This window comes from Podarcis raffonei, chromosome Z (genome assembly GCF_027172205.1).
Source record: "Podarcis raffonei isolate rPodRaf1 chromosome Z, rPodRaf1.pri, whole genome shotgun sequence".
Taxonomy (NCBI): domain Eukaryota; kingdom Metazoa; phylum Chordata; class Lepidosauria; order Squamata; family Lacertidae; genus Podarcis; species Podarcis raffonei.
In genome coordinates, this window is record NC_070621.1 from 23,168,685 (window position 1) to 23,288,432 (window position 119,748).

The following is a 119,748-nucleotide window of genomic DNA, read 5'->3' on the forward strand; positions in this document are numbered from 1 at the left end:
GGAAACTGATGGGGCACATATTGAGATCACCACCCAACAATTAAAATCACTTGATGATAGGGCTCCACATTACATGACTCTCTTCCAAGGGATGTGCTCTTGGCCCCTGCAGCTGAATGACTTGAAAAGGCTTTGGAAGCCCAGCTGTGCTGAATGGCTTTTACTTGATGTGTTTTATTGATCCTGTTGCTATTGATATGGCTCTGGAATTTGGATCTTTTTTTTACTGGCAGAATTATATATTAATAGATTTTTGTTTTGTATTTTAATGCTTGATCATAAGAGTGCATTGTGTTTTTATATTTGTGTTTTGTTTGCTGCCTTGGGCACAATTTGTCCAGAAATGCAGCCTGCAAGTATTTAAATCAGGGATCGGGAACTGCAGGCTGGTTTTGCTTGGGTGGAATGTGTCCTTGAATTCTGATATGGCCTCCTGCTTACCTGGGTACAGGATACAGAGGTATATGTGAGTAGAAACTAGCTTACTATACAAAGGCAAAATGTTCATTAATTTCTCTGCCCATTTTTGCTTCTGGTCCTGCACACTGTTGGGATGTGTCCCCCCCAGAAGGGAACACGGTTCTCAGGCTGGGAAAAAGTTCCCCATCGCTTATTTATATTAAAAAGGGAACAAAATATATTACACTGCACCACCACCATCTGGGGGCCACTGCCTCCATTGGTTCCATAAATTCATCCCCAGAGCTCCCTGCCCTGCCCTATATAAAGCATTATTCAAAATACAGCAGTTTCCATGACCCACTAAGGAAGAGAATGGCACCAAAAAAAATTCAAAATAGTAACAATTAATTGCACAGTTATTCAAAATCCAATCAAAACTATTTAATTAATTCAACAAAACTGGTGGACTTTTCGAAGTCTGATAGTTATTTATACTTCCAGCATGCCCTGCTCCCCTTTGCCTCTTTGCACCCAGCTAAGTAAGGCCACTCCCACAGAATGTTGGGGGAAGTGTCCACTTTGGGAAGCATTGAACTAGATCTTTTTCTGCCTGCTCTGTAACCTGCCCAGGGGAGGCTGGTCCATTAGGACTTAAGGGCCATTGCTCCTCCAACCTCAGTCTGCTTCCAGGTAGCCCCCACCTGCACTTCTTACAGGCAGTCTTTCACCTTTGGTGGACGTGCCCCAGGATTAAGGCTTTCTGGGAAATGATATATAACGAATTGAAAAAGGTATTTAAATATACCTTCTTGAAGAAACCAGAGGCCTTTCTCTTGGGCATGGCCGGCCAAGTGGTGCCAAAGAAGGACAGAACTTTTTTCATGTATGCTACAACAGCAGCAAGAATACTCATCACAAAGTATTGGAAGACGCAAGATCTACCCACTCTGGAAGAATGGCAGATGAAACTGATCGACCGTATGGGATTGGCAGAAATGACGAGCAGAATCCGTGACCAGGGAGAAGAGTCGGCAGAAGAAGACTGGGAAAAATTTAAGGACTATTTACAGAAATATTGTAAAATTAAGGAATGCTGAATGATGTTGGATTGAAATTGAGTGGTTTCTAGCTGTAATGATATAAAGGAACATGGATGAAAAAAAAAGGGTTTGGATAGAAAATAAGGTGATATTATAAGCTGTAATGCTTTAAGTTAAGGATTTGCTGAACAAATAATCTGAAATGGAATACAAGAAGGGGAGGTATGAGGAGGTCAGAGAAATTTGTTATTGAAAAATATGCTTTATGAACTATATGTTTTTTTAGGTTTTTTTGTTTGTTTTTTGTTTGTATAAAAAATTGAAAACTTTAATAAATATATTTTTTTTAAAAATGGAGTGTGGGTGTGTAGAACTCATCAGGGAGGAGGATGGGGGCAAAACTAGACTTTGTTGGCCCCACCTGTTATTGACTTTGGCTCCACCTACTGTTGCGCTCCCCACCTTTCGCCCTACCTGTTCCAGTGGACTCCAACCACCACTGAAACTGACTGGCTGCTGTCTTGGATGGGCCGTGCTGCTTGACTTGATGCTCACTGGGTCCTGACAGCCACACAGTTTGGGAATTTTCACCCACCTGTTTGACCCCTTTGGAGCATTAGCCCTCTTAACTGTCTGTTTGGCAGGAGGGAGCCTCGCTTGCTCCAGATAAGGAAAAAGTGGATTGATGAATAAAAATACCCCCCTGTCTGTTCTAGGAATTTATAGCAGGTGTAAGCCAACACATTTGTCGCTTCTTCCCTTGCCCCGCTGATAATGATGAATATTTTCTTCTCTTCAAACATACAAATGTTCTCGATGTTAAAAATAAAGGAAATGGGAAGATGAAAGTGAGGTTTCTGGGGAGTGTGTGGGATGGCAAAGATGGCTGGTTTTTACCTAAAAGGTTCTCAAGTTGTAGGACTGGAGCAAACACCAGCTCCATCAGGTTGCCCTGTCAGCTTCCATCCACAGGAGCCTTTCCATCAGAAGACTGCAGGGCCTCCCCACTCTTTCTGCCATAAGAACATAAGAAGAGCCTGCTGGATCAGGCCAGTGACGCATCTAATTCAGCATCCTGTTCTCTCAGTGGCCAACCAGAAGCCTGTGGGAAATCCGCAAGCAGGAGCCAATAGAAAGAGCACCCTGAGGTTTCCAGCAACAGGTATTCAGAAACATTGCTTCCTCCAGCCACGGAGGCAGAGCACAACCATCATGGCTAAGGCCAGCAATGTTTGGTTCCATCTCTTCTTGAAATCTCTACATTCCACCTAGTATTTTACAACAACTATGGGCCGTATCTAATGCTGCTGTTGCACAAACAGAAAAGACTTCCACTTGCACAACAGGACTTGACCTTCCTCTCCTCTATGCAGTTCCCACCCATGAACCCTCAAAATCTGCTCCAGAGGGTTGTGGGACCCTTCAGAACAGAGTTTAGGGGCACTTGGGAACTGCAGGGGGATGGAATAAATGGAAGGCTACGTTTAAAACACATTTAAAGCACGTTATTCCCCCCTGCAAAAAAAAAGTTTTGGGACCTGGAGGGTGTTGGGAATTGTAGCTGTTTGGGGTGTAAGCAACAGTTTGCAGGATTCTTTGAGATAAGCCAAGTGCTTTAAATGTATGGTGTGCATGCAGCCAAAGTCCACTCAGACAGCAATGGATGCAAATCTCTGTAGATTTTTTTTTTAAAGTGCACAGAGGTTTTGTCACCCCTCCTTTAAATAAAAAAGCAAATAAATAAATAAAAAAGCTGGACTGAGCTGCCAGTCAGGAGTGAAAGAGACATTGAAATATTTTTATTATTTATTCTCTGCAAAATTTTATATACCACTTGATTGTAAAAAATATCTCAAAGCAGTTTGCAAAAAGAACAAAGCAATAAAATTAACCCCAAAACAGCTTTAAAAAAGCAGCTATTTGAAACATTCCAAAAGTAATTAAACTAACAAGCTAAAAGCACACGTTAAAACACATTACAACATTCTACATATCTGGGTAGGCTACCCCTTTGCTTCAGGATGAGAACAGAAGCAGTTACAGTCAAGTTGCACATTTATTAAATGTCCAGTTTAAACTGTTTAATTTAATTCAACAAGATTGATGAACGTGATCCAGTGATACCAGCTTTTTGAAGTCTGATAGTTATTTACACGTCCTGCCACCCCTTTGCCTTTTAGCAATAGTGGTTTGGACAATCTGCTAAGGAAAATAATAACACAATAAAATTCAAAACAGTAACAATTAACTGCACATCTGTTCAAAGTCCAATTATAACTATTTATGATTAACTTGATCCAGTTGATTCTGAGCTGGACAAGCGTATTGGCAAAACAATTCCAGCAATGGCTTGCCTTTCCAAAAGGGGATGGGAGAATGTGGTGCTAATGACCAATACCAAGATGAAGTCTTGAGCACACTGAGCACACTGCTTTGAGCCTTGAGCACATGTTGAGCACACTGCTTTATGGAAGTGAGTCGTGGGCAACTTACACCAGCCAGGAGCAATGCCTCAGCATCTTCCACATGCACTGTGTTATGAAGATTTTGGGCATCACATCTCAAGACAGAGCCTCAAACAAAGATGTGCTCTCCCAAGCCCAAGTTCCCAGCATGTTCGCACAGCAACATCTACACTGATTTGATCATGTCCACAGAATGGAAGATGGCAGGATCCCCAAGGACATGCTCTGTGGGGAACTGGCTTCAGACCCCAGGCCCATTAGCAGACCAACTCTACATTACAAAGATGTCTGCAAATGTGGCATGAAGGTTGGCAACATCAACCCTACTGTGGGAATCCCTTGCAGGCGACTGCAGGGCCTGGAGACAGACAGTCAGGTCATGCATCCACAGCAGTGATCAGAGGAGGAATGACTGCTAGGAGGAGTGCTGAGAGAAGAAATGCCATGGTGCATCTACAGCAGCACAACTGGATGCCTTCATCTACCCCAGCTGCAACAAAACATGTCTCTCTTGCACCAGCCTCTAGTCACAGCAGGCACCATAGAAGCCAGCTCCTAGGGGGTGAGCATTGCCATTCAAATGCTGTATGTGTGTCTCATCATGTGGCTGATTATGCAGGGTGGGGCTTATCTGCCCCCTTTTTTTCAAGGTGGCACTCAGGCAACTTGAAACAGTAGTCATTTACAACTCCAGCACCCCCCACCCTCTTGCCTTTCATTGCCACACTTAGGTAATTCCATCCCAAAGGGCAGTACCACCCACTTTGGGAATACAGTAACTGATATAGCTAGTATTGCCAGCACCGATTGACAGCTTCTTTCCAGGGTTTCATTCCCCGCCATACCTGGGCAGGTGGGGACTGAGCCTGGCGCTTTCTGCGTGCAGAGCAAATGCTCTGCCAACTCCAGCACTGATGACAGCCTCCCCACGGATGGATGCGATGGGTATTGGGGGGAGGGGTTGTCATCTTCTCCCCACAGCTAGAGAAGCTGCTGCTGGTTGTGGTGGTGGTGATGGAGGCGCATGCGCTGTGCTCGTACTGCGGAGCCCAAAGCTCGCAGGGAAGCGCTCGCGCACCGAGCCTCCGCCGCGCGTGCGCTCTCCTGCACGCACCGAGAGAGGCAGTAGGAGCCTCTGCGATAGTCAGAGCAGAAGCTGCGGGTGCATCCTCGGTTCTGCAGCCTCCTGAAGTAGCATGACAGGCGGAGACAGGAGCTGCAGCGGCAGCTGCAGGCGCTGAGCCCATCACCGTCGCTTCCAGCATCCCAGCAGGTGACAATATGGAAATGCGATTTCTTGCTTTGCATTTTTGAAAAGAATTCTCTCCCCCCCTTTCTCCCTCCTCCCTCCGTTTCGCTGCAGGGTGATGCAAAATGTGAAGGGCTCTGACTTTGCATGGCGATGCGCTGGAAGGGCGGGTTGGCCGGCTGATGCTATCCTTTTTGGCTCCCTCCCCACCCCCGGATCCAGGGCTTGGCAGGCGAGGAGGGAGACAGCGAGAGTGAGAGCGCCTTTGGGCACCCTGGATTTGTGGGCTAGCAGCAAGTGCTCCCCCCCCCCGCTCACTCTTTTTTCCGGGAAAGAGGAGGGGAGGGGGCGCCTGGTGGTGGGGAGGCTGGAGGGGGCTCCATTGCATTGCGCGAGGGAAGTGGGAGGGCAAGGCGAGTGGGTGGCTGGCTGGCTGCTGCCTGCTGCATGCTGCGGCGCTTGGCACATTCCCGGTTGCTAGAATGTGGGCAGGAGGGCATGCGTGCCATTATTAGCAGAGAAGGGGGGCGGGCAGAGAGAGCGCGAGAGAGCGGGGCGTGGGGGAGAGAGGGACAGATTCAGCTGTCAGCCTTAACTAGAGAGAGGTGGGGTGGGGGTAGATGTTCCAAAGTGGAGAGCGAAGGATATGGGGGCGGGGCGGGACCCTTACATCTAGGGATCCATAAAGACAGGGTAGCTCAGGGAGCTCTCTGGAGAAGGACATCGCTTTTTGCACATCATTCTATGGCACCTGCTTCAGCATATATTGGGTGGGTACTTTGGAAAACCACCGATGTTGTCTTACTGCATTCCCTTTCGGGCAATTTCCACAACGGAAGGGCACGTGAGGGTGTTGGGAGGCCTCGAGGACTAGAAACTGGTTTGTATGGGAGCTCCGCTTGCAGGACATGAGAGAGTACCTTGAAGCATGTGCAGAGTGCTTTGCCTCACTGCAGCTGCGTAACCAAGGTCAGCATTCCATGCATCTCTTGGATGAGCAAATGGAATTTCCAGGTCAGAGATTACGGCTTCTTGACCGCCTTGAGTCCTGGCATCTCAGGTTTTAGAAGCCGATTAGCCAGTGGCTGTGAGCTTGCCATACAGCTGGGCTTGAGCACTCGGGGGCATTCTTGTGACTGCAGTTCTGTGACTTGGATTTGCTTCTTGCTGGCTGTCTGATGCTGTGGTTTGCGTGGGTATGCCATTGGGGGAGAAAGTATAATAATAATAATAATAATAATAATAATAATAATAATAATAATGGCTGATAACATTGAGGTTCATAATAAGAATGAGAATATTAGACACATGATTCTGTGGATGAGTTGCCTGGGAATTCTCCAACTGATTTAGCAATTTGAAAGCAACTGACTTCAAATTCCAGTACCTGGACTGGATGTCTTCACTCCTATAAATTATTGCTCCTTCCTACCCTGGCATCCTCTGTCCCTTGGTGATTTAAATATATTGTATACTGTATCTTGAGAAGCTGGGAAGACTTCAGCACATGAACACAGTCTTCTAGTCAGCTTGAGGCCTGCCTCAGGTGTCAATGTATACTGAGGCTGTTGCCCATCTCTGCACCTGCAAGCCAGCAGTGGCGTAGCATGGGTTGCTAGCACCAGGGGTGGGCAAGCTGCTGACGATGACGAAGTGTCCTCCCCAACAGAGCCGAGTGGGCCGCATTGGATAGCCTGCCCATGCAGGGGGGAGCCCCGCTAGCCAATACAGCCCTTGGCAAGTGAATCCTTCCCCTAACGCTCGTAGAGAAGACTGCTGGGCTGGGGTGGGGTGGCCCCTTGTCTACATCCCTCTATTCACACCCACTCACCATGGGCCTGAGCTGCTCTTCCACCTTCACCAGGGCAGGATGGGGATCGCTGTGGAAGCTGGCACCTGTGTGGGGGCACCCTCAGAATTGTGCGCCCAGGGCCATGCCCCCGCTGGCTCCCCCTATGCTACACCACTGCCGGCTATCATGGGCTAGTTTGCTGCTCCAGGTGAAAATTAGTTTTGCTTCCCCTTCCCCAGTCTTTTATATTTTCTTGAATTTTTTGTACTTGTACTTGTGATAATATGCATTAACATACAGTGAGCAAAAGTGATATGATAAAAACTTTTAATGGAAGACACAAGTTTTCTCTTCTTTAGTTGGCTTTGGGAGAAAGCAATTCTCCCCCGCCCTTGCACCTGACTTAAACTTGACATGCGGGATCCATGACCAGATATCGCAATATTTTTGTCTGTATTTTAAGGCTGTCACAGGGAGCTCTAGATTTGACTGAGGTGGTGCAGCTGGGAAAAGCATAAGAAGAGCTTTATGGATCAGGCCAGTGGCCCATCTGCTCCAGCATCCTGTTCTCATGGTGGCCAACCAGATGCCTGTGGGAAACCCACAAGCAGGATTTGGGCACAAGAGCCCTCTCCTCTCCTGTGGTTTGTAGCAACTGGTATTCAGAAGCATTATTGCCTCCAATTGTGGAGACAGAGCATAGTCATCAAGTCTAATAGCCACTAATAGCCTTATCCTTCATGAATTTTTCTAATCCTCTTTTAAAGCCACTGGGGTTAGTGGTCATCACTGCCTCCTGTGGAAAACAGGATACTGTTTCTCCCGCCTTTTTCTTCTTTTTATCAATTTAAGGCCTAATCTGTGCTATATATTTAAAGCAGTACTGTACCACTTTAAATAATCATTCCTTTCCCCAAAGAAGCATGGGAAGTGTAGTTTGTTTATGGTGCTGTGAGTTGTTAGGAGATCCCTATTCCCCACACAGAGCTATGATTCCAAGTTTTCATGGGCAGAGGTGCTGCCTTCTCCAGAGGACTGAGAGGGCACACTGTGACGTTCTGACGTTAGAATGTCACACGCATGACATTGCATGATGTCAAGACATTGCACGCGGAGCCCTCTGAACGTTGAGGGGGTCTAGGCTCCTCAAAAAAAAGATTGGCGGGGGTGGGTGGGTTCCAAAGTGCCGCAGCCCCTAGGAGCCTGCACCCTTGTCCATGGGAAACAGGACTGGCTGTTAAACTGCTTTGGAAATAGTGAGGGTAATAGAGACCTTCTCACTGTTCCCTTTAACAAAATACAGTTCTCAGGATTCTTTGGTGTAAGAGAGCTTTAAACGTATAGCAGTTAATCCTATAGGAGGAAATGCCCCTGTATTTTTTCCCTTTGAGGATCTAACAGCAATTTGAAATGCCCAAAAATAGGTTTTTAATTTTTTTAAGGCTGGGATATTTGTTTTTTATTAAATTGTAGGGCGGGATGGTGGTGGAAGCTGAAGGGTAGGTACTTAGACCCTGAATATGGGCTTTTAGAAATTGGTGAGTACCTCTTTCCCAACCTCGTGCTCTAATTCGGAGACCCTAACCTCCTGTCTGCAGTGTAACTCCCATACATGGCTACACAAAAGTGACCCCCAGTTAAGTCCAACAGAACTTACTCCCAGGTATATAGGATTGCAACCTCAAAGTATAAGCAAATATGCAGTAAGCACCAGGCAAGGATCTTCCATGTGACTGTTGCATGTAGTTTGCAAAACTGTGGTTTTGTCCTCACAAAGGGTCTGGGGCAGGACAGAAACAGTGCCCTCCTCCCTGCTTCAGTTTTCTCCCATTGAAGATCATTCTCCCTAATCAATACAAATGAATGGTTACTCATGCTCCATTCACCTGTATGGAAAGAGACGAAGAGACTATTTTCAGGTAAACCACACAACTGATGGAAAGGTAAAGCAGTGTATCAGCTCTTACTGTGCCAAAATTTTGAGAAACCCAGATTTTAAAAAAGTTTTCTTCATCTGTGAAAGGGGATTCAATTTCTCTGCTTCTTTTTCAAGGTGCTTTATAGTTTCTTTATGCTTTTAAAGGGCGCAAGATGGAGTTTATCACTGTGAGGCAGCAATGGCAGGTGGGCAGTGTGTATGTCTTCCTGTCACACATTTCTCCAGCTCTTTGCAGCCTCTCTAGCTGCTGTGCTTCCTGATCTCCAAAAACCCCATAGGATAAATTAGCTCATAAGTTGGAGCTGGGCATATTTACCCTGAAGAAGAAAAGACTGAGAGGAGATATGATAGCCATCTTCACATATCTGAAGGGCTGTCATATAGAAGATGGAATAAGCTTGTTCTCTGCTGGTCCAGAGGGGTGGACCCAAAACCAATGGATTCAAATGACAAGAAAGGAGATTCCAAATAAAGTGGTACCTTGGTTTACGAACTTAATCCTTCCCAGAAGTCCATTCTTAAACCAAAGTGTTCTTAAACCAAGGTGTGCTTTCCCATAGCAGCGGGGGACTCAACAGGAAGCGGAATGTGTTTTGCTTCCAAGGCAAAGTTCACAAACCAAAACACATACTTCCGGTTTTGAAGCATTCTTAATCCTAGTTGTTCATAAACTAAGCTGTTCTTAAACCAAGGTACCACTGTAAACACTAGGAAGAACTTTCCATTGGTCAACAGTGGAATGGGCTGCCTCAGAATGTGGTGAACATTCTTCATTAGATGTTTTTAAACAAAGGTTGGATGGCCATCTGTCAGGGATTATTTAGCAGGGATTGGACTAAATTCACCTTGGGGACCCTCCCAAGTCTACAATTCTGTGAATCTGTGTCTTCCCTTATTTTAATGGAAGTGTAGGAAGACTGTGTTTTTTATGTGTGATTACTGAGCACCTGAATTCAGTGCACTCATTCTTCCTTTTATCTTTTAGAAAAGATCTCGTTGCACTGATTCCTGTAACAATTCCACTTTTGAAAAATGTATGTAGCATTGTTAGGTGTACTCAACGGAGACAACCAAGGATTGTTGAATAAACATGTAATTGGTCACTTATTAAGGACAGCAAGAACAATGATGGCCAGAAACTAGAAAGAAGCAAATATTTTGAATCGTACAAACATGGTATAACGTGATTTGGGAGATAGCACTTTATCAAAATCTGACACAATTTTTTTCCGTGCCTAGAGGGCAAAAAGAGATAAAGACTTTTGTGGTGGGCTGGTAGCCATTCATAGAGCACATGAACAAAGTCCTTACAGGACAGACTGTACCTGTTGCATTCTGTAATAGATGGTTGTGTCAATGCCTTGACACCAGCAACTTTTGGACTCTCCACTTCAATGCTTACTATAACTTTACTACTATTCTTTAGAGCTTCAGGTTTGTAATGAGGAAGAGGAGTGGGATGCTTAGTTTGTCCTTTTTCTCTTTTAAACAAATGAAGGAGCAGGGTAGGCAGCACCCCTAATGCCTGCACTTAAAGAAAAGCCTTTTTGAGGATGTCACAGGGCTGTCGGGAAACCTGGGCACTCAGAAAGGCTGCAGAGTGCAGATCACTGGCTGGATGATTTGGACTGACCCTGTGGGTGGGGTGTGTGTTGGGGAGAGGGGTTGAGGACTCTGTGATCCCCCTGCAGGAATTCAACCAATGGCAGCCCCTCCCATCCTGTCTGTTGGGCTGAGCTTCTGCTGAGCAGGGCTACAGCAAACATACTGTGCATAATAGCATAGTTGTTTCATGAGATTATGGGGATGGAGCCAGTGCCACAAGTAGTGATTTCTAGGCCCTGGGGCTGGCAGCCAATTTTCTGGCCTCTTTCATCCCCTGGGAAGCAGCACCAAGCCGAGTTAAGGATAATTGTGGGTCCTGCTGCTGAATTTGTTCAAGTCCCTGCTGCTCAGCTGGTCTAATCCTGCTCTTCAGCTAAGGCACAAAAATATGTTTGTGGTCAGTCTTTGATAGTAAAGGCCTTGATGCGTCTTTCTACCATCAGGCTGCAGACTGTTTCCCTTTCTGGTCTGCTGTCTTTACTAAGACCCCAAGTAGGCAAGCATTGCTAATTTGACATTATTTTAGTTGATGGTGTACAAGTGTGACCCCAGAACCTCACTTTGTGCTCCTGGTTGGGCTCACAGGTGGGTTTAAGACTTGGTGCCCCAAATTTATGATCGGAAGGAGCTATCTTAATCAAACCTACTGGTCTGGACAGCCCTCTACATTTATAAATACCAGAAGATGGAGTATTGCTTTGCTGGGTGCATACAGAGTCCATAAAGTCCAGCATCCAATTTCCAGCTGTGGCCAGCCAGATGCCACACAATAATAGCCCTTCCCTGTATGGTGCCTCTGAACCTGGATGTCATACGAACGTAAGCTGGTGGCCATAATACCTTGTGACACTGAATGCCTTAAATCTTGTTTAACTATGGAACAAGGTGGTAGTGAAGGCCACCAACTTGGGTGGCTTTAAAAGAGGATTAGACAAATGCATGAGGACAAGGCTCTCAATGGCTACCAGCCATGATGGTTATGTTCTCCTTCCAATGTTGGAGATAATATGCCAGTTGCTGGGAATCACAAGTGAGGAGAATTGCTTCTGTGTTGAACCAAAGGTGAGCTGTTCCAGAAGCTTTGCTAACATCACAATTCAAAGTGTTGGTGCTGACCTTTAAAGCCCTAAATGACCTCGGCCCAGTATACCTGAAGGAGCATCTCCAACCCCATCGTTCAGCCCAGACACTGAGGTCCAGGTCTGAGGGCCTTCTGGCAGTTCCCTCACTGCGAAAAGTGAGGTTACAGTGAACGAGACAGAGGGCCTTCTTGGTAGTGGCACCCACCCTGTGGAATGCCCTCCCATCAGATGTCAAGGAAACAACTATCTGACTTCTGGAAGACATCTGAAGACAGCCCTGTTTAGGGAAGTTTTTAATGTTTGATGGTTTATCGTGTTTTTAATATTCTGTTGGGAGGTGTCCAGAGTGGCTGGGGAAACCTAGTCAGATGGGCAGGGTATAAATAAATAAATATTCAAGATAACCCAACAATTAATTGGTATTGGTTGCAGCAATGAGCTCATTTGTTTCGATATATGTTAATTGGTTTGCTTTGATGTTATCCTTATCTGCAGAATTGGGGTGCTGGTCTGTGAGCCCAGAAAGGGGAGCTATCTGTAAGGGTTGGGTATTTGCCACTTATGCCCTCATCTAGTGAGATGAAATGATGTACAGTATGCTGTATAAAGAATCTATGCACTTTTACATAAGAAGTTTACATAAGAAATAAGAAGAAAGGATGGAGAAATGAGGCAACTCCAGGAGTTGCACAAAATGAAGAGAAGCACTGCAGGTGCCCTACCTGTGCTCTAAAGTAGGCCTCACCAAACTGGTGCCTTCCAGCTGTTTTGGACTACAACTCCCATGAGTCTTGGCTACCATGACAGTGCTGGCTAGAACTGGTGGGAGTGGCAGTCCAGATAACCAGGGGCCATCAGGTTGGTAAAGGCTGCTCTAAACAATTCATAATTTTAGGAGATTCTATCATTTTGCTCTCTTCTCCTTTCCTCTTTTATATTGTTGTGATTGCATTATTTATTGTAGATCTTGCCTGATAAGCTGCCCCTCCCAAAGAGGTGCAACAATACAGAGCCAGCCTTAAATTACTAGCCATTTACTCATGCAAGGGACTTTCCCTGCCTGCCTCTGCCCCTTGGCGCTCAGCCAGATGTAATCATTCTGAATGTGCTGCTTCCATTAGCTCATCACTGCACTCATGCAGGAATAATGTAATCCCTTTGCTGTCTCAGTGCGTTTCCCCATTGCTGTGGCTTCGCAGCACCCCAAATGCAAGTAGAAATCTGATCTTAAATGACCCCATCAGCTTGCCTTTGGGGAGGTTTAAGGAGGTTTCTGACATCCCTGGTGGCTCATCCAAAACAATGTACTTTGTTGATTTTGGTGAAAGAGGAGCAGGAAAGGCCTCAGTTTGTGTGCTTGGGACTCCCCTTGAAAAGAAGCAGACATAAAATGTGTTTGTGATGATGCTGGTCCTGTTGTGGAGGTGGGGATGATTAACAAATTCAATCCTTCTGGCTAACTGGGAATATGCCCTCACTCACCCAAGTTTAGGATATTCCACCATTCTTCAGCAGAGTTTCTCTTTCACTGAGAAAAATAAGTGGTTCATGTAAATCTAAACTAAGCTTTAATAATACTGTAAAGGAAACTAACAAAATACAGTGGTAACTCGGGTTAAGAACTTAATTCGTTCCGGAGGTCCGTTCTTAACCTGAGGTACCACTTTAGTTAATGGGGCCTCCTGCTGCTGCTGCGCCGCTGCCACGTGATTTCTGTTCTCATCCTGAGGTAAAGTTCTTAACCCGAGGTACTATTTCTGGGTTAGCGGAGTCTGTAACCTGAAGCATCTGTAACCTGAAGTGTCTGTAACCTGAGGTACCACTGTAGCATAATGAGAGAAACTAAATACAGTACAACCACTTGAGGCAAGTCTGAGACAAGAAGTAAGAAGAGGCAGTTGCTCCCTCTTAACCAGGGGTTGGCAAGGCTTACCGGCCATGGGCCAGATCACTCCCGTGGAGATCGTCCATGGGCCAGACCAGCGCAGCATGACACTGGAAATCGCATCTGTGCATGTCTGTGGTGCCAGAAATCGCTTCTGCGCATGCCCAGACACCGAAAATCGTGCCTGCGCAAAGCGATTTTTGGCATCTGGGCATGTGCAGAAGTGATTTCTGGTATCTGTGCGTGTGCAGACGCAATTTCTGGCGCTGCTCAGTGAGTCCCCGGGCCACGCCGGTTTAGCGCAGCACGTGGGGGACTCGCCAAGCAGGCGGTTTGTTTCGGGGGCGGCTCCTGGGCTAGTAAAACTGTCTTTGTGAGCTGGATCCGGCCCATGGACCGCACATTGCCGACCCCTGCTCTTAACTGACATTCTTAACGGAATACACTGGTACCTTAGGTTACATACGTTTCAGGTTACAGACTCCGCTCACCCAGAAATAGTGCTTCAGGATGAGAACAGAAATCAGGCTCTGGCGGCATGGCAGCAGCAGGAGGCCCATTAGCTAAAGTGGTGCTTCAGGTTAAGAACACTTTCAGGTTAAGTACGGACCTCCGGAACGAATTAAGTACTTAATCTGAGGTACCACTGTACAGACTGAAGGGAGGGGCTGATTCCAGAGCAAAACACACAAGCTACATACCAAACATTCTACTGATCAAATTAGGCCTCAGGTACTATTTCTGGGTTAGTGGACTCTGTAACCTGAAGCGTATGTAACCTGAAGTGTATGTAACCCAAAGTACCACTGTATACAGAATATACAGTGTAAATTGTTACATTAATAAAACTCCCATTTTCCATTCTGTATCTATCTCATTCTATTATTGTGACTTCCCTCCACCACAGCACGACAACCATTGATATATCTTGAACTTGTCATTGTGTTATATATATTAGTTACTTTGGCCCCAGAACAATCTTACAATAATTTTTCCACTCCTTTATGAACTTAGTCCATGCATATCAATAAATTTGTTTTGGAACGATGTCTTGTCATATATTCTTCTAAACAGTTCCATTCCTTCTTAAGTTCTTGATTCGACTGAAGTTTAATGGCTGCTGTCATTTTAGCCAACTCTATGAATTCACATAATTTGTTAAACCAATCCTCTACTGAGGGGACATTGCCCCCTTTCCAATTTTTTGCTATCATCAACCTGGCAGCAGGTTGTTTGAACCCTGAGACCGTACCAAATTCCATCATTTTTTCTAAGTTTAAAGGATTCCCCCCCCCCCAATGTTATTCCTTGAATTCCTTGATCTTTTCTTATATCCAGTGTAAGTATTTCTAGGACTATAATAAACAGTAAGGCGGAAAGTGGACAACTCTGCCTGGTCCCTTTTTCTATTTGGAAAGACTCCATCATTTCACTATTAATTATCAGATTGGCTTTCTGTTTTTCATAGATTGCCCTTATTCCTCTAGTAAAATGGTCTCCCATTGCTATTAAAGAACTTCCAGGAAACATTGTTGAACACCTTCTCTGCATCCACTAGCATAAAGGCTGCTTTCTTTCCTGGGTTTAAGTCTAGATATTCAATTATATTAATCAATATTCTCATATTATTTTTCATTTGTCTATATGGCAAGAATCTGGCCTGATCTTCATTAATAATATCTTTGAGTACTTTTTTTAATCTATTGGCCAGAATTCCTGCATAAAGTTTATAATCATTATTAAGCAATGAGATTGGTCAATAGTTGTTAACAGATTCTTGAGTTGTTCCTTGCTTAGGTATCAACACTATGTTAGCTGCTTGCCAAGTCGCTGGTATTCTTCCATCTTCCAAGATCTTGTTCATAAGTATCTTCAGAGGTAAGGCTAACACCTCTTCTAGTCTTTTATAATGTATTGCTGGCAGACTATCTGGTCCCGGGGATTTTCCAATATTGGCCTTTGAGATAGCTTGGTGTAGTTCCATCATAGATATAGGTGATTTGAATTGTCCAATTTTGTCATTTACCACCTTTGGGATTTCCTTTCCCTGGAGATATTTTATTATGTCCTGATCTTCTGTTTTTTAAAAAATATTTTTATTGGTTTTTCCATGTATTCATCTTCTAACAAGATTTCTCTAACAATTTTCCATATTTCCCCCCTCCCCTGGACTTCCCTCATATTCCCATTTTGTTTTATTTCCATATTACTCACCCTGAGTGTTGTTTCCCAATTCCCCCCCCATACATATAATCTTACTTTTTGTTATATACAATTGTGTTTGTTTATTCAAACCCTGCCAGTGAGTCCAATTCTATATGTTGCTTCTTCATATATGCTGTAAATGGTTCCCATTCTCTTTTAAAGTCTTTGTTATCCTTTTCATGTAATTTATCTGTTAATTTTGCCAGTTCTGCATATTCCATACGTTTCCCTTGCCATTGTTCTTTCGTTGGTATTTCTTCTGTCTTGCAAGCTTGTGCTATGTCCTTTTCTTCTTCTGTATCTACCTTGTATAATTTTTTGAAATATCTTACAAAACACTTGCTTATTTCTTCTGGCTCGTCTATTATCTTCTCTTCTGTTTCTCTTTAAAATTGTTCAGATTAGGAACACGTTCACAACATTGCTCTCCTTCTCTGAAATACACTATGCTTCTCACTTTCACTTCTCTTGCCTTTGGATTAAGAATTCTGTAACTTTTGTGCCCCTTCTCAAAGCCAACAAATATTCCTAACTCAGTCCTGGTGATAAGTTTAGTATGTCTTTGTGCTGGCACATATGCAAAAACTTTAGATCCAAAGACTCTAATATGACTGATGTTCGGTACTCTTCCAAATCAAAGTTCAAATGCTGTTTTATTTGTAGCTTTTGTTGGCAGTCTGTTCTGCAAATATGTTGCTGTCATCACTGCCTCATCCCAATATTCAATGATAAATTAGGCTCTGTAAACATATATCTGACCAGCTCCATCAGAGAGCGATTCTTTCTCTCCGCCGCAGCATTTTGTTCTGGAGTAAATGGGGTAATGTGCAAATGTTTAATACCACTTTGATCTAGATAAGATTTGATGTGGTATGACATGCCCTCACTACCATTGTTTGAAAGTATTGCTCATGGCTTTCTCCCAAATTGGTTTTCAACACTTGCAATAAACATCTTCAATTTCTCTGCAGTTTCTGATTTTTCCTTTAAAAGATAAGTTGTACAGTTTTGCGAATAATCATCAATAAACATTAATACATACTTACTTTCCCCATGAGATCAGTTGAATTGGACCACATATATCAGTATAAATAAGTTGCAAAGGTTCTGTTGAACTTTTCTGGTTTTGCTTGGGGATAGAAGGTCTTGTTCCCCAACAAACAACTTTCACATATTTCACTGTTCAGGTCAACTTTACAAGGTTTAATTTCCATTCCTCTCACCAAACCTTTCTTTGGCAGGTCTGCAATAATCCTGAAGTCTCTATGCCCAAACCTTATGTGCCACAGGTTGCACTTGAATTCTTCTTGACCATATTCTTCTTGACCTGTATCTAGCACAAAGACTCCATTATTTTCTAAACCTTGTGTGTATAAAAGTCCATCTTTGGTAATTACACATCTGTTGTGATTAAAATTTACATTAAAACCACGTTTGGTCAGGGTTGACACACTCAGCAAACTGTTAATTCTGGCAAGTAAACTACACCTCTCACTTCATTGCAAACTGTTTTTGTGCCTGAACACATCTGAGCGAACCTGTTCCTTTTCCTTGCACAGAAATTTTGTGGCCATTTGCAACTGTAACTGTCTCTGATGAGTTTTCATTTAACTCTCTGAAAAAAATAGCATCACATGTTATGTGCAATGAAGCTCCCAAATCAATTAACCAACCAGAAGAGTTACTGTTAATAGTATCAATTTTCCTATAACTTGAGATTGCTAGATAGTTCTGATGAACTGTAAAAGCATTTTTGGTTTGCTTTCTGTCACTACCCTGGAACTTTTCTTTATTAGTCTTTGTTGTGTACAATTCCTTGCAAAATGTTCTATTTCCCACACAAAAAGCATATAGATTTGTCTCTTTTGTCTGCACCTTGAAAAGCAGCCTTATTTTTAAATATATACGTATCAGTAAATACTTACGTTTCACACTCTGCTGCCTTTTCAGCTCTCCTAGCAGTCTCCTCTTTAAGTCTTGATACAACATATTTCATATCAAGTTTATCTTTAGTCTCCTGCATGTATCAAAAACTGTAACTTTCAGGCAAACTTGACAGAATTAAAACCACTTCTTCAAATTTCTTGCCTATAATATCTAAATGAACTCTGTCACTTGACTTAGATGCTTTACTAAATCTCCATTTTCTTTCTATTTTAAATTAAACAGCTTTCTTGATAAATACAGTCTCTCATTCAACTCTTTCAGACCTTGCCACAACTCTTTGGCAGTCTTAACATTTCTTATGTGGTGTAAGTCACTGTCACTCACATAAATTGAAATTTCTGTCCTTGCCTTTCTGTCCTGCTTTTCCCACTTTACTTTTTCTGCCTCTTCTGCTGATGCAGATTTTATGTCCAGAAAAGATAGTTTACTTGAAGTGAGGACAGGCACAGGAGGCTCTAGGGCTTTTGTAGCTTTTATATACATGGCCATATTATTATTATTCTCTCTCTCTGCCAGACTGGACCCCTAACCCAATTGTTGTGGAGGTGGGGGATGATTAACTAAATCAATGCTCCTGTCAGACTGGAAATATCCCCTCATTCACCCAAGTTTAGGATATTCCATGCCTTTCCTCAGCAGAGTTTCTTTTTCTTTGAGGAAAATAAGTGGCTTATGTAAATATAAACTAAGCTTTAACATTAAAGGAAACTGTAACAAAACAGCATGATGAGAGAGGTTAAACACAATATGAGGTAAGTCTGAGGCAAAAAGCAAGAAGAGGCAGTTGGTCCCTCTTAACTGACATTCTTAACGGAACACAGACTGAAGGGAGGGGCTGATTCCAGAGAAAAACACACAAGCCCCGCCCACCACATACCAAACACTCTACTGTAGGCACGTCCAACTTCCAAAAGACTATGATCTACTCCCAGTTTTAAAAACCTGGCAGTGATCTACCTATTCTCATTGGAGGGAGGAGGAGCGTGGATGGGGTGGGTGGATTCCCCAATTATTGAACTTTTTTTGCGGAGGATTGCCCACAGTTGTTGAGCCCAGAGCTGTTGAGTTGTTGAGCTTTTTTGGGGTAGGATTGCCCAGAGTTCTTCAGCTTTTATTTGTTAATTTTCGGTAAACTTTATTTAATCCCATGATCAATAAGGGTCCCGCAATCTACCAGGATCAGCCAGGGATCTACCGGTAGATCATGATCTACTGGTTGGACATACCTGCTCTACTGATCAAATTAGGCCCCGGGGGAGTATCTTACAAAGCGGGTTCTCCTTCATAGAGAGCACGTGTTGCGGTGGGAGCAACCATGACATCCCCTGTTGCTGGGCGGGTTAGTTTGGATGGCCACGAATTTGACTGGGCACCCCCAGTGTTGCTGGGGAAAATTGATGGTTGCAATTTTATTTGATTGATGGGGGTGCTATATAGGTCCCTGTGCGCAGCGTTGCGCTTCCTCTTTTCGCTGAGCACATCGGATTACGTGCCCTTGTTGTTGTTGTTGTTTAGTCGTTTAGTCGTGTCCGACTCTTTGTGACCCCATGGACCAGAGCACGCCAGGCACTCCTGTCTTCCACTGCCTCCCGCAGTTTGGTCAGACTCATGTTTGTAGCTTCGAGAACACTGTCTATCCATCTCGTCCTCTGTCGTCCCCTTCTCCTTGTGCCCTCCATCTTTCCCAACATCGGGGTCTTTTCCAGGGAGTCTTTTCTTCCATGAGGTGACCAAAGTATTGGAGCCTCAGCTTCACGATCTGGCCTTCTAGTGACCACTCAGGACTGATTTCCTTAAGAATGGATAGGTTTGATCTTCTTGCAGTACATGGGACTCTCAAGAGTCTCCTCCAGCACCATAATTCTAAAGCATCAATTCTTCGGCAATCAGCCTTCTTTACAGTCCAGCTCTCACTTCCATACATCACTACTGGGAAAACCATAGCTTTAACTATACGGACCTTTGTTGGCAAGGTGATGTCTATGCTTTTTAGGATGCTGTCTAGGTTTGTCATTGCTCTTCTCCCAGGAAGCAGGCGTCTTTTAATTTTGTGACTGCTGTCACCATCTGCAGTGATCATGGAGCCCAAGAAAGTAAAATCTCTCACTGCCTCCATTTCTTCCCCTTCTATTTGCCAGGAGGTGATGGGACCATCCTCCCTTTAATTAGGGTTTGTTTGCGCTGACCTTGCTATGCCTGTAATGGGGTCGTCTGCTTTGGAGCAGGGGCCTGGTAGGAATTTTACCATTTGGCTGATTGGCTGGGGCCATTTGGGTTTGTCTACTGCAGAGCAAATCGTCACAACTTGTAAGGTTGCGGTTAGGCATTGGTTAATTTTTTGGTTGGTGGAGGGGATGTGGTTGGCTGTGCCTGCCCCTCGAATGCTGCTGCTTCTGCAAGGGTATTCCGTTAAAGGAATCCAGGGCCTCACCATGCTTTTGTCCGTATCCCTGACAAAGGGCTAGGGCCACGCAAGAGCCCCAGCGAGCATTTGGGGAGAGGTGAGAGCCTGGCACCCAGCTTTATTCTCTCCCCAAAATTGTTTGCACTTACTGACTTCTGCACGGGTGTGGTTGTCAGTTCTGTTCCTACCTCCAAGTGGGAACAGATAGTCGCTAACCAATGCCTAAGCAACCACTCACCTACTGTAATTCAATAAAGTTGTGGCCAAAATTATGCCAAAAACCAAAACAAAAATGATGTGTGAACTGTGTTTTTACTCAGGGGTGTCTTGCGGGTCCTTGACACCCAAGTGCTAGGCTGCATATGTCTTAAAGAAGGAGAGAGATGGTGAACTGAATGCATGTGGTCACCTTAAAAAAGGTAAAGGACCCCTGACAGTTAGGTCCAGTTGCAGACGACTCTGGGGTTGCGACGCTCATCTTGTTTTATAGGACGAGGGAACCAGCGTTTGTCTCCAGACAGTTTCAGCCAGGGCTTTATTTCAGAAGGAACTCACCAGAACTCAGTTCCAGCCCCTCTCAGGTGGGCACCATTGCCATTATAAGAGAACAAGGGAGGTATTCATGGTTAATTCTGGCATCTCTTTTTCTAGAATAATACTGCTACCCTTATCCTTTTGTGCCCAGAAGGTCACTGTGCTGTGCAGGAGAGTTTCTCCTTAATGTCCCCAAAATATCAGGAGCCCCACTCCACAGTCACTCAGAGCAGGGCTTTCCATGTGGCTGCCCCTTTTTGATGGAACAATGTTACTTTCAAGCAGCTGGGATAGCTCAGTTGGTAGAACGTTAGATTCTTAATCTTAGAGTCATGGGTTTGGGCTCCACCTTGGGCATGGCAGGGGGTTGAGCTAGATGACCTGTGTAATCCCTTCCAACTCTACAGTGCTATGATTCTAAGATATGACAGGCACCCACAATCTGTACTTTCTTGAAGCAATTGAAAACATGTTTGTTTCAACAAGTTTTTCCTGCTGGGTGAAATATCTTTTAGGTGTTCATCTTGTATTGTTTTTAAAACTAATTCAGTTGTTTTTATGGTATGTTTGCAAATCACCTTGAGGCCTATGTAAAATGTGATATTTTAAAAAAAAACACCTAAAAATAATATTTATTAATTTATTTAATAAAACATGCACTACTTGATTGTAAAACAACCTCCTCAAAGTTTTTTACAGAAAAGATAAAGCAATAATATTAGCAATAAGAAAAATTAACCACAATAGTTTAAAACTTTCAGAATATCAAAATAACAATAGACTAAAAAACAGATTAAAATTTGCACCAAATTCACATTTCTCTGACTTTTGCAATGCAGTTCTCCAACCAAGTTATGTGTACCAATGCATATACTGTACTAGGGTAAATTTTGAACCATTTAGAGAAAATTACATGGTGAAATAATTTTGTAAAAATGTGTATATAAGCATAAAGGGACCCCTGACCATTAGGTCGAGTCGTAACCGACTCTGTGGTTGTGGCGCTCATCTCGCTTTATTGGCCGAGGGAGCCGGCATATAGCTTCCGGGTCATGTGGCCAGCATGACTAAGCCGCTTCTGGTGAACCAGAGCAGCGCACGGAAACACTGTTTACCTTCCCGCCGGAGCGGTACCTATTTATCTACTTGCACTTTGACGTGCTTTCGAACTGCTAGGTTGGCAGAAGCAGGGACCAAGCAACGGGAGCTCACCCCATTGCGGGGATTCAAACCGCCGACCTTTTGATTGGCTCTGTAGTTTAACCCACCTCGCCACCCGCGTCCCTTATATTAGCATACATTCGCCCTAAAATGCAGATTAATTTTCACAAGGACTTAAAAACAACAACCGCAAACTGAAGCGGAATTGTGGAGAACTGAACTTATAATTGGGAAAATGGTAACTACAATGGTACCTCGGGTTACAGACGCTTCAGGTTACAGACGCTTCAGGTTACAGTCTCCACTAACCCAGAAATAGTACCTCGGGTTAAGAAGGGTTAAGAACCCTTCAGGATGAGAAGAGAAATTGTGCTCTGCTCTGGCGGCGCGGCAGCAGCAGGAGGCCCCATTAGTTAAAGTGGTGCTTCAGGTTAAGAACAGTTTCAGGTTAAGAACGGACCTCCGGAATGAATTAAGTTCTTAACCTAAGGTACCTCTGTAGAGAGAGAGTAAAACTGACAGACTTAACAATCCCTTCTCCGGAGGAACCAGTAGACTTCCTGGGTATGGAGACATGTTGGAACCTGAAAAGCTATGCTAGCGTCCTCCACCATATTATTTTGAAATGCCCAGGAGTATCTGCTGGGGGCTCAATAAAAAATGGGATCTGGTGATGAGGAAATATATTAAACTGTAAAGGAATCAAGTCTTCCTCTTTCTTTAAATCCTCCTGAGAAGTCTTGCTTGGCATTTAAAGTTTACACAAACCTTCCCCAACGTGGTGTCCAGGTGTTTTGGACTACACATTCCCAGCCAGCATGGCCAATGGTCAAGAATTATTAGAACAGGGATTAATTCAAAACATGTGGTAGGGGAAGATTTAAGCGCTGGGGGGGGGGAGTTACAAAATAAAGAAACAGAATGTGAGTTGAAATGGCATCACTGAAAAAAAAAGTATGGGGAACCTTTGGCTCTCCAAATGCTGCTCCCATTATCCCTGGCCATTGGTCATGCTTGCTGGGGCTGATGGAAGTTGTAGTTCAGCAATTTCCAGAGGACCAGAGGTTATGCATATCTGCTGCAGAATTTCAACTTCAATTTTAAAAGCATGCAGGTCTTTGTTGGAGTCATTCTAGGCATTTAACAGCCCATGGAAATGCAGGAGCTCATTGTGTTGTGAAATAAATAAATAAAATTAAAAATTGTCCAGTAGCACCTTAGAGACCAACTAATTTTGTTCTGGGTATAAGCTTTCGTGTGCATTCACACTTCTTCAGAATCATTGTATTGTGTTGGGGAAAGTGTATCTCGAAAAGGAGCATGCTCTGATGCCAGTGCCAGGCATGTTTGCTCTCGCTCTTTCTCTTTCTCTCTCCCCCACCCTTCAGACTTAACATGTGCATTGAGTTGGACTGAGCAAACAGATTCATCTCCCAGAACAGAAACAGCTTGGGGAGGTCAGTGGATCTGACAGAGCTGAGATTCCAAAGAGGTTTGACGGATGCATTTTTGGAAACAGAAAAATGCCACTGGAGGAAGTGACCATATGCTGCTAGACAAGAGACATCTCCCCCTCCGCACTAAGTGGGGATGCTCTGCCTTTATGGGAGAATTGCAGAGACTGACCTGGCCTGCATCCCAAGTGTTTAGAAAGAGTGAGCTATGGACTCCTACTCATGATGGAACACCCTTTAATATTTCTTGTAAACCACTTAGAGGCTTCACTACAATCAAGCAGCATACAATTTTTGCTAAATAAATAAACAATAAGAAATCTATTTGGCTCCAATTTCTTTACGATCTATTATTACCTGATATCAGTTCCACAAAATCAGTGGTCTCTTGAATAGTCCCCAAATTTCTATTAATAAATTTGTTTCATTTGCATATATTGAAACATAGGGATAATGCCTCATTTATTCTTTGATTTTTCTGTATGCTTTTTACCAATCCATCCCCAAACATGTCTTGAAGTTTTGTAAGACTGTAAGAGGCCCAACACTACCTGGAGAAGCTCTGTGGACGGCACAATAAGGATGCAATGGAGGCAGCAAAGTATGCCTTCTTTGCTGTCTTCACTGCCACTAGGTAGGCTTGACTAGTGTTTGATTGTGTTCCCAGCTTGTTTCCTCACCCTAATCTCTGGAGTATACCAGGGAGCCAAATGGGCTCTACGAAGTGGGAGAGAGTGCTCAGGGGCAATCATTTCAATGGCCTGAACCTTTGGATGTTCCAGAGACCAGCTAAGTAAAGGATAGGAGATTGTGAACAGGCAACAGAACAGATACTGGTATTCAGAGACATACTGCTTCCTACAGTGGAGGTACAGCATAGCCATTGTGGTTGATAGCCTTGATGTACCATGAATTTGTCTAATCCTATAAAAATGAATGTCTGCTTAATAAGAACCTTCCAGTGTTTGGAAGCTGGTTGCACAGTCAAGTGCACCAGTCACTTAAAATCTGCAAGTGTGTGCTCCTTGATTGGGCTCGTTGTGCAAGACGAAAGAGGCACTGGAATTCCTCAGTCTTTTGTACCACCCAGATTCTCAGCTGCCATGACAGCCGGCAATAAATTAGAGCCATTTCAATAGCCATGTTAGTTTTCAGCCAGTTAAAATTTATTGCCACACAAGTGGAAAGTACAATGCTGCAGCAGCTTTCTCCTCGGAAAAAATATGTATTTATTTTTATTCGCATGCATGCATTTCCCAACTTTGTTTCCCAACATTGAAGTGAAGCAGGTCTATGCAGGCTGTAGGTTTGGTTATTAGAAACAGCAGAAATATGCAGGGTGAACATATGTAACTTGAATATATGTAATAGTCTGAGTATAAGGCAGTTTCCTGTGTTCCTATGATAGACCACTGGCTTGTCATTCCTGTCCTAGACAGAAGCAGGGGACAAACGAGGGCAGGCTCTGAGGTGGCCACTCCTACTGCCTTCCTGTGTTGCACTACAGCACTATCCCCATCTCAGTAAATCAGAGGCAAATTCATGCCAAGGCATCAAGAATGTTTGTGTGTGTGCATGCACAGATCTGAGGCATGTATCCTTTCAGGCTCAGCTTACAATGCAAATACTAAAAAGACCAGCCAACATTAACTGATGACAACTCAGGCCAATGGTCTTTCTTGCTTAGTACTATTTGTAAAACAAAGGACTACTTCACACAGCACAGAGATAAACTATGGCAGTAGCTCCCACAGGGGGCAGTGATGACCACTTGCTTGGATAGCCTTAAAAGACAGTTAAACAGATTTGTGGAGGAGAGGGTTACTGATGGTCACTAGCAATGATGTCTTTGCTCTGCCTCCACAGTTGGAGGCAATAATGCTTCTGAATACCAGTTGCTGGAAAGCACACAACAGGAGATGGCTCTTGTGATTGGGTCCTGTTTACAGGTTTCCTACAGGCATCTGGATGGCCACTGTGTGACAAGATGTTAGACCACATTGGTCATTCTCCTGATTCTCCAGAAACTTCTTAAGTTCCCCAGGTCCCTTTAAATGGAGCTGTTGAAGCAAATCATGTGCTCTATGACTGAGCTCTAACAGTGCACCCATAGGACATTTACTATTTTCAGAAACATTTTTGCTTCTGTGTGAACCATAGTAGTTCCATAGCCTTGCTCAGCTGCTTTTCCTAGGCTCTGCTAGTCTCTAGGCTAAAAGACGAGAGAGTATAATTTAGCTAAGCTGTTTCATTGCACTCTCATGATGGAATGTACTGAATGGAATCTCTCTCTCTTCCTCCCCTTTCTCTCATGCAGTAGCCAAAGTCTTGAACAAGATGACTGCTCATCAAAATACCATTTTGTCCTGACACAATTTTTTTATGTTCTGCTCTACTCATTGTCTTTCCAACTTGTTTTCTCTCCTGCATAAGGAACCATTGGATGCCTTATGCATAGCATAGTCACCTACTCTGAATCATAGGCACAATGGAGGGCTTGTGGGAGTGGTTGGATACAGGGATACCAAACAAGTCAACATATACTACTTGGAAGGAAGGGCTTCTGCTCTAGGTCATGTTTGTCAGATTTATCGAGGTAGGGAACCTAGCTCAGTTATAGTGCATTGCATACAGAAGATCCCACATGCCCACAACTGATCTCCAGTTTTCAGCATTTATGGAGGTAGTAATGGGGAGGAAGTACTAACCAACACCACACATTGCAAATATATAACACCAAGCACTACCCATAGGTGTGTATAGGAAACACTCGTGCATATGACTGAAAGTGTTTATGTGTAGACAGAGGTGCACAAATGCACAGTGGTGGCTGGTGAACATTGGGACTGGCAGGGTGAAAGGCACAGAACCCAACAGTAGGTAGAGCTACAGCCATTGAAAGGTAGAGCCAACTAGCTGCAGCTTTGTCTCCCAATCCCTACTGATTTCTGCAAGGACAAGACAAAGGGGTAGGAGACTGACAGCCAGTGCTACTCCTTGGACAGTTTGCAAGTAAGAAGGCAGGCAGGTGGAGGCTGGCTGAAGGCAAACTTAGGTTGGGGACAGCACCCCATTTGCCCAAATGATTTAGCCTCCACTACAAATACACTACAAATAGGGACGCGGGTGGCGCTGTGGGTTAAAGCCTTAGCGCCTAGGACTTGCCAATCGAAAGGTCGGCGGTTCGAATCCCCGCGGCGGGGTGCGCTCCCGTTGCTTGGTCCCAGCGCCTGCCAACCTAGTAGTTTGAAAGCAACCCCGGGTGCAAGTAGATAAATAGGGACCGCTTACTAGCAGGAAGGTAAACGGCGTTTCCGTGTGCTGCGCTGGCTCGCCAGATGCAGCTTGTCACGCTGGCCACGTGACCCGGAAGTGTCTGCGGACAGCGCTGGCCCCTGGCCTATAGAATGAGATGGGCGCACAACCCTAGAGTCTGTCAAGACTGGCCCGTATGGGCAGGGGTACCTTTACCTTTTACCTTTTACCTTACAAATACACAGAAACAGTGGCCCACATATGCATGAATGCCCTAGTTTGGACACAACCTAGATGGTCCTTTGATCTGATCTAGAAGGTTCCTTCATATGTCTTATGTCCATCTGCTGGTATTCATAAGCTAGAGCATAGCCATCATGGCTAGTAGCCGTTGATAGTCTTAGTGGCCATGAATTTGTCCAGTCCTGTACTGAAGCCATCCAAGTTTAATAACAAAATGCCTTTGCACACATGATTAAGTAAACCCATCAGTGATTTCATGCATTTATTTAATTAATTGTGAGACTGAATTACTTAATTGCTTCTGGAGATGCTTAATTGTCCTGGCTGCCTTAATTATACAACTTACAGTGAGAACGTTCAGTCCCTGCGGAATGTTTAGTTGTTCTGCATTCCCCTAAAACACCATTTTGTGTAATAAAACTGCATGTTTAGTGTGTCTTTCAGGATCTGCTCATTTTTCCTTTTCAGAGTTTTGGACTTTCATGGTTTTAACTCTTCAGGCTGTGATTTCCGGAGGCTGGGTTCATAGCAAACACAGGTGTCACCATCCATGTGTTTGCTGGACCTGATAGGAGCAGTATACAAAGCATCTGGGGGCTCAAGATGGGGGGAAGGCTGGTCTAGACAATGCATAGGCATGTCTTAGATGACACACTGGCATCCCATCCTCTATTATTAATAATAATTACATTTATATTCCACCTTTCTTCCAAGGTGGCATGCACAGTTTTCCCTCTCCCAAATTTTATCCTTACAATTGTGTAACAGGAGCAATGGTCCCAAAATACCAGAAAGTGTCTGGAATAGTGGTAATACTGAAACCAGGTAAAGATTCAGAGACTCCAGAATCATTTCACACATTGGGCAGGATACTAAAATATTTACTGGTATTTTAGCTAACAGATTGACAAATATATTACCTAGTATAATCCATACAAATCAAGCAGGTTTTGTTAAGCATAGACATATATCAGATCCTGTACAGAAGGTGTCAAACACAGTATATTATTGGAAACTGTCAAGGAATCTATGTGTGATTGCTTCGTTAGATGTTCATAAAACCTTTGATAAAATATGTTGAAGTTATTTGTATCTACTCTTCTCTAAAATTAACTTTGATGATAGTTTTATGTTCGCATTTCAACATTTATATACTAATAGCAAGGCAGTTGTTTGGGCTAATGGACAGGACTCTTCCACATTAGAGGTACATAGATGTTCTAAGCAAAGCTGCCCTCTATCATTGCTACTTGTCATGTTAGCAATAGAACCACTTGCAAACACTCTTCAAAATAGTAATAAAATCAATGACATTAGATGTAAAGGTCAATCCTATCTGCTCAATTTATTTGCTGATGATATTGCCTGATTGTCTCTGATCCAGAGGTGTCATTGACGGAGGCCATTGGGGAAATAAAAGCATTTGGTAGAGTGACTGGATTGACAATTAATAAAACCAAATCAGAATTGTTGTGTTTGAATGTGCCAATTGATTTACAAGATGAACTAAGAGAGAAGGTAGGTTTTAAGATCTGCCCACAATAAATCAAATATCTTGGAATTAATATAACAAAAATCTGGAAGAAACTTTATAAAGCTAATTTTCTGACATTAATAAGAAATATTAAGACAGATTTCAAAAACTGGTCCAGGCTGACATTATCATGGATGGGAAGAGTGTTGTTGGTGAAAATGACGGTTCTACCAAAGTTTTTGTTTTTGTTTCAAACTATACCCATTTGTATTTCGATTGAGATATTGTAAAAATGGCAAAAGATAGTAAACTTTGTACACCAGGGTAAAAGACCCAGATTATGATTAGCTGTGATTTACCAGCAGTCTCAGAGGATGTGTGTGTGTGTTGCTTTACTTTATTTACAAAAATATTGCAATGCTACTCATATTCAAAACATTTTGGAATAATGTGTTGACACAAATAATAAAACATGGCTGCAAATTGTTTTTGAAAGAGTTATATAGAGCACCAAGTTTACAATTTTTAATACATAAGAAAAACAGTTTTGATCCCATAGTAAATCCATTTGCACAGGCAGATCTGAAAGAATGGAACATGTAGGCATCTAAATTAGCTCCTTCAATCTCGCCATTGTTACCTTTTGTACTGCATCTACTTTTTATATGACAGGAAAATAGCATGTTATTCAGAAATGGAGAGAGAAAGATCTTTATAGGCCAACTGATTTATTTGAAAATGGTTCAACTATATCACCTGAACAAATAATGAGACAATTTGGAGTGCAGAGTATAAATTGGCTTTATGCTAATCAAGTAGTGTATTTTATATCAAATTCTGAAGTTAAAACGCAAGCCACATGACCTTTAACATCATTTGAAAATTTGATTTTACATGCAAATGAATATACATTTTTTTAAAAAAATCCATACTCTATTAAATATTAAATGAGTTAACAATTGGAGGATGTAATTCTGTAAAACAGCAATGGGAATCTGATTTAGAGATAGAGATTGCCGAGGTAGATTGGAATAATTTGTGGGCTAAAAAAACACTAATATCAGTATCAACTCATATATGAGAAAATACATTTAAATTATTACACCAATGGCATTTGACACCATTACACTATAGCTATATTAATAAAACAATCTCACCACTGTGCTGAAGAGGGTGCAATAGTAGAGGTACAATATATCACATGTGGTGGACGTATGAGCATATAAAACCCTTCTGGCAGAGGGTATTTACTTACATTACTTACATTTACTAACAGGTCAAATGTACCTCAAGTTTGGGATTGTTAACCATTTTTAAAGAAGGGCATTTTTTACCTTTCTTATAAAGAACTAATTGCTTTTCTTTTAGTAGCAGCATGCCTGGCATAGAATTGGAAAAGATTGGATGGAAGATCTGTGTATTGCTTGCTGGAAACAGAATGCATGGTTTATTGCTGTATCAGAAAAATTAACAAAGAGATGACAAGCATTGAATAACACAAATGATGTAGAAGGTTGTGTGGAAATATGGCATCCTTTTATAAAGTAATTTACTGATAACTGTGTGGAATAACAACCACTGAAACCACAGACTAGACTTTGGCAAACTTAAATACAGTGGTACCTTGGGTTAAGAACTTAATTCGTTCCAGAGGTCCGTTCTTAACCTGAAACGGTTCTTAACCTGAGGTGCGCTTTCGCTAATGGGGATTCCTGTTGCTGCTGTGCCGCTGGCGCGCAATTTCCGTTCTTATCCTGGGGCAAAGTTCTTAACCTGGAGCAACCACTTCCTGGTTAGCAGAGTTTGTAACCTGAAGTATCTGTAACCCGAAGCGTCTGTAACCCGAGGTACCACTGTAGATTGATTTGTCCTGGAGAGGGGAGTGGGGTAAGCTGGAATTTTGTTTTGTTTATTTTTCTTTTTGTAATGGTTGTTATATAATGGATATATAAAGGTAAATGTGGCTGGCGCTGTGGTCTAAACCACTGAGCCTCTTAGGCTTGCCAATTGGAAGGTCGGCAGTTCGACGGGGCGAGCCATTTAGTCTTGCTGGCCACATGACCCGGAAAGCTGTCTTTGGACAAACACTGGCTACCTTGGCCTGAAGCAAGATGAGTGCTGCAACCCCATAGTCATCTTTGACTGGACTTAGCCATCCAGGGGTCCTTTACCTTACCTTTTTTTAATAATGGATACACAAACAAACAAACAAACAATAAACCTATGATTGAGGTTAGGCTGAGAGACTGTGTTCATCATTGTTGCTGCATCCCTTGCAGCATCCTCGTGGCTCGGTGCCCAGTGCAAGCAAACCGGTGACACTCCCCAAAGTAGACCTCTGCGGGGAGAATGACATGGAGAATGGTGTAAACTCTGGTTAATCTGCAGTTTGGAACAAGATAGAAGAGACTCTGCCTGGTGTGCAAATATCTTTTGTTTCAATAACGCAGCCTTCACCAACCTGGTGCCTGCCAGATATTTTACCCTACAACTTTCATAATCCCTCACCACTGGCTGTGCTGGTTGGGATTGATGGGAGTTGTAGTCCAGAGCATCTGGAAGCCACCATGCTGATGAAGGCAGCAGTAAAGTGTATTGGGAACAAGAGCCAGGAGCTGTTCTCCCTTGAAAGAATATGAAAGTCAGCAGTTACTCTGACTCTGTTCCTACTGCTAACCATTACTCACAGGTCCTTGGTAAAGCAGAGAGTAGAAGAAAATTGGTAATCCTTCTCTTGTTAAAAGATTTATCAGTGATTCAATTGTTAAAATATTTAGTGGTTTTAGGTGATGCATAGGCTAATGGAGCCTTAATAATCACAATTTGTCCTAGCTGTAGAGTCATGTTCATTTAATCCTGTTATACTGGCTCTTTGCTCCTTCACTGTTTCTCTATCATCCCAAAGTCTAAAGAATATTCTCTGCATGAAGAGAGCTGCAAAAATGAAAGAAAGAAAGAAAGAAGAGAGGGGGGGGTTAGGTTTACCGCTGTATACAGTTGTATGTACAGGAATGCTTATTTAATTTATTTCATAAAATTGATACTTCACTTGATTGTAAAAAAAAACAAACCACCCTCAAAGCAGTTAACAAAAAAGATGCAACAAAAAATATCAATAAGAAAAATTAACAATAATTTAAGACTTTCAAAAAGTTAAATGTAACAATAGATTATATAACATAAAAACTTGCATCAACTTTCTAAACAGCTAGGTAGGCTTGTCGAAACAAGAATGTCTTAGGCAGGTACCTAAAAGAGTACAGTGAAGGTGCCTTGCCAGTTGTCAGTAGGCAGGAAGTTCCAAAGTGTAGGTACTGCAACACTAAAAGAGCATTTTCTTACAAATGTGGAACAGGTATTATGTGGCACCCATAACAGTGCCAGTGCCAGCAATCAAAGCAGTTGAGTGGGCATATATAGGGTCAGGCAATCTCAAAGCTAAACTGACCCCAAGATGTTAAGGACTTTATATACTAATAGCTTTTGATAATATGTCTTTGAAGCATCCTCTAGGGAAATTTTGTTGGTTTTGCTAGGTATGGGCTACTTTCCCCCCCTAGAATGTACATGTGATGATTCTTAAAATAATACTAATATTTGGCTTCTGGTTCCACTCTGCCTTAATGGAGGTATTCCCCACGACAGTGGAAGATCGTTGGTGAAGGAAAAACAAGGATGATTGAGGGTAATTATCCTTCCAAGTTCCCCCCAGGGACAGGGAGAACAGGCTTCACTTGCAGTTCATCTTGGTACCTGGCTCTCGCTCCTACATGGAATGTGGGGGGCAGGGAGGTGCTGAGTGCAAAAGCACTTTGCATGCTAAAAACCCTCCAACACCGCCATTAAGAAGCAGAGGTTCTCCTGGTAAATAGAGTTTAATTGGACTAAAGTACAGGCGCATGCTAGAAAAGATGAGATAACAAACTGTGGAACAAAACCAACTGCAAAGACTTTAGGGTTTGAACTTAAGACTTCATTCGGTGCAAAAGATGGAGGGCGGAGCCTACAGTTTCTTTATTTAAAGTTTTATTCTCTACACTTATGATTCGGCAACCCTCCTCTGAATGTTCAAATTATATTTGTACAAGCAAGGATGGAAGAAATTGGATTATAAATATGGAATATAGCATCAAACAGAACTATGTGTGTAAAAAGGGGGAAAGGGGAGGGTAGCTCTATTTTGCAAAAGGTATACAATTGAAACTTAGAGCTAACTTTTCCCTATCTTTTATTATTTATGGAGTGAACTGAATAATGCTAAGAGGATTTAATTTAATTGGAAGTATAATTGCTCGTATATCTTCAGTTGGAAGGAAGAATGAAAGGAGTCTGTGAACTGCCAAGGAACTGAGAAGGTTCTTTATTAAGTCATCTGCAGTTCAACAGACCGCTCCTCTTCCCAGACTGAGAGGGGAAATGGTGAAAATAGGTTATTTATTGGAACAGAGTGACTTTTGCAGCTGTTGTTAAAGTTGCAAAACAACAAAGTGGGACAGAGCGATGGAGAAATTTCTAGAACAACAATGGGATAGCTCTTCCCAAGGCATGATGGATGACATCAACAACCAGGAGAAAGAAAGACATAACATCTTACAAGGACAGGAAGAAACACCACGGACAGAATAATTGCCACTCACAGGAAGAACAAGGATATAGTTTGAGTTCCTCACTTGTAGTTTTGTAAATCATTAAAGTGTCAACACAAATAGAAGTTATTAATATTGCAGTTGTTGTATAAGGGATTATTATTATGCCTGGAATGTAATGGAAATTAATAAGATTTTGGAACGCAGAAATAAAGCAAATAATCAAGCCATCAAATCGAGCACGCGGGAGCCACTTTATATAAATTATATAATTCGTTATTTGAATGATTGGTATTGATAATTGTATTATAAATTGGTCCTGTTATAATGAGGCTATTATTGGATTGTAATTGAAAATAATAAAAATTATTGTTACAAAATAATAATATTTTTTTAAAAAAAGTTTTAAAAATACATTGACAAAACTTCACAATGTAGGATGTATAAGAAATATATGCACTATTCTGTTTTTAAAATTTTATCATAACAAAAAATAAAATAAATATCAATTTACATTAAAAGAAAGTTCAAATGATGGGAAGATAGACTGGACTAGAATTGCAAAACTATGTGAAATTTCCCCAACCCAGTTCTAAATTGCCCTAATTTATAATGGGAGGCCCCACCATATATTTTTGGCAAAGCTGTTAAATTATGAGCAAGTGGATGAATGGGACCTGGTTAGCTCTGCCTTCAGCCGTGATGATCTTTCAATATTATTGCTTGAGATGGTTAATGGGGAGGTGGCGCACTGAATAGGAACTGCTGCAACAACTCCATTCTCCCCCAGTGGCCTTGTCCCAAGGCACTTGTACTATTTCTTCCAAGTTCACTGGGTATTGGATGAAGACCCAGTGCTGCCTTTTCCTCTTGGCCATCGTTTTGCTAAACCAAATTCCTTCCTTGCATTCATTCTTTTCTAGACCAGTGTTTGCAAGTTCATTTCATAACAGAATGCTGGCATTTAATTGGCAGGTGGAGTCAGTAGCTCTTCTGTTCCAGTTCCCTTAATCATGCCACTAATTCAAGTAGCTTGTGAAATGCTTTCTCAGGCTCTCCCTTACCCTCCCTATCCTTTCCATACTATCTGAGCAGCATCCCATCAGAAATTCAAAATAAATGGGTGCAGGAATGGCCAGGTCATGGAAATAGGCTTGATAAGAGATGTAGAAAAGTTTGTCCTCCAGTAATTAGACATGTTTGATCTCTAATAAGAAAGCTTAGGTATGATTTGGTATATAGCCCCTGATCACTCAGTTGCCGTCATCTTCAAGTAGAATGATGAAAGACGCCTCCCTGAAACTCTGGAGAGCCACTGCTAATCAGTGTAGGCCAGAGTTTTCCAAACTGTGTGTTGTGACATGTTAGTGCAGAGGTCCTCAACCTTTTTGAGTCCACAGCTCCTTTGACCAACTGCATTCTTTCTGCAGCACCCCTGTGGGGCTCCCTTGCCTGCAGAGCTGGCAGCCCCTCACCCCTTTTCAAACACCCTCCCTTGTGGAGTGTTCCCTAATCTTCCTCTCCTCTCCTTGGGAGTCATCTGGGCAGCTGCAGCTGCTGCCCCTGATCTCTGAGCTGCCTCCCTTGCCCCAAAGAGAAGTGCCTCCTCACACTGCCCCAGGGGGACCTGGGATTCACCATTTGCCTGGGGAGCTTGTAGCCAGGGCTGCTGCAACAAACAGCTGTGCAAGCCTTTCGGAGACAGAGATGCAATAGGGCATCACAGGAGGGAGGGAAGGAAAGAGGGACAGAGGCCAGTGTTGCCCATGGCACCCTTGACCATCATTCAAGGTACCCCAGGGTGCCACAGCATACTGGTTGAAAACCACTGTGTTAGTGTGTCAGCTGCAGCATGTAGGTGTGTCTCACGAACACTCCCCACAATCCTCCTGGAGCTGGAGAGGGGTTAGTTTAACCTCCGGTTTGCTAGTAAAACTGAATTACTGCGTCATGAAATGATGCATGTATAAAAAGTATGTCACCAACTTGAAAAGTTTGGAAAGTGCTGGTGTAGGCAGTACTGAGCCGGAAGGACCACTGGTCTAACATAGAACAAGACAACTTTTTAAGTTCCTGACAAATGATTGTGCCATAGCTCCCTAGTCAAGCATTTACTTTGCATGTAGAAGGTCTCAGGCTCAATAGCCGGTGGCATCTCCAGGTAGGCCTGGAATACCACTTACCTTAAGCAGAGGGTGGCTTTGCAGGATAGGGCCTGCCCACCACCATAGCAGCCGCAGAAACGGGAGATTTCCTGTTGGATGGAGACGTTCCTGGCCTTACTCTGATGGCCTTACTCTGAGCATGTGGAGCTATTGTCAGCCAGTGTATAGAATACTGAGCTAGATGGACTAGTGCTCTGACTTGGAAGCTAAGGCAGCTTCCAACTTTCCTTTTTATTTTTTGGGGGGAAAGGGAAATACAGATTTAGATAGATATTGGGGGAGAGAACACACATTTTAATAGGTATTGTAGATGTGGGATGTCAGCCTGCATGATGTCCTGAGTCACTTCCAATTACTGGGGTCATGTATCCCGTGGGGTTTAGAATTTAAAAGAGGGGGGTTGCTGGACTACTCAGTTTTCTTTGTACAGTGGTACCTCGGGTTAAGAACTTACCGTATTTTTCGCTCTATAACACGCACCCGGCCATAACACGCACATAGTTTTTAGAGGAGGAAAACAAGAAAAAAAATATTCTAAACAAAACAATGGATGTATGATTTTTGTGGTTCATGCTGTGGCCACAGACATGTGATCTGACGGTGAGTTTGGGGTAGCCCAATGCAAAAATCCTGAGGATCCATGTGGATCCATGCTTTGTAAGCATGTTTTTGCACCTCTGCAGGGGCTCTTCTCCCGCTTTGCTGTTTCAAAGCGAGCCACGGAGGAGGGAAGGAAGGGGAACCATGGATCCTCTGCTCACGACTGCAGCAGATACCCCGTCATCTGTAGGCATTCGCTCCATAACATGCACAGACATTTCCCCTTACTTTCTAGGAGGAAAAAAGTGAGTGTTATGGTGCAAAAAATACAGTAATTCGTTCCGGAGGTCCATTCTTAACCTGAAACTGTTCTTAACCTGAGGTGCCACTTTAGCTAATGGGGCCTCCCACTGCCGCTGCGCCACCACCATGCGATTTCTGTTCTCATCCTGAAGCAAAGTTCTTAACCCGAGGTACTATTTCTGGGTTAGCGGAGTCTGTAACCTGAAGCATCTGTAACCCAAGGTACCACTGTAAGGCAGTGGCCTTTGCAGGCCACTTAAGGGTCCTCATCAGCATCTCAAAATGATGGGCTAGGTTGCAAGAGCTACAACTGGATGATGGTGCCCTCCAGGCTAACAGGTGGACTTTTCCTCCACCCCACCCACCTAGCTGCTAGGTAGGAGAGCAATAGCCAAAGTAGTGCGAGTGAGCTCAGCTGATAGCAGGCTGGAAACACAGGGACCTGCTTGCTCTGTGCTGGACCCAAAGCTTTAACTAACAGAGAAGCAGGATCTGTTAGGGTGTTAATTCTGTGAGCCCCTCCATTCTATGCTCAGGTTGTATATAGGTGTAAAAAACAACCCCATATATCCTAAAGACAACACAGTCTCTGCTGACCTTCATTGCAAGGAAACAGAATCTGGGTAAGTGTCTGGAACCCCTAAGTGTAGTGTTTAACAGTATTTTGAGGGGTTTTTTGTTTTGTTTTTGTTTTAAAGATTAATAGAGAAATGGAACGGAATTGTGGGTAAAAAAAATAAAGGCAGGGGGAAGCCTGGGAAATAAGTTCATTAAAACTTGTTTAACACAAGGGTCCCTAGTGTCTTGTTGAGCCCATCAGGAAATTAAATGTCACTTTATTCTTCAGCAGTTCCTCAGATTCCTTGCCAATGTGTGTAATGATGATAGCAGCTAATGCAGTGCATTCATTGCCCACAGGCTATTGCAGAATTGACAGTGCAATTTATATGCCACTCATCATCCGTTTAAGCAGCTGGGTTCTTGTTTAGTGATGGACAATAGTTCACTTCAAAATGAGCAGAAAAGTGGCAAAGATTTTGGGATTCAGCACACATTCCGGATGAAGGAATGCACACCAAATGTACTAAACAGATCCTTTAGAAGCACAATTCACAAAATGAAAAGTGTGCATCAATTCCTTTGTACCTAGGGAAAGCCACAATGAGCATATCAAGGCAAATCCAGCAAAATGCAGCTGTGTCCACTCAAAGCACATACTAAATTCTTGTTGTGAGTCCAGTCTAATAGGGGTGGTGTGTGCTAAAAATAAAACAGAACTCTGAATCCAGGCACTCTTGAGTTGTCAGCCAAGAAAAATTAAATTCTGCCACCTCAATAAATGTGTGCCATGGCAACTGTGAAGAGCTCATGTCATTCACCTTTCCCCATAACTCTGTATGTTCTGAATATCCCAGATGGTTCTGTTAGGTGAGTTATACCCACCTGCTTTGTAAATTCATAACATATATTCATTCTTTTGTGTGTACACGCAGAATGTGCTGTTTATGCTCAGTTTACTTCTTCCTCAGTAATACAGTGGTACCTCAGGTTACAGACACTTCAGGTTACAGACGCTTCAGGTTACAGACTCCGCTAACCCAGAAATAGTACCTCGGGTTAAGAACTTTACCTCAGGAAGAGAACAGAAATCGCACGGCCACAGCGCAGCAGCAGCGGGAGGCCCCATTAGCTAAAGTGGTACCTCAGGTTAAGAACAGACCTCTGGAACGAATTAAGTTCTTAACTAGAGGTACCACTGTATAAGTATTTCTTCTGTGGCGAAGCAGAAACAGGCCTAGGAGGTAAGCAGAAGTGGATTCCTGCGTACAAAGCGTTGAGAAAACTTTGTAGCAGCTTTTTTGGAATATCATCCAGGCATCTCCCCCCCCCAAAAAAACCCCCCCACACACCCTCATAGTGTTTGTGGCTAAATAAATGTTGTCACAGAGAGTGGAATGCTGATGCTAGTGCTTTTGGGGGTATGGTTTTCATTTGTTATTATGCTATATACTTTTTGTTTTTATATTATAAACCACCCTGTAATCTTTGGATAAAGGGTGGTGTAGAAATTTAATAAATAATATAGATAAAATAAAAAGAATCCCTCTTTGTTTATATATTTTGTTCTGCAAATTTTACTGTGGGTTGTTGCTGCTTTATCATTGGAGAGGGGCAAGTTGCTATTTAGGGCCCCCAAGAGTGAAAACTTTATTCAGTCATGGAATCATAGAATTTGGTGTAAGGCAACTTCCTGGGCTTCTCTGTTCTTGTCCCTTCTTTGCCTTGCCTTGGCTTTCTTTCCTTCTGTTCTCCTCAACACCAGTTTCAGAATGTCACCTCCTCTGGGAGAGACCGTGGTGGTGTTTTTTTCATTTTGTTTATGAAAACTTTGTGAAGTGTAATGTCCATTGACACAAAAATTCTTACAAGAAAACTGAATCGGTCTCTGTAATCTCTTCTACCCTTTATCCAAGGCGAAGCCCTGCCGATTCCCTTCCAAGATGCCGTTGGTGAAGAGAAACATAGAACCTCGTCACCTCTGCCGCGGAGCCCTTCCAGATGGGGTTACCAGTGAGCTGGAATGTGTGACCAACAGCACTTTAGCCGCCATCATTAAGCAGCTGGGGAGCCTCAGTAAGTTTATGATGAGTTTTGCATCTTAGAGAAGTTTGAGTGCTGTTCAGCTGGTAGAAAAGGGCTTGCATGGGGTTTAAACAGAGTAAGGGAACTCTAGATTCCCAGACTATCCCTGTATCTTTAACCTCTATGCTGGCTTCTCTCTATCCTTTGAGGTTTAGACTGATATGTCTTAGGTTGCATTCTGTTTACAACTTCCTCCTCCTCAGCACACTTACTCTGGATCTCGAGGCACGAGGTCATCTTGGATCTACCTCCTGAGAACTAAGGGGCAAGCATGACTTCTTTGTTTCTCCAACTAGTCAGTTAGGTCTACATAACTCTTTCCTATAAAAATTGTGCTTCCTTTAATAAGCATAAGCTTCCTTATCTTATACAAAGTGTCATTCTGAATACCTTTTAACTAATGGTGTGCTCCAAGCAGGCATTATTTTAACTAAAAACATGTGTGTCCTGTACCAGGCCTGAGGCTGCAGCCAGATATGAGTGTTTCAAAGTTCTGAAAGCAATAAGAGGGAGCAGTCATTGTCTGCACTGTAGGGATTGGCAAATGATAGATCGGGATCTGCTGGGAGATTCTCTGGATGATTTGCAGTAGATTGTCAAGGATTTCTGACTCTCAGTTGTTTAATAACAAAATGACTCCCTTCCTCCCCTAAATTAAATTGCTGAAATGAAAGAAGTTTGAGGTATCATGAGTGGTGTTTTACATGGAAGGACTGTGAGTCTCATTTTGTTCTGATACTCATTACAAATGCTGGTGTGAGAATCCTTTAATTTTGAGTCTTTTGCACCACTCTGGTTAGTGGATCTTGGGGTTCTGCAACAACCCCAAGTGGGACAGAACAGTGGGACAGAACTAAAACATGCATATTTCTTTAACTTGGGAATGAGAAAATTGCAGCCCTCTAGATGTTGTTGGACTCCAGTCCCATCAGCCCCAGCCAGCATTTCCACTGATCAGGGATCATGGGAGTTTTTCCATTTTAAAAATCTGATGATGTGTCCGCATGACAAACTTATATTGGGTTTATGCCAGCTGAACAGTCATCACCCTGGAGAGATGCTGCCAGTCAGTGTCAACAATACCAAGCTAGGTTCAGTGGTGCTGAATAGAACCATCTCTGTGGCAGCATCCTGTTTCTGGAATGATAGTATAGTAGGGGTGGAGAATCTTGTTTGGCCCTCCAGATGTATCTTACTGGCCCCTGGGACTCTACCCAGGCCATGTATATTTATGAGGCTGCACCTCTCACCAGTTCTGTTTTTTTTTGTGTCTTCTTGAACTGTGATAATGCTTCTTGCTTGTCTGGATGGAGGGTGTGTGTGTGTGCATGTGTGTGCATGCATGCATAGAAGTATCTGACAATGTAGCCTCTCACCTGTTTCTCTGCCCACTTTTGCCTCTGTGACCCTCAGAAGCTTGCCTATAGGGGAATGTGGTCAATGGAATGAAAAAAGTTTATTCGTTTTATTGCCTGCTTAAGCCTGACGGAATAGAAGAGCTTTCAGCAGGCATTTAAAGGTTGGCACAGGAGGCGCCTGCTGAATCTCCAGTGGCTGAGTATTCGACAGGACTGGGCCAATGACACTCAAGGCTCAGTTTCTTGCTGTTGTCAGAAGAGACTCACCAACCTGGGGAATGACCAAGGACACTCCTGAAGATGATCTCAGTGACAGAGCTGGGGCAAAAAGGGTTCAGGTGCTCCCTGAGGTACCCAGGAGTCAGGACCCAAGTTGTTCTGGGCTTTGTCAGTTAATGCAAGGACCATGAACTTGGCTCAGTAGTAGATGGGCAGCCAGTGTAGATGTTTTAACAATGGAATCACATGTTCTCACCCCTGCCTGACAGGCGCCAGCACTGTTATAATTTCAGTGCCAAATAATCTACCTGCCAAATGATCAGTGCCAAATGATCTATCTGACCCCTCTCCTCTGTTTTTAGCTTTCTCTGTTTTAGGCTGCCTCTGCTGGTAGGTAGGTGGTGGTGTTGTTATTCTTTTACACATCTTTTTAAAATTGTTCTTATCCGTAGAAATATAAGAACATAATGAAAAACATAAAACTGGGAACTTAATCTAAAACAAAAATAAAAAGAGGCACAGGGAAAACCACACATGATTTACCGTATTTTTCGCTCTATAACACGCACCCGACCATAACACGCACGTAGTTTTTAGAGGAGGAAAATCCGTAGGCATGCCACCCGTAGGCATTCCCTCCATAACACGCACAGACATTTCCCCTTACTTTTTAGGAGGAAAAAAGTGAGTGTTATGATGCAAAAAATACGGTATTTGGTGTCCACTTGGATGTCACACAGTGGATGGGGTGCGAAGCACAATGTAGGGCAGTCAGTCTGGCTATGGGCAAGTGCTGAGGGCAAGTGAAGTTAGCTGAGATTGATAGCAAGGAAGGGAAATGCACATCAATAAGTAAACATGGACTTTTAAAAGGGGGCTAGACAGATTCATGGGAGATTAGCCTGCCAATGGCTGCTAGGCACAAAGACTCTGTAGAAACTTCAGCCTCAAAGGCAGTATATGCCTCTAAATTATTTTATACATCATAAAATTTCTATCCCACCTTTCCTCCAATGGGTTCAAGACGATGTATATGGTCCCCTCTCCCCATTTTATCCTCACAACACCCCTGTGAGGTAGGTAAGTCTGAAAGGCAACTAGTGGGCCACATTCACCAGTGATCTGGGGATTTGAACTCTGGTCTCCCAGACCCTTGTCTGACACTCTAACCACTAGGACACACTAGCTTAATTACTAGTTATGAGAAATAACAGTGAGAGAGGCAGGGCTAGTGTCAAAGTTCCACATGATCAAGGCAACTTCTTGAGGGTTCACACCATAAAAAGAGGACCACTGGTAGGAGCACCTAAAGCTGCTCCTTCTATTCACTATGGCAACTTGCTAGATTGTTTTCCTACTTCTTGCTGTGGCCCAGACAGTGGTGGTGAGAATGAAGAGCTGTAGATGGCTTGATTTGATTGCTCACCTGCTTTCTGCCTGGCAAGCAAGCAGCTGGTAACAGTGAGAAGGAAGAGGAACAGCATCACCCCCAAAACACATACCTGTTTACCAGAATTGATAAACTCCCCAACATCCAGACCTGGGAACCATTCACCCACAGTCTCCATCTTATCAGGATCCAGTCTGTTGGCGCTCAGGCACTGGTTCAAAACAGTCACAGTGTCTCTTGATTCAGATGTCACAGTGAAATAGAACTCAGTTTCGCAGTACTGTATACCGATGGCACCATGACCACATTCACACCATACATTTAAAACACCATGTTACCACTTTAAACAGTCATGGCTTTTCCTCAAATAATCTTAGAGGTTGTAGGTGCTGAGAGTTGTTAGGAGACTCTATATTCGCCTCCCAGAGCTACAAGTGCCAGAGTGGTTTTACAATCAGGCTGTGGGAGGGGAATATTGGGGGCAGCAGGGGCAGTTCCTAACAAACTATAGCTCCGAGAATTATTGGGGAGAAACCATGACAGTTCAAAGTGATTTCATAGTGCTTCAAATATATAGTGTGAATGTAGCCCATGTCCCAAATCTTCTAGTGATAGTTCTTAGCGGCTTTATATAGATATTAAACAGCACCGGGTTGGGTGTGCAGTGTGGGAATGGGACAAAATAGCCATTTGCAGCATCCCACAGCAACACTTCCAGGGAGTAGACACACAATTCCCCAAGACAATTCTCTGAACTCAATCCCATAAGTAGCAGGGGGTAAAGGTAAAAGGTAAAGGACCCCTGGAAGGTTAAGTCCAGTCAAAGGCGACTATGGGGTCGCGGCGCTCATCTTGCTTTCAGGCCAAGGGAGCCGACATTTGTCCACAGACAGCTTTCTGGGTCATGTGGCCAGGATGACTAAACTGCTTCCGGCACATCAGAACACTGTGACAGAAACCAGAGCGCACAGAAACACCATTTACCTTACTGCTGCAGCGGTAACTATTTATCTACCCGCTCTGGCGTGCTTTCAAACTGCTAGGTCGGAAGAAGCTGGGACAGAGCAACGGGAGCTCACCCTGTTGCACAGATTCACAGCCCAAGAGTCTCAGTGATTTGGACACACAATTCCCCAACACAATTCTCTGAGCTCAATCCCATAAGTAGCAGTGGAACCACTGCAAGACTGTGCCACCAACTCCCAACTCATGGTGTGGTCCAGGAGGATACCATGCCAAAGGGATCTAAAGTTGCTAAGACCAAGAGCAACAGGCTTTCTTACACTCCCCATTCCTCTCCCAGCAAAAGCCATCCACCACCACCCTCTCACGCATCTTTCTCATGCATCTTTCCTCCAAGGCAGTAGTTGTCAAATACGGTGCCTCACAATCTAGAAAGGGCTTTTTTTAGGAGCTGCCACACTGCCTCTTTCTTCAAGACATTGGGTATTATCTCCTTTTGCAAAGATGCATTAACCAAGCTGGACTAACACACACACACACACACACACACACACACACACACACACAGCAAGCATGAGTAAGCCAAGATGAGCATGTTGTGAGCCAAACTGCGGCAAGCATCGTGTCCATGTCCTCAGGTGAGGAGGTCAACTTGTGGGCCACCCAAAAGACATATCTTTGGCCACTGTGGAAGAGACAGTGCTAGAGTAAGGCCACATGCACACCATACATTTAAAACACTTTCATACCACTTTAAACAGTCGTGGCTTCTCCAAAAGAATTCTGAGAGCTGTAAAGGGTGCTGAGGGTTGCTAGGAGATCCTTATTCCCTCAGAACTATAATTTGCAGAGTGGTTTAACAATCCATCTTGGGAACTCTGTGAATTGTAGATCACTGATGGGAATAGGGGCCTCCTAACGATTCTCAGCATCCTCAACAAACTACAGCTCCCAGGATTCTTTGAAGGAAGCCATTAATGTAAAGTGGTATCATAGTTCTTTAATGTATGGTGTGAATGTGGCCTAGATATGCCTTTGGACTGATTTAGCAGCCAGCTCTTCTTCTGTTCCTAACCTTTTCACAAGGTGTACTGGAAATAAAATTTTGATAAAGTAAGGGAGATTTTATGGCACTGCTGAAAATGTTTGCGCAAAACTGTTAGTTGTTTTGACCTAGTGCAAGTCTGAATAAAAAAGCATGGCTACTCCACAAGGCTTGTAAACTACAAGAAAGACCATTTTCTTATGCTTTGATTGAGTGAGCATCCAATAACAGGCCTGCATAATGCCTGTCCAAACTGCTTGCCGGGCTAGATCCACAAAGGGTGACAATTACCTCCTGTTTTGCAGCTTCTTTTATTCTTTTTTCAATACTGTGTGTTATTTGGAGTCGCTTCCTCAGGCGAGCACATGTGACTGACAAAGCATGCCCCTGTGTTGCTGTCTTGTGGAACAAGACTAGCATTGTAATTTTCCGGAGAGACATCTCTCTCTGAAAAACCCTCTGTTTGGCCCATCAAAGGGATCTGAAGCAAAACTAAATCAAAGTGAGACTGCATGTGGCAGTTTGTGCTGGTGGAGTTGGCTCAGAGGGTGTTTACACTGGATTTGTCATCTTTTCCAGTCATATTTTTGGCTATTCAATTTTGTTTCTCAGTATGTTGTATGGTGATTCACATGGTTCTCTAAAGGCTTGAGTAAATGTTAGTAGGCAAAAAAGGACTTGGAAAAGCAAGTGTCACCAATGTGGCAGTCATGGGCACAATTACTTTTATATTGTAATGGCGCCCTTGAGGTCTTCCCCTGGTGCCCTCAAAGCCTCTGGGCTGCTCCACTTGCAGCCATGGTGCTGAGGGTGGTTACCTCTGCTCCTTTGGAAAAGTGGGGTAACCAGTCTCATATAACAGGCATCCTTAAGTGTAATTAATGCATGAAGGGGTTAAGACCATAGAGTAAATTCTCCTGCCAGGCCTAGGCCAGGTGGGTCCACAGAGCTGAAGGAAGTTGGAAGAGTGAATCTATTTCCCATTTCCTTTTATAGCTCTATATGCCATCTTTCTTTCTTTCTTTCTTTCTTTCTTTCTTTCTTTCTTTCTTTCTTTCTTTCTTTCTTTTTCTTTCTTTCTTAAATTATAAATTGTTTACTAAGGCATTAATAAAAAGATAACACTTCTACCTATTAACATGAAAGTAAAATAAAAATAAATAAAATAATGGAAACTGCCGTATTTTTCGCTCCATAAGAAGAACCTGACAATAAGAAACACCTAGTTTTTAGAGGAGGAAAACAAGTAGAAAAAATATTCTGAACGAAACAGTAGATGTATGATTTTTGTAGTTAATGCTGTGGCCACAGACATGTGATTTGACGATAAGTTTGGGTTAGCCCAATGCAAAAATCCCGAGGATCCATGTGGATCTGTGCTTTGTAACCATGTTTTTGCGCCATTGCGGCCCCACACAATAGTGGGTGCGTGGGTTTTTTTGATGCAGGCTGTAGTCCTCAACATGCTCTGTGATCTGATGGTGAATTTGGGGTGACCCAAATCAAAAATCCGGAGGATCCATGTGGATCCGTGCTTTGTGACCACGATTTTGTGCCATTGAGACCAGACACAACAGTGGGTGCGTGGTTTTTTTCATGCAGGCTGTTCCCCTGGAAATGCTATGTGATCTGATGGTTAATTTGGGTTACCCAATGCAAAAATGCTGGGGATCCATGTGGATACGTGGTATGTAACCACGTTTTTGCGCCATTGTGGCCCCACACAACAGGGTGTGTGGTTTTTTTGGTGCAGGCTGTAGCCCTGGACATGCAATGTGATCTGATGGTGAATTTGGGGTGACCCAATGCAAACATCCCGAGGATCCATGTGGATCCATGCTTTGTGACCACGTTTTTGCGCCATTGAGGCCACACAGAACAGTGGGTACATGGTTTTTTTGGTGCAGGCTGTAGCCCTGGACATGCAATGTGATCTGATGGTGAATTTGGGGTGACCCAATGCAAACATCCCGAGGATCCATGTGGATCCGTGCTTTGTGACCACGTTTTTGCGCCATTGAGGCCACAAAGAACAGTGGGTACGTGGTTTTTTTGGTGCAGGCTGTAGCCCTAGACATGCTATGTGATCTGATGGTGAATTTGGGGTGACCCAATGGAAACATCCCGAGGATCCATGTGGATCCGTGCTTTGTAAACACGATTTTCCGCCATGGCGGCCCCACACAACAGTGGGTGCGTGGTTTTTTGGGTGCAGGTTGTACCCATGAACATGCTATGAGATCCGATGGTGAATTTGGGGTGACCCAATGCAAAAATGCTGGGGATCCATGTGGATCTGTGGTTTGTAACCACGTTTTTGCGCCATTGTGGCCCCGCACAAAAGTGGGTGCGTGGTTTTTTTGGTACAAGCTGTAGCCCTGGACATGCAATGTAATCTGATGGTGAATTTGGGGTGACCCAATGCAAACATCCCGAGGATCCATGTGGATCCGTGGTTTGTAACCATGTTTTTGCGCCATGGCGGCCCCACACAACAGTGAGTGCGTGGTTTTTTTGGTGCAGGCTGTAGCCCTCAACCTGCTATGTGATCTGATGGTGAATTTGGGCTGACCCAAATCAAAAGTCCGGAGGATCATTGTGGATCCGTGCTTTGTGACCATGATTTTGTGCCATTGAGACCAGACGCGGGTGGCGCTGTGGGTAAAAGCCTCAGCGCCTAGGGCTTGCCGATCGAAAGGTCGGCGGTTCGAATCCCTGCGGCGGGGTGCGCTCCCGTTGTTTGGTCCCAGCGCCTGCCAACCTAGCAGTTTAAAAGCACTCCCGGGTGCAAGTAGATAAATAGGGACCGCTTACTAGCGGGAAGGTAAACGGCGTTTCCGTGTGCGGCTCTGGCTCGCCAGAGCAGCGATGTCACGCTGGCCACGTGACCCGGAAGTGTCTCCGGACAGCGCTGGCCCCCGGCCTCTTGAGTGAGATGGGCGCACAACCCTAGAGTCTGTCAAGACTGGCCCGTACGGGCAGGGGTACCTTTACCTTTACCTTAATGCAAAAATCCTGAGGATCCATGTGGACCCGTGCTTTGTAAACAGATTTTGCCCCATTGCGGCCCCACACAATAGTGGGTGCGTGGTTTTTTTGGTGCAGGTTGTACCCATGAACATGCTATGTGATCTGATGGTTAATTTGGGGTGACCCAATGCAAAAATCCCGAGGATCCATGTGGATACGTGGTATTTAACCACGTTTTTGCGCCATTGTGGCCCCACACAACAGTGGGTGTGTGGTTTTTTTGGTGCAGGCTGTAGCCCTGGACATGCAATGTGATCTGATGGTGAATTTGGGGTGACCCAATGCAAAAATCCCAAGGATCCATGTGGATCCGTGCTTTGTAACCACGTTTTTCCGCCATTGAGGCCACACAGAACAGTGGGTACATGGTTTTTTTGGTGCAGGCTGTAGCCCTAGACATGCTATGTAATCTGATGGTGAATTTGAGGTGACCCAATGCAAAAATCCCGAGGATCCATGTGGATCCGTGCTTTGTAAACAGATTTTGCCCCATTGCGGCCCCACACAATAGTGGGTGCGTGGTTTTTTTGGTGCAGGTTGTACCCATGAACATGCTATGTGATCTGATGGTTAATTTGGGGTGACCCAATGCAAAAATCCCGAGGATCCATGTGGATCCGTGCTTTGTAAACACGATTTTCCGCCATGGTGGACCCACACAACAGTGGGTACGTGGTTTTTTTGGTGCAGGCTGTAGCCCTGGACATGCAATGTGATCTGATGGTGAATTTGGGGTGACCCAATGTAAAAATCCCGAGGATCCATGTGGATCCGTGCTTTGTGACCACGTTTTTGCGCCATGGCGGCCCCACACAACAGTGGGTGCGTGGTTTTTTTGGTGCAGGCTGTAGCCTTAGACGTGCTATGTGATCTGATGGTGAATATGGGGTGACCCTATGCAAAAATCCTGAGCATCCATGTAGATCTGTGCTTTGCAACCACGTTTATGCGCCATTGCGGCCCCAAACAACAGTGGGTGCGTGGTTTTTTTGGTGCAGGCTGTAGCCCTAGACATGCTATGTAATCTGATGGTGAATTTGAGGTGACCCAATGCAAAAATCCCGAGGATCCATGTGGATCCGTGCTTTGTGACCACGTTTTTGCGCCATGGCGGCCCCACACAACAGTGGGTGCGTGGTTTTTTTGGTGCAGGTTGTACCCATGAACATGCTATGAGATCCGATGGTGAATTTGTGGTGACTCAGTGCAAAAATGCTGGGGATCCATGTGGATCCGTGGTTTGTAACCACGTTTTTGCGCCATTGTGGCTCCGCACAAAAGTGGGTGTGTGGTTTTTTTGGTACAAACTGTACCCCTGGACATGCAATGTGATCTGATGGTGAATTTGGGGTGACCCAATGCAAAAATCCCGAGGATCCATGTGGATCCGTGCTTTGTAACCATGTTTTTGCGCCATTGAGGCCACACAGAACAGTGGGTACGTGGTTTTTTTGGTGCAGGCTGTAGCCCTAGACATGCTATGTAATCTGATGGTGAATTTGAGGTGACCCAATGCAAAAATCCCGAGGATCCATGTGGATCCGTGCTTTGTAAACAGATTTTGCCCCATTACGGCCCCACACAGCAGTGGGTGAGTGGTTTTTTTGGTGCAAGTTGTACCCATGAACATGCTATGTGATCTGATGGTGAATATGGGGTGATCCAATGCAAACATCCCGAGGATCCATGTGGATCCGTGCTTTGTAACCACGTTTTTCCGCCATGGTGTACCCACACAACAGTGGGTGCGTGGTTTTTTGGGTGCAGGATGCAGCCCTGGACATGCAATGTGATCTGATGGTGAATTTGCGGTGACCAAATGCAAAAAACCCGAGGATCCATGTGGATCCGTGCTTTGTAACCACTTTTTTGCGCCATTGTGGCCACACACAACAGTGGGTGCGTGGGTTTTTTGGTGCAGGCTGTAGCCCTGCACATGCAATGTGATCTGATGGTGAATTTGGGGTGACCCAATGCAAAAATCCCGAGGATCCATGTGGATCCGTGCTTTGTAACCACGTTTTTCCGCCATTGAGGCCACACAGAACAGTGGGTACATGGTTTTTTTGGTGCAGGCTGTAGCCCTAGACATGCTATGTAATCTGATGGTGAATTTGAGGTGACCCAATGCAAAAATCCCGAGGATCCATGTGGATCCGTGCTTTGTAAACAGATTTTGCCCCATTGCGGCCCCACACAATAGTGGGTGCGTGGTTTTTTTGGTGCAGGTTGTACCCATGAACATGCTATGTGATCTGATGGTTAATTTGGGGTGACCCAATGCAAAAATCCCGAGGATCCATGTGGATCCATGCTTTGTAAACACGATTTTCCGCCATGGTGGACCCACACAACAGTGGGTACGTGGTTTTTTTGGTGCAGGCTGTAGCCCTGGACATGCAATGTGATCTGATGGTGAATTTGGGGTGACCCAATGTAAAAATCCCGAGGATCCATGTGGATCCGTGCTTTGTGACCACGTTTTTGCGCCATGGCGGCCCCACAAAACAGTGGGTGAGTGGTTTTTTTGGTGCAGGCTGAAGCCATGGACATGCTATGTGATCTGATGGTGAATTTGGGGTGACCCAATGCAAACATCCCGAGGATCCATGTGGATCCGTGCTTTGTAACCACGTTTTTGCGCCATGGTGTACCCACACAACAGTGGGTGCGTGTTTTTTTGGGTGCAGGTTGTACCCATGAACATGCTATGAGATCCGATGGTGAATTTGGGGTGAACCAATGCAAAAATGCTGGGGATCCATGTGGATCCGTGGTTTGTAACCATGTTTTTGCGCCATTGTGGCCCCGCACAAAAGTGGGTGCGTGGTTTTTTTGGTACAAGCTGTAGCCCTGGAGATGCAATGTGATCTGATGGTGAATTTGGGGTGACCCAATGCAAAAATCCCGAGGATCCATGTGGATCCGTGCTTTGTAACCACGTTTTTCCGCCATGGTGTACCCACACAACAGTGGGTGCGTGGTTTTTTGGGTGCAGGCTGCAGCCCTGGACATGCAATGTGATCTGATGGTGAATTTGCGGTGACCCAATGCAAAAATCCTGAGGATCCATGTGGACCTGTGCTTTGTAACCACGTTTTTGCGCCATGGCGGCCCCACACAACAGTGGGTGCGTGGTTTTTTTGGTGCAGGCTGTAGCCTTAGACGTGCTATGTGATCTGATGGTGAATATGGGGTGACCCTATGCAAAAATCCTGAGCATCCATGTAGATCTGTGCTTTGCAACCACGTTTATGCGCCATTGCGGCCCCAAACAACAGTGGGTGCGTGGTTTTTTTGGTGCAGGCTGTAGCCCTAGACATGCTATGTAATCTGATGGTGAATTTGAGGTGACCCAATGCAAAAATCCCGAGGATCCATGTGGATCCGTGCTTTGTGACCACGTTTTTGCGCCATGGCGGCCCCACACAACAGTGGGTGCGTGGTTTTTTTGGTGCAGGTTGTACCCATGAACATGCTATGAGATCCGATGGTGAATTTGTGGTGACTCAATGCAAAAATGCTGGGGATCCATGTGGATCCGTGGTTTGTAACCACGTTTTTGCGCCATTGTGGCTCCGCACAAAAGTGGGTGTGTGGTTTTTTTGGTACAAACTGTACCCCTGGACATGCAATGTGATCTGATGGTGAATTTGGGGTGACCCAATGCAAAAATCCCGAGGATCCATGTGGATCCGTGCTTTGTAACCATGTTTTTGCGCCATTGTGGCTCCGCACAAAAGTGGGTACGTGGTTTTTTTGGTGCAGGCTGTAGCCCTAGACATGCTATGTAATCTGATGGTGAATTTGAGGTGACCCAATGCAAAAATCCCGAGGATCCATGTGGATCCGTGCTTTGTAAACAGATTTTGCCCCATTACGGCCCCACACAGCAGTGGGTGAGTGGTTTTTTTGGTGCAAGTTGTACCCATGAACATGCTATGTGATCTGATGGTGAATATGGGGTGATCCAATGCAAACATCCCGAGGATCCATGTGGATCCGTGCTTTGTAACCACGTTTTTCCGCCATGGTGTACCCACACAACAGTGGGTGCGTGGTTTTTTGGGTGCAGGATGCAGCCCTGGACATGCAATGTGATCTGATGGTGAATTTGTGGTGACCAAATGCAAAAAACCCGAGGATCCATGTGGATCCGTGCTTTGTAACCACTTTTTTGCGCCATTGTGGCCACACACAACAGTGGGTGCGTGGGTTTTTTGGTGCAGGCTGTAGCCCTGCACATGCAATGTGATCTGATGGTGAATTTGAGGTGACCCAATGCAAAAATCCCGAGAATCCATGTGGATCCGTGCTTTGTAACCATGTTTTTGCATCATTTCAGCCTCACACAACAGTGGGTGCATGGTTTCTTTGGTGCGGGCTGTACCCGTGAACATGCTATGTAATCTGATGGTGAATTTGAGGTGACCCAATGCAAAAATCCCGAGGATCCATGTGGATCCGTGCTTTGTAACCATGTTTTTGCATCATTTCAGCCTCACACAACAGTGGGTGCATGGTTTCTTTGGTGCGGGCTGTACCCGTGAACATGCTATGTAATCTGATGGTGAATTTGAGGTGACCCAATGCAAAAATCCCGAGGATCCATGTGGATCCGTGCTTTGTAACCATGTTTTTGCACCATTGAGGCCACACACAACAGTGGGTGCGTGGTTTTTTTGGTGCAGGTTGTACCCATGAACATGCTATGAGATCCGATGGTGAATTTGTGGTGACTCAATGCAAAAATGCTGGGGATCCATGTGGATCCGTGGTTTGTAACCACGTTTTTACGCCATTGCGGTCCCACACAACAGTCAGTGTGTGGTTTTTTTGGTGCAGGCTGTAGGCATGGACATGCTATGTGATCTGATGGTGAATTTTGGGTGACCCAATGCAAAAATCCTGAGGATCCTTTGGCTTTTATGTCCCCCCTCCCAGGCAGTCTCCTTTATCGCATCCCTAATCTCTCTCCCAATTCCACCCATCAGCTTCTTCCTTTCAACACTCCTTTTCCTCTTGTTTACCTTAGTGTCTTTTCCTTAGCTTGAGCAGTTTTTTGCTCCTCTTTTTTCTTCTATTTTCTCTCTTCATTGATTTAGTCTTCCTGTCTCCTCTCCTTGAAAGTTTGCCATTTTTACCTCCCCCCCTCCCAGGCAGCTTCCTTTATTGCTAGAGTCCCTTATCTCCCTCCCCTATTGCTTGCCGATCAGCTGCTCAGCGGCTTTGTTTCAACACCCCCTTTCCTCTGCTTTTTGCCCCTGGGCAATTCGGCTACAGCGACCACACATTCACTCCATAAGACGCACAGACATTTCCTCTTACTTTTAAGGAAGAAAAAAGTGCGTCTTGTGGAGCGAAAAATTCGGTAATAACATTGAAATAAATAAAAGACAGTATATGGTTGAACATTATCATTAAACTTATTATTCCAAAACATTTTTTTAAACCACCCATTTCCCCAAATAACTTACTGAGCTAATTTACACATAAAGTAGCTGAACTTGATCAAAGTTGCAAGGAATCAGATGTTTCCAATCCATTCAAATTCTGTAGGAATTTTTTTAGGATTAGTTACTACTTCTAGATCATTTTCCAATATAATTTCCAAATAGCCAGGTAAAAATACTTCAGGTTCTAAAGGTATATGGCATCCTAATGTATTTGATATTTGGAAATCACATGGAATTATTATTATTATTATTATTATAAATGTTGGCCAGCCTTGCACAAGTCACATAACTCTGATGTCGGTAGGCCTTTGTAAACAATAAAATCAACAAAAAGAGTTGCTCTAATTGTTAGGTTCCCGAGACCTTTTCAGTAAGGGGAAAAAGGTATAATATATATATAGAAAGGAAAATTCCTTGGATGCCAAGATTCAGGTTTGGGGAAGTACTCTTTGGTGAGAGCACCCCAGCAGAGATTTAAAGTCACAAAATATGCAGCAAAGTAATGCCAAATTTTAGCCTTCATACCTTAAAATATACCCTTGTGAGTTCCAAGACTTCCTTCTTCCCCCAGCATAGGAGAAGACCTAACATTAGGTAAGTTAAAATTTGTACTTACCGTATTTTCCGGTGTATAAGACTTTTCCAGATAAAATATAGAGTTTGGGATATACTCACCATATAAGACTACCCCTCTTCCAATGCACACTAAATAAAAAAAAAATTAAAAATCAGACTTTACTTCAATATGGTAATTTTAATTCAAATGCTTATGACATGCAGGTACTTAGCATGTCACTTATAAACATAAGGCTGTTTGTCATCAAACATGTAAACATAAAACAGTGCAAGTGGATTAAACTTTTCCTAACTCACTCTAAAGCTGAAAGGAAGGATAAGCACACTTACTGGGGTGTAAGCTTTATTAAATATTGTGGCACTTATTTCTAAATAAGCATGCATAAGGGTTGGTACTGCAGGGCTACACTCTTATGCAGGGTTACAGGGAGAAAATCCCAGAGTGGTGGGGCTTACTTGTGAGTAAACATGCATAGGAGCAGCTAAAAGGGAGCATTAAGAAGAGACAAATTGAGAATGCATGAAAGAGTAATTGAAAAAGCCATTAAGAGCAGAAATGGAAGGTAAGTCAGAAAAAGAGAAAGAGTGATTAAGTGGAAACATGAGGAATGAAGGGTAGTGTGTGAGAGGAATAAGGCAGTCAAAAAATGCTAAATGCAAGGAAGGATTGGGAACATGGAAAAGGTGAGTGGACAAAAGGAGTATTAATGGGCAGTTAACAGAACCCTAAAGAGGCAATGGGGTGAAAGGCATAACCTAAGGAAGGGGATGATGCTGATGATTAGAAAAGCACAATACTCAAGATATGATGCAGATGCTTACTTATCACTCAACATGCCTTTTGCAAGCCACTTCACAATTTTAACAGCTATGCATTACAACACCATGCTGCACACACTCTCTAGAACCTGTAGTCTTCAACATGTTTTAAATCATATACATCACAGAAACACACTGCACAGAGCTTCAAGGATCAGAGCTTCAGCATACATCTTCATGGTTGAAAAACCATGTGTGTCCCCACTTCAAAGATGATGGCATTAGCGGACCAACAGACGCAACACAGGTCAGCAGCACATTACCTGTTAAAGTCACATCTGAAGTTGTTCCAAGTTATATACTTTACAGCACAATATGCTTTACAGCACAATATGCTTTACACACATCCCTCCAAGTTTAATGGGGCTTACTTACTCCCCAGATAAGTGGATTTAAGACTGCAGTTCCCACCCTTGCTTATGAGGCAAAGTGAGGAACTCTAATCCATGTAAACACTTGTAAAGACAGAGCAATTTAATAGTAGGAACCTCTGCGGCAGCCACAAACCAGCGCTGATGGCTGCCAGCCCGGCAGCTTCTGCAGCAGCAGCATGGGCGCTCCACAAGGTCCGGCACCAGCGGCGGTGAAGCCATCCTGGATCGCAGACACTGGACCTGGCGTGAGGAGGCTGAGAGGGCGGCGGCAGCAGCAGCCCCAGCAGGGCTTCAGACAGGCGATCTTAGCAACCTGCCAGGCGGCATCAAAGGGCGGGTGGTTGGGATCAGCTGTCTCAGAGGAGAGGAGAGAGCTATATGCTTAATAAAAATGTGCGCTCTGCTGCATTGAGTGGCTCCATCTAGAGACTTAAAAAATAAAATAAAAAATCCCTGCTTGACGAGATGCTCAGCAGAGAGACACGCAGGGAGAGATAAGCAGCCTCCTCTTCCTGCCTGCTCTCCTGCCGCCTCTTCACACACACACTGTAGCAGCCGAGGGTGAAACAAAGGAGCCAGGGGCTTGCGCCATGAAGTCAGCTAGAAGGAGCAAGGCAAAACGGCAAGGGAAGGCAAGGGAAAAATGCGCTGTGGCCGTTTAAATAGTTGAAGCCCCCCGCCGCTTCACTCAGGCGACCCCCCACAACCATACCCAGCATATAAGATGACCCCTGACTTTTGAGAAGATTTTGCTGGGTTAAAAAGTCGTCTTATATGCCGGAACATACGGTGCAAACTTTTCAGAGATCATTTCAGAGGTTCATTTTTCCATGCATCAGTCAGAAAAGTTGCACAGGCGGTAAAACTTGGCTTAGTTGCAAAGTGGTGAATGTTGCTAAATTATTGGTATAGGTGCTCAATAGAGGCTTGTTAGAGTGTAGCCTCTTCACACCTTGTGCTTCTCAGGTAGACTGGAGGGGAACAAAGTCTTGATTATGTAGTTCAGGGAGGTCCAACCTTCATACAAGAGGGCTGCAATAGTACTTTGACAAGGAATCTGCAGACTGCACACTGCCTTGTCAAATGGTGCTTTTCCCAAAGTGGTTGAGCTTTAGGAGGGCACTGGGCTTTGGGAAGGAGTTGAGCTGGGAAAGCACTAACTAGGCTTTGGGAAGGAGGAGGGAGGATTCTAGGATAAGGTTACCAGATGTCCCTGTTTCCCAACTTCTCGCTGCAAAAAAGAAAAGAAAAGAAAAAGAAAACCTGAGCCTGTCAGGACAGCTTTTTCTATGGTCTGAACCCCTTCATGCATTAATTAGACTCAAGAATGTTGGTTATATGAGACTAGTTATCCCACATTTACCAGGGTTGTATACACACACACAATTATACATCATTCGCAATGCAGCATTATAAAATTACAGGCTCTGAGAAGACACCACCAAGGGGAATAAGAGTGGTTTTGGCACATGTTTGTAAATGCATGCATATGGAAAGACATGCCAGTGTGTTGCTTTCCTTGCCCCCAATTGTGGCACAAAGTTGGTACAGGTGGCGACCATTTTACATGCGTCCTATTGACGTGCAACTGCCAATACATGTGTGGTTTTCAGTCCCAGAATTGGGGTGGAACAGGCTTACGTGTGACTGTTGGCACATGCAATGACCCGGAACGCAACCCCCGCACAAATGAGCTTCATGTACTGTACTATAATCATTGCTATTTTTCTAGAAAAAGAGGTGCTGGAATTCACTACGAATGCCTCCCTTGTTCTCTTATAACGGCAATGGTGTCCACCCGAGAAGAGCCGGAACTGAGCTCCAGTGAGTTCCAGCTGAAAAAAATCCCCTCACTATAATAATTGCAGCCTTGAGAAAAGGTGGGGGGACGCACCAAACACGGGAAGCAAACAAAAGGGACAAAATATCCAGGTGCATATTCAGAACCCAAGGCTGAAAAACAGCAAGCGATAACAGCCGGTGGCGATAGGAACAGAAATACACAATCCCATAACGTCAAGGACAGGCCAAAGCAGGGGAGAAGGAAGCTGGGTACACTTGCTGCAGGCCTTGGAGGGCTAAGTTGGCCAGAAGGCCCTGCCAGGGGCCTGCCAGACTTACACTGTCATCCAAAAATGCCCCCATCCTTCCCAGCCGAACTGGAGCTTAATGGGTGAAACGGCCATGCCTGTCCATATGCACTTCAAGACTTCAATAGTAAAATCTGTGTGTATCTGAAGAAGTGTGCATGCACACGAAAGCTCATACCAAGAACTAACTTAGTTGGTCTTTAAGGTGCTACTGGAAGGAATTTTTTTTTTTGTTTTGAGTAAAATCTGAATCTGTGTTAATGCAAATTAGTGTGTAGCATCAGATCAGATGAGGCGGTTGCACTGCAGTGGTCCATCTTATGGACAAAACTCCCACCCTGGACCTCAGACAAGCTCTGCACTGGCCTGGTCAAAGCACTATAAGTGATCCAAGATGTTATGGTGGAATGAAACTTACCATTGCTGTTTCCTTTTGCAGCCCCTTGTTTAAAGTAATGTGTAGTTCCAGTCTAAGAATGCATTTGTTCGCTCATTTCAGATTTCTCTTGCATTAGATTTTGTCAAGCTGTAGAAGGTACAGAAAAGGGGGCTGGAGCATCTTTCTGCAAGTGAAAGTTATAATATATTGGGGGAGGGTTAGTTTATTTTCAAAATATATGCAAAAGAAGCATAATTGAAGATTATAAAAGTTATGATGGCATATAGCAACTTTTTGGGGCTTGTGGGCACATTTGGAATTCTGGGTGAGTGCCACTGGCCCAATCACAAAATCCATGGAAGAAAGGGCACATGCAGGAGCCACTGCTGCGCTTGCTAACAAGGAGGATGTCTTTTGCACTCTTGTTTGTTCATTAGAGGATGGGTGTCCAATCTTTGTATCTAATGAAATGTGAGCACGTCTAATGCAGCATATTCAATGTAGGAAAGGCTGAGCCACTGCAGACAAGAACTGAGCAGGAAGAGCAACAGTCTATCATGCATTTTGGATTTTTAAGGGAATATTTACTTAGAACTTTTGCAAGCACCATAGGAGGTACATAGTAGGCACACTGGTGCTCATGCACACCATGTTGGTGACCCCTGGCATGGAGGAAGTAGACAGGTGCATTTTTCTTCCTCTCTCATAATGCTGGGATCATGGGTCACCCAGTTAAGCTTGTTGGCGGAAGGTTCAAGGCAGACTGGAAGATGTATTTATTTGCACAGCACATAATTAATATTTTTAGAATTTGCAGTCACAAGATACGATGGTGGTCACCAGCATAGCCGTAGAAAGAGGATTAGTCAAATGTATGTAGGTGAATAAATCTATTAATGGTTATTTGAAATAATTACTATATGTTGCCACACTGCCAACCTGGTGCCCTCCACATGTTTTGGACTACCAGCAGCTGGCTGGGGCTGATGGGAGTTGCAGTCAAACTTTTGGAAGGCACCAGGTTGGAGAAGGCTGTGCTACCATATCTGAACTATTTGCTGATATACAACGGAAAATGATTTCGTAGAAATACGGTATTCCTTTGTAACATATGTATTAGCGACTGATTCTGACACACAGCCTCTGGCAACACATGTCCAGTTAGGGCAGGCTAACCTTTGTGTTGTGTTTATTGTATGGGGCTTCTTGTGCTGTTAAACTGGAAAATGGAATAAAAGCATTTCCAGGAAATTAAAAGAACGGTATGCTGTGTTGTAGAAAAAACTCCTTCACTTGTTTTGTTGCTATTACTTCTGCCTTCTGGTTCGTAAACAAATTTGCTTTCCTTTGACTACCTGAAAGGGTCCTCAATCTATTTTGCCTGGAACAGGTCACCTCTTTTGTTTCATGGTATTTCAGGCAGACATGCTGAAGACATATTCGGGGAGCTTTTTAATGAAGCCAATAGTTTCTACATGCGGATGAATTCTCTGCAAGAGCGAGTTGATCTTCTGGTGATCAAGGTCACCCAACTGGACTCCACTGTGGAAGAAGGTAAGCAGCATTAGTAGCAACCACTTGGGTCACATTAACCTTTGGTTTTGTTTATCTGGTCAAGGAGAACAGAACTGCATTTAGATGTTTTGCTTCCTTAAGCGCTAATTAAGCATTGCCATTTTCAAGCTTCCCTTTGTGACTCAGTACAACAAAACCCTGCCGTGGAACAGGCAAAACACTCCCAGGAAAAGGAAATTCTAGTAAACAATCTGTTTTCTTAGAATATTAGGGCTTTTTGAACCATACATTATGAAAAGGATGATTTATGGCAGGGTTGGAGAGTCCTTCAGTCATTTGGGAGAGTAATTTGTTAGGGGCTGCATGCCAAGGTGGATAGGGTTAGAGCCAAACGTGGGTGGTGTGTCAAACTCCCTCAGTAAAAATGGGAGCAAGGTAACATGATTGGGTCTGGGTGATTTAAACTTAGAGACTCTGTCAAAAACAACTATTAATTCAGAGATTCTATGTGCATGGTAGCATTTACTATAATTCAGCAACAAGGACTCATTGTAGGGATCCTGTGCCCCCTTATTTCTTGCACTGGGGATAAATTAAAGATGAGGCACAGTGGAAGCAAAATTGGAATTTTAGTAACAAGCACTCTGTGGGATAAAGCTTAGTGGTTTCACTAGTAAAGGCACAGTACCTTGTTTCAGTCAAAACTTCTTTTAAAGATGTAATTATAACTTTCTTTTAACTTTCTAACACTGTTTTTAATAAACCTAATTTCTGCTAGAATGGATATCTGTTTTACCCTGCCTGTAAAATGCCTCTAGCCTTTTTTTAGGATCTCTTCATTTCCCTAAGGAAATTAAACTGGTTTGTCCTGCCTAATAAACCCCTAACCCAGAGCTTTCCAAACTTTTCATGTTGGTGGCATACATTTTAGCCATGCACAATTTCATGACACAGTAATTCACCTTTAGTAGCAAACCAGAGATTAAACTAACCCCTTTGTCACAGATTTCAATTTAGGCAAAAAGCAACATTTAGGCTTTCAATCTCAGGTTATCCATCCTTGATTTATGGATTCTAGCACTAGAAGGCTGATCGCCAAAGAATTGATGCTTTTGAATTATGGTGCTGGAAGAGACTCTTGAGAGTCCCATGGACTGCAAGAAGATCAAACCTATCCATTCTTAAGGAAATCAGTCGTGAGTGCCCACTGGAAGGACAGATCGTGAAGCTGAGGCTCCAATACTTTGGCCCCCTCATGAGAAGAAAAGACTCCCTAGAAAAGACCCTGATGTTGGGAAAGATTGAGGGCACAAGGAGAAGGGGACGACCGAGGACGAGATGGTTGGACAGTGTTTTTGAAGCTACCAACATGAGTCTGACCAAACTGCAGGAGGCAGTGGAAGACAGGAGTGCCTGGCGTGCTCTGGTCCATGGGGTCACAAAGAGCCGGACACGACTAAACGACTAAACAACAACAAAGCACTCCCCCTTCCCCCCCTCTTATTTTGCAGTAGGGACCTTTTATCTAAAGCACAATGTACGGTCCTGTTGAATGCAAGCAGTTTGGGTTAACAAAGTCACAAACCTGGACCTTGGGAAATGTCAGTCTTTCAGTATCTCATGATGAAAAGAACAAGCCTCTGGTTTCACCACTGAATTTTCAGTCTCTGAAAAGAATTGCATATTTGTTGAGAAGCTATATTCTCAGCTGACCAATCATTTTTCCTCAGAAATGCCTCCCAAGAATTTCAGGGGGACTTATTCCCAAGTAAATGCACAAAGGTGTGCAGCCTGGAAGGATCTCCATTACTTCCTTGGTTGCTTTCTTCTTCCAGTAAGCGTTCTGAAAAGGCAATGATAATGAGGTGTTTTTCACATTAGTTACTATCATCATCATCTTCATCATAGGCCAGGTTTCCAAAGCAGCTTAAAGTTATCAATGAGATAGTCCCATGTAGTGATTAGCATGCATTTACCCAGCATCTGTCAATCATCTGTCAATGTTCAGGCACCAGGCAAAATCATTTCTTTTCTGCCAGACCTTTTGGATGCTCATCAAATTTGCAGATAGCACCAAAATGGGAGGGGTAGCTAATGCCACAGAAGAAAGAATCAGGATTCAATGTCATCTTAACAGATTGTAGAACTGGGCCAAAACGTTTAAAAAAGGAATTTCAAGAGGAACAAATGTAAGGTTCTGCACTTAAACAGATAGAAGCAGCTGCACAAATATAAGATGGGGGGACACCTGGCTTACCAGTAGTACATGTGAAAAGGATCTCAGGGTCTTAGTAGGCCACAAGATTAACATGAGTTAACACTGTGATGCAGCAGCAAAAAAAGCTAATGGTATTCTAGGCTGCATCAACAGAAGTCTGGTGTCCAGATCAAGGGAAGTAATAGTCCAGCTCTATTCTGCCTTGGTCAGACCGCACCTGGAATACTGTGTACAGTTCTGAGTGCCACACTTTAAAAAGAATACCGTACTGACAAGCTGGAACTGTGCAAAGGAGGGCAACCAAAATGATAATGGGTCTGGAAACCAAGTCTCATGAGGAATGGTTGAGGGTGTTGGGTATGTTTAGCCTGGAAAAGAGGAGATGTGATAGCCATCTTCAAATATCTAAAGGGCTGTCACATGGAAGATGGAGCAAGCTTGTTTTCTCTGCTCTGGAGGCTAGGACCTGAACCTATGGATTCAAGTTACAAGAAATGAGATTCCAACTAAACATCAAGAACTTTCTGATAGTAAGAGTTGCTCGACAGTGGAGCAGACGCCCTCGGGAGGCAGTGGACTTAAAAACCTTGGAGGTTTTTAAGCAGAGGTTGGATGACCATCTGTCATGGATGATTTAGTAGAGATTCCACATTGCAGGGAGTTGGACTAGATGACCCTCAGGGCACCTTCAAACTTTACAATTCCATGATTCTATGGGCCTTAGTTATCTGTGTCCTGTGAGTGAGATGTTTTAATTCTGCCTTTTAAAACACAATGGCCTTTTAGATTTTTCTTTGTCTTTCCATTTTATGCTAGCTTTAGTGTATGCGTTTGTGGTGTAGTGGTTAAGAGCGGTGGACTTGTAATCTGGTGAACCCAGTTCGATTCCCCGCTCCTCCACATGCAGCTGCTGGGTGACCTTGGGCTAGTCACACTTCTCTGAAGTCTCTTGGCTTCACCTCACAGAGTGTTTGTTGTGGGGGAGGAAGGCAAAGGAGATTGTTAGCCGCTTTGAGACTCCTTAAGTAAAGGTAAAGAGACCCCTGACCATTATGTCCAGTTGTGACCGACTCTGGGATTGCGGCACTCATCTCACTTTACTGGCCGAGGGAGCCGGCGTACAGCTTCCGGGTCATGTGACCAGCATGACTAAACCGCTTCTGGTGAACCAGAGCAGCGCACGGAAACGCCGTTTACCTTCCCGCCAGAGCGGTACCTATTTATCTACTTCCACTTTGAGGTGCTTTCAAACTGCTAGGTTGGCAGGAGCAGGGACCGAGCAACAGGAGCTCACCCCATTGTGGGGATTTGAACCGCCGATCTTCTGATCAGCAAGTCCTAGGCTCTGTAGTTTACCCCACAGATCCACCCGCGTCCCAGACTCCTTAGGGTAGTGATAAAGTGGGATATCTGGGGTGGCCAACTTCCAAGAGACTGCGATTTACTCACAGAGTTAAAAACTAGCAGTGATCTACCCCCTTTTTTGGGCTTCCAGTCAAAGTTGTTGAGTTTTTTTTTAGGAAGGAGGAAGGCCCATTTTTGGGAGGTTCAGGTCAAAGTTGTTGAGTTTTTTCAGGGAGGAGGTAAAATGTTGAGCTTTTCTTAGGGGAGCCACAGTTGTTCAGCTTCTTTGGGGGGAGCCAATGATCTACCAGTGATCTACCGCAGACGTCCAGTGATCTACCTGTTGGACATGCCTGTTATACATCATAAGTCACTTTGAATTACCTTGGTAAAAAAGCAACCAATAAAATATAACAAATAACAAAAACAAACAAGCAAGCAAACAAACAAACAAACAAACATAGCTTTGTCTTTTCTCTATGGACCCACTTAAAGAAATATTGGCCCATTATTTATATGACTTATAACTGAACCATAAATAAATTTGCATCATAATAAAAATGCCCCCCACCAGCATGTTTTCTTTTGTTTTGAGATGCCATGCGCACCATCACTGAATAGGCATTCCCTCCTACCTGTAAGATAAGGGAAATGTATTTTAAAAGGTAACACCTATCAGGTGTAGGTATTTTGGGAAATTAAAGTGTCCCCAATTCATCAAACAATATGTGTGTTTTTTTAAATGCTAAAATTATTATAGTGGGGTGGTGGGGGTGAGTTTTTTTAATATAGGGAAAGATGATATAACAGGTACCCTGAACCCAAACTGTGAATAACTTTAAATGTAAGCAACAACAATTTGAATTGGACCCAAAAATGGTAAGGTAAAAGGTAAAGGATCCCACTACGGTTAAGTCCAGTCAAAGGCAACTATGGGGTTGTGCAACTCATCTCACCTTCAGGCCAAGGGAGCCGGCGTTTGTCCACAGACAGTTTTCCAGGTCATGTGGCCAGCATGACTAAACCGCTACTGGTGCACCAAGGACCATGACAAGTGCCAGAGCGCACGGAGACGCCATTTACCTTCCTACCGCAGTGGTACCTATTTATCTACCGTATTTTTTGCCCCATAGGGCGCACCAGCCCATAGGGCGCACCTAGTTTGTTTGGGGGGGAAATAAAGGGGGGGAATTATTTTTCCCCCAGGCGCGGGGCTGGGGCGGGGGAAGCCCGAGCTTTCCCAGCCCCCAGAACAGGCTGCTATCCACAGGGATGCAGGCAGCTCTCCGCAAGCCGTGGGAGGCTTGTGCAGAGCTGTGCGAAGCCCGAAACCTGGGGCGCGCTCCAGGCTTCAGGATGCAGGCAGCTCTCTGCAAGCCTAGGGAGCCCAGTGGGAACTCCCGCGGGCTCCCAAGGCTTGCGGATAGCTTCCTGAAGCCTGGAGAGCGAGAGGGGTCAGTGCGCACCGACCCCTCTCGCTCTCCAGGCTTCAGCGAAAGCCTGCATTCACCCCATAGGACGCACACACATTTCCCCTTCATTTTTGGAGGGGAAAAAGTGAGTCGAAAGGGCGAAAAACACGGTACTTGCACTGGCATGCTTTCGAACTGCTAGGTTAACAGGAGCTGGGACAGAGCAACGGGAGCTCGCCCCATTGTGGGGATTCAAACCGCCAACCTTCCGATCAGCAACCAAAGAGGCTCAGTGTTTTAGACCACAGCACCACCCGTGTCCCAGAAATGGACTGAGAGCCAGTGCAGATATCTCAGCACTAACAATATATTTTCCTTGTGCAGAGTCCCAGTTAGCAGTCTTGCAACAGAAGTTTGCACTAACTGCAGTTTCAGAGGCAGCCCCATATTTAACACATTGCCTACATTGATCAAACATAGAAGTTAGCAGGGCATGGACAGAAGCAAGGCTTTCCTGTGCATGAGGGAGAAATACATTATTGTTACAAAAGTTGGGTGCCAGCCCCACAAGGCACGGTTGAGACTGTCATAACTTTAAGAAATGTGATTTATACACATACTTACACCTTCAGTCTGCATGGAGAGATTCCAGATCTTGCAGCATGGTCATTTCAAGAGGGGATTGTCCCCCACATCAGTGCAGCACTGGAGTCCAAGGCATTTCTCCCAGCCTGCCTTCAGCCAGCCTGCCCAACATATAGCTCTCTTTTTTTCTCCCTTCTTTTTCCCAGCACACTTTTCTAAAAAGACTATTTTCCTGTCACCTCACACACATACCCCATCACCATGGCAACCTCTGTCTGCCTAGGGCCAAGGATTCCTCTTTGATGGGCCATCAACACTTTTTGTCATGCTAATGCCTGTATCCCAGGTGAGACCCTGACTTGGAAGGAAACTTAGCCTGTATTTTTCCACTGGCTTCCAATCTTCACTTCAGTACTCCAAATAATCAAAATCCTACCATTTATTACCGTATTTTTTGCTCTATAAGACTCACTTTTTCCCTCCTAAAAAGTAAGGGGAAATGTGTGTGCGTCTTATGGAGCGAATGCAGGCTGCGCAGCTTTCCCAGAAGCCAGAACAACAAAAGGGATTGCTGCTTTCACTGTGCAGCGATCCCTCTTACTGTTCTGGCTTCTGAGATTCAGAATATTTCCCCCCTTTTTTCCTCCTCCAAAAACTAGGTGCGTCTTATGGTCTGGTGCGTCTTATAGAGCGAAAAATACGGTAATTTCTACGGTTTGGGGAGGGTGTCCCCTACACCCAAACATTATTGTCGCTGAACTAAATCAGACCACCTGACCACTTACAGATCAGTTGGTGGCCCTTACCATTTACTTTTGTTGTTCATTTCTGCTGGCCTTGATTTTTATTTATTTTTTTACCTCTTTATGTTCTCAACAGGTGGTGAGGAAGGATTCTTGCTCTTGCAGGATTAGCTTTAGCACTTAGTTTTCTCTACTAATCCGCTGGGGGAGTGAAAGATGAGCTCTGAAGGACAGGATAAGCCCACTTGTTTTTCCATCAGCAGCTGGAAAACTTTCCTCAAAACAACCTTAACCTTTGGTGTCTTTCTCACTGCATTTTGGGTTGTGCTACTTCAAGCTTCAGAGCCTAGGGCTTGCCGATCAAAAGGTCAGCGGTTCGAATCCCCACGACGGGGTGAGCTCCTGTTGCTTGGTCCCTGCTCCTGCCAACATAGCAGTTTGAGAGCATGTCAAAGTGCAAGTAGATAAATAGGCACTGCTCTGGTGGGAAGGTAAACGGTTTTTCTGTGCACTGCTCTGGTTTTCCAGAAGCAGCTTAGTCATGCCTGCCATATGACCAGGAAGCTGTATTCCGGCTCCCTTGGCCTATAGAGCGAGATGAGCGCCGCAACCCCAGAGTCGTCCGCAACGGTCAGGGGTCCCTTTACTTCAAGCTGCAGGTGGTGACTCCCATCAGTGACTGCTCCTAAGGTACACAACCCCCCATGCCCCCCCCAAATACTATGGTTAGTTGGTTAGAGCAGAGTTATACCCTAGCCTTCTTCGCTGATATTATAATTCAGTGGCTCTCAAAATAGGCAGTACCATCCCGGGGCAGGGGGCGGGGGGGTAACCTGTGTGAGGGCCACTGGAACTGTACTTGACTATCAGATTTTGAAAAGCTGATATCAATAGATCAAGTTCATCAGTTTTGTTGAATTAATTGAAATACTTTTAACTGGATTTTGAATAAATGTGCAGTTGATCATTATTAATTCAATTTATATACTGCCCTTTGTCAAAAGATCCCAGGGCAGTGTACAACATTAAAAACACATTACAGAACATAAATGATAAAAACATAATCAAAAACTTAATTAAAAACATACTGACAGGCAGCCCAATAATAATATAGTCATCCTAATAGCAGTCCTCTCCCTCACATTTTCACAAGCCATAGCTTATTTAATAGCCATAGGCCTGGGTAAAGAGGAATGTTTTTGCCTGGAGCCTAAATACATGTATTGATGGCATCAGACAAGTCTCTCTGGGGAGAGCATTCCACAATCAGGGAGCCACTACAGAAAGGTCCCGTTCTCTTGTTGTCGCCCTCTGAACTTCTCTGGAATGGGGGATATATAGAAGGGCCTTAGATGACAAGCACAGGGTCGGGTCACTTTGTATGGGGAGAGGTGAGCCTTATAGTATTGAGCTCCTGAGCCATGTTATAGGTCAACACCAGCACTTTGAATTGGGCCCGGAAACTAATCGGCAGCCAGTGCAGTTGTACCAGGATTGGTGATATATGCTCAAACCAGCATGTTCTGGTGCGCAATCTGGCCATTGCATTTTGCACCAGCTGAAGTTTCTGAATTGTCTTCAGAGGCATCCCCACGTATATCACATTGCAGTAATCCAACCTAGAGATTTCCAGAGGAGGCCACAGAAATCAGGCTATCCCTGTCCAGATAGGGGCACAGCTGAGCCAACAGCTAAAGCTGACAGAAGGCATTCCACACCACCGAGGCCACCTGGGCCTTAAGCAACAGAATGGATACAGGGGCACCCCCAAGCCACGTACCTGCTGCATAAGAGGGACTGTAACCCTCTCAAGAGCAGGTAATCTTCCACCTAACTGTTCTGGGGAACCACTCACTAACAGTGCCTCTGATTGCGCTTCAGTTTGTTGGCTCTCATCCAGTCCATTACCGAGGCAAAACAGTGGTCCTGCACATCCACTGCCTCACCTGCAGATGTACAGTGATATCTCGGGTTACAGACGCTTCAGGTTACAGACTCCGCTAACCCAGAAATAGTACCTCAGATTAAGAACTTTGCTTCAGGATGAGAACAGAAATCGTGCTCCAGCGGTGCGGCAGCAGCAGGAGGCCCCATTAGCTAAAGTGGTGCTTCAGGTTAAGAACAGTTTCAGGTTAAGAATGGACCTCCGGAATGAATTAAGTTTTTAACCTGAGGTACCACTGTAAAGGAGAAACAGAGTTGTCTGTCATTAGCATACTGCCAACAGTGAATGCCAAAACTCCAGATGACTCCATTCAGTGGTTCCATATAGATATTAAACAACATGGGGCATAGAAGATTCCACCTAGAAGAAGAAGAAGAAGAAGAGTTTGGATTTGATATCCCGCCTTTCACTCCCTTTAAGGAGTCTCAAAGCGGCTAACATTCTCCTTTCCCTTCCTCCCCCACAACAAACACTCTGTGAGGTGAGTGGGGTTGAGAGACTTCAAAGAAGTGTGACTGGCCCAAGGTCACCCAGCAGCTGCATGTGGAGGAGCGGAGACGCGAACCCGGTTCCCCAGATTACGAGTCTACCGCTCTTAACCACTACACCACACTGGCTTCCTAAACATTAGGAAGAACTTCCTGACAGTAAGAGCTGTTCGACAGTGGAATTTGCTGCCAAGGAGTGTGGTGGAGTCTCCTTCTTTGGAGGTCTTTAAGCAGAGGCTTGACAACCATATGTCAGGAGTGCTCTCATGGTGTTTCCTGCTTGGCAGGGGGTTGGACTCGATGGCCCTTGTGGTCTCTTCCAACTCTATGATTCTATGATTCTATGATTCTATGAATTGAGCCCTGAGGGACACAGGAGGATACAGTGGTCTAACATGTAATCCACCAGATGTTGTTGGATTCCAACTCCCATCCCCCCTGATATCTGGCCATGCTGGCTGGGGGGATGATGGGAGCTGTAGTCCAACAACATAAGGAGGGACACAGCCTCTCTGCTCCCTGTTTTAGATCCATATTTGCCACCCACACTTAACCTTTTCAGAAGAGTGTAAGAGGTGTGAGCTCAGATGCACCAATAAAGGCAGATGTTAGATTTCTTGAGTATAATTCTGTTTCACTTATTCAACAATAGATAATAGTTCTAGTATTTGCTTTAACACAGTTCTTTTCTATGCTAGCTGCCTGACACACACAACTCCCACCTTCAGTCTTTCCCTGGCTGATCAATCAGACTCCAATGCCCCAACCTGTAATCAGCACAACACTGTTACCTACTAGCAGATATCTCACAGAACAAGCAAAATGAGGCAGGCAGAAAACATCGGCACACTCTTGCTGGCTGGGAGAGAAGTTCAGGCAGAGCAAGGAACGTGCAATGCAATCCATCCTCTCCCTGCTTCTTCCTCTGTAGGTCTTCCCCTTCCTTGTACAGTGGATGCTCGGGTTGCGAAGGTGATCCATGCAGGAAGCACATTCACAACCCGCAGCGTTCGCAACCCACAGCGCCGCGTCTGCACACACGGGTTGCAATTCGGCGCTTCTGCGCATGTGCAAGCGGCGAAACCCAGAATTAACCTGTTCCAGTACTTCCATGTTTGGTGCACAACCTGAAATCGCGCAACCCAAAGTGTCTGTAACCCAAGGTATGACTGTACTTTGATGATAGGCCCGGAAAGTTCTTGCCAGTTGTTTTTTTTTTTAAAATCAGTCTTGTTGAAAAATTGAAAACAGGAACCTTCAGTTTAGCCACATGAACAGCTGTCTAATCTCCCCATCTGTCATTTCCGTTAATCAGAAAATTGCCATCCCCCCCACAAATCATACTGGCCCCCTGCTTTCCTAGCAACCTTAATCTTTTTCAGAAATCTGATGAAGTAATTGCTTGTGTTCTACCACCGCTCAGTAGTGGAGCTGGATAACTGCTGCTTCTTGGAAAGCGTAGGTGATGCAGAAGGCATAGAATATCCTGGGGGGTGTTGTGGTTGCTATAGCAATTTATCACCTGCCCTTTTGCCCAAGGTCCCAGGGCAGGTACTTTGGCTGATTGGATACAGCTGGGGTGTGGGTGTTGGCCAAGGTCCTGTTTTGCTATAAAAGCAAGCACTGCCACACTTTCCACCTTGGGAGCAGATCTACAGAAGACGGCGCGGGCTGGTTTGCACCTTTCCAGCCCCTGCCCTGGTCTGCTCTCCAAGCCAGCAAGAAGGTGCTGAGCTTTTTTTTCTTGCATCAGGCTCATTTATCCTGAGAGGTAAATCAGGGGTGGGGAACCTCTGGCCCTCCAGGTGTTTTTGGACTCCCAATTTCCATTGCGCCAGGCAATGTGGCCAATGATCAGGGGATAAAGTCCAGCTACATCTGGAGGCCCACAAGGTTCCCCACCCCTGAAGTAACAGGGTCTTTGTAGAAAGTATGCTCATACTTATAGCACATCTTAAAACCTGCAAGAATTCTCAAAGCAGAGATCGTCACTGCAGTTTTCATGGTTCCACTCTCGATGCCGCTTATAAGTAAGTAAATGTGAGATAACAGCTCTCTAAATCTTAGGGTTACGATCTTTAAGTCTCAACTGTATGCACACTTACCTGGAAGTAAGTCTCCGACTGAACTCAGTGAGACTTCCTTTTGAGTAGATTGCATAGGATTGTTAGTTCATTAACTGGTTATATTGATTACCCATTGTTAATTACTTTTAATTGTATTAATATTTAACTTGCTTTTTCTGTATTTAAACTGTTTTCCCCCTGTATTTATATTACAAATAATATTTGTCATAGTGAATTACAGCGTTTTTATTTTTATTTTTTAAAGTGTTTGTGTTATCTGTCAAACCTAGCTCTTGAGAGATGGGGGAGATTATGATCTGGCAGGCAGGAGTTTTAGGTTTCAGTAGGTGGTGGGATTCTGTCTTTAATCTTGCGCTCGCTCGCTCTCCCCCCCCCCCCCCGTATTTAAATATTTAAAATACTGGTTATAACAAATTGCAGTATAGTGTAAAGCGTTACCTGCCTTGAGATGGTAGGATAAGCATGGGAATCATCACACCAAAGAACCAGTGCGTGATTTGTAGGAAACAAAACCCGCATTGTGTGTTGGGATTGCGGGTGCGCAGGGTTGAGTTTCATCCTTTTCACGTTTCTGCCTTGCATTTCCAGTCTCGCTGCAGGATATCAACATGCGGAAAGCTTTCAAGAGCTCCACCATTCAGAACCAACAGGTGGTGTCTCGCAATTCCATCCCAAACCCTGTGATGGAGATGTACCAGCGGTGCGATAAGCCCCCACCGCTCAACATCCTTACTCCTTACAGGTAGGGCATTTGGCAAAAGAGTCTCTGTTACTAAGTCTGTACCCATTTGGGGAGTCTAATAAGTTTAAAAGAAATTGTCCCATGATGGTTAGCTTATGCAATTTAGGTGTTCCTTCATAGCAATGTGAATGTTTTCCTTACTGATAATTTACCGTATTTTTCGCTCTATCAGACGCACCCGACCATAAGACGCACCTAGTTTTAGAGGCGGAGAACAAGAAAAAAAAAATCCTCTCCCTCTTTACTCAGCGCCTCTCCAGCGAAGCGGCAGAAGAAACGGAGCCCCTTCCATTTCTCCTGCCACTTCGCTGAAAGGGTGCTGCACAGAGAGGGAAAGCTGCACAGCGCCTCTCCAGCGAAGCGAAGCCAGGAGAGCAAGAGGGATCGGTGCGCCCTTGCTCTCCTGGCTTCAGTGAAAGCTGCGCAGCCTGCATTCGCTCCATAGGACGCACACACATTTCCCCTTACTTTTTAGGAGTGGAAAAGTGCGTCTTATAGAGCGAAAAATACGGTATTCTCTTTGAGGTTTTTTTTTTTAATCAAGTGGTGTATAAATTTTATGAAATAAAAATTAAAATAGTTCTCTCTCTCTACCTCTCCCTCCCCCCCCAACCCCCCCACTTGCTCTTTCTAGAGATGACAAGAAAGACGGTTTGAAGTTTTACACGGACCCTTCATATTTCTTCAACTTGTGGAAAGAGAAGATGCTGCAGGCAACAGAGGACAAGAGGAAAGAGAAACGCAGGCAGAAGGTACATTTTTGTGAAGGGGGAATATATAGGAGTTGGGATTCAGGTAGTCTCTATAGAGCACGTAAGCAGATAATCTGCCTGTCTAGAGATGATTGAAAGAGGAGAATTCTCACACCCCACCGGAGATTAAATGCTAAATAAATGGTTGATTACAAAAAGTTTTAATTGGGTTTTGATTAAATATGCAATTCATTGTTACTGCTTTGAATTTTATTGTGTTATTATCTTTCTTAGTGGATGGTGAATAATGCTTTTTGTAGGGTAGGGTAGGGGGCACTGGGCATGAGTGTACAGAATCAAGGGGGCAGTGACCCCACTGTTATAGAATAACCTAGACAACCTCAGAATACATGTGCGTGACCACATTTTTGAATCACCTGCATTATGAAAAACAAACAAAGCACAGATCTCAGTAAATAAGGAGTGTTTTGAGCTGAAAGCATTCTCACCTTTCATTGTGCTGGGGTTTGTTTTTTTCTTGTAAGGAATTATTTACATATGGGAAACTCAAATATGCACACACGTGCGCGCACACACACACACACACACACACACACATTAAAAAGAAACCCTCAGACTCTGCAGCCTGAAGGTGGTGTATTCTGTTTTTACCCCTTGGGGATTCTGTTCCATTGTGGAGGCCAGCCAAGCCTTACAATTCACATCAGTAGCAGAAAGGTGGTTGACACAGCAGATACTTTACTCTGTTTCTCTGCAGGAGCAGCGGCTGGTTGAAGACTCCACCAGGGAAGTGAAGAAAGTGCGAAAGGCTCGCAACCGGCGGCTGGAATGGAACATGATGGCATACGATAAGGAATTCCGGCCCGATAACAGGTTCTCACCATCCCCATATCACATGGCCTCATCGGAAGGATCACTGTCCCCAGATAATAGGCAGGTTTTATGTATTACACGCTTCGCTCAATCTTTTTTCTTTCTTTTGCTGTTTTTGGGCTTGATTATTGTTTGACTTATTATTATTTTTCTGGATGCTTTTATTGCTCACAACAGCAAGGGTTCTGATCTGACTAGCTGGAGGTTCAGGGAAATGAGGCCTTTTGACAAACTCTCCCCCTGCCCCCCCCCAAAAAACCCAATGTTTGTTGCTCTGGGGCTGCTAAATCATTGCATGGGCTTTGCTGCTGCATTCACATGATGCTGAGATAAGAAGTCAGTGTGCTGTTTGGAGCACAAGTTAGGAGTACTTAAACCCCTATAGAAGGCTAATCTCTTAAACTGTGGTGCTAACTTCCTAATCCATGCCTGCTCCATCCTTGCTGCATGTGTGTGTTCCTTTTAGAGTTATGTGCGTGTGCGTGTGTGTGTGCATGTGTAAATGTGTGTGTGTGTGCGTGCACACACACACACACACACACACACACCATGCCTTGATCCCAGCAGCTGATAGATGTCATCTTAATTTTCCCTTCAGTTTGGCTCCTTCCATCCACCCACCCCATTCAGGAGTACAACCTTTTGGTGTTTTTGTGTGTGACAGATCTTATGCGTCAGATGCAGCTGATCACTCATACCCGGCCAGCCCTAACCATCCTGCCCAGCAGATATTAGCTCCAGCCTCACACCTGTCAGCAGACAACAAAGAGGTCATCCTGGTGGCTAACCAGGCCCAGGAACATGTCTACAGGCCCTCAGCAGCAGGAAGCCGGCAGAACAGTCTCAACCGGGTCCAACAGCCCCATGTACCGCAGCCGTCAGAGACTATGCTAAATGGACCGAGGCCTCAGATAGTCAAGGATTATGGGTATGGATTCCTGCCTGCTTTCCTTCCCCTGTTAGGTGTGGCTTTCTGCTTTCAGAAAGAGAGTTTGGCACTTTCTAAAGCTACCAGGGTATTGATAGTGTAGGAAACTTGTGTAGGAAAGGTGTTGAGAAGCAGAATGCAGTCAGATCCATGGATAGCCAATGAGCTTGGAAACTTGACCCCAACCCCTTTCTTTGCCATTGATTTATTTTTTATTTTTGGTATGGCCAAGCTCAACTTTCCACCCTTTGGTTTCCACATTGGAAAGCAGCCGGTCCAGAGATCAGATGATTACAAGGAATACAGCTGTATTCGTCAATCCTGGGAAACATGAGGAAAATATAAATATTCCTCTTTAACTACATTTGTTGGAAGATCATATGGGTTTTCCCCATGGTAGGGCAGGCTTGCATTCTGTAAAACCAGCTGGCAACAATATGGTTGCACAGAGGCTGCTCATTGGTACAGTAATGTGAGTGACAATCTAAATCCTACCAGGACTCCCAAGAGAGAACTTGATTGTATATTCATCACTGTTCATCCCTTCATGTAAATGCCAGCCAGCATCCATTTCGCCCAGCCTGGGAAAGTGCTGGCATCTGAAACAGCACTGAATGCTGCTGGCTTTCTCTAGTGGTCACAAGGGCAGGGTGACTTCGCTCCGTTAGGCTCAGCAAGAATCCCCTATCATTTCCCTGCATCCTTTACTCACCTAGCTCCTTTTCCCTTGATTAAGTTCTGTCCCAGTTGTTCCTAGTCTTTGTCATTACTTGGTAAATGAATGCTGAAAATTGAGCTTAAGACCCAAATTCTGCCATTCCCATGCTGCTCTTGACCCCCTTTTGCATGGAGGCCCATGGGCAGAATTTACTCCCTCATTGTTAAGTAAGTTGGCATGTAAATTCTTGCAAATTATTTTTTTCCTCCTTTGGAAGAAGAGGCATCCCCATTGGAAAAATCAAACCATGTGCAAGTCCTTGTAGGATCAATGGCTAAGGGCTGATATGTAATGAGCTTCAAAAGCCAGGCTTGAAAAGAGACCAAGGGGGCTGCATAGAAAATATAGAAATGCAATAGGCCGACAACTATAGTTGGATGATCTGTAAAATGTGAAATAGCACTTCTAGACAAAGGGCTTATCCATACTTAGCTTTTGCCCAGCACTTTATAGCAACAGGTCCTTGCTTCAAAGCTCCATGTCCAAGTGTCCTTTTCCTCTCGGGACTTTCCCCTGCAAAAACCTGTTTTTTAAAGCTGAAGTGCAACAATTCAGGTTTTCCATGGATTGCTAGTAAAGCAATCTGATTCACTAGTAAAGAGTGGGTTTTTGCAGGAAATCTCCGGGGGCAGGGAAGCGGGGAGTGCTCAGATATGGAGCTTTAAAGTGCAGTCCGTGCCTGGAAAATGTGGAGGAAAGTTAACTGTGAATGAGCCCTATGTGTGCAAACAACGGACTGTCTTTTTCAGGACTATGGACAGCAGACAGCAAGAGAACAGTTGCTTTTCCTATGAGATTTTTGTCTGGAAAGGGATTTTATTGAACTTGCCAGTCAGTTTTTCACCATGCAGATTGTTGTCCAAACAGACACAATTAGTATTAAACATGTGTGCAATCCGAGCATGAGATTTGTGCACACAGAGTAGTGAGTACATTTGGGAAGCTCATCTGAATGCTAGTTGTGAGGAATCACAGGTGGGGGAGGGTGCTGTTGCACGCAGATCCTGCTTGCTGTGAGATCTGTGAGATCAATATGGTGGACTAAATGGGCCTTTGGACTCATTCAGCAGGACTTTTCTGATGTGTGTGTGTCATTTTTTATTTTTTTAAATCTCCTTAGATGCTCCTGTTAGAAGGTATAGTGGGTAATGATAACCAACATGAAATGGTTTTATGCAACCTAATTATTACATTAATTGGGAAAGGGCCATAGCTTAGTGGTGCATCATCTGCTTAGCATGCAGAAGGTCCCTGGTTCATTCCTTGGCATTTTTGAGGGGACTGGAAGAGACCCCTGCCTGAAACCCTGGCAGTAGCACTTCTTTTTTACCCCTTCTCCAAAAATTAGAGGTTTTAGTCTAGTTTACGATGGTCCCTCAGTCTTTACTGCTTAACTGCTTGCCTAGGATAACAAAAGGTTTTTGCACATCTTGGTGGGTCATGAGTTGGGCAAGCTCAGCACAGGAGTTTGTTAGCAACTGGACTTTCTTGCATTAGTACTGGTTGCCATTCTGTATCTGGGTGCCTGCCATGTCTGAGTACTGTGAAAATTCCCATGTATGTGGGACTGTATCTGCTCTAGTTTGCTTACTTCGAGGGAGGAGCTGCCTTTAACCATAGCTCTAGCTCCAAAGTTGTGCAGCAGTTAAGAAGGGCTAAACTTAAAATAGCCTAATTCTGTGACTTGAGCTGCTCATCTGTTTTTGTTTCCATTTTATTATAGATGCAATAAAATATCCATAAAGAAATAATCAAACAATTACAGCAGGTTGAAAACAACATAAGGTTGAGCAGTATCATTAAATTTGCTGTTCCTAAACATTACGAAAAAACACAAATTCTTCCAAAACCTATTAGGTTGATTTATGTGTATTATTTTATAATTAGTTAACTCAATCAACTTTTACTATAGACCAGGGTGTGTGTGTCCCCCCAAAAAAGCCCTTAACATATATTAGGAGATATAACCTCCCCCCTCCATTTTTAGCTATCATAATCTTAGCAGTTATAAGGTTGATCACTATTTTTTGATCATTTCCATAGATAACACCTTCCAGATAACAAATTAGAAATATTTTCTGTTCTAACTGTGAGCAATATTAGAAACATTAGGCTTTTGAAACAGATTTTCAAAATGTTTGTATCTGAAAGAAATTCCAAAAGATGTGTCTGTAATTCACTTTACTCGATCCACGTATCTAGCATTTGTCTGATGCCAACCTATATATTAAGTTTAACTTGTAGATTTTTTGTATGTGTGCCATGTTTGATTGGGCCAGAGTCTGTTTCAAATTGTCTCTTTCCCTTTCTCGTTTCAGCCCCCAGCAAGTGCCAATGGCCGAGTACTTTGTGCCACCTGCTCCCCCTCCCCCTCCCCCGGTGATACCCTCCGCTCAAACTGCCTTTGACAGCCCTATCTCTGCCCCTCCCACCATGGCGTCCAGTGCAGCTGCCGCTGCTGCTCACTCCTCTTACGCACCTTCCCCTCCACCGGCCCCACCTTGCCCCTACTCTGCTTCTCCCCCTCAGACTGGCCCAATGGGGCCCCCCGTTGCACCTCCGCCCCCTCCCCCTGGACCCCCAACGATTACCACCTCACCAGCTCACTTGGCCTCTCCCCCAGCCATGACGGTTGAACCACGGAAGCCTCAGTTCCCGCTGATACCAATGAGTGATGCCAGGAGCGACCTGCTTGCTGCAATTCGTAGAGGTGAGCACCGGCTTTTTCTGTCTAGCAATATTCCCTCCCGCAAAGAGTCCACATTTATTTATTTGTTTGTTTGCTTTTGAAATTCTAAAGGGTAAAAATAAAGTGATTGGAAGCCATTAAACAATGCTCATCCAAACAGCATGTACAGGCATCAGTGCTTCCAATAGTACCTTCCATGGCACCCATGAAAGGTCTCAGTAAGTATCTCATCCAAATCCACCATTTGTGAGAGGCTGGCTGCTCTTCCGCCTCAGTTCCTGTTTGCATTGGCTTGACCTCTCATTCTCCTTAAACAGGAGTGCTTGTCTTTGTGAGTGAGCATGGTGTATGATGACTGATGTAGATGTATTTTATCCCCTTAATGGGAGCAGTGGGGCATCCAAGCCCACTCCATTTTGTGGTCATGCCTCTTTTTCTGCTGTTTTATTTGTGGTAGTCATTTTCTTTTATGCCATGCTCTATGGCAGCTATTTTTGTGGCTGGTGCCCACACCACATTTTCAGAATTCCAAAGGTGTCCAATGGCCCCAAAAGGTTAGCTGCCCCTTAACGAATGCAGAATTAATTCGTATCAAACAAATAGTGACTGGGAAGGCCTGTTTTGGCCAGGCCTGTACAAATTGATCACTGTCCCACAATTCCATCTACTCCCACCTTTCCATGGCTAGGAGGAGAAGTGGAGTTCCATTTCCCTCTACAGTTGGGGAGGAAGCATTGCCTATTGTTTGTGCTGAGCTGTGGAGGGTTCAGTGCAACTGCAGGGGAAATCTCAGTCCAACCTCTGTAGCTCCAAGCTGGAAATGGAAGCTAGAGGTGGATGTCTAGGTAATCAGGCCCTTTGGCACCAGGTGCCAAGACAAGCCCCAGATTTTCCTCCGCCTTTAGCAAGGAAAAATGGGTGGATAATGGCCACTCGAGCTTCCTAACAGCAAAACAAGCCCCAGCTCCAAATTTGGAACTAGAGGTTGGTGGGGATCGCCCCTGCTGTTGTGCTGGGCTTCTCGAGGTGATCGATTCCTGCATTTCAGAGTGTTGGATTTACTAACCCTTTGGGTGCCTTCCAGCTCTACAGATCTGTTTCTAAGCTCAGTGTAGCTGCTGGGACCCCAGTTGGGGCTTGGGAAGGGAACAGGGATTGTCTTTCATGGCTTGGAGTCTCAGTGTGAAGTCAGGTCCCAGCAACACACCTGCTCAGAAGCCAGTCCTCCAAAGTATTTCTTCCTTTGCAAATGCAGGGATTCAACTCCGGAAGGTCCAAGAACAATGGGAGCAAGAGGCAAAGAAAGAGCCAGTGGGCAACGACGTGGCGACAATCCTCTCCCGCAGAATCGCCGTCGAGTACAGTGAATCAGATGATGACTCGGAGCTGGACGAGAATGAATGGTCAGATTGAGAAGGGGCAGAGTGCTGCCTTGGGGAGGATTCCCCCAAGTTCTTTTTGCCACCTTTCCACAGCCAGGTGTGTGTGTGTGTGACCAGGTGCCCCTGCGGGTAAATTCCAGCTGCTGCCAGCAGCTCATGTTCAGTGAGCTTTGCTTTCATGCCATGTTGCACTGTTGAAATTTTTTTAAGGTGGCCTCTTTGTGGGCAAGTGTGCGTTAGTGACTTTTGTCTTTTGAAAAAAAGCATTTGGTGGTGGTAGACCAGCAGTTGACCATTTTTTTCCTCCAGGTGTGAGAAATGGTTTTTTAGGCTTTGAAAGTCCTGGAAAAGCTAAAACAACAACCACAACTCACTCCTGGTTCAGTTGTCAGTGTGGTCTATTGCAGCTTAAGCTATGGTCTCAGAGAATAACATGCAGATTGAGGGAGCAGTCAAACACAAGAGACAAAGTTTTAAGCTTATTTAAGCAGATGCACTTTCTATGCTCCTGGGTATGAGTGGGAAGCCTTCTTTCTGTGTAGAGTACTGCCGTGTGGTGTCATGGGTTAGAGGAATGTGCTTTTACAAGCTTGTAAAGTTTCCTCTATGGCTTAACATTTTAGAGGCAAGTTCCAGAGAAGTAGCCATGTTAGTCTATTGTGACAAAAGCAACAGAGTTCTGTGGCACTTTAAATTATCATGATGTCAGCTTTCAGGTGTCAAAGGTCACTTCATCACATGCATGGGAAGTCACTTAAGAAGGTACAGAGAGAACTAAAACATGTTGTTGTTGCTGGTTACAAAGTAGGGCTAAAACATAGCAGTGGGTGTATTTCACTGTGCAGACTGCCAGTCAATACCAGAGCCAATCGAGTGAATATAAGTCATTATAAGAACATAAGAAGAGCCTGCTGGATCAGACCAATGGCCCATCTGGTACAGCATTCTGATCTCACACTGGCCAATCAGATGCTTATTGGAAGCCCAAAAGCAGGACTTGAGGGCAATAGCACTCTGCCCTCCTGTGATTCCCAGTATTCAGAGTCATTGTGTGGTATTAATGATATAGGCAGTTTTACTAAATATAAGGCATTGCAAAACCTAGTAAGTGCACCATGTTAGACAACAACCACTTTATTCTGTCTGTACTAAGGGATAAGAACATGTAAGTGATCATATCATGCATGTGACAAAGTGAACTCTGATCCACTAAAACACCTGTTTAGGCAACCATTCCCCTGAATACAACCTGTGATTTCATTGTTTTATCTGTTCCTTTTTTAAAAAAACACCCCAACTGTGTTTATTGTTATGCTTTTTAATGGTTTAGTGCTTGGGGCTTGAGCTACAATTCTATCTGCACTTTTCTGAAAGCCAGTCCCACTGATTATAGCAGGACTTACTTCAGGGTAAACTTAAATTAGAAAGCACTGCACATGAAGAGTAACTGAAGTTGAATTTATGGCCAGTTCCTTCTTAAACACTGCTCCCAAGTTGTGACAAAGTGCTGTTTGCATGTGGCACCACTGTTTGGCCCTTGGCATGGTAAACAGAAACAAACAAAAATGAAAGGTCAAAATGGTAAAATAGCTTGCTTTGCATAATGTATCCACCTTTCCAAAGTCAGTTTTTCTTGGTTGAGAATCACTGCCAAGTGCCTCCATCTTTCCATTCTGAAACCAGAGGGAAATCTCAGTCTTGTCTTGGCTCTGATGCTCGTAACTTCTGTTCCAATCATTGCTCAAACATCCATCTCAATACTTCCCCTTCAGCTTGGGGTTGCAGACAAAGGGCTCTCCCCTCCCCAAATCTCAGCTGCAGAGGAGGTTGGGGCTCCTCTTCTCACCCTTGCCAAAGAGTAGCGGAGCAATCACCGTGGAATTGGTGGTAGATAGAATTGCAGACCCTTCTCTGTGACATCAGGATAGCAAATGTGGGGGAAATAAGGTGGTGGGCCAGTCAGGTATGGTGTTGGTTGTGTTTGTAAGCTGTTTGGGATTGTTAGCCATTTTAGAGATAAATAGGTAATAATAGAAAACAATTTCCATAGAATGGTTGGGGCAGTGGGGTTGGGAAGTTACCACTACAGTGTTCAAAGGTTAGCCCTGTGCATTATGTGTCTAGCAGACAACCGGGTGCACTTTAGGGATGATACCTTATATAACAACATCATAATAAGCTAAGCATTCCCTGTGATTGGTTATTGTTGTACTGTATTAGTATAGTGGCTTTGATATGAAGCATCTATTAAAAGGGTTAGCTTCATTTCTTCTCTCTCTCACCTATATTATTCTAGAAGAATATATGTTAGCATTTATTTTCAAAGAATATATCTGCATAGTGAAGAGATGTATTTGTTAAGCTTTTATTTTGTGTTGATTAGTTAACGTAGTTGCTAGGTCCTAGGGGCTCTGATTTGGGCAGAGGTGTTGAACAGCTTCCTCTTAAAGACTGATCAGATAGGCAGAGTTTTGAATCAGAATTCAAAGGCTGCATTTAAAGGCTTGACTTGCTCATACATGTGACAAGAACAGGAAAAGTTGCGTGGAATATTTTGTTCCCCCGTTCATTATAACATCTGAGGGAGGCAGAGAGGACAGATTTCTCTCTCAGCAGAAGGTTGAGCCTGGTCCAAGAAAATCCATATTATAAGTATTGGGACTAAATTAGGATAAACATGTGGTAAAACGATATGGCGGGTAAACTGGTCCCACGTTGTTCAGGGCTCTATATACTAATAGTAACACCTTAAACTAGGCCCCATTAGCAAATTGGCAACCGGAGCAGGTTTCTGAACACAATTGCTGTCTGTTAGCAAGGTCTCCTGTCAACAATCTTGCTGTAGCATTCTGCACTACCTGCAGCTTCTGGGATCAAGCTGCCAAACTGAACAGTTGATTCCTTGCAAGTGCAGAACTCCCTTGACATTCTTTTTTTCTTAGTCCAGGTTCTGAACCATGAAGCCACTGAGAGACAAAGTGAACAGCTTTGCCATCACTGTACTCTGCTCTTACCTTGTTTTTCAGTGGTGGCCAATGCCCATTAAGACTGGTAGGATGGAAGGCAGGGAGGCCAACAGTAGGTGGAGCTAGAGCTCATGTCAGGCCCAGATTACTAATTCTCTTTCTGTCCCCACCTCCCTCCCTGCTGAGCTGTAAGTAAGCAGGGATGCAGGCTGGAAGCACACTGAGGTTGGTGGTGCTCGGCCCCATTCATCCTAACGGACCAGCCTGCACTGATGTTTCTTCTGTCTTATGAGCTTCCACCTACTAGCATGAGATTCTGTGCACTTGTTCATAGAGAGGACAAAATCAAGTAAAACTAAAGAGTCTTTCTCACTCTGCCTTTGTCACCCAACAGGACCAGGCATCCATCTCTGCAAGGTTGGAAGCAATGATTAATTTGCATACTGAAATTTTAGACTGTAATTTGCCCCCACCCAGGTCTTTGTGGTAAGAGGGGGAAAAATAAGCAATTGATGGCATCTGGCTATCACAGAATTCAAGCTTCTTGTGGCAGGATTTATGTGTCGCTCTTATTTGTCTCTTTTTGGGTTAGGCATCAATTAATGCAGCATTATATATAGCAAACTATACTGGGAACGGTACTACTGAATTAAGCTTCACAGTTTAGAGCAGCTGCTGAAGAATACAATCTGTAAAAAAGGCTTCCTTCTCATTCTGTTTGGGTGCCTCTGCCAAAAGTTAAGCCAGGCAGGGTTATGCAACCCCCAGCATTCAAAAATTCCTTAAAAAGATAATAAGGCCCATTTAATATTTAAACTGCTCCATCTCAATTGGCAGTCCCTCGTTAATTTATCAATTTATTCATTTCACAAAATTTATACATCACTTGGTTGTTTCGCTTTTTTAAAAACAAACAATGGCATTATTAGTTAAAAACAACTATTTAAACATTCAGAAATAATTAAATTAATAATTAAATAAGCAACATGCTAAAAACCAAATTAAAACACGTGCCGGCATTCTTACCTGTCTGAATAGGCTGGCCTATTCATCATCAGGAATGCAAATTTATAGGACGTAACTTTGCTGTTAGCTTCATGATGGCAATAATTAATATTCATCTGGCCCCTCCCTGGAGTTCTGTTGCATGCCCCTGAGCATGGCAGGAGTGGCAGCTGCCATCCCCATCACACAGCTCTGTGTGATTGAGTTGCTCACTGATTATACTGGCATTAAATAACTAAAAAATAAAGAAAGAAATAAGGTGGGTGGGTAGGAAGAACTGTATTTAGATTCAGGCATCATCAAACAAGAGATTCTTTTTGTCTTCATCCTCACATTGTGAAACGAATTTGAAAGTTCACTTTGGGATTGCATATAACCCTGTTTGAATTTCTAAGTAACCAAAGCAGAATGATTACAACAACCCCAGACATTTTGATACCTGATCGTGTGTGTGTGTGTGTGTGTGTGTGTGTGTGTGAGAGAGAGAGAGAGAGAGAGAGAGAGAGAGGGAGAGAGAGAGTCTCTCTCTCTCTCTCTCCCTCTCCCTCTCCCTCTCCCTCTCCCTCTCCCTCTCCCTCTCCCTCCCCACTCCACAATTCCCTGTTCAGAAGCTGAGTGAATTCACAGTTGAATCTTGCTTCAACACTGGTGTTTACAATATAGTATCCTGCACTGCAGCTGAGGGCTAGAGGCAGAGCAGGTGGTGTGACATACACAACATGAAATTTCCAATAAAGTAGTAAAGGAACCAATAAAGTAGTAAAGGAACTTTACAATGTGAAGACTGTAGAGGCAGACTTGGCAAACTCTTCTGTGAACTGTCATGGCATGTAATCTAATGCATTTGGAAGCATAAAGTGGTTCCAGTCAGGTGTACATTTGCCCAATGGAGAAGGTTATGGTATCTTCCTGGGCAATGCTGCTTACAGATGCAACTCCATAGGCAGGTTGTTTTATGGCCATAGGGTGGTTCAGAATGGCTTCCTTTTATTTTCTGCTTGTTTTCATATCTAAAAAGCACCCTTCGGCTTTTGCACTATATAGGAATTGTTGCAATAATGTATTGTGTTTGTTGCAGTAATATATTCTGTATGTATGTGTGTGTATATAGGATGTTAGGCTGATTTCAATGGTACTATTTTGTCCCTTGCTTTCGCCATCATCACCATCATTTGGCATTTAACATTATGGTGATGTCTCGTGTGATTGTCAGCACTTTGTTCATTCCATTCCATGCACGCATACCCTACCCATTTAGTTTGGAAGGCTCTTAGGCACAATTACCAAAACAGTATTAAAGTGGACCCTCAAGGTCTGAAAAGACATGATAATGTGAGAAAAGATAAACTCGAACTCTTGAGCTCAAGAACAAATTCATGGAGTTACAGTTCTTATGAGGCAGCTATGTAGTTTGGTTTGCGCAGATTTTGATTGCCTGGAAATCCTCTTTCCATTGTCTGGGTTTGTTAGTGTCAGTTCTGACTATCTTGCCCTTAATCAAGCTTCGCTATCTCTGAAACACTCTCTCCCTGCCCCTGCTATTCCCCTCCCCCATCATATCCAGGAGCAGAGCTGGTGACAGTTTCCAGGCCAAAAGGGCCAGGAGTTCCCCTGTCACACAGTTCTTCTCCCAGACAGCTTGCCTGATGGCCGTCAAGATCCTAAGGATGATGTCATACTGCTACATCTGGCATGATGATGTCGTGGGCAGATGTGAATAAAATCGTGTAGTTGCCTCAGCCAGTCAGCACCCACCCATACCTTAAGATCTCCCCCAGAGGCAGAATTCTTGCCCTCATTATTCCACCATTTGGTGTTTGGTGACACAGGAGAGGGGCTTTTTACTTCTGCCACCAAGATTGTGGGATGTCCTGGGGAACTCTGTTCTGCTTCCTTGCTCCTGATGTTTAGATAGTTGACTAAGGCACTCATCTTTCAGAGTGCCTTAGGGCGCTCTGATTATTTTTTGGAGGGTAGCTGAGGGAGGGGACTGATTGATTGCTTGGCTGTTCATTTACTGTTTCGCTATACCGTAGTGGGCTATATGACTGTTATAATTTTTAATGTACATTAAGTGCTTAAGCTTTCTTGTAAACCCAGCTATTATATGTGTGCTAATAATTAAAACATCAGCATAAGCTAAGTAGATGGGTGGGAGATCTACACAGAGAAGCCCACCTGCGCTGAGAGTATAGACAAAGAAAATTCTAAGCTGCCTTGCAGACCTAAATAGTAGAAAGTTAGGATATAAATCTGTCAAATAAAAAGTGAGAAAGCAAGTAAAAAAACCTGCTCTTGCTTCCTGATCTGGCTCTTGTGGACATCAGGGCTTAGGATGTGGTTTTCTCTCTGTTGCTCCACTGTACTCCTCCTATCCCACTGAGGTTAAGATTCCTTTGGCCTGTAAGTAAGTAAATAAGGAGACCTCTGAGTAGCAGCAGTTGCTGGGTCGGAAGCAGCTGGAAGAACTGGGGCCAAAGCAATGCAAAATGTTCAGCAATGCAAGTTAACCCTTTTTTGTAGTAACTAGTACAGCTCATCATAACACCCAATCTGCTATTTCGAAACAAACACTGAAATTGGAGAATATTCAATACAGCCTGACCTGAATGTGTGAGAATGCTGCTTAACAGCCATTACAGAGCTGTCCCTGTCGGTGTGTGTGATAAGCTTGTGCTGGCCTAGCTGCTACCAGTTGGCCAAGTCATGTGAATTTAGCCCCCAAAGGGCAAGAGAAGGGCTCTGTCCTTAGAGAAACTTGCAGTTTGAAGCAAAGATTTCAGAACCTGCACTGCACTTTAGAAGGTGTTGTCCTCTGATTTACATGCTGTCCCCCCCCTTTTCTTTCTTTCTTTTTGTTGGCATTTGTCTGTTTTGGGAGACAATGGAAGAATGCACCTTCTTGGGTAAAAGTCTTTGTTATCCTGTCACTGTGAATAAATGATCAGTAGTTCTGGACTAAACTCAAGGCAGAAATGATGGTACATGGTGAGAGAAACTGCTTAAAAAGGGGAGGTTGTATCTGGGTTTTAATTTGCAATTGTAAAATGATGTAGTTGAGACCAAGTGGAAGACTTGAGGAGGGGGCAGAGGTAGTTAGTTATCCTGATAGGTTTCTCACTCCCAAGAGCAGGCTTGGAAAGAGCCGATGACCCACCGGATGCTGTTGGGCTACAACTCCCATCAGCCCCAGCCACTATGAACAGGGATGATGGAAGATGTAGCCAAGCAACATCTGGAGAACCACAGGTTCCCCACCCCACCCCAGACCCTAAACCTTCTCCACCCTCAGCCCCATGATGAAGTTTCATGATTATAACACAGTTCCTAAAAGGAAAGCAAATATTTAAGTCCACGAGGCAGCTTGGTTTAAATGCAGTTGTTTACAGTATCCATAGGGATACTGGGTGTATCTCAGTATCCCTATAATAGGAGACTGGGTTTTGGACTTCATGGGAATGCGAGATGTTGCTCCAACCATCTCTGCTCTAAGTAGGGATGCTACGAAATTCACTGTCTTCCAGCTTATTGTGTTCAGTGAGTAGTCTTGCTGGCAGTTGCCTTCTTTTGGGAGATGCTGTCTCCTTGCTTTGTTGTAGAGCATGAGCCATTAATGCCATGTGCCAGTTCCTTGCTCCCTGAGCCACTGGCTGGAAGAGAGAAGTGCAAGCAATTCAGGCCAGTGTACTGATGTCCAGAATCCCTCTGGTCCCTGGGAATGGGGACTGGAGGAATTAAAAAGGTGGGGACTTGCCATGCACACAATTATACCTGCCAATATGTATGTATGTATGTATGTATGTATGTATGTATGTGCGTGCTAATGGAAGCCAAGATTTTTCAGCCCTTTGGAGAGAAATGGATGACCTGTGTCACTATGCCCCTGACAGCAAATAGTTTTAAAGTTCCTCTTGAGAAGGATCTGACAGTGTATCAGTGCCTTGAGAAACATGGCAACAGCAAGACTGGCACTGTGGGCTCAGCTGTGCAGTTGCTGAATCCCAGCAGGATTGGCCATGCTTTCAGAGGAAGCAAGATCTCAAAGTCCCACCAAGCCTTAAGTCATTGTTCTCCTTCACTGCATGCTCTTAGAGTGCCATGCTTGCCTCCCATTTCCCCCCTGAGCTTTCCTAAGCTTCTGTTGTGATGCTGACACACCAACATAGGTGAGTAGAGAAGATCTCTGGGTAATACACTCTGAATGTGAACACTCTATATCAAGTGTGTAACCAACATGGTTCTCTTCAGTTGCTGTGCACTCCATCAGCCCTGCTGGTCAGGGATGATGGTAATTGTAGACCACAACATCTGGAGGGTACCATTTTGGTTGTCTCTGCTGTGCATCCTAGTCAGTACAGCCACACCACCTGGCGATGCCTCAGGGAAGCTCATAGGCAACAACCTTCCCCAATCTTATGTTCCTAGCAGCTGGTATCCAGAGGTATACTGCCTCTAAAAATGAAAGTTCACTCTAGCTTTCATGGTTAATTGCTGTTGAGACCTATCCTCCACTTGGGTTCCTGAAGGGACACCCACCAAGCAGTGCAAGTGATCTTCAGGGTTTTGTTGCTCTCTCCTCTGCTCATATAATACTTTATACTATTTCTTTTTCATTTTTGGAAATGAGTGTTTATACACAGACACACACACACACACACACGTTTGATTTCTATTCAGCAAGAGAAACATGAAGTTTGTACATGCTTCAAGGTATTGATAATTTGATTCATGTGCATTATTATAGAGCTGGCAAAGCAGCAGCACTAATGAGAAGCTTTTCACAGTCTAATGGGGTGTTCTAAACATGTGCATTTAGTCAGTAGATCAGTATATGTTTGCTACTATTATCTATCTGCCGTACAGTTTGCTGTTTGTAAAGCAAGGGTTCCCGATGTTGTGGGTTCTGCTTGTGTCAGTGCTGACAAAATCAGGACCAAAGTTTATGGTTGCAAAATGGAACTTTATTATTTTCCTGCCTGTAGAGGGGAAAAAACACAATCTGTGCAAGATACTGTGGGATGGGTGGGGGGAACTGCTAGTAATGCTTCATGGGACTTTTTATTTTTTCAAGAAATGTTGTACAACATAATCTGAAGCTGTTGACACTTTATGCATGTTAGTAATAGAAATAAATAAAGCTTTTAAGACAATTTCTGTCTGTGTGGCCACTGCTTTTTCTTCTCTCTGCTCCCCCTTTTGATATTTCCATTACTTTTAAACAGGGGGCAAAACCTTGTCCAGCCTTCCTCCAAACATTTTGGGCTGCAGCTTCCATCAAATCCAGCCAGCACAGTTGTTCTGGCCAGTGCTGGTGGTAGTTCAAACATCTGGAGGGAACCTGGTAGGGGGATGATTTTGTGAGCTCATGCATGAGAGCTCTGATAACTTACTAACAATTAATCACTGGTATATTACTACCCTTTTAATTCTCTCTCTCTCTCTCTCTCTCTCTCACACACACACACACACACCAGCTGATGCTATTTACATTTATCTAAATCTGCCAGTTAAAATGCAAATGTGGTCCCATTGAAATCATGGACATAGAATTTGAGATGATTAGAAAAGTACAGATTCCAGAAGCCACAAAAATCTGACCAGGATCCAGTACTTTGACAGAGTCACTTGATTTCAACAGAAGGGAGTAAGGAAGTACTTTTATGCTCCCATTGGAATCAGTAAAGGGACCCCTGACCATTAGGTCCAGTCGTGACCGACTCTGGGGTTGCAGCGCTCATCTAGCTTTATTGGCCAAGGGAGCCGGCGTACAGTTTCCTGGTCATGTGGCCAGCATGACTAAGCCGCTTCTGGCGAACCAGAGCAGTGCATGGAAACACCTTTTACCTTCCCGCTGGAGCGGTACCTATTTATCTACTTGCACTTTGATGTGCTTTCAGACTGCTAGGTTGGCAGGAGCAGGGACCGACCAATGGGAGCTCACCCCATCGCGGGGATTCGAACCGCTGACCTTCTGATCGGCAAGTCCCTGGCTCTGTGCTTTAACCCACAGCACCATCCACGTCCCTATTGGAATCAGTAGGGCTTAATTATTTTTTAAGTTTGGACAGATTGCACCCCAGCTCATATTGTGAGGAACTCCAGTGGCCTGCAATTCAACCCACTGTGCAAATTGTGGCACTCTTCTGACAAAACTGGAGACATGCCACATCCTTATACCTACAAAGCTAGATGGGCCATTGGCATGATCCAGCAAGCTCTTCTTATATTCTTAACCTAGAGGGCTCATTGGCAAATCAACAGATTGAAAACTAACAAATCAGTGGGCCCAGATGTCATGCACCTGAAATTGCTAATCTAACAACAACAACAAGGTAACTTATCATTGGCCTGGGATTACCATCCTTCTGCTCCCACCCCATATCAAATGCTACTGACTTCAAGTTCATAAATTACTGCTGTTCTGTCCTGTCTTTTTGCCATGTGCTCTGTTGTGGCCAAGCCATGGGGCCTCGGGTTTGAGTCTCACTTGTCACCAAGCCCATGGCCTAAAATGACTAAAAAGCCCTGGGGCCATGGAAAATAATCTGCCCACCAAAAATGCTCTGGGATCAGCAGGGGCTGAAGGCTACCTACCTAATCAATACAAGAGAATGGCTGCCATTTCTCTCCTCTGGAGAAAATAAAGCAATGCATTTGACCAGAATGTGTGTGTTAAAATCAGCTGTCTGCCTTCAACATAGAGTGGGCTGTCTTTACAGAGAGCCAGTGTGGTGTAGTGGTTAAGAGCGGTAGTCTCGTAATCTGGGGAACCGGGTTCGCGTCTCCGCTCCTCCACATGCAGCTGCTCGGTGACCTTGGGCCAGTCACACTTCTTTGAAGTCTCTCAGCCCCACTCACCTCACAGAGTGTTTGTTGTGGGGGAGGAAGGGAAAGGAGAATGTTAGCCACTTTGAGACTCCTGAAGGGGAGTGAAAGGCGGGATATCAAATCCAAACTCTTCTTCTTCTTCTTCTCTCTGGCAGAGATGGCAGAAGGGTTGTAGTTCACCAATAGGTGAGAATATGATTGCAAACAAAAGGCCCCAAGTTCAGTCTGACACATTTTCATCTTGGGCTGGAAACTCTGTGGCAGGCATACGGAGTTTGTGTCTCATAAAACTGAACATATCCTACTGGGAGCAGGATAAACTTCCTGGGGTTTTTTGCTTGCATGGACCTGCAGAAGCAGTGTAGGTTGTCAGTCACCTGGCAGGTAACTCTATATGGCTGTTGGACCACACTGGATGCTGTGGGGCACACACTCTGCAGCCTTATAATAAAGGAAATGACTCAAGCACAAGATCATTGCTGACATTTATTAAGACAAATCTAAAAAAGCAAAAGACACAAGAATATTGGCACATATCAGGGCCAATGCCCCAGAAGTCAACATCTCTCTTTAATCTTCTTTTAAAAATAATTTTAAGTATCGTTTTGACAAATCACTTTAGCATTTTATGTACAGTAATAAAAATAAATTACTCTTAACAGATGAATGTATCAGTTTAATACACCATACAGTGCAATAATAGCATTGGTTTTTTGTTTTTCCCCACTCATCTATAAAGTGCATTGCAGGGACTTGGTTTCACCAAATGGAATGATTGCTGTACATTTATATCTCTTTGGAGGGTAAACGTGTGGACATTCCATTCAACAAGTAGCACTTCTTGCGCCAAAGAATGGCTTCCCCACACTGTTTTGTCTTTTCACTGGCCCCTAGGGAAACAGTGAGACCATGCTGGTTGTTGGAGGGACCTGAGGCAAAAGTGAGTGGAGGAACAAATGCAAATTTTACCTTTCTACATTCTGCTTGTTTCTACACAGAGACTCAGACACCCCTCTCTATCCTGTCAAGACAAGCAAGAGGCATGATCAGAGTTCAATGATACAAATTACAAGAAAGGAGAGTCTAACTAAACATTCTGACTGTGTGAACTTATTTGACAGTGTTACAGCCTACCTTGGCAAGTGGTGGACTCTCCTTCATTGGAGGTTTTTAAATAAAGATTGGATGGCTACCTGCCAGGGATTCTTTAGCTAAGATTCTTGAATTTCATGGGGTTGGATTAGATGACATTTGGTGTCCCTTCCAACTCTACAGTTCTATGTTTCTAGGACACATCCCAGCCAGAGAAAAACATTAAGGGTGTGCAGCAGGGCTAGTGAGAAGTGTAACCTAGGGAGAGATTTGAGGGCCAGGCCTGAAGTTCCCACCTATACCATAAGGGGTAATCTGTATACAAAAACACCCACTTTCCACATCACACCTATTTCCAGTGTGCGTACACAACTAAGCTCTTCTACAACAGTCATTCAAGTCAAAGGTGTTTTTCTTTCTAAGACCTTCAGGTAGGTATGATGCACAAGTTTCACAAAAATTTTATTTTTATACAACTTAGAAAACGAAGAATGAACTGTGTAAAGCAACACTCCTGTAAGGAGACAAAGATGTTTGGGTGGAGGGAGTGGTGTGGTGGTTGGAAAGAATTTGTGCATTTATGTTCAGGAGTTGCTAATCAAACTAGAATTAATAAATGTAGAGCAGATAAGTGTTATGTAACCTAGTTTTAAAAACCATCTAAAAATTGTGCATCTTTCTTTTGGGGGTGGGTAGCTACATTCACAAAGGGATGCCTACTAAGGCAAACCACATCTGCTGCATAGGTTTCCCTAAGCATTTTTTTGTGTGGATTAGTAAGGAAACACCAGTGCACAGAGTGAGCTGTACTGCATTTCTAGGTTGTAACCCAGCAAATCTCTTGGTTTGCACAAAGTAATTTTTGGGATAAGTTTTATGAACAAAACAAATAAACATGAAAAAGTAAAGTAAACAGAGATTCCCACAGTGATGCAATATCTTCTTGACTCAGCTGAGGCTGGGTTTTGTTTTTGCATGTGTCTGACCAATGCATACACCACAGGGATGCAATATTGCAGGTCTGCACAAAATTTGGGCACAAGAAAAACATCCTGGAAAGCAAAAAAATATGCATATATGCAGCTGAAACCTAGTCTGTCAAAGGCATCAAAATTTTGACATAAATATCATTGAGGAATTTGCTTGTGGATGCTACAAAAGGAATTATTCAAACATAAGAGACACATTTCTGCATTTTTGCACTTGTGTGCATGCATAAGGTGAAGATACAGCATAGCAGAAAATAGAAGAAAATAATGTTCTGTGTGGCTATATCTTGTCTACTACATCTAAGCCTCAAATTGCTGGCTGACCTAAACACACACACACACAAACATACACAGAAGAGCAACACACTTAGGAACAATCCTGTTCCTATTGTCATCAATAGCAAAGTTCCTTTTAACTTTAATGGTGCAGGATTGCATCTGTCACAAGTAAGTCATGCAAGCCATTGGGTGAATTGCAGTCTCTATCACCACAGTTGTTTTCTGGCTTAATCTCACTGATGCTTCCATAGGGCTTTTAATTCTCTTTCCTAAATGACCCGACTGCATTCCCTTTCTTGGCCACGCTACATCCCCATTATAAAGGTCACTTTATGTCCCCCTGCCTGATTTCACATCACAAATGACATCATACATAGAGGAAAAGAGTTTAGCAAAGAGTGCCTATTCAGACATGTTACTTTAGTAGCTTCAGGTATGCAGAACAATAAGACTGGCGAAGCTGAAGGCCCCAGTCTCTCATCTCCTTCCCTCCTACTAAATAGGGTTGGTAGTTTTGCAGAGTAGTACCTCTCATCTTCCTTAAAACTTAAAGTTAACTAACTGGGCTTCCTAATCATATCAACCCTATTCTCCCACATCTGCTCTTTCCTTTCCATTTTAGGTCAGTGTGCAGCCCCAATTATCTCTGGGGTCACTTTTAAGTCCAAAGAAATAAAGAAATTTGCAGGAAATAAATGGTTACTCTATAATCTCACACAGTGATACACGAATTTAAGGTGCGTTCATTCCTGTGGACTCCCTTAGAGTACTGGCTCCACAGTAGGATAATGGAACAGCCATTCAACCTTCTCAGTCAACTCATGAGTTGTTGAGTTGTGCAATCTTTATGAGGGCTGGAGGGAAGGTGGGGAGCCAATGACGAGGAATGGCAGTTATTTTTATCTGACTCAACCCGGCCCATCTCCTTTGCCCGGGGCTAATAAATCCACACTACACGCTATCGGGTTTTTTTTTTCAAAACAGAAGCCTGTGTGCTTTTAAAATAAGTCTCTACGCGGGTAGCATTTTACTGTTTGATTGCGACTTCCGCGGAGCTGTCCAGTCCTGATGGTGCTGATACGTCTTTGGGATGAGAAGGAATCTGGCAGATTCCACTCATCCCACGACGTCTCAGTTTATTTGTTTTTAAATGGCTATTGATATTGCATAGAGGATCAAAATTTGATTAGGATAAAAATGGAAACTCCAAACGGAGCAGCCCACGTTTTTCTCTGGAAATATTCCTGCAAACTATCTGTTTATAATTTTGGTTTTGCTTTGCTATCTTTATATTCGACATTAATAAAGGGAAGCAAACATTTAACTGTTTGCGTCTGGCTTCCTGCTCCCGCGCTTACATTCACACCCTGTTTCAAAAACGTGTGCTTCATTCAGAGAAGAGCCCTGAGCTGCCCTAGACCCCGGAGTCAAGGCAAAACCTCCTCTTACGCTCCAGTCTCCACGACTAACTAAAAGAAACTCAAAGGCAGAATTCACATGACCCATTTTTTAAAAAACTTGTACCCGCAGAATAAAACCAGGCAACTTTTTTTTAAAAAAAAAAAGCAGAAGATACTCCCGCCCGCTCCCCGCAAACGCCTTTCCTGAGAATCCTGCTTTCAATCAAAGGAGAAGAAATTTTAGAGGCAAAAAAGTAAATCAAGAAAGCAGAACAAGATTTGTTATGTTTTGAAACATTATCTTGCAGTTTACACTTGGTGTTCCACATTGGCCACAGATTTTGGCAAATGTCCGAGTCTTTCGCCACGCCTCCCTCCCTAAACACAAAGAAATAATAAAATTAAAATATCGCCCAGTTGCTTGCGGGGAGAGGGAGGGGGGAGCATGTCAGGCACATCTTACTTGTGTATGGTTTATCAAAATAAAAACAGGCATAAGAAAATAACCATCTGGAGAGCCTTGACACTGACACCCTGCTTTCTTTTCCTAAGAAGGTTGGGTAGGGGTCCCTCCCCTCCCCCGTTTTGTTTTCTCCCCTCCCCCCCTGCTGCAGCTGCTGGTGCTGGGGGATCATACAAAGGCGAGGAAGGGGAAAAGGAGGAGAAAGAGAAAGAGAAAGAGAGAGAGAGAGAAATAAGGAAAGAAAGAAAGAAAGAAAGAAAGAGGAAGAAAGAGAGAGAGAGAGAGAGAGAGAGAGAGAGAATAAAGAGAGAGAGAGAAAGAAAGGAAGGAAGGAAGAGAGAGAGAGAGAGAGAGAGAGAGAGAGAGAAAGAAAGAAAGAAAGAAAGAAAGAAAGAAAGAAAGAAAGAAAAACAAAGAAAGAGAGAGAGAGAGAGAGAGAGAGAGAGAATAAAGAGAGATAGAGAAAGGAAGAAAGAAAGAAAGAAAGAAAGAGAAAGAGAGAGAGAGAGAGAGAGAGAAGAGAGAGAGAGAAGAGAGAGAGAGAGAGAGAAATAAAGAAAGAAAGAAAAAGAAAGAGAGGGAGAGAAAGAGAGAGAGAGAGAGAAAGAAAGAAAGAAAGAAAGAGAGAGAGAGAGAGAGAGAGAGAGAGAGAGAGAGAGAAAGAAAGAAAGAAAGAAAGAAAGAAAGAAAGAAAGAAAGAAAGAAGAGAGAGAGAGAAACTAAGATTCCAAAACCATAAAGGCAACCATAGACCCTTGTCATACGTCGCTGGATGTCCTGGGCCGAGAGGAGAAGCCGGAGGTGATGCACCCGCAGCAGGCCACCCAGAGGGATTTCTGGATGTCCGGATTTCTGAAGGCATAAATGATGGGGTTGATGAGCGAGTTGAACGCTGCCGGCAGGGCCAGAGAATAGGTGTAGACGGCTGGGTAGCTGGAGTCCGCCACCAGGGAATAGATGGCCAACGGGATCCAGCAGAGGGCGAAGGTGCCCAAGATGACCGAGAGCGTGGCGATCCCCTTGCGGGTGGAGGTGGCCTGAGAGGTGGCGATGAACTGGTGCTGGATGGCGATCTGCTGGGCGTGCCGGAAGGCGATCTTGCAGATCTGCAGGTAGAGGTGCACCATCAGCGCGAAAATGAGCAGGAAAGCGACGGCCAGCACAGTGGCGTTATTCTTGGTAACGGGCCGGAGGACACTGCAGGTGCTGCGCTCCCGCAGGCAGTTCCAGCCTAGCAGGGGCAGGAGTCCGACGCCCAGGCAGAACAGCCAGACAAGCAGCAGCATAGCGGCCGTGAAGGTCAGCGTGCGCTCGGAGTGATAAGTCAGCGCGTTGTAGAGCGACAGGTAGCGATCGACGGTGATAGCTAGTAGGCTGCACACCGAGGCGGAGAAGGCAGTAATCAGCAGGCCGGCGGCGCTCAGCAGGGCAGTCTCGCTTGGCGAGGACAGCAGGTACTGCACGCTGAAGTTGACGATGAGCCCCAGGCCGGCCAGCAGGTCGGCTAGGGCCAGGCTGCCGATGAGCAGGAATGTGGGTGCGCGCAGACCGGGAGTGTAGAAGAGCACCGCCAGCACCAAGGCATTCTCGCAGGCCATCGTGGTGCCCGTGGCGCACAGCACGATGTCCCACGGGTTGACCGCCACGGCCGCCGCGGCCACATCCCCGCTGTCTCCTGACGCCGGAGGGCTCCCCGCGGTGGCAGAGGCGACCGACGGCGGCCAGAGGCTGGCGAAGGGCCGGGAGGAGGCGTTGAGGAGCGTTAAGAGTTGCTCCTGCTGCTGCTGCTGCTGCTGCTCCAGACTTTGCTGCTGCATCAGCAAGTGCTCTTCCATGGCTGCTGCTGCGGCTGCTGTAGGGTGACCGAGCATCACTGAAGAGTGGAAGAAAAAGGCAAGGGGAGATAGTTATAGGGGAGAAGGCAGGGCGGGGGGCGGGCGGTCCCTGGGAGAAGGTCAAGGAGGAGTTGGCAGGGTTTGGGGTGCGTGTGTCAAGTATGGTGGGCACACGCCCACCCCCAGGTCCGCACGTGGAAAGGAGGAGGGAAGGGCCATTAGCGGTGTTTGCATCCACAGAGCTCAGGTTTGGGTTTCACTAGTGTGCATTCAAACTCGAACGGAGAGGATGCTCCGCGACAGAGCACCTGCTTTGTCTGGAGGATGCCCCAGCTTCAGTCCCTAGCATCTCCAGGTATAGCTGGGAGATAACCCCTGTCCGGAACCCCGGAGAGCCGCTTCCAGACAGTAAGGACGATACTGAGTTAGATGGACCAGTGGTCAGCACCTGACTCCATGTAACGGCAGCTCCGTATGCATGGGGAAGTAACTTTGCTCAGTGGTAGAGCATCTGCTTTGCATGCAGAAGTCCCAGGCTCAAACTCCCGCATCTCCAGACAGGGCTAGAAAAGGCCGGGAACCCTGGAGATCCACCACCAATGGAAAGCAGATGCCTTTGTTCCTATGACCCAATATATCCCAGTCCCATTTCTGGGGATGGGGAGGCGGGGTAGGGAATGTCAATTCCACCTGGATTTGACACCAAACCAGCCACCCCGTCCCATTGCCAACGAAAGGAACCATCAGCCTTTAACCCTGCGGCTGAGAAGGCATCTTATAATCAGCGTGGATGCTCCCTAGCTTCTCTGTCCCAGGAAACACACATCGGTTCCCGAGCCGCGAAGGTGGAGGCACGGAAGACGACGCTCTCCTCAGCCTGTATTAAAAGCTGTTACCCTAAAAACTCCGGAGCCAGACGCCAGAGGCACTCGCGGGAACACAACAGCAGCTTTGAAAAGGGCACCTTTGCAAAAGGAAAAACCAGTCCCTTCCCTGCAAGCAGTGACCAGTAATCTGGGCGTATGTCTGGGCGTGCAGACTTAGCTGAGTGTAACCTGCTTGGTTACTTCCTCTCCCAAAACCCCAGGTGAAGAGTCCTTCATAGGAGGACTGCTGATTCTCGGGGTAGTGAGTATTTTTAATTTACTGTAAATTATCTCCATTCCCTGCCGCTCATGCCCCTCACAAAAATGAGCAAAATCAGAGTGCCATGTTGTGCATCCAAAATGTTTCCTACCCCCCTCTACACACACACACACACACACACTGTTAGGATGCAGAGGCGCTTGCATCATCAGTTGCATGTTGGGTGCTGCGGCTACATGGTGGGGAGGGAAGGGAAATGGGACACCGATGACTTACATAGCGTTATATAGCGGGGCTAGAATTTCTTGGCTTGGTCTTTCCCAGAGCTAATAATAATAATAATAATAATAATAATAATAATAATAATAATAACAACAACAACAACAACAACAACAACAACAACAACAACAACAACAACAACACCTTTTGACTCGAATGGGAAAGAATTATCGCTCTCTAATTAGCTATATATATAGGCAGATATAATTTGTAGTCTAGTCCTCTCCGGATATCTATTTGCATGATTCCAAAGCACCTTCTCACTCAAATTTCGTTCATAACACATCCAGCTACCGTTAGAACAGTAAGACTGCCGCACCGAAGCGAAGCCAGTTTAATTTGCAGTTCCCGCCCCGACCCCTCCTTTTTTGGGGAATGACACAAGCCGCCTGCGAACAACCGCAGAAGCTCAGCTGCCGCGAAAAAAACCAAACGCGCGCGCGCACAGACACAATCACACAGTTACCCGCACGCAACCTTTCCAGTCTGTGAGACTCCAACGTATTCCCACCCATCACCCCTTCCTTCTACAACCACCGTGCACATTTCTCTCTACTGTCAGGTTTTAGCGCTGTGAACAAAGAACCCGAGAGCCATTCAAAGGTCACCCTTTGGGCGTTTGGTCTGTGCTGCTGCAGCCGCTGCTTTTGACTCTTGTGGCTGCTCCCATAATACAACTTAACAGAGCCCACCAAAGAACAATTTAGAAAACAGTAGCCAAGCCGTTGGGCTGGTTTCATTGTTCCATGCAACGCGAACACCCTCCGCCTCCCGCTTTCCAAGCCCACTGCGGGATGGAAGAAGGTGTAGGTGGGGAAGGAATCAGGTAGACCCCAGGCGACATTCAGAAACAGGCATGCAATTCCCCACCTCCCCAGTTGTTGTTTGTACCTTGGTCTCCAATTCTTTGGTCAGTCGTCCTCCCTGCTAAATCCTTCTCAGTCCTCGGAATTAAGGCTTCCTTCTCTGGTTTACATGGCTAATAACGCTGGCAGGTCTCTGCCAACCGAGTTGCTCTTAATATTTTTCCCCCTTTGGGTCTGCTGATATCTCTCTACTCTGACGTCAAAAGTCTTCTCTTATATTCACGATCGGCTCCAAGTCTGTGAATCAGAGGAGCCTGTGATCAGAATAACAACGAGGCGCTTTCTCACACTAGCTCAGCTCCTCCTCTCCTTTTCTCCAAGATACGCACCGGCGAGGAGATAAACACACTCTCGCGCGAGCGCGCATACACACTCGTCCTCTGGAATTTCATTCATAAGGCTGCCGAGACCCGCCTCCTTTTCCCAAGGTCAGGTGCTTCACATCTTCGCTTTGAGCGAAGAGAAGCCTGCAAGGTCTCTCCGGTATGAAATGCAGAACGACACAATATGAACATGAAAAAGAATGCATTATTATAATTATTATTATGTTGACTGGAGGATGGATGCGAGCTGGTGATGACTTCTGGGGCTCAACTGCACCTGGATGGATATTGTGTAATTAGATGGAGCTGCAGGGACCCGAGATACTGATGGGGATGAGAAGAGCAACCTAAGAGCGTTAAGCACTGCTTAAACAATAGCAACAGTCTTGTGGCAGTTTAAAGACTAGAACCTGTGTTATGGCACAAAGACCTCTAATGCATGAAGTGTTATACTGAGTTGCAAGTATATAAACAAATGCATGCTAGAGACATTATAAATATTAAGGTCAGATGAAAATGTGATGTAGAAAAGTATAAATAATTAGGTAACTGAACAAATATTGTGGATTTTTAAAATCACGCTGCATGTGTTAATTGGCTTACCATGCCAGGATGTTTGTGTTACTGGCACAACTGCTTGTTGTGTATGACCACAGCTAACTATGCAAATATGTCTGTACTTGTTTGCATCTCATTTCACTTTGGCCTCACTCTTTGCATGCATGAGCACACATGTGCATGCATGCACACACACAGGAACATAGGAAACTGCCTTTTACCAAGTCAGACCACTGATCCACTATGTTTGTGGCAAGGAAAAGAATGGTACAAAAGAATAATTCCGTGGATGCCAAGAGCCAAGTTTGGGGCCAGTACTCTTTGGTGAGAGAACCCCAAATATGCAGCAAAGTAAAGCATGGAAATATAGGCTGTTATACCTTTGATATATGTCTTTCTGAAAGAGTTCCAAAATAGTCCCCTCTTCCTCCAGCATAGGAAAAGAAAGGTCACATGTTTAGTAAGATAAAAATGGTTTACTTACAAACTCTTCTCAGACCTCCTCAGACCTCTTCACATGTTAAACTTCTCAGGTAGACTGGGGGGGGGGGGTGAAGAAATATTTGATGACCTAGTCCCTCCCATGGTGAGCTAAGCATTACATTATGAACCCCATCATGGATTAGACTTAATAAAGCAAGTTGGTTATATGAGGCTGGTTATCACACCCACCTAGTTCAATATTGCCTACACTGACTGACAGTGGCTTTCTAGGATTTCAGGCAGGAGTCTCTCCCACCCATGAAGCTCAGTGAGGCAATTACCTTTGGCAGCAGGTTAGGGGCAGCTGGAAGGGGCAGCAGATTCAGGTCCCACAAGAGCATGCTGCTTGCCAGCAAATGTGGGAGTGGATGAGGAGGGCACCATTTTATGTTTTGCCTTGATTGGTAAAACATCCAGGGCTGGCCCTGATGCCAACCCTGCCTGGAGATGTCCATGAAGATTGGACCTGGGATGTTCTGTTTGCAAGGCAGATACTCTACAACTGAGCTACGATCTCAATCCCACCCTCCACAAATTATGTACATATGTATCCGCAACTCAAGATAACACTATGCATCTGATGAAGTGGATTGTAGCCCACAAACATTTATGCCATCATAAACATGCTAGTCTTTAAAGTGCCACAAGACACTTTGTTGATTTTGCTAACATAGAATATTAGAATTATAGAGCTGGAGGAGATTCTGATGGCCATTTAGTCCAACCCCCTGCAATGCTGGAATCTCAACTAAAGCATCCATGACAGTTGTCCACCCAACCTTTGCTTAAAAACTTCCAAGAAAGGAGAGTCCAGCAACTTCCGAGGGAGACTGTTCCACTGTCAAACAGCTCACACTGCCCAAAAGTTCTTCCTGATGTTTAGTTGGAATCTCCTTTCTTGTAACTTGAATCCATTGGTTCGGGTCCTACCCTTCAGAACAGGAGAAAGCAAGCTTGCTCCATTTTCCATGTGACAGCCCTTCAGATATTTGAGATGGCTAGGATTGTTATTCTTTTTTAAGTGGGTAACCCAAAGTTGGGCCACCCCAATGGAAAGTCCAAGATGCTTTCCAGGGCTGCAGTGTCCCAGGGCCTCCAAGCTAAGGATAATGCACATTCTTTCAAGTTAAGCCACTTGAGACCCCTGCCGAATCAAAGGTCCATCTAATTCAGCTCTCACAGTGGCCAACCAGATGCCTCTGGGAAGCCTACAAACAGGACATGAGCACAACACTTGTGATTCCCAACAACTGGCATTTAGCGGTACCCTGCCTCTGACACTGGAGGTGGTAGTACATAGCTATCACGGCTAGTAGCCATTGATAGCTTTATTCGGCTTCATCTCTGGAAGTATCACTTGCACATTGTGTGAGATAGATGATAGATGATGATAGATGATAGATAGATAGATAGATAGATAGATAGATAGATAGATAGATAGATGATAGATAGATAGATGATAGATAGATGATAGATAATAGATAGATAGATGGTAGATGAGATAGATAGATGATAGATAGATGATAGATGATAGATAGATAGATATAGATAGATGATAGATGATAGATGATAGATGATAGATAGATAGATAGATAGATAGATAGATAGATGATAGATAGATATAGATAGATGATAGATAGATAGATGATAGATAGATAGATATGGATAGATGATAGATAGATAGATGATAGATAGATAGATGATAGATAGATAGATAGATGATAGATAGATAATAGATGATAGATGATAGATGATGATGATAGATAGATAGATGATAGATAGATAGATAGATAGATAGATAGATAGATAGATAGATAGATAGATAGATGATAGATAGATAGATGATAGATAGATAGATATAGATAGATGATAGATAGATATAGATGATAGATAGATATAGATGATAGATAGATGATAGATAGAGATATGCATTTAAATAACAAAGCATGTATGAAAATGCTGCCTTTGAGGAAGCATTATGGATGTTTTTAATTACAACAAATACGTAGGGTTGCAACTCTAGTGGGTTTTATTTCCTTACTTGAAAATGAATTGGAACGTGAATAATGTTTTGAAAATGGATGTACCATCCTATGCAAGTGGATTTCAGGGCTATATTGAAGGAGGGGCAATGCTAAGCTCTGGGGCATAGTTTCATTGTAGGAATGGATTGGAACACTAGGAGAGGATGTATTGTTTAGTTATTATCCTTCCTAGCTCATGTGAGTAAGATCCGCAGAGTACCATCCTTTGCAGCTTAAACTTAGAAGCTAAGACAAGGTTGACCCGACATTCTAGAAAAAACAATCCAGGATGCTCTGAAGCAGTCAGGATTTCCCCTGGTATTACCTTTCCCCCCCTCTTAAGAACATCAATCACACACATTGTTTTGTGAAGAAATAAAAGAACTATTTACTTACATGATATAGGTCTTAAAGCAGGAGTAACAGTAACAAAATGAAAGCAGGTTTATAACTACATTCTCACCATGGGTTACAGCCACTTCAGGTTGCATTTTTTTCGGGTTACACACCCACCGAAACCCAGATGTACTGGAATGGGTTACTTCCGGGTTTTGGTGATCACGCATGTGCAGAAGCACTAAATCGCTTTTTGCGCATGCAAAGAAGTGCCGAATCGCAACCCGCGCATGCACAAACGCGCCACTGCGGGTTGTGAACGCTGCGGGTTGCGAACGTGCATCCCGTACGGATCATGTTTGCAACCTGAGCATCCACAGTACTATCTAAGTTACAAAAGTACAAAATGTAAGTTCAAAAATAGTGTCTGAGCTGCAGACTTCTGACATGTACAGGTGGTCAGCTTGGAAGCAAAGAAAGGGATGCCCAAGCTGGAAGGAAGTATGTGGTGTTACATCTTTCTGCCAAGGCAGAAAAAGAAAGTGATTTCAGAGAGTTCTCTCTAGCAAGTTTTATAGGAAAGCTTTGTAAGCTTGAGCCCCTTCATGTGCCCATCTGGCAAAACATGATTTGTTGGTTTGACTGCAATAATGTCCCACATGAATAGCCTGCTAAGTTGTTTAATTTGATCTGTTTGCCAGTTCCTGCCAAAGGTTTAGTAAGAAACTTTGCTCACAGTTTCACATGTAAGGAAATGATGCAATGGGAAATCTGTGTGAATTTCAAAATCCATATTACTAGAGCTAGATGGTAAATAAAAGTAACAGAGTTCTGCAGAACTCAAAATCTTGTGTCCTACTGTTATAGCATTTGGGTTGATCAAATAAAAGTATTGCCTTAACATGGATTTTGGAAATTCTTTTATAGATCAACACAGCTATTTTCCTTTTATTGCGTGTGAATTTAATTTAGATTGTATGGCACAGCTCTCTCTTGGGCATATTAGAATGGTGAAGAAACACTGCAAGGCTGCAATTCCTATATTTTCATCTGATACACTGGGGTGTATAGTAATCAGCACTGTGTACTAAATATTTTAAGAATGCAGAAGAGGAATAATATAAGCTAATTAGTTGCTAGACGTGAATCTCCCCACCCCCGAGCAGTGGTGTGCAGTTTTCAGTCCAAACTCACTGGGATAGATTCAAAGGATTACCAATAACATGTTTATATTAAGCAACTCTTGCAGAAACATGTCACTTTAACCATCTGCCTCCTCAAGAGAGGCTCTCTCTTTCTGACACATCTCTCTTCTCATTCCGACACATTTAGGCATCACAATCTGGCACAGTCAGAAACAACTGGCAGTTTTTGCTAAGCAGAGACTGGATCTGGTACAGCTAAGAGTGAAAACCTACAGGCTAAAAAGCGTCCTCCATGGTCCCTCTTAGTTTTCCAGGTAGCATAGGGGACAGTCTAGCCATGTGCACAAAATACATCAGGTGAGGAAGGTGTCTTGCACCATCAGCAGTCAGAAGGCCTAGAAAGGGAAAAGTACTCCAGAAGGTTTTGTTTTTTTAATATACATAGTATATTATACTATATCCTTTCCCACCACTCTTCCATGCCATGGAACCCAAGCTAGCACTCATATGGTTCCCAAGCAGTCACCCATCCAGGCATAGAACAGATCTAGACCTGCTTAGCTTCAGCAAGGCCTCATTGATATAAGACAGGACTTTCACTGTACAGTACAGTGGTACCTCAGGTAAAGTACTTCATTTGTTCCGGAGGTCCGTTCTTAACCTGAAACTGTTCTTAACCTGAAGCACCACTTTAGCTAATGGGGCCTCCTGCTGCTGCCGCACCGACGGAGCCCGATTTCTGTTCTCATCCTGAAGCAAAGTTCTTAACCTGAAGCACTGTTTCTGGGTTAGCAGAGTCTGTATCCTGAAGCGTATGTAACCTGAAGCTTATGTAACCCAAGGTACCACTGTACACTTTCAGCACCTCCTAAGAACATTTTGTGTTTAGGCAAGCTTACACAGGTGTTAAGAAAGTTGGTACTGAAAGTTGGTTAAGCTGTTTTTATTTTATTGCCATTTTAACTGTTGGAAAGTCTTACATTATTGTTGCTAATTCATCTTAATGCTTTGCCTTTTTTTGTAAACCACTTTGAGTTTTTTGTTTTTACAAGTGGTGTAAAAATTTTTTATTAAATAAATAAATGTGCCTTCATGTGGTTTCAGTCCGTAGCCTAGAATAAATCTATTGAGTAGATCTATGGAGGCCATGGCACCAGAAGTCTCCAAGCAGTAACTGAGGGTTTATGTCAGGGTTGAGGAAGCTGCAGTCTACTTGGTGTTGTTAGACTCCAGCTTCTTCCCAGCCAGTCAGGGATGATGGGAGCTGTAGTCCAATGACATATAGAGGTTCCCCATTCCCTGGTTTATGTAGTCAGCTTGGTTGACTCACTCATCCTGATGTATTAGTGAGGTTCTGATCCTGACTGGCCACGGTTCCCCCTGTCAAGTAGGAATCTGACAGGGGATGCCTCATGTTTCCAAACAAGTCTACACATTGGTTCAGACTCCTTGTAGTCCATGTTCTTTAGTCTCCTGTGATGATGGAAGTGTCCCAAGCTGGGAATGTGTCCAGTTGGAGCAAATTCTTGGAGTATGGTTTCTGGTGTTCACTCTTGGTGACTTATCTCCATCCAGTCCTGGTTCATGCTGCAGCACATGCTGGGGTCTTCCTTCTGATAAGGAAGTCTCATCAAATTCTACAACTAGGATTTGACCCGTTTCTGAAGCTGACCTACGCCAAACCTCTCCTTCAAATGTTTTGGACGATAACTCCAATCATCCTCAATGCTTGGGGAAGTCTACCCTATACAAATACAGTGGTACCTCGGGTTAAGAATTTAATTCGTTCTGGAGGTCTGTTCTTAACCTGAAACTGTTCTTAACCTGAAGCACCACTTTAGCTAATGGGGCCTCCCGATGCTGCTGCACCACTGGAGCATGATTTCTGTTCTCATCCTGAAGCAAAGTTCTTAACCCGAGGTACAATTTCTGGGTTAGCGGAGTCTGTAACCTGAAGCGTCTGTAACCTGAAGCGTATGTAATCTGAGGTACCACTGTAGTAGATGTTGTTGGCAGACAATGACCGCTTTTGAGAAGATGGGGCATTTGCATTTGCAAAGATTTATATCACATTGTATGGCAGAAGTTTAGTCCTGGGTCATGTTGCTCAGATTGCTGTGAGACCAGAATTAGCACAGGATTGTTGAATTTCTGGGTTTGTGATCCATTGTTGCTGGCGATAAGATGACTGTTGAGAGGTAATTTAGAGCTGAGTGAGACCTTTAAAGAGCTGATTGTTGGGGGGGGGGAGAGAGAAAGAGAAATATAGACAACATGACAATGGGATACTGAAGTTGGATGCTGCGTTGCTCATTCATAAAATCCAAGCATGTCAGGGCAAAACTGCTCAAGGATGGCAACAAAGGCTTTTTATTGCCATGTGACATGACCACATGCCATTATAAGAATCCATTCCTGCAATTCCTGGGGAGTAAAAAAAATAAATCCCTTTGTTAATGATCCTGGTTTTAAAATAGTCTTTTGCTACTGGGTGGCCTGGGTAGCACATACACACTTCAGAAATGCTGTTCACAGTGTGCTGGCATTCATCGCAGCCACTTTCCTAAGAGAAAGCTCCTCTTTACTATCACAGTGGCATACAATCGCATAACATAATGGACGGCATAATAACAGAAAGCTGTCAAGATCATGTTTGGAAATAGAACAAGGCATAAGTCCCACTTGTCTGGATGGAGGAGAGGGAGGGGGTATGTGAATCTGTGTAGACAGCAGCCTTCTTGTACAGAGGTGAATTGTACATTGGCCGCCCCACCCACTTTTGCCTCTAACTCTGCCCACCACTGGCATGCAGCCCCTAGATTGGTGTCTAGAAGGAAATGTGGCTCCAGGTGGAAAAAGCCCCTGACCCCTGGGTTACACTACTGCAGGGGGTTTCCCCTTTTTATTTCCTGTTTCTATGACAGCATTTGAGTCTCAGCTTTGCAGCACAATATATCTAACTGAGTTCAATGGTTCTACTCCCAGGGAACTGTGTGGAGGATTGTGTTTTCAGTCAATTAATTAATTAATTGGCTAGGTTAATCAGTTAAAACATTTAATTGGACAAACTGTAACTGTCAAGTGCTATCTTGGAAGAGCTATCACCCCCATTTGAGTCAGAATGGAACTGCAGTATGGGGTGGGTATCTGTGGGAGAAAGAGAGAGAGTTGCAGGGCGTAGTGGTTTCGGGTATTCATAGGGGATTCAGTGTGTGTGGAGCATAGTGAAGGGGCTGCAGCATAGAGTAGGGTATTTGAGGGTATGGACAGAGGCGGATTTAGGGCTGAATAACCGGATCCCCTGCACAGGGTGTAAGGGACAAGGGAGTACCTTCTCATCTCCTTCCCAAAGCCTAGTAAGTACTGGGCTTTGAGAAGAAGATGTGAGGGTTCTGACAGGTTCTAGAGTCCTCCTTCTTTCCCAAAGCCTAGTTAGTACTTGCCTAGCTTTGAGAAGGAGGTGGGGGGGCTAGGACCCTGCTGGAGTCTCACATCTCCTTCCCAAAGCGGGCACCTCACTTAGCCAGCTTTGGGAAGGTGGCTTTGGGATGGGATGGGGGGGCAATTTTGGTCTGCCCCAGGGCGCCATATTACCAAGGTCCACCCCTGGTGCATATGTGGTTGTGGGGTGCATTCTCCATGACCCTGTTGCAGGTTTCCAAATAAGCTGGTGTGCTTATCTAACAATTGCACAACACTATCTTATTCCAGGGACACGGGTGGCGCTGTGGGTTAAACCACAGAGCCTAGGACTTGCTGATCAGAAGGTCGGTGGTTCGAATCCCCGTGACAGGGTGAGCTCCCGTTGCTCGGTCCCTACTTCTGCCAACCTAGCAGTCCGAAAACACATCAAAGTGCAAGTAGATAAATAGGTACCACTCTGGCGGGAAGGTAAACAGCGTTTCTGTGCACTGCTCTGGTTCACCAGAAGCGGCTTAGTCATGCTGGCCACATGACCCGTAAGCTGTACGCTGGCTCCCTTGACCAATAAAGCGAGATGAGCGCCACAACCCCAGAGTCGGTCACGACTGGACCTAATGGTCAGGGGTCCCTTTACCCCTTTACCTTACGATCTTATTCCATAACTGAATGAATAGGTTAGGGGTCAGCAAACTTTTTCAGCAGGGGACCAATCCACTGTCCCTCAGACCTTGTGGGGGACCGGAGTATATTTTGAAGGGGAAAAAATGAATGAATTCTTATGCCCCACAAATAACCCAGAGATGCATTTTAAATAAAAGGACACATTTTACTCATGTAAAAACACGCTGATTCCCGGACTGTATGCGGGCCGGATTTAGAAGATGATTGGGCCAGATCCGGCCCCCGGGCCTTAGTTTGCCTACCCATGGAATAGGTTGTGGCACAGTAGTAGACAATGTACTTTGCATACAAACATTTAAGGTTTAACACACAACATTTCCATGAAGGGAAAGGCCCTGTCTTAAACCCTGGAGAGATGCTTTAGTGTACTGAGCTAGATAGACCTATGTTTTGACTCAATTGAATAAAACTTTATTACGGACACAGACCTGCATAAGAGGAACATATGAATAAAATAGCAATTAGGATTTAAACCGGTAATTGTTAAAGCAAATAAGAACAAAGAAACAAGCATAGGATAAAACATGTGAATACGAGATTAAACCCAGATAGTTGATGAATAAGAATTGATAATTAAAACAGATATGAACTAAAAGACACGCAGTTAAAACAACTATAAGGGTGGAGCTTAAGGGAATATCGGTCTTGCAATATGGGCCTTCAGTTTAGGACTGGTTTCTAGCACAAACCATCCTTGGGCGAATATCCATCATGGCAGCACAAAATCTAGCAACTGAGTATGTAACATCTGGGTTTTCATCCTGGAATAGTAGGGAGATGTTGAGTTGTTCTGTGCACCCTGGGAATTTGTGCAGGATAAATCTGGCTCGTATGTCTACATAGTACTGCCAATGGAAAAGGGCATGTTCTGTTGTTTCCTGCTGCCCGGAGCCCCATGGGCATTTCTTCTCCTCATATGGTGTCTTCCTATAACGTCCTTCCTGAAGGGAAGGCCTGACAACAGGCCAGAGTGAAAGCCCTTCACTGTTTTGAGATTTCAAGGTTGGTTATATATGGCATTTGGGAGGTGAGGTATCTTCTGGTTTCACTGATTAGAAATTTTGGGGACCTAGCTAGGCCAGCTTGGCGTTCTGTGTCTTCCACATGCTGTTTAATGTTTCTTCTAGCTTGTTCATGCCCCATGTCAAGTAAAATCTCTGTGTTGAAGCCTAGAGTAGTTATTATATTTTTCACAGCTCGTTTCCATGTTGATTGGAAATCATCCTTAATAGTCAGGGGAGCAAGGCCACTCAGGAAGAAAGATAGTCTCAACCAGTAATTAAGAGTGGCAAGCCACACTCTGGCCTCAATTCTTATGGATCCAGTTTCAAGATGTATGGTAGCATTGGAGACATGTTTAGGCACTTGTAGAAGACCATATAACAGCTGTGCAATCAATTTAGCCTCAAACAATTTGAGGGCTGCAGGTATATCGTGTCCACCTGAGGTACCTGAGGATAGCATTTGTGCTTCTGTGGGCATTCCCTGCAATGTAGTCGCCATGGGCTTTTCTGCTTCCCAAGGAATGTGGGGCTATACCCAGGTATTTGAAGCAGGTGACCTGCTCATCTTGTGACCATTGGTGCACCATGCACGTGGTTTGGGCCTCTTGGCAAAAAATGCAATTTTGGTTTTCTGGTAATTGAGCTCCAATTGATCCTCCTTGCAATATGCTGCCAGTGTTCTCGAGAGGATTGCTGCATCATCTGCGTAAAGCAGCACCGGAATATGCTTTCCTATGAGTTTTGGAGGGTGGAAATTCATATTGTGGAGGTGGGGAATCATATCAATTGTATAAAAATTGAATAAACAAGGGGCCAATATGCATCCTTGCTTGACTCCCTTCTTGGTCTCTATTGCGTTGGATAGATGTCCCTGGAAGGAACATGGCACTTTTAGCAAGGTCCCTTCATGTGCTGTGCGTATTAAATATAGCAAGCATCTGTCAAGTGTGGAAGTCTCCAGTTTTCCCCACAGCTTTATTCTGGAGATGGAGTCGAAGGCTGCTCTGAAGTCGATGAAGGCCACATAGAGAGAGACAGTATTACTAGATGAGTACTTCTCATCTCATTGACTAAGCCTTGGTCAAAGGTTGAGCGTCCTTCTCTGAATCCCACTTGTTCATCTGCAAGTATATTTTCTCGTTGTAGCCAGTCTTGAAATTTCCATTGTTGGTCACTTGCATCCAGTTTACTTATTATGTTAAGAAGACTGATTGGTCTGAAGTTGGCAGGATCATCTTTCTTGCCTTTTTTATATCTTGGGACAATGATTAGGAGTCCCCAGTCCTTGGGAATCATTTTCCAGAATAAAATTTTCACCAAAATTGGAAATATAGTATAAAAATGATTAAACAATGGAGTTAAAAGTGCCAAAGTGTGAATTCGCAGCACTTTCTAAGTTGCTGTTAACTGCAGCATGGAGGGGGGCACAATTTGAAATTTGCAGGTTTGTAGGCCCCTTGAAGTACCATAGGTTTTGGCGTATAAGACGACTTTTTAACTGTGGAAAATCCTCTAAAAAGTTGGGGGTTGTCTTATATGCCGGGTCTCCCAGCGCAGAGCCCGCCACCCATTGCTGCTGCCCAGCGAAGCTGCTGAAGCTGCAGTGGGTTGTGGGTGGCAGGCTCCACTCCACGCCAGAAGGAAGCCACCCAGCAAAGCCGGCTTAGCATCACTCGGCAGCTTCACCAAGCAGCTTCCTCCTGGCGTGGAGCCCACCGCCTACAGCCACTGCCCAGCGAAGCTGCCACGTATAAGACTGGTCATCTTATACGCCCAGTCGCCTAATATGCCGGAATCTACAGTAAATCTTGTATGCCAAGTCTTATGTTATTGGCTATACAGTTGCTAATTTTTTATATATATAAAATATAGGATTTTGAACTTTATTATGATGGAGTACCTTTTTTACCTTTATCTACCTACATACCAACTTAGTAATTATTTATTTTGCTGCTCACCTTAACTAAAAAAAGGCACTTTGATATCTATATCTATATCATCTATATCTATATCTATATTATTATTATTAAAATTTGTATACTGCCCTTCAGCCATGAATCTCAGAATGGTTCATAACTTAAAAATACAACATAGAAACACATAACACACACCCCATCCTTCAATAGGCAGGGAGTTCCAAAGGATTGGTGCTGCCACACTAAAGGACCAAGTTCTTACAAAAATAGAAGGGTATTATGTGGCATCTGTTGTAGTGCCAATTCCGCCAATTGAAGTGGTTGAGTGAGCACAGGTGGGGTAAGGCAATTTTGGAGATAAACTGGTTGCAAGTTATTAAGAGCTTTATATACCAATAGTAACACCTAGAACCTGGCCTGGTAGAAAATTGGCAAACAATGCAGACCTCTGAGCACAGGTAATATATGCTGACAAAGTCTCACTTCTATCAGCAATTGTGGAGCAGCATTCTGCACTAACAGCAGCTTCCAGATCAAGCATGAGAGAAGCCCCGCATAAAGCATATTGCAGTAATCCAGTCTTGAAGTAAAGGTAAAGTAAAAGATAAAGGACCCCTGGATGGTTAAATCTAGTCAAAGGTGACTATGGAGTTGCGGCACTCATCTCTGCTTTCAGGCCAAGGGAGCTGGCATTTGTCCACAGATAGCTTTCTGGGTCATGTGGCCAGCGTGACTAAACCACTTCTGGCACAACGGAACACCGTGATGGAAACCAGAGTGCACGGAAACGCTGTTTACCTTCCCACTGCAGCAGTACCTATTTATCTACTTGCACTGGTGTACTTTCGAACTGCTAGGTTGGCAGGAGCTGAGACAAAGCAATGGGAGCTCACCCCATTGCACCAATTCGAACCGTTGACCTTCCAGTTGGCAAGCCCAAGAGGCTTGGTGGTTTAGACAACAGCGCCACCTGTGTCTTGAAGTAACCAGTGCATGAAGTGTGGCAAGGCCTTCCCAGTCCAGGAAACCAATCACAATTGGTGAGAGGAACGTCCAGTCACTGAGGCTACCTGAACCCCCCAGTGACAGGGCTTAATCCAGAAGCACACGCAAACTGAGAGCCTGCTCCTTCAGGGGAAGTGCAGTCCTGTGCACTGTAGGCAACTGACCAATTTCTTGGATCTGAGAGCTACTCACCCACACTTCCTTTGTCTTGCCAGGATTCCAGATCAGCTTGTTTTTACTCATCCATTTCACCATTTCATCCAGGGACTGCACAGCCTCTCCTGATTCAGATGTTATAGAGAAGTAGAGCTGACTGCAAATGACTGCTCCTGGTGACTTCATGAAGATAGCACTGGAGATAAGATAGATCCTTGTGGCACCCCATATTGTTGCCACCGGGGAGTGAGGGGGGAGCAAAAAGCACTCTACCGATGCTACTCTCTAGAGGCAAACCAGGCTCCCTTGCACCTTTGGCAAAGAGCTGTATCAGCCCCCCTCTCTGTCCCTTGGGTCCTTGGCTTTTTAATATGTAATGTTTTATTGTGCTTTTATATATGTTGGAAGCCGCCCAGAGTGACTGGAGCAACCCACTCAGATGGAAAGGGTACTACTACTACTACTACTACTACTAATTGGCAAAGAGCAGTATCATCACCCCCACATCCCTAGCAGAGTCCCACGCCTACCCATGCAGAGCAGCAAAAGAGTGGCCTGGGGAGCAGGCAGATGGGCTCCTAGTCACTCCTAGTCAGAGTGGAGCTGCTCTCTGGACTTAGTCCTGAAGGTAGGGTTGGAATTTATGTAATACAATGCCCGCATTTCCTATTTCTTGGAACCAGTCCAGGAGGATACCATTTGATGGTATGGGATTGAATCTCACCCCAAAATAGTGACAGCCGACAAGTATGCCTCACCTGCGCTTGGCATCGAGAGTATTCAAGCTGAGAGAGGAGGAACACAGAGGAATCAGCTGCAGATCTTGACAGTGCAAGTTCTGAAAGCAGAATGGACTTGCCATGGAGAGTTAATACAAACTCCTGGGCTTCACAGGGGGAATGTGGCTTTTGGAATGCAAAAATTACAGAAGCACCTCACCCCATCCAAAAATAGTGTGAGCGCTTCATTTTTCTCTCCGCTATCAATGTTTTGAGTTCTTGACATTTAGCAATGCTAGGAGGCCTCCAGCAGTGCAGCTGCGCTTCTCACATGGTGAGTTGGAGAGAAATGCCTTTGGAAGGTGGTGCTGATGTTTATGGTTACAAAACCAAAACCTGATTTGAGTAATGGTGTGCAATCAATCAATTCTGCTTCAAGGAGCCACTGTGATTGCAATGGCAAATCTGAAAGGGCCCAGGCCATGTGTCTTGCGTCGTTTAGTCATGTCCGACTCTTCGTGACCCCCTGGACCAGAGCACGCCAGGCACTCCTGTCTTCCACTGCCTCCCGCAGTTTGGTCAAACTCATGCTGGTAGCTTCGAGAACACTGTCCAACCATCTCGTCCTCTGTCGTCCCCTTCTCCTTGTGCCCTCCATCTTTCCCAACATCTTCTCTTCTCATGAGGTGGCCAAAGTATTGGAGCCTCAGCTTCACGATCTGTCCTTCCAGTGAGCACTCAGGGCTGATTTCCTTCAGAATGGATAGGTTTGATCTTCTTGCAGTCCATGGGACTCTCAAGAGTCTCTTCCAGCACCATAATTCAAAAGCATCAATTCTTCGGTGATCAGCCTTCTTTATGGTCCAGCTCTCACTTCCATACATTACTACTGGGAAAACCATAGCTTTTACTATATGGATCTTTGTTGGCAAGGTGATGTCTCTACTTTTTAAGATGCTGTCTAGGTTTGCCATCGCCTTTCTCCCAAGAAGCAGGCGTCTTTTAATTTCGTGGCTGCTGTCACCATCTGCAGTGATCATGGAGCCCAAGAAAGTAAAATCTCTCACTGCCTTATCACTCTCCTCTGCCTTATCTTAAGTCAAACTTGGTATGCCTAGATCAGTGTTGTATACACTGACTGGCAGCCTCTCTCCAGGTTCTCAGCCAGGAGAGTTGCAACGTAAATAATGCAGCCAAACATTAAGTAAGTTTGTAAATAGTTTAAAATTGATTACCTCCATTAGGTGTCTTCTCCTTGCCGTCTTTCCAGTGTACTGAATAAATATGTGCCATACTGTTTTAAAATAGTTTTTGGTCTTTGCGTCGCTGAACAGTGTTCCTGGGCTTTTAGAGTTAAGTAGCAGATGCTTTCATAGAATCATAGAAATTGTAAAGTTGAAAGGGAACCAAAGGGTCATCTAGTCCAACCCCCTGCCACGCAGGAATCTCAGCTAAAGCACCCCTGAAATATGACCATCAAACCTCTGTTTAAAAACATCCAACGAAGGACAGCCAACCACCTTCTGAAGGAGTCCATTCCACTGTCGAACAACTTATTGTCAGAAAGTTCTCCCTGATGTTAAGTTGGAATCTCCTTTCTTGTCATTCAATCCATTGATTTGAGCCCCATCCTCTAAAGCAGCAGAACATAAGCTTGTTCCATCTTCTATGTGACAGCCCTTTAGATATTTGAAGGTGGCTATCTTTTCCAGTATTGTGTTGTTATATTTCCAACTGCAGACATGAAAAAGGTTAGTAGATCCTTAAACAGTAAATTCTTTAAAGGATAGATCCACATGCAAATGGAATCAATTTTTTCTCCCATTCTCCCTATGCGCAAGTAAATCCCACTGAAAAACTTCTGAGTAAACATACAAAGGGCTGCACTTTTCAAGTTTCTAGCCCTCCCAGAGGAAGCCTCACATGGAAACGTAACTCTTTCCTTTTCACTTTCTTTAGCTGCAAGCGTTCTGGATGTGCATTCGCTCTATTCAGCCTTTGGGGAGCTAAAATAAAACCTGCCTTGATGTGATGCCTCTATTTATATGCACCCCTCTCTAGCTCCTTACCTCCCCCATCCTCTTTTTTTAGCATCTTGAATCGTCACAGTGAACCACGCCCTATTTTAAATAGCATTTTTAATTGTGTGAGTATTTCTTATGGCTTTGCTGGTGGTGCCACATCTCCCCCCCGCCCCCACCACTGCTGCCTCATTGGGAAAGCCACATATCAGGCCCTTTCAAAATGTTGCTTTCAAACTGAGTGGGAAGAACAGAGCTGTCAGGGCCTCCCTTTCAGCTCATGAGCTACCCTTTCTCCTTCTTAAATGTGGATGTAGCAAAGGAAAGCGACACTGACTGACTGGTGCTCACTGCCTCCCACCCACCTTTTGCCAAGCAAAAGGCACTAAATGAAGCTCCAAATCAACAGCCTCCTCCTCTCTTCACAAGCCTGCCATCAAGCACACCCTCCTGGCACACCTATGGCACACAAGAAAAGCCTAGCCACCTTTTAACAGGCTACCTGAACTGGGCTCCTTCGTGAGGAAAAAGTCACCTCGACTTGAACAGGTGACAATGAAACCCAGCTGCTTTTTACTTTTTCTTGAATGCACAAAAAAGGCAAGAATTGATCGCCTTTTCATTTGTTTCGTTCCCAAGTGAACAAAAGAGAAGGCCAGGCTCCAAGTCAGGAGTCCCCATGTGCTTTACCAGCTCAACAGAGATGAGCTGCTTATCTATTTATTTATTTATTGCAATTATATCCCACCTTTTTCTCTAAGGAACTCAAGGTGTGGCATACACAATTCTCCCCCTTCTCATTTAATCCCCACAGCAACCCTGTAAAGTAGGTTAGGCTACTAAGTAATGACTAGGCCATGGTCATCCAATGAGCTTCGTGGCCAAGTGGTAGATTTGAACCCTGGTCTTCCAGGTCCTAGCCCATCACTCTTAACTGCTACACCACACGGGTTGCCTTTTCAAACAGCCCGCCCCTATAAATATGTCCTCAGGCATGCGGACCCCAAAGTGAGTTAAGTTGGGTTCAGATTTCTGCTCCGTTCTTAAATTCCGAGTGACTCCAGAGTAGTTACTGTCATATCTCAAAGGGCTGTTGTGATGACAAAGCAAGTTGCTCTGAGACATGTTGTCAGTGTGTGGTGAAAGATACTTTGGGTACAAGTGGGATATGAACAGTGAGTTTTTTCTGGGGGTACACAGGGGTACGCATACCCCTAAACGTTTTGTGAATCTAAGTTTGGCCTCGTTGAGGAGCAGTATTTCAACATGAGTAGGGAAATGAGAATACCCCTAAACATTTTTTTCTAAAAAAAAGCACTGGGTATGAATAATTTGAAATAAATATATAATATTGAGTCAAATTATTTACCTATCCAGGTCAGTATTGACTGGCAGTGGCTTTCTAGTCTAGGATCCTGGTAGAGGTCTTCCCCATCTCTATATGTGGGAGCTTTTTCACTGGACATGCCACAGGGTTGAGAACCTTGCAACCTTCAGAGCATGAGAAAGTAGATAAGAACTTTTGCAAAGCGCTGAGCTGTGCCACTGGCCCCCTTCCCAGGAAAGCTGACCTCCGTGCTTCTCTAACAGGGTCTCTCCGTCTTTGTACAAAAGCATTTCACCTTGCAACTTGCGCAGCATAATTGTTCTCTCTTGGAAGGGAACGTCATGAGCTAGAAGAAAATAAACAATGGGAGGTATTTTCTGCACAACGACACAGGCACATTGCACTGGTCACCAGGTATGAGACCTGATATTCTTGGAAAGCCTGATTGCATAGATGAGAGACCACCCACCCACACATATGCTGTACTTTTTAAAAGTCGGTGATGACCTAGTCTAAAAGCACATCCCTAAATGGACTACATAGTATCCCATGTACAAATCAAATGAGTAGTACAAATCAAAGTAGTGAAGGCAGCATTTGTATCACAAGCAATCAGATGTAAGTGGGAACACGCTGCAAAATATTGCAGTGTGAAGTGCTCCTGTTCAAGGATTCAGTCAGCAAGCCGCATCCTTTTCCAGGACACTCCATTCCATTTGTTCTCCTCATCCCCACCCAGAGTTTTCAATTTTTCCATGCAGACCAAGTATGCTTAAGTCTCATTGGGCATTTCTTTTAGGGTTGCTCTGTTAAGCCCCCCCCCGAAAAGATTAGTTTTGCAATTTTGCAAGTTTGCAACAGAATCCAGCACTGATTGACTGGTGCCCTTGATATCAGCATGAGAACTCCTGCTCCAAGCTCACAGTGGTTTTGTATGGGGTGAATGAGAAGGAGGTTCCTTTTTATATTAATAGAGTGATTATTGAATAGAGAAATGGCTAAATATATAACTGCAATGCTTGAGGAAGGGAGGGATTAAAAAGCAAGCAGCACACATCTGAAATATGGGTGAAGGGTAAGACTGATGCTGAATCAGAATTTGGCCCATGGTCATTTGCAAAGCAAGGCAGGTCCTGGGCCTCCACTACAGATGAGTCCGCTTAAAAATAAAATAAATCTATGGTACTATTGGCCTGTAGTCATTAAGTCTCTCTTCAGCTGAGTTTATCACTTATCACAAGAAACCATTCATGTATAAGTGAAATATCACCCCCCCCAATATTTCCAAGGAGAATACAATGAGTAATCACTATAGCAACAAGCAATCTGCTTCTCTTTGGCAAGTGACTCATCACACACTATTACATCGATAGAACAAGGGTGATGGTGACAAGCTGCTCTGAAAGGGCAGATGAACTTTGGGTTTCTCTGGCTTGCTCCAGAATGGAGATGAGGCAGGTGGCCTCACTCCTTTGCTCAGCAAGGTTACTAAAATACTGAGAAAGCTATTGGGGAACCTAGACATTTTGAGCACCATAAGGTCTACATCTAAGGCTGGTTCGCAATGTTGCCCCACTTTTTGGAGAAAGACCAAACCAATAGATTTCAGTAAAGTTAGTTAGATAATTTGTATATTAAACCAGCCTCCCACAACTTGGTGCCCTCCGGATGTTTTGAACTACAACTGGGTTACTTTGTGAGGCATGACCAAATATTTAATAAATAATAAAATACTTATAACTCCCATCGGTGTGTGTGTGTGCTGGCTGGGGCTGATAAGAGTTGTACTCCATATCATTTGGTGGGCACTAGATTGGTGAAGGTAGTATTAAACAATTTGCACTTTAACATGCTAATCCTCACTGTCAACCTTCAGGCATTTATTGAAGACTTTCTTATGCCAACACAATTATTCAGTTGTTTCCTTTATATCATCTATCTATCTATCTATCATCTATCTATCTATCTATCATCTATCTATCTATCATCTATCTATCTATCTCTATCATCTACCTACCTACCAACTTACCTACCTACCTACTTATCTATCTATCATCTATCATCTATCTATCATCTATCTATCTATCATCTATCTATCTATCTATCATCTATCTATCATCTATCTATCTATCTATATCTACCTACCTACCAACTTACCTACCTACTTATCTATCATCTATCTATCTATCATCTATCTATCTATCTATCATCTATCTATTCATCATTCATCTAAGTCCATCATTCCTGGGATTATTTTGTACCATTTTACAGTATTTTAAGACTCACACCACCTTACCTGGGTAGTTTATAACTATTGCTTATAGGACTGGAGGGGTTGGCTTGGATGATACATGTGGGTGTCAACCAAGCCTGTGATTTTGTATATCTAAGGTGGGAATTTGCCATAGAAGATATGGCTGAACTGGTGAAACAATTCTCTTTGTTAAGGTAACAGCCCTGGTCAAATCTGCTGGACATCCATTTAAATATCTAAAGAGTTGGTCAAGTACTGATGTGTTGCCATAGAAACATAAGAACAGAAGAAGAGCCTACTAGATAAGGTTGATGGCCTATCTAGTCCAGCATCCTGTTCTCACAGTGGCCAACCATACGCCTGTGGGAAAACTGCACGCTGGACCTAAGAATGCTTGACCTCTCCAGTGGTTTCCAGCAATTGGTATTCAGAAGCATTGCTGCCTCCAACTGTGGAGGCAGAGCAAAGACATAATGGCTAGTACAGTGCTACCTCGTGTTACAGAGGGGATCCATTCCAGAGGCCCGTCCGTAATGTGAAATGCCTGCAACTCGAAGCACTGCATCTGTGCAGGCGTGTGGTGCAATTTGGTACTTCTGCGCATGTGCGAGGTGTGATTTAGCGCTTCTGCGCATGCACAAGTGGTGACCCGTTCCGGGACTCCTGGGTTGCCGCGGGATGTAATGCGTAAAGATGCAACATGAAGTGGATGCAACACAAGGTATGACTGTAGATCAATAGCCCTCTCTCCTCTATGAATCTGTCTAATCTCCCGTGCCTAAGACATCTATGTTGGGGCCATTGCTGCCTTCCATGGGAGCAAGTTCCATAGTTTAACTAGGTGCTGCATGAAGAAGTCCTTTCTTTTATTTGTCCCTAATCTTCCAATATTTAGCTTCACTATCCACAAGTTCTGGTGTTAAGAACGAGAGAGAGAGAAATGCCTATCTACTTTCTCCATGCCATGCATAATTTTATAAACTTGTATCATGTCACATCTTATGTGTTTTTTCTCTAAACTAAAAAGTCCCAGATTGCTGGAAGTTTTCTTCATATGAGAGTCTCTCCATCCCCTTGATCACTTTGGTTGCCATTTTCTGAACTGCTTCTCACTCTACAATATCCTTTGTGAGGTAAGGCGACCAGAACAGCACACAGTATTCCAAATGCAGTTGCAATGTAGATTTGTATAATGGCATTATAATGTCAGCAATTTTATTCTCAGTTCCTTTCCCAATGATCCCTAGCATTGAATCTGCCTTTTTCATAGCTGCCACACACTGCATTGACATCTTCATTAAACTACCTACTTGAGGTCTTCATCAATCTCCAAGGTCATGATGGGTTTAGCCAATGAAAGATTTCACAGGTAGGTGGAGACACCCACCTGTCAATCACATAATGTCATTATGACACCACTAGATTGACAGGTGGGTTATCCCAGCCAGCCAGCAAAATTCCTTGGACAGATTTCCAAGCATTAGAGAACCACAATGCAAGGGGAGTTGGTATCCTTAGACTGAGGGGAATGAGGGTCATCACACTGCAGGTGGCTCAGGGAAGTCCTGGCACACTGAAGGAGGCCAAGGAGGAGCAGGCAGTGGTGGTGGCGGAGCATGAGGAAGGCAACAAGGGAAGGATATAAGGAGTGGTGTGTTCCTTGGGGTGTGGGTCTGCTGCCCCTCCCAGACTGCCACCTGAGGTGATACCCTCACTGTGCCTCATGAGCAGCCAGCCCTGTGAAGAAGGAAAGGACTTGTCATTTAAAAGGATTTATTGGACTGTGTGTGTCTATTCTAAATTCTAAATTTAGAATAAATTCTAAATTCTAAATTAAGTTCTCAGTAGGAAATGGGCATGGATGGTGCAGTCAAATGTAGGCTTCTGTCTCTCTCTACCGAAGAACTGTGTTTCCCGGGGCAGATATCATTTCCCCACCACAGCCACATCCAATACTAGCAACTCCTTCTAAAAGCTCAGTCTTCCCTACCCCAGTTGGTTCTCCCCATGACTCTCCTGGCAAAGCTTTCCTGCATGATGTGGGATGAGACCCTATATTGCATCTCCCAAAAGAGTGTGTGAGAAAGCCTGCAAGTAGGCTTCTCTTTTCTCTCTCAAATAACAGCTCTGGGAAAGCAAATCTTCCCTGCATGATGTGGGATGAGACCCTCCATTGCATCTCCCATAGGAGTGTGTGAGAAACCACTTGGATAAGGATGAACCTTGGGAAAAAGCTGCTGACCTTGGAACTGGGAGAGGGTGAGATAAAGTCTTTATTTTTGTGGTCCTCATCTCTGCCCGCCAAAGCAACACTGGGCATTGTTTAATTCCTACGCAGCACCTGCTTCCCAGGAGGAGAGGAACAAGGAAAGCTGATCCTTGCAAAAGGGGTTCTTTCTCCTGCCCGACCCCCTTCTCCTTCACAGAGCAATGTAGGAAAATAATAGGTCTGTTTCCTTTTGCAGCACACACCTTTTCCCAGAGAAACTGAGCAGGATTTACCTCTGCCTGTTACGTATCTGTTAAATGAGGGTTAAATCCTGCTGCTTCTAGCTGCCAGCATCTCTTCACTACTGGGAACAGGCAGCCACAACAGTGCAGAAGTGAGCTTCACTCTCCTCTCCCACCCATTATGTCACAAGTGCTGTTGGATGATTGATGGGTAGATGTGGTTGGGGGGGAAATGGCCTAGTGGACCAAATTGGAAACCCTGGTGGGCCATGACTGGGCTATGGGCAAGAGGTTTCCCAGCCCAGCCTAGGGGTAGGAGAACAAAAGGACAGGAGCTTGTCTTTGTTTTAGTCTAGGCTGAAGGTGGGAGCTAGAAAGACAGAAAGACTCGTTCTTTGTGCCAAAACCAAAGCTAGAATTTTGGGGAACTCATTAGGAATTTAATATGGAAGCCATATCAGGGAATTGGGTGTGTCCAACACTGGTGATAGCAGTGTGATTATGGTTCCTGGAGGAGGAAGTGTGAGCCTCTCCTTCCTAGATGTCTTTCTAAACTATGTTGTTGTTGTTGTTTAGTCGTGTCCAACTCTTCGTGACCCCATGGACCAGAACACGCCAGGCACTCCTGTCTAAACTGTAGAATGTGGCAAAAGCCATTGGTAGTTTCTGGATTTCTTAGCTGCTTTGGTAAATAGCACTGTCCTATATGTTATAACAGAGGGACGCGGGTGGCACTGTGGGTTAAACCACAGAGCCTAGGACTTGCCAATCAGAAGGTCAGCGGTTCGAATCCCCATGACAGGGTGAGCTCCCGTTGCTCAGTCCCTGCTCCTGCCAACCTAGCAGTTCAAAAGCACGTCAAAGTGCAAGTAGATAAATAGGTACCACTCTGGTGGGAAGGTAAACCGCGTTTCTGTGCACTGCTCTGGTTCGCCAGAAGCAGCTTAGTCATGCTGGCCACATGACCTGGAAGCTGTACGCCGGCTCCCTTGGCCAGTAAAGCGAGATGAGCGTCGCAACCCTAGAGTCAGCCACGACTGGACCTAATGGTCAGGGGTCCCTTTACCTTTACCTATATGTTATAACAACTTCTAAACTGCAGCTAACCAGTTTTTCCTGGCTCCTGAAAAATTCAGATAATGAACACCTGTTAAAATATCAGCACTGTTATCCATTTGACTCCAGAACAAATAGCACTTTCAGCACTGTAAGAATATGTTGCTGAAAGACATTGTTACGCCATCTACTAGAGACTCATTAGTGTGATTGTACTCGTATTTCAAGGCATGTTCATGAGCTGATTTAAATTGTTTGAAAGATTTAAATCCATGGTTGATGAAAATAAATAAAACGAACATGAATATGTTTTAAGAGTATTGGTTGCTTGTGGAGCTGAAACAAACATTCACACAGAAGTTTTGAAATGTCTGGCTTTGCTACTCAAATTCTGAATGTGCAATGTGAGTGTTTTAGAGTACGGATGGATGAACTCAGGTTTCTCCTGGTTTCTCATTTGTCCACAATTTTGCATCACTATGCTCATCCTCATGATGATCTGTTATAGCTTATTAAATTTATATCCTTTTGTTCCTAATACAGTGGTACCTCGGGTTAAGAACTTAATTCATTCTGGAGGTCTGTTCTTAACCTGAAACTGTTCTTAACCTGAGGTACCACTTTAGCTAGTGGGGCCTCCTACTCCTGCCACGCCGCTGGAGAACGATTTCTGTTCTCATCCTGAAGCAAAGTTCTTAATCCGAGGTACTATTTCTGGGTTAGCGGAGTCTGTAATCTGAAGCATCTGTAACCTCAGGTACCACTGTAGAGTCCAAGGAAGCAAACAACAAAGCAGCAAAAGCAATATAAAACATTCAAAACTTAAAAAAAAGAACTTTATGTACTTTTGAATTATATACATATTTCTGCAAGCGGTCTGGTTGTTGGTTTTTTGGTATGTTAGGTTGACTAATGCGTGCCCTTCTAGACACACTTTCCGTAATAAATGCATTTTGTAACATAATTTCAGGGGGTTGGAAAATTGCATTGCAAATTCAGAGATGAGCACTTTTAAAAGTTTATCTGAGTTCTAGTTCTCCTGGTAAGTGCAAATTAGGTAGGTTTATATTAAGATGTGAACCAATCAAATTTCTACTCTATCCACACTTTGAACTTATTGACATTTCTTGATGGCTTTTCCTGAATCAAATAAGAACTCTTTCAATGTAATCATAGGTCAAATCCTGTCAAATACTGAATAACAGGAAATGTCAATGTTAGATGTTGAGCTCAAATACTGTATTTAGTTGGAATACTCATAGGACATGCATCAGCAATGTTCTCAGAATGGCATATGAAAGGAGAAAATCACTTTTGAAAAACA

The 119,748-nt window shown here is 44.2% G+C and overlaps 2 protein-coding genes across 5 annotated transcripts; one reads left to right on the forward strand and one right to left on the reverse strand.

Moving 5' to 3' along the window:
* The first annotated feature begins 4,961 nt into the window (after positions 1-4,961).
* Positions 4,962-77,485, forward strand: LOC128406157 (actin-binding protein WASF3-like). 4 transcript variants are annotated; one of them, XM_053373189.1, is made up of 10 exons: positions 4,964-5,180; positions 38,205-38,364; positions 57,492-57,626; positions 68,998-69,151; positions 69,786-69,903; positions 70,622-70,737; positions 71,402-71,665; positions 74,702-75,093; positions 76,328-77,277; positions 77,308-77,485. In XM_053373189.1, exons 2-9 carry the CDS (start codon positions 38,232-38,234, stop codon positions 76,483-76,485), a joined length of 1,470 nt encoding a protein of 489 aa, XP_053229164.1. In that variant the 5' UTR covers positions 4,964-5,180; positions 38,205-38,231; the 3' UTR covers positions 76,486-77,277; positions 77,308-77,485. The 4 variants fall into 4 exon arrangements, with proteins under 4 accessions (XP_053229166.1, XP_053229164.1, XP_053229163.1 ...); XM_053373188.1 differs by having other exon boundaries at positions 4,967-5,180; positions 70,622-70,797; XM_053373191.1 differs by lacking the exon at positions 71,402-71,665 and having other exon boundaries at positions 4,962-5,180; positions 70,622-70,797.
* A 14,578-nt stretch (positions 77,486-92,063) lies between these two features.
* LOC128406158 (G-protein coupled receptor 12-like) lies at positions 92,064-95,847 on the reverse strand. The gene is made up of 2 exons (XM_053373192.1): positions 95,568-95,847; positions 92,064-93,349 (listed from the first exon to the last, which is right to left on the reverse strand). Exon 2 carries the CDS (start codon positions 93,345-93,347, stop codon positions 92,235-92,237), a length of 1,113 nt encoding a protein of 370 aa, XP_053229167.1. The 5' UTR covers positions 93,348-93,349; positions 95,568-95,847; the 3' UTR covers positions 92,064-92,234.
* Positions 95,848-119,748: the final 23,901 nt, after the last annotated feature.

Excerpts from the sequence above, each read along its gene's own strand:
- LOC128406157 (XM_053373188.1), top strand. The coding sequence starts at position 38,232 with ATGCCGTTGGTGAAGAGAAACATAGAACCTCGTCACCTCTGCCGCGGA. Across the intron at positions 70,798-71,401 it reads TCACTGTCCCCAGATAATAG|ATCTTATGCGTCAGATGCAG; the intron begins GCAGGTTTTATG and ends TGTGTGTGACAG. Across the intron at positions 71,666-74,701 it reads CAGATAGTCAAGGATTATGG|CCCCCAGCAAGTGCCAATGG; the intron begins GTATGGATTCCT and ends TTCTCGTTTCAG.
- LOC128406158 (XM_053373192.1), bottom strand. The coding sequence starts at position 93,347 with ATGCTCGGTCACCCTACAGCAGCCGCAGCAGCAGCCATGGAAGAGCAC.